A 144,179-nucleotide genomic window follows, 5' to 3' on the forward strand; every position below is an offset into this window, starting at 1 on the left:
AGAAAGAAAAGATTCAAACCTTTGTGCAATATGTAGTCAGTAACACAGTAAGGCCGCTACACCCCCATGCCAGTAAGATTAAACTGGCCAGCAATCTATGCCTTGCACTGCTGAGTGTTCTTCTGGTATGTTGCAGCATGAAGGAAACATCCTCACCTCCCTATGACTGATGCTGAGATCAAAGTGGAAACACACACACACATGATTTTCACATGTGTCCGGTAAAAGGTAAATTAGAAAGCAAGAAATTCATTAAATTGGGGGGAGGGGAGAGGAGGAAAAATTGAATCACTGATTTCTGCTTTCATTCCCCCCCCCCCCCCCGGTTAAACCATAAGCACTGTAAGAATTTAAATAAGCCACTTAATCACAAGGGATCAATTGCTTACCACACTATTGGCTGCCATGAAATAGTTAATGTTCCAGAAATCTGGAAAAAAACCACCCACCCACCCAGATTTGTCTGTTCTCAGTACAGACTTCTTTTATGAAGGTTCATTAGAGGAAAATTAGAGCAGTACCTTCTACAGAGGTAACAGAACACATGACAATCCATCACTCCAGGGCCAGCAAAGCTTCTTTTTGTAGATCCCAGGACTAGATGTTCTGACAGAATTCTATTTTAAATGTCTCTACAAAGTTTTCCTCTGATCAGGCTAAGCTTCCTGCTACAGCATCCTACTCATTTTGCAATGTAAGTTTGTGTATTTTATGGTGCTAGAACCATCATTTCCATTTCAGCAATAATCTAAGCAAGCAGCAGTTTGTTACAAAAACTTAACCCTTGATGCTACCACTCTACCAGTACCAACACAGAACTACTCTTCCACACTCCAAACTCGGTTTTGAAGTCTGGTCTGACTTCCTATTCCTTAGCTCTAGGAAAAGGATGGGGGAACAATCAAAGTATTCTTAGTGTTGCCTACTGTACACAATTGTCTAATGGATCAGCAGTGGTAAAGAACAGGCAGCTCAAAGCAGCCAGTAACAGGGATCTGCGTTTTGATGATCCAGTTGCTTATAGTCAGTGCAGAAAATTGGGCACTACGGTGGGAAGCTGCACACGCTGTAATACTGCTCCTGCCCCTGAATGTGAGAGGACTTAGGGTGCTGCTAGAAGCACCAACTAGAAGAAAAACACTTGCCATGAGTAGGATTAGTTGGCCCTAGAAAGCACCAGTCCTCTCACATGTACTCCCTCTTCAGTAGCTCTGGTGGGACTAATTTCTCTTTTCTCCTTTTGGTTTTGTTGTTGCAGACAAAATACTGCTGGAGCCACACTAACTCTTTAGAAAAAAAAACCAAACCCATGCATTTAGTGACACTGATCTTCCAGCATCTGGTGTCACATGCTTATATATGGGGTCTATGCTCCAATGCATCAGTAGAGGTAACACCCTTTGGAATATGCTTCCAAGAAAAATCCTTCCCTCAGTATTTCAGGTGCCTGATTCCCTAGTGCAATTTGATGTCTAAAGCAGAGGATACAAACAATCTCTTTCAGCATCCTCCCCTGCTCCAAGTACCTAAAACCAAGCTTCAACAGACTACAGAGGTTTACTTGACAGGAATTCTTAATTTTTAAAAACCTTTACCAAGGTCTAACCAGAGCCACTTGCTCAGCAGAATGGGCTGAAATCTCATTCTACCATTTCAGTTTAGTCTGTAACAAAAGGCAGCAGAGCCTGGCCTAAGTATTCAATCAGGTTTTAACATCTTACTCTGAACTGCAGATTGTCTCTAAGCTACAGGTTTCTGTGTTACAAATTTTGTCCTATGCCTTAAGATCTGTGAAGTTTCCAGGTTCTTTCAGGTGTGTACAACCCTTGGGACAAAGAAAAGAAAGAGGCGAAACTTGTTAAGCAACTGAGTTACTCTCAACTCACTGCACAACTGTTCTGTGCTAAGTGTGAGTTTTAAGCCTTTTTACGACTTTTGTGCACAGGAACACAAAGCAACGGCCTGTCACAAACAGTGACAAGGGCAACACTTACACCAGAAGTACTGAAAACAGCCAAACCCAACAAGTCAGGAGATACCAGTAAAATGAACTTTATTTTAAAGCTCATTAAAAAGCTTCACAATAACACTAACAGAATTAGCATTTCCTTCATTTTATGTACCCCACATGAAAAATGTATTGTTTAGCAACAGATGAAACGTAAGCGTTTCTGCATGCTACTAACACATTTCACCATCTTATTATCAGATAAGTGCTTTGGACTGCAATCATCAAAAACCCTAGAACAGAAGGATTTCTTCCGGAAAGTCCTTATGAATGGGACAGACACTGGCTTTTTATTGACATACCCAATTAGATGTCCAGATGAAAGAAAACTACCTTGGCATCTACAAATGCCTACGAAGGTTTCGATTACAACCTTTTGAAGGAGCAGTATATTTCAGAGCAAGGGCTTCTTTTCATCTTTCGTGATGCAAATCGTTAAATACTGCACAGAAGCTTAGTATGAACTCACAATTCCACAGGAATCTGGAAGTTACCAAGGCAATTTTCCTTTTAGGATAGTCATGACCAACACTATTACTATTCTTCCTCCCATAACACAACATATCCCAGACAAGTCTTAAGAAAAAAATATAAATAGTTCCCAAAACAATGCATTCCCACCCCCCCATCACATACGACAGCAAAAATATCTTCTGTCATGGGATGAAATAACTTGCTGCAAGTGCAGTGGTTTAATCCAAGTCCATGCTAATGGTATTTTGATCACTTGGATGACATTCGCCATTTTGTTGAGGCATTTCAGAATTTTTCTCATCTTCTCCCATGTCTTCAGTTTTATAATCGCTCTGTTCATTTAATGGGTTTTCTTCCTTAGGAGAGTCAACTTTTGGTTTTGGTTGTGTCACAACAGGCTCACAGACATTGTTTAACTCCTGAAAGAAAGGGAAAAGATGTGGTCACAATATATATTTAGGACCCAACCAGCTTCACTAGTGTGAGGAGTCCTGTGCCCAAAAGACTGTTTGAAACTTGCTTCTGTATCTGTTTCCCGAGTCCAAACTGACAAGTACTTATTGTACCCTGAAACAGATTAACGGGTCTACCTTCTGAAGTTTTGTGGGCAAACTTCTTCAACTTAATATTTTGGATTTCACATGGGATTTTTTCAAGACTATTTTGTGCCTACCAGTAACACTGAAAAACAACCTGAGTTTTTAAGATGACTGAAAGACATAAAATGTCAGTAAGTTCCACAGAATTGTATACAGTATAGTACAGCTCCTCTGCTTTCTACTGAATCTCCTTCTGTCCATACTTTCTAACTACCTTTTAAGAATACTGGAGCAGTAAGATGAAATTGGGGGAGAGGGAGGGGGACAGATATCAGTCTTGCTTTAGCGCCGGCCTCCAAAATTATTTTCTTATGGTACTCACCTGTAGCTTTGCCTTAATTTCACTTGAATGCACAGCCGGATCCTGATCTAAGCTCTTCTTAGCCTGTGCAGTCACAGCATTATTCATCCACTCTACCACTTCACTAACACACTTCTCTACTTTCATCATTTCCATTTCATCAATATGGATGTATTTCTCATCCTGCCCAAATACAAACGTTTTCTATTAGTTAAAAATGTCAAGTTTACTGTCATAAAGTTATGCCAACAAGACTGTCCCAATTATTTACAACTTATAATCTTTACTGATTTTCAAAATAAACAGAAGTTGGCAACAAGCCAGATCTGTTATGGCAAGAGACAACAAGAAATACAGATGTCAAAATAAAGCTTCCTTTGCCCAATAATCAAAGAAGAAACCTAGTTCACAGAGGGAATAGAGGCTTCACAAACAGGTCATGCAATAAAATACAACGTTCTTAACAGGGCTGATAAAAAAAACTTCCCCTCCCTCCTGGAGGGTCTTACATAGGCCCAAGGTAGTTTAGACAGTGCAATTCTGCTGTACACAGAAAGGGAAAGGATCGGAGTTGTTCAACTTTAGGAGCATTCCCTACAATACCACAGTTACACAATTAACCGGTATCAGGAGAAGGATCTACCCAGCAACACAACCTATGATTTTAGTTACGAATTCTAAATATAGATTCAAGTCTTAAATGTATTATTTTCAATGATGCTAGTTATTTCAAGACTGTGTAATACTATTGAATGACTTCGCTTAATAATGACAATTTTGTAATCTATAGCTGTGAGGACATAATTGTTTCTGATGCAAATCTCAATCTCAAACTGAGTGTTGTGTGCTGCCCTATTAAAACTCATTAAACTGAAACTCAAGAAGTAAATTTTCAAAGGCAGGAATGCTTATCAAGAAAGTAATCTTCAAATACCAATGGCAAAAAAACTCCCAAACACCCATATATAAAGCTGGATGTTTTAGTTTATCCTGAGTAGCTTTTACACTAATGCTTCTCACCATGGCACAATCCTTGTTCCCCAAAGAACCAGAAGAGCAGCACACTTCTAAAAAAGTCAGATTAGCTTTTAAAAGGTCAAGAATCAGACCGCAGTCTAACCCTCAACTCTTTATAAGAATGTCCTTTTTGGCCTGAAAACATCCAGAAGTATCAAGCAACTGAAGACATGACACACTGTGCAAGATTTTTTGAGTACTGGGAAACATTTGCAGTGTTAAATTTGTGACCTATATAACAGTAGATTGCAGCTCATCTGACAGTGAATTTGAAGCCTCTGCCAGCTGGTGAGCCTCCGTGAAACACTATGTGGTAAAAAGAAAGGTACTTTGTGGCCACTTACTTTATTCCTGAATTCCCCAGCTATTGTAGCATAATACTGGAGCCTGTGTCCCAATTCTTCTAACAGCTTTGGTCGTTCTTCTGCTTCTTGATAGCGCATTTCAATTGGAGTACCTAATTTCTAGAAAAAGCAATTCCCATGCGTTATGTGATTCATTAACATTCTTTTGTGTGATATTTTGGAAATTTTGCATTTTGGGCATACTAACAGACCTACCTTTAAGTCCTCTAATTTGTCTACGTACACTTGCTTAGCTTCATCCTCACCTTCTTCATACAGCCAGCCTTCTGTCTCTGTTAGGAGTGCAGAGAATCCCTGCAGGTCCTGTGTCAATATAATTCAACGTGTCAAACATCAAAATATGCACCAATTGACAGTGTTTGTATTGCAGTAACAAGACACTGGTAAATACACACATTAATTCTTAGCCTCCTGCATAAAAATTACATTTCTACTGCACCTTTTGCCTAATTAAGTCACTTAAACCACACCAGCTTCTGAACTGAGAAACACACGTATCTACAATGTAGACACCATTTATAGCCTTTTGTCCTTGATTAGGCCAATGCTTGGGGTGAGGCTTTAATTCATATTTTTGGTTATGGATACAGCAACACAGCTTCCCCTTCTAGTCACCAACTTTATTTGGAAACAAAATTTTGCTCCATTTGTGACAAAACTTATTTTCAGGGATACGTACTATTTGCTAAGCCTGAACCTAATTCTGGATCAGTCCAAGCCATCATTCAAAATAGTTACCATTTTCAGTCATTTCCAGGGTGGCTATGAGAAAGCTTGACCAAGGAATACAAAATAGATATTTGGTATCAGTATTTTCAGAGAAGCTCCTGAAACCGTAACCTACCTTTTCACAAACAAACTTTTCATATGGTCCAGACAACTTGTCCCTGAACTCATACACATATTCCTCCACTGCATTCTTTGCATCATTTCTTTCTTTCTCCAGTTTATCTTGCATAATCATCTTTCCCTGTATAACCACAGAAAATATTTTAATTAAAAAATACATAAGTTCAAACAACATTCTACAAAGCACAGCTCCTGTAAAACACAGTAATCTCCCAGAGGCCTTGGCTCACGTAACTGTTGGAATTCATTGCTGCGCAGTGGACTCACCTGAAGAAGTGGGTTGCACTTCTCTAGATTACAACAGCTTGAACCAATCTGTGATGTCATTCCATGGATCAGTGCCCTGATACTATTGCCATAAACACCTCAATCTTTCCAATTAACATTTGTCAGTTATGTGTTACAGTTGGACTGTATATTAGCTCACTGTAAATTATTTCAGTCCGCACTCCAGGGTTACAGTAGAAGATCAGACGTTGGTTAAAAAGCAGACAAATGGTTAAGAACTGCAATCAAGAAAGCAGTCTAAACCACACCAACTCACCTCTGTTTCAATATACATATTGAGGAGATCTTTTCCTAACTGCCAAACCAAGTTAGCTTCAATAGGTAGTTCCACATTCTTCACTTTTATCTTGGGTTTTTTAGCTTCTGGGGGCTGATCACCTTTCTTCTCATTTGTCTGAGTTGGAGAGAATAAAAATAAGATAATTTTCCTGACTTCCTTCTGATGAAGTAGCACTATGACAGAAGAAACATTCACAGGAAGAACATGCAGAGATTTTCTGTGTTCTTTCAGAATCTTCAAAATACACTTGTGAGGCACTTTCCTTTCAGGGATTCCACCTCCTATCCTAGTCTCCTTACAGTCTATTTCATGGGCAGTAAGCACTGAGCTACAGGAAGGACGTTTCTCAGATATATGGTGTATTTGCAGGTTTTCCAGAAGTGCCCATCTGTAGCTTAGCACTTCACTAGTGATGCTGACAGTGGTAATATTTTAACCCAAAACATTTTTCATCTTATAAAGATGAAAGAGCAAACTACTAGCAATATCATGCAGGCGTATGTTTTTCACATAGATTATTTCCTCTTAGGTTTATGAATTCCTACTCCCAACTTCTCTCAGGAGGCCTAATAAGCTTGGCCTCTAACAGCTGTTAAACAAATTGAAATGTCTGCAACCCAAACAAATTAGCTGTACAACACTGCATAAAGACAAGGAAGCAGTAGAGAGACTTATTGCAAGAATTCTTTTGCAAACTGTGTACGAAAATCATCACGAGATACATATGTTATTTTTCACAATAGGAAAGGTATAAAAATGAAAAAGGTTCCAAGCACCAAGTTCCTTACTTTTTCCTGAAATATGTTACCATTTAAAAAGCCACCATTATAAAGCATAACATTTTCAACAGAGTTAAAGGGTCACTCACTTTCTTGACATCTGGGATTTTGTTTTCTTCAGAGGGAGGTTCTGATGAAGGGGGAGACTGTGACGTTTGCTGACCATCAGTTTGTACCTGGGACTGTGTTCCAGCCTCACTGTTCTCTTGCTGGATATTTTTCTGAAATGAAAGCCCAGGCACAAAGGATGTAGAAGGCATGTGCACTTGTATGTAATAAAAGTTATAGGGCACTTCACTTCTGACGCACATACTGTACAAAGTGCCCTACAAAGCATTCTGTGCACACGCAGAAACACACACGCTTTAACTAACGGAGATACAGACCAGGTGCAAGTTCAGAAGGACTTAGTCAAAATGCTACCAGTGCCAGGCTTGCAGCATAATACTCGCGTGCGTGTGTGCGCATGCTACCACTTTCTCTTACAGAAAGTGGCTTTTAATTTATTGAGTCATAGCTTTTAGGTTTTCCCCCCCCCTCAGAAAACTATTAAAACATCAAGTATACCATAACAATGCTGCATTATTCCCCAGTGTTCCCCTCCCCTTCAATGCTGTAGAAAACAACCCAGCTTTCCCTTTCACAAGAAGTTTCAAAAAACTTCACTAATACAAAGGATTACACACAAATCCTTTTAACACAGAGAGCATGGATCCAAACCAAGTTTTCCTATTTGGAACAGTCTGATAACTATGGCAGCTGTAAGCAACCCCAGCCTCAAGCAACGCACCTGCTGCTATTTGGCACTTTGCCCAATAGTTGATTTTGAAATCCACACTTTCAAGATAGCACAATTTTTCTCCTGTTCTTATAAAGACATTATATTTCCTGACAGCTATGCACATCTCAATTAACCTCATATTCCTTCCTTAGGATGCATTTTTCTTCCAGAGTGACAGCAGAACACACTTTCATCAGTAAGGACATTCACACACAAGAAAAGTCAACTTACATCACTTGAGTTTTCAATAGACCTCTGGTCCTGAGATTCTACTTCAGTCTCAACACTGACATCTTCACTCTCTTCACTTTTAACTGGTTCTACCATAGACGCAGTGGACACACTGAAAATGCCATGAGTATTGACACGGACTTTCACTTTGACTTTAGACTTCTCTCCATCTTTCTGGGCTGCCACATTCTGGATAACATACCTACCTAAAACCAAAAGAATCAATACTCATACAGTGGAATTAAATAGGTAATATTACAGAGCCAGGAAAACGCCTCCCTTTTTCACAGAGGACACATTTTCTAAATATTTGATGAATTCTCTGTGCCAATCTCATGGTCCCCAAAATGAAATGAATACTACAAAAAAAAAAAAACAAACCACAAACCAAAAACGTATGCTGCTTTTCAACCAACTTTACCTTACAAATCAAAAGGTAGAATGCTTATTTTCATCATCTAGGCTAGGTTCTCCTGCCACAATACAGAGTAAACACAAAAAGCAAAAGCTCAGTCCCCTTTACTTGTGCTATCTGTGATGCTATAGTGGGATGAAAGAAAACTACACAAAGAGTTAGTCTAATGCCAATGTTAAGTGGTATGTCTTTTTAATTCAAGTTACTGCCCATCATAGAAACAGTATTTCTAGAAGCGTTCTTTTCAGCTTCTAACACCCACGTAAGTCTGCCATTACCTTTTACTCCAGGGCAGAATGTAACTGTTTTGTAACTCCTGTAATACTTGAAACAAGCATTGTGAAACTAAAACAGACAGACAACTAGTTTAACAGTAAATGAAGAATCAGATCACCTTGACATTAAGAGCACACATATTTTTCCTGCCTACTACATGGTTATAGGTGTCTCACCAAAACAGTAACCTGGAGATTATAATACTTGTACTTTGCAGCTATATAAGTTCACTGGTTTCATCACAGGCTGGGTATACGCATGCTCACACCCACCATTCCTTCATCAATAGATCTAAACCACAAGCATACAAGCTTTTACCTGCTTACTTTGCAGGCTAAAGAATGTAATCCCCCTTCTCCTGCAAATCCAATAATACTGGAGTTGTGACCTGTCCTCCTTTTTGGTAGTCTCATCAGGTCTCATCAGAACTACTGACTCGCCCATTAGGACTACTAACAATTCTGTTCTGAGCAAAGAGTTAATCAGTGAGTGAGCTGAAACCAGTCTGATTTTCAGTTCTGTTCTTACTAGTTTGCAGAACAGCAGTTAAACATCTTCTCATTTGTTAAAGCCATATAAACTGAACTCTCACAAATCCCACTATCAGCCTTTACGCTAAGAGTTAACATGAAAGGAAGTCTACTGTTTCTGTAACTACAAAATATTGCGCTGGTTTCTAAGACATATGGTATTTGAACTTTGTGACTCTCAGTGAAACCACCACATAATTTGCTTCGAAGTAGAGAAAATAACTGATGTTTCCTGTCAGGGTAATAGTTTTTGGTAACTTTGTAGTCCATTACATTTTAGCTGAAATATTGGTAAATCAGATGGAGATGGTTTTGCCCTATATATTCTCCCACCCATTTTAAGAATATTTATAAAGCTTATCTTTAACACTACCATTCTGCTGATGCTGTATTTTAAGTGCATTGTTAACCAACAGGACAGTTGTATTGTCAAATCCTTAACCAAGATTTCTCATTTCTTCTACCACTGGGAAAAAAAAGTTCAGCTTTCTAACTGTTGAGCTTTCTAACAAAACCAAGCAATTACTTGACAACTAGTAATAGCTTTATCTTAATTTTACAAGCAAACATACAACATTAATTGCATGCTTAGAACTCAAGAGCAATTATTTAATTGGCCTGTCTTTACCATCACAATCTTTTTCTAACTAACCACATTGTAAACTCTTTAAGTGTCAACACTGTCAGTGTTGTAATTTGTCAAAAAGGATGAAAGAGCTGCCTATAAACGTTACCTAGACAATTCAAATCAATACTGCAGTCTTGTAGCTGCCACTATTTCAGGCTGCCTTGATTAAAACTAACTCAGCAATATGTCAAACCCAGAAAGTACAGGAAAACACAACTAGTTACTCAAGACATGTTTAAGTTTTTTATATGCAGGAGATATTTTTCAAGTATTCCTAGCTTGCTTCAGTGATAAGCAGAAAAGAAGATTAAAAAAGTTAAAAAGTTATCTTTTGCAGAGATAGCCCCATTCTAGTCTTGGGCATTCGGCTATAGTTTCCCCTCATTTCTTCATTGGACTGAAGCAACATTAAAAGCTAGAAAAATAAAAAAATCCAAATTCAGTTACCTGTGGAATGGGAGAGTTGAAAATTGAGTCCTTCAGACACAAAAAACTAAATATATACATCATATAACCATACTGTAACACAACACAGTTACAGAACTGATTTAAGACCAAACAGTGTGAGACAACACCATTTCCAGCACAATTACTTACCAATTTTTGACTCGGGATATGGGACTCCATTAGGATCAGAATAAAAAGCTTCTAACTCAAATGGACCTTTCCTATAGAACGTAAGAACCTTGGAGAAAGGTGCTGCATGATTTCTGCTGAAGACCTCATGAACCCTACAATTAAGGGAAAAACATCACTTTTAGCAGAGTATTTGAGCTGAAAGGCTTTGATCTAGGGTCAGAACTCTTCAGAGAAACATCACCATGTTTTGACACATTTAGCCTTCTGAACAATTCCAAGAAAGATACTTCGCTACTGTACTGTAAGGAAAAAAAAATTATCGTTGTGTACTGTAATTGGAAATTGTCCTATTCCACTGATTTTGAGTCTCAGAAGCAAGTAAGCTTAGACGTAGGTGGCAATTCAGTGACAGACTATCAGCAGACCTCCAAAATTTGTTTCCTGCAAAGACATTATCCTGAGCTTTGAATAGCATAATCAAAATCATAATTTGCACCCTTCCTCAGTTAGCCTCAAAAGGCTAATTATAGCCCTGTTAATTCCTTACTCATTTACTTTGTGGCTCAGTTGAGAACCCTGACACCAGACTATTATTCATTCCTTGATAAGACAGAAAGACAACCAGCTTTATTTTATGTTCTTCCTCTAGGGTCTGTCCGCTATTATGCCAGTCTGATTCCAATTTCCAACTAAGTTTTGTCTCCTAACGATGGAAGGATCTCATCTAATAACCTAAATGTGAGAAAATAAGAGCTTCACCTAGAATGTGAACCCACAGGTTGCTCTCAGAAGCACGTGACAGAACAATTAGGTTCTGCATCTCCACAGGAGACAGACAAAAAAGAAAAGGCTGAATTACAAAAAATGAGAAAGGTATGAACAGGTCCCTCTAGAAGTCTAAACTTCCCAGAAGTTAAACTCAGACCTCTTTACATCCTAGACAGCAACTGCATTACCCACAGGCATGGCATAGTTAATAGCAGAGAGGTCAGAGTCTTAAGACACCGCAACTGCAAGAAATTTCTCTTACAAAACCCTAAGAGTTAAATCTTTTTTCAACCAAACAGCATCCATGTAAGCTCCCAGTATTTACATAGCGCATAATGTTCCTACTAAAACAAGAATCCAGATAGGTATTAGGAACACCTTGAGTAAAAAAGCCAGAAAGGAAAGTGGGATCGGGATCCAGCAGTTGTTCATTTTGTATTCCAAAACCTGACAACTGGATAAGGGAAATTCAAGACAAGATATTGGTTGGTAGCTCATTCAATCACAATTTTTTTTAATCTTTATTTTTTAACATATGAGGAGTTATGGTTAAAATTTCAATGCATGCCTTTACACAATCTCCACTGTCAACCATCTCTGGTACATGGCCTATAGGTTTTCTGCATCAGAGTGCCAAGATCCTAATTTAAATGCAACCAAGAACATTATGCTTGAATTATGAAGGCCAAAAGCTTCACAGAACTGTAGTTTGAGCTACCTACCCTTCAGTGTCCTCTGCTTCTGTGTTCCACAACAGAGATATTGGGAATGGTGTAGCATCCGTCACAGAGAATTCTCTCACTTTAAAAGCTGGAGAAAGAATTGCACACTAAACAAAAAACAGACATGCATTAAAGTTGGTTAACTGCTCTACTCCACCCACGCCCAAGACAGCTAAACATCTTTAAACAAGAAAAAGAGAACTGTGTTGACTTTACTAAAACAGAGCTAGGCAAATTGCTTGATTTCAATGGAGTACGATAAAAAAATGAGAAATCTCATACAGGAGTGTTTATACTCTTTGGGTTAGCGGGACTTAGCCTTATTCTTACTGTAGCTTGTGAAAAAAGGTAACAGTCTAAACAAATACCAGGACTGCAAAGAATGGGAGTGCTGCATTAGTCTTAAGAGAAGTGGTGTTTATCTTACAGGTCCTGCTTCTTTGCCTGGAGACAACTGATTCCTAGTGATGGAAAGCAATTAGTGAGAGGGGGTGAAGAAACAAGTCAAAGAAGAGAGGGTGAAATTACAGAATAAGTAAAGGACAAAAGAAAGAAGGCAGAATGAGTTGTTTGCTTGTAAAATATAGTTCACGAGTTGGAAATGGTAAAAAGAGGGAGGAGAGAAAATAAAAGTCTTTTTCACATTGATGAAAAGTTGGATACCAGAAAACGCAAACTTGCAGCGTTTTGGGCTCTCCGCTGACCCTTCTCATACACTTTATTGATTAAAAATATCTCTTCCTTCAGCTTGACAGCAACTTAAATTTTTCTCATTAAAGATCCCTAGATCCTGTTCTTTTGGAGAGAAGAGTGGACTGCTTACAGAATACACCCAGCATCAGCACTTTCAGTAAAGTACTGCACCACAGAGGAGTGCTCTGGACCTTTTAAACAGCATAGTCCCATAAAGAGACCCAGTGAACATGTATGTACCCTTGCATACTTTAAAATGGACCCCTTCTGCCATTTCTCATAACTGCTTGGCTAATTCTTCACAGAATTGCTCTCAAGAAATGTAACTTGTAAGTTTATCAAGTGTTGCCAGTACTATACCTGCAGAGCACAGCCCCTAGCTATGGCTTCATCGGCATTCAGTGTTGTACTGACATCCTTGCCAAAGAATTTAGCAATCCTCTCTTTGACAGCAGGAATGCGGGTTGCTCCTCCCACAATCTCTACAGCAGTTACATCTTCCACTTTCAGTTGTGTTTGTTCCATTAATGAAAGCAGAGGCATCTCTATCCTTTGCAGCAGGTCAGCACACAATTCTTCAAACTGTGACCTAAGGAAAGAAATGGAATTAACCAAAGAATGCCTGTCCCACCACTAAGATTTCCTGGTGTTCTTGTTTCCAAACTGATGCTGACCAGGTTTGTTAACTACACTGAAAAGAGACTTAAAGCTAAACCCCTGTGAGTAGGCTGAAGTGACAACCATAGACAAGGTAGTACATGAACAGCTGCTTACAGATTTTCCTATGCTGCTATCAATGTAGTTAAATAAGATGAATGTATTGTTTGGGCAGGTGCTATATATTTACCTCTCAGCAGAGGTTACATATAAAAATACAGAAAACACTGATACTTCCTTTACAATGAAAAACTGTTGCCTAAATACGGGAGGGAAGAAAAAAACCCCACCACTCTCTTGGCAGTAGTTACAGGACTAATGGTGACTACAAATTAAGTTGTGCCTGTATGTGTGCAAGAGAGAGACAGACAGACAGAGACAGACTTGATTTACACTCGGGCCATAATCAAGTCATCCCCATAAGCACTGTTTCTGTCCTCCATTTCCCTGTCAATACCCACAGTACAGTAAGAACAGAAAAAAGGAACAAAGCTTCAATTGTTGCTATCTTAAGAGCACTATGGGATTTAGGTTACCTAAAATAAGCAGAAGGCCTAAATATGCAGCTAACCCCCCTGGGTCTGGTTTGCATGCATCAATCCATGGTTTTAAGAATGTGTCATTCGACAAAAAGAATCCAAGCTTCTTATGCATGCGCTATTACACTGAAACATTGCTCAGGTAGCTGAATGTTACATTTCACAGCCTTAGTTACTCTAGCATTACAAAAATGCCACAGCTATTCAGCACTCGTGCTTAATTTTAGCACAGTAAGTTTCTTGTAAACATGGAAAGAAACACTTGTTTAAGAAATACGGCCACCAAAGCAACTGCCTCTCTTGTACAGAACTCACCTGTTCATTTTTCCAGATACATCAGTATCATTCATGAAACACTCAATATTGAGGGGAATGTCTGTGCTATTTGAACTCATTAGTTTCTTCAGTTTCTCACATTCTTGATACAGACGAAGAAGAGCACGAACTTTTGCTTTTGGATCCAGTTTGTACTTTGATTTTATTTCTGCACAGAAGTAATCTACTAGCTTTCCATCAAAGTTTCTTCCACCTAGGAAAGGGTCAAATGCTGTGCCAAGTACCTGGTTTGAAAGAACACAATTATTTAGTCTTACGCTCAGTAAAAATCAAATGGAATAGCAGTCTTCCAATATCAGCAAGCCTTTGCTTCAAAAAAAGGTTAGGGACAAGTCAGCCTATCTTCCAATGCACAGGCTTAAGTACTTCAATCAACCACATCAGCCAAAAACTGCTCTTCACTTTTACAGTGAAAGTAAGACTAAATAACTAGGTGACAATCCTAAGAATTCACAATTTTAATCCACACATACATTCATTTAGATAAAACAAACTAAATGATAGCAGTTGTACTGTATATCTTACATTGGTGTATTGCAAGGAATTTACAGCCTCTATTTGAAACCATCCTAATGAAGTGAAGGACACTGATAAAAATCTTCACCTTTTGACTCGTTGCCACTTCCCACGCATTAAATTATTTCAGAATTTTAAAAACAAGGCAGGTTTACAGGCTGTTTGATTCTAATGTCTCATAAACCCTTTTATTTTAATTTAATCTTACTACCTTTAGTTTACTCTTGTTGAATGCACAGGCTGATACTTGAAATGCAGAATGTCCCATATCAACAAACACAACTATCCGTGGCTTCTCTTCAGGAGCTGGAAGGTCTTGTTTATAAATTCCATAATTCAGAGCCACTGCAAAACAAGTGTCAGATATTATCAATGCAATCTCTAGTGAGTCTCCAGCTGCATGCCATCACATCCCTGTGAGTATTAAGCTATAGGATCAAGAGCAGCAAGACAAATCCAGGCATACACCTATGCAAGGTCTTACCTACATGGAAGCTTTATTCCATTAACATATGTTGTAGGATCTGAGAAGCAAAACATCCTTCCTCAGTCATGTATATACCCTAAGTGTTCAAGCACACAAAACTAGGAAGCAACAACCCTGTTCGGGGGTTTTCTACTTTGATCTGTTTATTAACAACTCATTTTTTTGCTTTACATAGTAATCAAAACCACAGAGCATCTTTACAACAAAACCCAAACCCAGTTTTGTATTTACAAGGAGTATCTCCCAGGCACAAAGGTTTTGTCTCAGAATGGTATAAATGGTCAGCAGAGGCTGCAAAAGGGAAGAATCTCGGTCTGTACAGAATATCAGGCAGGGACAGTTTGTGAAGTGCATCAAAAGTGTAAAACATAAGCCAGTGGGGCATGTAAACACAGGATGAAGTCGTCGAAGGACAGAACACAGTTTTGCAGCAGCATTCATTCTGGATGGAGAGCGGTGTCAAAGGTAGGCAAGAGGCTGATGCAGTAACTGAAGATAAATAAAACCCTAGTGCATCTTGGCTACATGGTTACCTAGGAAAGGCTGAGATTTTGGCATGAGATAGAATGTGCAAGAATGTACATTTGCGTGTGATGAAAAAATCCCAAGATGAAGATATCAGCCAGAGTACTATACAGATTATAAGGCAAGAGAACTAGAGCATTAGAGAAGGTGGTAAGGAAGGCCAGGAATACATGCTCTGAAGAGCAATGTTTTATAGTCACACTGACATTCTTTCACTTTAGGAGAAAGGGACACCGACTCCCTCTCTCACATCAAAAGCAGTAGTTCCAGATCATCAGGAACAAGGACAGCCAAGTTTCCCACTGATCAGAGACTTGAGATTTATGGATTCTGATGTCTAATAAAGTTCCCCTGCAGCTGGTGCACTCATTCTCATCTGTGTGGATTCTTTGGGGTCTATAAAAACCCAATACCAGCACTCATCAACCCCTCCCACAAGCAGTCATTAAGAAGTGGTTAATTACAAAGAGAAACTCTATTTCACAAAATGTATGTTATATCCTTGAGATCTAGTTTTGACTGAAATTGTGTATTAGTCTGTTCATTCACATAACATTTGTATTTCTGAGGAGACTGAACACATTGCCCTTGTTTCCAAGCTAAAAATAAATTTATGAACAAAACTTGATAAATCACAGCAGAATTTGCCTTTCATTAAAAAAATTAAACAATTTTTCTTTTCTGCCCTACTATACCTCAGGACCCCTTTCCCAAAGATACAATCAAAGATTCTTACATTTAAAATATTAGAAAAGCTTAGATAGTACTAATTAGCCTTGCAATGTAAAGAAAAGAAAATTAGAAATGCTATGTGCTACACAGTAAAGAAAGGCTGCAGGTGCTGCTAAGGGGATGAAAGAACTATCTGCTTTTCTGGGGACTGTTCATCCCAATGGCAAAGCTTCCAAAGATCCTTGCTAAGAAGTCCCGAAGAGCTCTCAAGGTTCTTGCATGGCCAAAGACTGGCCTGATGTGTTCTGCCAAACAAACAAAGAGGAAGTGACTGCCTTTTCTTGCAAGGCCTTTAGTTGGCTTGTATCACCGCATCATGAAAGGTCATCTCTGAATCAGTTGTGAAGGATTACTTTTGCTTCAATACAGAAAGGGGTTGGAAAGGTACTCTTTTTTGACTGCTAAGGTTGGAAAACACCTTTTTTTTTTTTTTGAGTGCTAAACTAACTTTTTTTTCTTTATGGATACAAAGTTTCTTCACAAACATTTTGAAAATGGAATTTGAAGGTTAAAAATAGAGGGTTGGATAGTTGTACTTCCTCCTCCTCTCTTCACAGTCACCCTAGAGATGTACGAGCCCTGTAACTCTGAAAAATCCAGACGCATGGGACAAAGTGTACCTACTGTGGGGTCCACACTTACCCAGCTCAAGAATTCACACTACCACACATTCTCTATAGCACTCTTTGCTATATAAACAAAGAATTAAGCTAAAGCTAGATGACAGAAACATGCACCTATGGCTTTTGCAATGATACTGTCAGATTTGCTCTTCATTAAGTGCAAATACATAGTGTTCAATGTAAAGATCATAATACTGATGAAACAACTACGTTTACTAGAAATCCTATACATTACCATGTAGACATTCATCTGAAACTGATTCTGGAAAAACATTTTAAGATACCAGTCCATCAATGCATATTTAAGATTGCTTTACTCCTTAAAAAAACCCCACAAAATTCTAAAGCATGAATCCAGCTGGTGTGCACCCAGACATGCTCACATGGTACATTCTCCCAAAGTAAACTCTTCCCTACTTATCTAACTAATGTGGGCAGTAGGAACAGAAAAGTAATTCTCTTCTGGTACAGACCTCTAATTCCCAACCCTTCCCCTAGTAAAGAAGTGCTAGTTATTATGCCATTTAAAAACATGGAACAAATGCTTTCTCAAACGCAAACAGAAAAATACAGGAAGACAGGGTAAGAATGCTTGTTTTCAGAAAGATCAAATAAACTCTTGGTTCTGCCAATGTGTTTTTAGAGTTCTGAACAGATTAGCAAAGGACATTAATTGCCTTTTGTGTGCGTGTGTGCATGTTTTAAATGCACAATTATACTGACAAAAGCCTTGGAAATTACTAAGTGTTGATGCTTCATCAAGGAACTTCCTTGTAAGAGTGCCTAAATCCTGCAACTGTGCATCATAAGGTTTCTTCCATGAAATCTGGACAGTAAACTAAATGGACATGTAGTCCAGGCACATATGGTGACTCCTAAATAAGTACTCAGGGAGATAACTATCACTAAAGCTTCATTTGTTCTACCCCTTCACACAGAACACATTAAAATGAAAGACTGTAAATCAAGAGAAGAGCAACAAGTTTTTAGAACGTTTATGTGTCATGTCTGATTGTTCAAGTCAGCCCTGTTTCTTAGAGTAACTAAATGCACCCTCTATCACACCTTTCATTTGCAGAAAGTGCTTCAGCTTGCTTACCTGCTGTCATGTCATTCATTAATCTAAGACAATTTAATCCAACAATCTGAGCTGCATCCAGAAGGGACCTCCTTTCAGCATCTGTGAAAAATGATGGAACCTGAAGAAAGCAGGTGAGAATGGGAAATTATTTTCTGGAAATGAGACATCACACTGTTTATTTGAAAGTATTCATTTAAAAATTTTATCTATTCCTCCCCTTTGAGGAATACACTTGCTCACTGCAAGTCTTTTAACATGGAACTACTGTACCGAATCAAGACTTCAAATATTCTGTTCAATCAAACTGATATGGAATTAAACGAGCATCAGCTAGTTTACATGAGAACACACTAGCAAGAAACAAATGAGTTGTTTGTGAATACAAAGTTATTTGTATACAAATGCTAGGAACCTGAATTACTGGTGCAAAATATGAAACTGGGTATTATGGAGACAGACATGGAATAACCTTAATCAGAATTAGTAGATGTATTCCTGTCCAAGAAAATAGAGAGGGAAAAAACCTACAGCAATATTACAGATGTGAGAGATGCAAAGAAATAAGGGATAATGAATAAAGAGAATCTGGTTTGGCCAAAATTACTTTGGGCAAGAAGTGTTAAGAGATTCTGGAGGAATATGTTGTTGAAAATTTGCTACAGATCACTAGTATTGGTGTTGGACAGTGACCTCTGATGTCCTTGGGGACAGAAATTACATCATTAGAAGACACTAACTTTCCAGGTATCGACTGGAGAACAAACTCTTCTAATAATAACAGAACTAAATATTCCTAGATGCAACTGAGACAGACTTGTTCAGAGAGTCATCGAGAACAGAGATGCAGATGTTATTTTATACTCAGGCTTTGCAATGGAATGACTGTTCTTTATCTGAAGTCATTTTCTGTGCAGTCATAAATTGGAAAAAAAACCAAACTTACTGAGAGGATGAACATAAACAGGTCAGAAACTAAGGTTTTCAGCTGCCATAGGGCAAACTTTGATAAAAAAAGGTGTCTTTAATGAGTAATTAGTGCACTTAGTCATGGAAACAAGCTGCAGCAGAAGGGTATATAGCTGGATCCCAGAAGTGTTCCGAGTCCGAAAGCTCAGACGTCTCCAAGAGAATGAGTTCATGAAGTGGGTCAGGGTCTGGAATACGGAAGCAGCCCTGGGATTTCTTTAAGTCAAAAGCTCTAAAGCTAGTTAGGATTAATCCCTTTGTAAGTACTTATGCAGTGTTCTTTTTCATTCTACACAAACAGAAACAAAATGTCCTCAATAGCTGAAGTTAAAAGACATAATGTTCCTGTGCACTACAATTACTTACAGAAATAACACAGTCCGTTACTGGCTTTTTCAGGTTACTCTCTGCAGTCTCCTTTAATTTAGTCAGTAACATAGCTGAAATCTGTTCCACACTGAAGATATGCTCCTCATCCATGTACATGACCTGGATAGAAGAAATAGGTAAAATAATTCCATTATTTCAACTGGGGGGGAAAATTACTTGTATTTAATGTTTTTTGATACACTGCTGACTAATACTCTATCAATCATGACATGCTTAATTATTTCATTATAGAACTTCACTTTACAATTTAATTTCCCAGTTGAGTGTCTACAGACGCAGTAATTCCATTTTCACAGACTTAATCAAGAACCGTATTAACTCTATAGATGAGGAAAATGGCTAGGAAGTGATTTAAAAAGTGACACAAGTCTAAAACGTGACTAAAGCTAGACATGGTCACACAGCATTGTGCCAAAAAAGTAAAAATAGCCATCACTTTTCAAACTACTGCCAACTGCAAAAAAGTCCAGAATTACTTGCTATTTTCCCCTGACATTGTCATGCTTCTGCTCAAATACGTGAAGAGTCTCTGAAAGGAAGAACTGCACAACAACAGTTCACCTATGCACATAAAACAACTAAAAGCTTAAGATGAAGCTCTACAAAAAGTTTATTTGTTGCTCCCTTACCAAGAAATTATTCTTGAATCACCATTTTTCTGTGTAATAGAATAAGAAGCAATGATGAAGTGAAGGAACATGTTACAATTGATTCTTGAAAATAGCACTTGCCTTTTATTCACATCAGTCCAATTTGGGAAAAAATTAAGCATTTCAATTTTAATAGAAAAATTATTCTCTAAACATCCCAGTCTTACTGAATGTTACTTACTGAAGCAATTCTCAAAACTTTTTAACCACAGTTAAATAGAAAAAATAATAATTTGTTCTCCAAGCAGCCTGAGAACAAAAAAGAAATACCAAGTAGCACTGTTCTCCCAATACTAGACTTTCTCATACAGTAAAAGACTCCTACACATACTGTAATTAAAGGAAAACATTAATTTCTGTCTGAATTTATCTGTTAACCTCACAAGTCACAAACAGCGTAAGAAAAAGCATGTCCTCTTTTGTAAAACTCGACTACTCTTCCAATCAGAATTCTTTCTAATGTATGATCTCTTCTGTAATCTATTCATTACCTAGGCCTGATCTATACTGAAGTTTTGAGGCACCAGTTCAAGGTATGGAGAAAAGCAGCAAACTAAATGCACATCCCTAAGCTAGGGTCTTCATTAGTGAAGCAGCATTGTCTGTTATGCCAGCAAGGTTTCATTATCATTATTTTTATAGACTTCTGTAAATGTAATTTAATGTTATTAACTGCACCTATTCTAGGAAAAGCTGACATTGTATCAGCAAACTCCTTGAAACGTAAGCAAGAGTCAAACCTGCAATGTGGTACAAACTGGTTTTGAACATCTGTTACAAGTAACTTATACCAGGCAGTCCACTAAAGACAGAAGTGTCACTCATTTATAGCAATTACTCTAAAGAAGAGTTCCTACTACTTTATAAGGAATTTGTAACCACATAATTAGACTGTTGCAATGCATTCCACACAAGACTGACAGAAAGGTTAATACTTTGAAGTAAAACCACATGACCTCGTAATTACCTTAGCATTTTTTTGCCAGGATGTTTGAGCTGGATGTGCAATTTGCCAACAGGGAAGCTCACATTTCAGCAATTACTTGCAAATGAACCTCTATTTAATAGTTAACATCCACTATTTAAAGATGACGCTGTCTATTCATACAAGAGCTCTTCTTTAACAGAAAGGTTAAAGAAAACCTTTAGGGTAATTAAATGAAACCTGTATTTTCATGACTAGGTGCTGAAATGTAAACTTTTAAATTTAGCTATAAAACCCAAAAAGATACACTGCAAGCTTACCTTTACTCCAACTCCACCATTCTTCATAGGAACCAAATCATAGCTCAACTTTTCTTTCTCCTTCTGAACAAAAGGATCATTAAATGCACGGCCATGGAATCTCTTGAAGTTAGACACTGTGTTGCGGGCATGAGTAATTTGCTGTAAAGAAATACAGGATATTTAGAAATCCACTCTTAATCAGCCTGCAGTGTTCAGTGCTGTTCTGTATGCCCCCAAGCATCAGTCAAGTTTTAAGACAACTGCCCACTCGTCACATCTGTTTCTGTAACATCTGTAATTACTATCTGGTACTTTATATAATCTTCTGGAGTAATGAGCTGATATGAGTCAGGGACATAGATACTTACAGACCATTATACATTAAGTATTATAAGGATTATACAAGTATCTCTAAAACCTTGAAGCAATCAGGTGAGCAATAACAGGATCTATAGTGCCTACTACTTTAGTCACCTAATTTAGACAGAATTCAAACAATTAGAGATAGGAGCCATCTTCACAAGCAGTTGCAATGCTTGTAAACCAGCACTCCAATCCCAGCCACCTCGCCTCCAGCTGTTGACTTTAAATCCCATTAAGTGCAAACAACTGTCTTTACAGTTACTAAGTTACTGTAAGTATCCCCATACATTTAAATACTGACTTTTTTTCCCCCGAGCAACTTCTAAACCATGTCATTTCCCTGTTCATGTTCACCTAGCAGCCACTCAAATTCTTGCACCAGACCAAAGAAGGATATAGTGCATAGACAACAGCAAGAAACATGAGGCTATTTTGGTAACAATGTCAGCTTAAAGTATATGCTAAACTACAGTGCAAGCTTCCCACAGAACCAACTGACCTAGAGAAGCATTCTTTATCAGGAATGCAATGCAGAACAGAAATTAGACAACTAGACCAGCCTAAAAGAGATACTGCAAGTATCTCAGAGCAGAATGAATCATATTCTATTGGAGAGAAAGTATAAAAGTGCGTTGTTCTCACCAGAATAGATTTAGGCAGGCACCAACAGATTGCATGATAATAACTCAAATGACAAGCATACTGAGGATGATTTCTAGCATTCACTGCCCTCAAAGGAAAGCATCATTTTCTTATTGCATGCAAAATTTTCTGTCATGGAATTGAAAAATCTGAGCTACATCTTATATTAGAAAACTATGCAACTGTGACAGTTCTCCAACAGAAAAGCTCCCTGACAAAGAAGCAGGCCATACCCATACTGTTAAACAGTAACTTTCAGAAAGCTGCGTGCATGTGGAGAAAAAGATGTCACACCCGAATTCCCTGCTGAGAATCATCCTTGGTTTATTCTAATCGCCCAACAGTGCTCAGCAACTATTAGTAAGAGCAGGAGCTAGTACAGGCCAAAAATCATGACAGGAACTATTCCAGTACTTTAATGCAACAGAGTATTTAGGTTCCTGTGTCCAAGATCGTTTCCCAGCATGGTTTCATTTATTTGTGTAGCCGTAATTTCACAGTACTTGAATGCTATGTAATTCACAGCTGTATTGCTGAAGAACATAGAAGCAAAAATTATTACCATGCAGTGGGCAGAAAAGCACAAACACTCTGGTAGCTTTTATAGCCTAATTTAGAATTAACCTCAGAGACTTTTCTAAGAGAACAATCTTAAGATATTTTTAGAGTCATTGTATGCCATTAGGTCTGTAGCATGCTTTAGTATCTTCCTGCTTAGTCACAAGTAAAAGCTGAGAATTACGGTCTGTTAACTAACATACTGCTCTCATTTCCAATGCTACCAGACTTACCTAAAGGAAACAGAAATGCTCTGAAAATTCGCTCCAACAGCAGCTCCTCAAGTGTTAAAGTAAGAGAGCACCTCTGAGTATTACAAGCTCTCACACATGATCACATTGTTGAAGGCACCAGTCAAAAAACAGGGTTTTTTTCTTTTGTTTTGTGGGTTTTTTGGGGGGGGGGGGGGGGGGGTTCGGCTTTTTGTGGTTTTGTTTTTTTTTGAATTAAGAAACTCATTCAAATGAAAGGACTCGTTTTACTCTGTGATTTAAGTAGCTACTACACCCTAGGACACTGAAAATATAACTCTCGGTTGTCCATGTCAAGAAACACAATTTACATCTCAGGTGGTCAGCCAAACTGGACCACTTACAGCAAGAGAAATAAAATGATAAAAGATTTCAGAGCATTTAAGTATCACATTATTTTCTTCTGGCAAAAATATTTAGTTTCAACTGCTAAGACAAGTAAGCATGAAAGAGTCAATATAGTAACATAAAGATCAGTCTGAAGGCAGCTGAAGTCACAGGTGTTCATTGCTGCAAATATATGCTTTTAAACGCAATTTGAGAGAGAATTTACTTCACTTTCAGCTTACTTCACATTTTCAACAGCATTTACTGGAATAATCTAACAATACTGAAACACACTCAAGAGTACACAGGACTCAGACCACTTGCTGTTTTCAGTAACAAGTCATTTCTGCACACTGATGAAGCATACTAGTTTCCGACTTGAAACAGTGGAAGCAGTCAAATAAACAAAAGCAACACTAAAATGAAATTTAAGGAAAAAACACAAACATATGTATTTACTTCATTACTCCCAATGTTAACCTGTAACTGAAAGTATATGCGTGCTTGTGAACATGTAACCTATTCATACTTCCTTGGCTGTTCAAAATTAAGACGGGAGCTACTACAGTGGGAAAGAGTCTCCTTTAGTGCTCTCTCTCCATGGAAACCCACTGCAGTCCTTTTACTACATGAGAGATCCGCACAGGCCAGCAGAGGCTGCACGCTTAGTCCCCACTGGCAGCAGTTATATAACAACCTACAATACCTAAGGATTTACTTAAACATTACATGTAGTTATTCTAAGATTTGTCAGAATTAAGCTCACCTTCTAAATTGAAAATACTACCTTAATGAAAGACACATTCAATCTTTTAGAGAGCACCTCAATTAAAAAAACCCCTAAGGACTTACACCTTCAAAAACACAGGCATCTACCTTTCAGTGAAAACAAAGGTAGTAAGGTACCTAAATAGCTTTAGGAATCTGAGCCAAGACCCTCCTTTTGCATCTAATTTTAAGAAACTATACACAGCATTTAAAATGTTTTCCTTCAAGTGCAAGGAAAATCCTACATACAACCATTAAGAAAAGAAACCCGATGACCTTAAGTTGTCAGAAAAGGAATATGTTCAACTGGAAAATATTACCATTAATGAAAAAGAGAGCAGTAACATTCTAGCAAAAACATCCTGCATTTCTCTGAAGGAAGCATGGCAGCACAGTGCAGCATTTCCAAAATAAAAGGCTTGACAGGAAAATGAAGTTGTTTGGTTTTAACTACAGTGAGCCAACTCTCTTTACTCACTGGTACCGTAACAGTTTGCACTGGCCGATTTACTGTTAGGTACAAATGCCAGGAAACACCTACCTGGTTTTTAGCCGACACACCAATAGCTCTGTTTTTGGATCCAAACGAAACCACCGATCTGAAAAGAACAACATGCTAATTAACCCAGTACTGACAATAAACGCAGCTGAGGACTGTCATGGACACATTTTCTATAATTGCAACTAAAACACCAAAGTCTGTCTGTTGAAGTGCTATTCTTCCAGCTTGCGGTAAAACACTACAATAAGACTCCTATCCATCTTAAAGTCTTGGCTCGAATCCAGGACTTTCCACAACGGTTTACCCAAACAGTTAAACACGATGATCACAATTACGAGCTCACATCCAGACTACCTCCTGCCCATCCGTGTTTAGCTGCTCACAACTTTACAACTAACTCCTGCTTTGAGCCTGAGGCTTTCTATATCTGACCTGAGACTAAAGGAGAACTGTTCTGGGGCAGTTATAAGAGTCCACCCGACCACAGAGAGAGAGAAAGAGAGAAAGAGAGAAAGAGAGAAAGAGAGAAAGAGAGAAAGAGAGAAAGAGAGAAAGAGAGAAAGAGAGAAAGAGAGAAAGAGAGAAAGAGAGAAAGAGAGAAAGAGAGAAAGAGAGAAAGAGAGAAAGAGAGAAAGAGTTGTCCCCGTGTCCCATTTAAACCAGGCTGCCCAGACGGGGATTCACCTCGCAACCGCCGGCTTTCCCAGCCTGCCGCACAATTAGCCGAGAAGCCTCCCCACCGCGGGCTGCCCTCCATTTCCAAGCCAGTGCCCGCAGGATACGCTCCGGCCCCGTCTCGGGGCGGGGGAGGATACAGGGGCACGCAGCGGAACGCCGCCCGGCCCTACGCCTCCCCGCCGCCATGCGCTTGCCCCCCGCGCCCACCCCGCGCTCTCCCGCAGCCTCTCGGGGGCCCGTGAGGAGGCGGCGAGTGCCGGGGGCCGCGCTGGCCCCACACAGCGGACACCCCTCCACCCCACCCGCCTAGAAGCTTCCAGCACCTTCCAGCGCGGACCCTCCGCCGGCCACTGACCGGCTCCTGCCTGCCTCCCCCCTTCCCCCCCGCCCCGCGCCTCCTCACTCACGGCGTGCACCGGTCGCTGAACTCGTTGGCGACGGTCTCGATGCCGCCGGCCCGCGCCACGGCGATGTAGCAGCTCTGGAAGCCCAGGTCAAAGCCCACCACGGCCATGGCCCCGCCGCCAGGGGGAGGCCCCCACCCTGCCCCGGCTCGATCCCGGCGCTGCTGCCGCCGCCGCCGGCCCCGGTGCCCCGCGCGCGCGCGGCAGTTCCGTGCGCAGGCGGGAGGGGAGGGGAGCCGGCACCGCCGCTTTAAATATGACAATGAGACGAAGTTTCCAGAAACTGCGGCAACCACTCACCGGCTCCACGTGCGGCTTCCGCTTCCGCTTTCGGCGGCGTTCTCGAACAATTCCTGCCAATCAGCGGCGCCGGGGCCCGGTGACGCGGGCCGTTCTCATGGCGACCGCGGACGCCGCCGACTCCGCGAGGGGAGGAGGCGGGGCGGGGATGCGCCGGCCGGTGTCAGAGCCGGCGGGGCGGGGGCGGGGCCAGGCGGGAAGGGGCGGGAAGCGCGGGCAGGGGGTGTCTCGCGCCCGCCTGCTGGTGGCAGTTAAACGGCTTCTCCGCGCGGCGGGCAGTGAGCGCTGGCGCTGCGTCCTCAGCGCGCTCCCCTGGTTACCTCGTCTTCTTTTCGCAGCGCCTCTGCTCGCCGCCTCCCCTTTGCTCTTCGGTTTGGCGCTCCTGAGGTGGCGGTGGGGTTTTACCCCCGCCCGGGGGTTGCCGGAGAGCGGGGGCCGTGCGGAGAGCTCTGCTGTTGCTCTCTGACGAAAAAAGTGTTGGGGGGGGGGGGAGCGACTGTGCGGGTGCTGAGGCCTCGTTGTAGTGCTGCAGATGGCGGTACGCGTACTGCGGCGTCTGCTTTGCCGGCGGCGGGGCGGAACGAGCCTGGGTCTAGCCGGGGGTGGCGGGGCGGAAGGGCTTCAGCCATGGCGGCCTGGGTGGAGCGGCCCAGAGGCCGCAGGGCCAGCCAACCACGAAGGGAGCACGGTGGCAGGGGCTGTGTGAGGAAGCTGTTGGGACGCAGGTGATGTGCAGCGGTGCTCTGCTGTCCGAGTGTGTTACTCAGCTCTAGTGTTCAAGGAACTTGTATTTTGCTGAGCCTATATGTGTAGGAGAACGGAAGATAAGCAGCTATCTGTGACAATATCCTTACTCCTCTAATACAGTGGGAAACCTCTCTGTAGAGTCGACTATCACACTGTTACAGGTATCTCCCCACTGTGCTGTTGAGGTGCTCTTAGGGCTAGCAAAAAGTAACAGCACAGGTTATGTTAATGCTACAGATCACTTGCTCTACTTAAGAGAACTTTATCTCTGTGTCCAGTGCCACAATCCTCTGTAACATAAATGTCCTGTTGCCTCCTAGCTGTCTAGCTGTTCAGGACCGCATCCACTGGTTAAGCCAGGCCTTAACCTCCTGCATGCCATATGGAGGCATGGCAGGTACACTGATCTTTATTTCAGTTGTGAGTGGTGCATCTGTTAGATGCTGCCCTTCTGGTCCTGACTGTTACGAAGGGCGTGGAGAGATGGTAGCATTCAGAGTCCTGAGTGTCTCTGTGTGGAAGAGGCAAAATGTCAGTATTCTGCCCCTACTCCCTTTCTAGATACTGTGCTGTAGCAATCTATCTCTGCTAAAGCTTCGCTTCAGAGTTGAGTAACATTCAGCTCTGTGTTGGATCTTGACCCCTCCTGATTATATATGGAGAGGAATTGGTCCCCTAAAATAATGCTTGCCTGTTTCAGAGGAGCCACATAGCTGAAAAATCCATTGAGAGCGTTGTGTGTCTGTTGTGCATCCTAGCTGAGGATGCAACTTCTAACTTCAGAATAAGCTGACAGGTTGGCCAAACACTAAGGTGTATGTGTATGTTGATGAGGTTTCCTGTCCCTACGTGACATGGTAAATAGTCCTGATAATGCACTTCCAATTTTAAATGAGGATGTAGACTTCTTCAAAGTATTTAGGTGCTTAAATATCCTGCTTTTTCTTGGGTGATACAGAAATGCTCAAAATACTTCCACCACCTTCATGAGCGTCCAGAGTTCTTGCATCCTGGATAATACTCTAGAGCTTGAAGGTGAAAATCCATTCCCTTTATTACCAGTTCATCTGTACGTCAGCTGTCGCCCTATCTGACGAGAAGCTGGGTGCCTAGTACTTTCAGTGATTGTTTAGAAAATCCTGTTGTGGCAAGTGATGAACGTGCAGCATACCCGCGAGTTTAAGTGTCACCGTAGATGAAAAAAGTGGATACCAAACATTCCTTTTGCTTTTTCTCCTTTGCTGTGAATTGTTTATCCTTGAATAGAAATAAGAAAAACTTGACTGTTTGCCCAGATTTGCAGCTGGTCTCTAAAGGGAGAAAAATGTTAAGCTCAGCAGTGAATTTGGAAGTTACTCTGCTGGCACCATCTGTCTGATGGTGCACTACAGCGTTGTGAGGTGCAGCGGTTGAGCTATGGCTTCAGTGAACTGGGATCCCAGTATAGGAATAAAGTTTTTCTTACTTGGCCTAGAGCAGAAGCATGTATTGACAGTGACTTGCTATCTGTGAGGTGAATTCCCGCTGTGGAACTGTAAGTGGTGTCAGGGAGGAGTAGAGGGGAGATAAGAACTGCTGAGGGAAGTAATAGTGGTAAGATGCTCGCTCGAGATGGTCCCTAAGGCTGGGCCTGGGGCAGCTGAAACAGCAGTGAGGGCCATTCTGAAGGGGTAGCCAGTGCTGCACGCTGCCAGCATTCTGTAGGCTGGAAACCCTGTGGCTGTGGACTCAGCACATGTACCACCAGGAAGTGCTATGTGGAGGAACAAGTTTGACCGTTACAACGTGAATAAGAACCCACTGTTTTTCATCACTGATGAAAGCCAACAAATAAAAGATCAAAGAGCCATCAAGAAATGATATGACATCAATTGGCTAAGGTTAATGCACTGGTGAGGCCTGACACTGAGAAGACTCGCATCTGTCTGGCTAGATTGATGCTCTGGATAGAGCCAGCAGGATCGGAATCATTAAAACTGTGGTTTACCAAGGGCTGTAGAGATGAGATGATAAACTTTGTTTTTAAAGTCTAGAAAAAAACCCTTAAAACTCTTGGTTCTTTCTTCCAATGATGTGGAGACTCTGGGTGTCTCTCCTTTCTGAACTAGAGATAGGCAGGGTTACATAAGGACAGTTAACTGTCTTGGGGGAGGGGGGGGCAGGGAAACACTAACTAACTTCTGCTGGGCTTTACTTGTGTTGGAAAGCTTGTGAGTTTAGGAACTGAGAATAACCGGTGTGCTGCCCTTCCCTTTGGTTGTCACATCAGCCTTTACTGGATGGCCGTGTGGATAGACATGCTGGCCTGATGTGAAATTTCTGTTAATGTTCTCCTTGGTACCTGTCAAGTAGTCTGGGATCTTAATGCTGCTGGGAAGGGAAGAGGAAGGTTTTGCTGTTCCTGTTTTCTCATTGTCCAGTGGGATATTGGGTTCTTACACACGGATGCTCTATTTCAACCTTTGTGTTTTTTTCAATGCACCAACTATTGCAGCTTGTTACCAGAATATAACGATTGACCCATGTTTTTCAACTTTTTAAGGTTGTCTTGCACAGTTAGGATGAGTGTTGCTCAGTCTCCCCAAATATTCTATCTACTTAGGTATTTAGCTTATGGTAAATAAGGGGAGGGTTGCGTGACAAAAAAGTATCTGTTGTGGATTTTCCTTTACTCCTCAGCATGCACAGGGAGTTCAGCTATGTAGGTGCTCTTATTGTCTGTGACAGTTAAGGGCTTCTTTAAACATGTCCGCATTCTGACTTGGAGAAAAGAGCAGTCTGGCATTCATCAGTGCAAGCAATGCTTTAAAATGGTAGCTGGTCAGGCCTTTAAAGAATTATTTTCGTATTTGGTACTGAATGTTCTGTGTTGTGGCATCTACCAGAGCATTAAGGGCATTAAGAAACTGAATTTGACATGGGAACAGGAGTTATCTCATCTGTTAAACCAGTCCTAATGTTGGTAAACTGTCATGGGGTGTGGAGGTAGAATGACATTAGTGTCTGTACAGGGAATAGTGTCTGCACAGGGAATATTACCATTATAAAACATGACCTAAGTGAAGTAAAGAGGACTGGCTAATGTCCCTGTGGAAGGCCAGGCATCACAAAACGTAACATAGGAATCTTTTGAGCACTTAAGATTTCTGCTATGTTGCCGGGGCCTAAACAGGGATGTACAGGAGCTCTGCTGGGACAGTAGAGGCAGCGTTCTTTGTACATCATCTTCATATTTCATTTAAAACAGAAAACAGGACAGCCCGTCCCAGCATAGGCAGGCAACATCTAAGCATTGCATTACAAGTAAATAGGTCTCTATCATTTCTGTGGGGACTTTCTTTATGTTCTCACTTTCCATTTGTGGGTTGAGCTGCATTCCAGCCCATACTGTCATTCTAATCTGTTTGGAGGTTGCCTATGCCAGCTTTACTGCAGCTGGCATTCTGTAACTGTGAGCAGATGGCTCTTATGATAGTGCATGATGGACATGCTGGTCAATCTAAGCTTCTGCACTGTTTCTGTCTCTCATCATTTGAGAAGGCCTTTAATGCAAACCTAATGAGATTAGGGTTCATTTGTTCTTGGGTTCCAGGCTAAGTTTTTAAGGGTAAAGGGCATTTGAGATCATTGCTTATTCCAAAGAAAGACTGATGTTCCTATCAAGTCATGGTTCTCTGGAAATATGAATTAATTTGCTAGATAGCTCCAGCAGTCTCACCCTTGCTGTACAATGCTGTACTGCAGCTCTTTTTTTACACTGATTTTCATACCACTGTGTTACCACTGTATGATATTTATTTTCATGTATATAAATTTTGTAAATCAAGTGAAAAAGAGGATAGTAACAAGGAAAATAGTATGAAATGCCAAATGTTTATTCAACTATATGAAGCAATACGTAACACATTATGTTTGTAAAATAGCTAAGTATTTTCATTTGGCCTTTTTTTGGTCTCTTCTGTATAGGAAGTGTTAATGATAATGTTCTACAGTATTATCTTTGTTAATACCTCGATCCGCATACTTATCCTGGAGAAGGAAAGGAAGAATGAAGAGGATATGTCACCAACACGGTAGTGTAAGCAGTCTGAAGCATAGCAACCAATGGGCACTGCTTTCTAAAGGTTTGAAATCTGAGCTGTACTGTTCAGAGCATCCCTACTGTGGAGAATATCCACTTTAAACAAAATGCACAGCCTTTCGGATAAGGCAAATAAACTTCACTTGATAGATTGTTGCATGCTTCCTGATAAAAGCCTGAGCACTTGGCAAATTCTAATGTGACTCTTCACGGCTCTGCCCGTGTATCAGCGTACTTTAACACACAGCATAGCATGGATCCAAATCCCAGAGTAACCAAGGGGGTGATGCTTTATCTTCCTGACACTCTTAATAAGACTCTTAACCCAAAAGTAACTTTTAAATCCAAATACAAGGATGTCCTTTTTCTGTGATTCTTTTTTTTTTTTTAATTTTCACACCTATTAATAGATCTGTGTGCTTAGAAAACATGAATTAAAATGGAGCAGGCTTTGCTTTTGAGGTTAACATGAATTCCTCAAAAATTGTAATTGGGAATGTTTGCTTTGATTGCTGGGAAACTACGGTCTGATGTTGATTAAGTGTTCTTTGGATTTAGAAAAACACAAAACTAAGACTGAAACTAAATAATGCAAAGGTGGAAAAGGTAGGTTAACAGTTATAGTGCCAAGGTTATTTTAAACTTCTTAGTTCTCTTCACTTAGATGTACAGATGTTTTCATCCTTTCACGTAACTGGATTGTCCTACTGGAAAATGTGAAGATTTTAGGAAAAAGAACACTTTATTTACTTTGTATTTAATAAACTTAGTACAGCAAGGTAAGTGTACCGTAAATGCTTTAAGATACAAAATTATGGAGTTCAGGAATATTCAAATAATACTAAACCTTAAGTGTTCGTGAATCTCAAATACTTTAACTTGAGTGATTATGTGTTTATAATTCCCTCATAACCTTTTTTTTTTTCCTGTTGCTTAGACACAAGAAGTGTTTTGAATAAGAAAATCAGACAATAGGATTATGGCGCAAGACAAATTTAATGTAGGTGACCAGCTGCACATCACTAATTGGAAGTAGTGAAGACTTGAACAGTTTTTAAGTAAATATGGAATTAGATTGCATAAACTCTCTGATGCCTAAGTGCAATTAATGAAATAAATGCACTTGTAAAAGCAAAAAGATTGCAAAGCAAGAAGGCAGTCTGGATTTAAAAAAAAAAAATCCGTGGTTTTTGACTGGTTTGTGTATATAAAATCAAAGGAACTGAATTTTATTTTTAAGTAGAGAAATGAAAATGGATATAAATGAAAATAGGGGAGGGGAGGAATGGAGAAAAAGAAGCTAAGTTATTACTACTTGATCTGATAGCAAACCATCTGGCAATATGCTGCCAAATCATTATGTATCATATGACTCAGTGCTAATTAGATGTGCACAGATTATGCAGACTCCTTGTGCTTTCAACATTGGTAGAATGTTTTAAAAATAACACTTGCAATATTAGTATGACATGTACTTGTTAGGAATTTGTGACAGTAATCCAAGCCATTTTTTCACTAGAAAATATCCCAAGCACTTCAAAGACTGTTCAAATTTTTACTTATGTAAAAAAAAAAAACCAACCCCAAAAACCCACAACATAATATCAGTATCTTCTGTACAGTGACTAGGAAATTAATTTCTTTCTCTTTTTCACTAACTTACTGAAAATATACTGACTAAGCAGTTAGGCCTGAACAGTATGAACAGATAACTAACTAGATAGATATGTATACACTACAGGTTATAGTAAGCATGCTTTGAAACAGCATTTAAAAGTGTGTGTGCATGGTACTGTGCCTATGCATACCCATCCAACACTTGTATATTTTTTTTCTAAAAAGAAACATAGGTATGTTATTTCTCTGCCTGCATTGTCACAAAGTCAACAATTGCCACAAATGAAGTACTATAAAAGTTTCCTTTGAGTGCTTATAGCATGTCTATAGCTATACTTAGAATAAATTAGCTGTTATAAATATATGACTATCTTAAACATGCTGCCACAGAAATCTGTTAATAAAATGTATTTTGAGAATTTAAAACTTCAAACTGTCTTCATATGAAAGCTACAAAAATCTGTTGGATAGAATATCAAATATTGAAAGTTAAAAATTGACAGGCTGAGTAATTAACAGGTCAGATTGCTCCCTTCTCTTCAAGAAATGTCTCAAAGATGGTACATACAAAACTATGGAAATGATTCTTTTGAAGAAAAAAATATTGAATATGCTTGACTAAGAAATATTATGTGTATTCTGGAAATTAAGGGCCTATGAAGGGAACTTGTTTATTTGTTAGGTGACCATAAGATTCAGTTATGAATATGGTGAAAGTAAGGCAGCATAAACCCATAGTTGTATAAAGGACTAGCGAGCGGGAAGAAAGACGTAATATTTGAAAAACTATCAGAACATTCTACTACAGGGGTATCGATCTTAACACAAGACTACTTTTTGTGATGTGGATGCTTGTGTAAACATAAGTGTGACTTGCTGTGTGTAGTTTCTTGTATTTACGTTTATAGATGATTTGGAAGAGTTGAAGATAGCTCAAAGAGCTGGCAGCATGCTTTATAGTGTAGAAAGCATGTTCTGCAAAGTGGTATAAATAATCCATTGTTTAGATTTATTTATAGACTCAGAATTACTGTCCTTTGAACACGGGCTAGATTCAGGGCTCCGTGGATGAAAACTGGATTGTTGTGCAAGAGATTTGATTTTAGTAGTGTCATAGTAAAGTCCATGCACTGCTTGGAACATGCTGGAGACTGATCCCTATGAGAGGCCCCAACTGGGTGGGCCCAAAAAGTGAGAAACTAAAATAATGAGGACCTTAGGAAAATGCTGGTAAAAGTGTTTTGACGGCTTGTCTGGATTTACCTGAGCTGTGCTAACATCCATTTTACAGAGAATTCAAGCTGAAGCAAAAGAAATACGAAATATTTGCCTGTTTTGAAATTTACCGCATCTGTTAATCTTATGTCTGAGCCAAGCCTTGGCATACAGATATGATTACTAATAAGCATTACATACGGTTTGTTGTTTTGGTTTTTTTTCTTCTTGCTCTTGGGTCAATAAAGAAAAACAAGCTTATGTATAACTTCTGGACATTGGGTGGCACCATTGCCTCACGTAAGCCACCATATAGATGCCTTCTAGCATAAGTTTTACAGTGTTGGCTCAGCTCCCTTTTTTCCTTTAGCATAACTATATAAGGCAAGTCAAAAAGCAGAACTAGTACCCTTCTTCTTTTTTTAGCTTGATTTTAAGTGATCATCTTGCTTTAAATGGTAATGGATTTTTGACCAAGACTGATGTTGCTTAGTTTAAGGAACTGTTGTTTGATTTCAAGTGCTGATCTACAGATCTTCTGTGAAGCTCTTGACTGAAATAGAAGGATGCTCTTCACAGCCAATCTGCTTTTGTGTGCGTGTGCCCCAGCCAGCCTGTTGTGAAGCTGTGCGCTAATGTAAAAAGCAGGAATAGCACCTGTGTGTTTTATTGTCTTTAATAAAACTTCAGTGTAAAATGATTTTTTTAATTAAGAGCTGATTTGCATCGGTGACATGGCTGACATATCACATACCATTATATGTTTCTGTAAGTGCAAGCTCTAAGGTTACTTTTAAGATGTATTTAGGTCTTTTTAATTTGATCTTGATCTCCTTGCTGGCACGTACAAAGTTTGTTCCGGATCAGGAGACATTTGTATGTATACCACTTTCAAATTTAATGTATTGCTGGTATAAAAGCATATGACAAATACCTCTCTTAGCTACTGGTATAAATTTTTTTTCTGGGGTTCATTAAATTTATTGTACAGAGCAAAATACTCATATAGTAGATCATAGTAGATAACTAATAGCATTTTGCCATTAGATTAATTAAAATAAACTGTCAGAGACTGCATTTTGAAAATTGACTGACCAGTTACACAGTGTTTACTGCTGTGGAACTGAATGAGCCAGTAAAAAGGAATACAGTATTTTGGTTAATTTTTAGTTTATGGATGTATTTCAGGCAAAAATGCAGAATTAAGTTTTGCAGTTGTTTCAGAAAGTCTCATAGCAGAGCAATGTCGGAGTTATGTAGATCAGTGTTAGGACTGACTTACCTGAGGGAAAACTTTCTGATGAAAGCTGATGGAGTAACAGTGATTTTTTTTTTTTATTAAGCCCCCCCCATTTGCGTGTGTGTTGGCTGTTCAACCTAAAGATACCACAATTTTGGCATAAATAGAAATATGCATAAAAGTATTTCTTATTCTTTGAAAATGTTGCCATCCAGTTATCAGAAACAATAAGAAATCAGGTATCAGTAGTATCTGCTATAAACTGCTTATGAACCTGCTACCTGCCAAAGTTTGCACTGTTATGCCTTGTAAGGAATGCGTTCGCTAGAATCTGAACCAACTACAGAACTGAAGAACAGGTTATTAAAATAAATTTCATGGATTATCTGTTTGTAATGCATAAACTGACCAGCTCTATCTGTTTATACTGCTCTAGAACTGATCGCGGTGCAGCTCTGCAAGTTCAAGATCTTTCATTCTTCAAATATTTAGAGCCTCACAAGTAAACTTGGAGTAACAGATAATCCGGTTTCAGAGCTGAAAAATGGGACAGAAGCTTTAAATATACACTATGAGAACCAGTGAGGATCAGTGATTTAACATTAGAAGAATGCTACTTTTTTATTCTTTTTAGTGGGAAAAGAAATTGAAAAGAAACATGATGCTATTTCTCAGCTACTGAAAAACTAGGTAGGGACTTTCTCTAGGCCCATAAAGGATATGATGAGAAGTGACGTCCTGAAATTAAACGAAGGAAGACTTAAGTCGGACATCAGAAAGAAGCCTTCTAATCATTAGAAGTAAATACTGAGGGAGACTTTTGCGTAGCAGTTTCTAATGACTGGGATTTCAAACAACTGTCAAAAGGGTTTAGACCCAGTTCATTGTGCCTTCTGGCTGGAACTGGGAAGGAGGAGATAGAGGAGGACTAGGGACTGTGGTTGAAGAAGTGATGTGCTGGATTGTACTTTTCTTTCTGTAGGGGCTACTCGGCTGATGCTGTACCTTATGGCTCCCACAGGGTTTGGAGCTCAGTGTCAGCCAGCAACTGGGAGTCAATGCCTTGCACAACTGAAAGATGCTTTTGATTTCTGGTGTCTCCATGCTTTGAGAGGCAGCATGGGTCCTGCTGTGAGCAGATATGAATAAAATGACCTCTTGAGGTTTCTTCTAAGTCCTGTCCAATCCCACCCCATGATTTTAATATTGTACATTAATCTGCTAGAAACAATAATTTGTCTTTCAAACTTACTATTCAGACCAAGGTCCTTGATCCGTTACAGTAAATTCACTGCCAAGTAATGGTGATGAAAAGACAAAATTGTTACTGATTTAGAGAAGATCATTACCAACTGTTGTGGGTTGACCCTGGCCAACAGCTGAGCACCCACACAGCTGCTTGCTCACTCTCCACTCTCCCCCAGCACGACAGTGCATAAAGGAAGAGCAAAAGCAGGAGAACTTGTGGGTTGAGATAAAGACAGTTTAATAAGTGAAGGAAAGAGAGGGGGAAAGACCCAACTGATGCCAAGGCAATCGCTCACCACTTCTCAAAACAGAGCAATGTCCAGCCAGCCTCCAAGCAACAGCCACCTCGGAAGTCAAACCCCCTACCTTCTTCTTCTAACCCAGCTTTTATTGCTGAGCATAACTTCACATGGTATGGAATGTGCCTTCGGCCAGTTTGGGTCCTAGCTGTGTCCCCTCCCAACTCCTTGCTCAACTTAGGAGGAAGGATAGCACCATATGTGCTGCTATGAAGGAAGTTAACTCCATCCTGGCCAGATCCGGTACACGGAGTCTTCAGAGCTTTTTAGGTAAAATTCAACAAATTAGTTGTTTTCCACACTGTCTACACAAAGCTTCAGTTATTCAGGTTTACTGTGTATCTCATAGGCGTTTTCTTAGGATTGGTGGTGGTTTCTCTAGAGCTATGTAAAGATTTGTTACTGCTGTTAAGCAGCATAGCATACTGGGCATGTCCACAAAGCAGTTTTTCCAGAGTCTTAACTGAGTGGTTTTGATTTAGAACTGTGTATTTTGGGGTTTTGGGCAATATTTTTCTTTATGATCCTGACATCAATCTTCTAAACTTCTTCTGAATTTTGTATTTCCTCTGTGTCATATTCACTTGATGTTGCTGTATTTGAATGGTTCTGTACCACGTGTGACATTCTGTGTTCTTTGTGATCCAAAGATGACTTTCTGTATCAAAAGCAGAACGGAATAGTGCTAAGGGAGCAATTGCTGGTGGACATAATCTGAAACTGCTTTGAGGCTAATACATGCTGCGATGAGTGCAGTTGCTTTGAAGTGACATCAGGCTGTAATGGCTCCTAAGGGCCACTTCATAACTGAAAATTTCTGGAATGAGGAGTGCTCTGGTTCCTCCTGTCAGTTTTGCTCAATAAGCTCCTCATCTGGTTAACTGTCCCAGCCCTTTTTTTCCCCTTACCCCAGTCAGCAGGACAAGGCAGACGCCCACCTTTGAGCGAAGAAGATCAGGACGCAGAAGTCCTTTTCAGACATAATTACAACTATTTTTATTGCACAGAGGATGGATTTGTGGTTTTGTTCATGTCAAGGGATGCTTGTTAGGTGACTTTATTCATGAGCAAGGATGGTTGGCAAGCTCAGAATTGAATCATTTTACCTTTAATAATGACTGACCTTTCTGCGAAATAGTTATTTTAAACCGCTGTTTTGCCTAAGTGGGGGGCCTCAGCAGGCAGCAAATACCAATTTCTATGCTTGGAGACAGTTTACAGACCCAAAATTATAGATTGATTTTGTGTGTAGGTATGTGCCAGATAGGTGTCATGTCATTTTCTGTTCTTCTCCCAACCATCTCAGAATAAGAGAATAATTTAGGCTGGGAAGGACCTCTTGAGGTCATCTGGTCCAACGCCCAGCTCAAAGCAGAGCTACCTCTGGAGTTGCTCAGGCTCCTGTCCAGTAAGTTCTGAATGTCTCCAAGGATGGAGATTCTTCAGCCTCTCTGGGGGAATTTGTCTCAGTGTCTAATATTTGTGACTTTTTTGTTATATTCATTTAGAATTTCCCTTACTGCAACTTGTGAACGCTTATTCTCGTGCTGTGCACTTACTGAGAAGAATCTCTAGCTTTCCCTCTCTAGGTAATTGCTGGCAGCACTTAGATTCCCCTTTAGTCTTTTTGTCCATCTATCTTGAACGATCTGTTACCTCGGACCTGCCTGGTATGCCACGTGTTCCAAGCCCTTAACCAACTTTGTGGCTGTCCAGTGGATTTGCTCCAGTTTGACTGTCTCTCTTGTGCTGGTGGGCCCAAAATTGTACAGAATACTCCAGGTGCTGCCTCTAAATAACAAGTAGAGGGTAGTAATCACTTCTTTTGTCCTGCTGACTGCTGTTACTAATGCAGCCTGTTGTATAGTTGGCCTTCATTATCACAAAAGGGCACTGCTTTCTCACACTTAGCGTGACCACGGGAACTCCCAGGCCTCTACCAGCAAAGCTGCTTCCCAGCCAGTCAGTCCCCAGCCTGTTGGTACTATATGAGGTTATTCTGACCCAGGTGCAGAATTTTACATTTGCTTTTGTTGAACAACATAAGATTTCTGTCAGCCCATTTTTAAAGCTTATCGGGCCTTTTGAAGGGCAGCCCTGCCCTCCAGGGTTTTGACTGTTCCCCGATAGCTTGGTGTCATCTGCAAACATGCTGAAGGTGTGCCCCCCAGGAATTTTTCAGGACAGTGATAAAAAAGGCCAGCAGCTGCCTGTATAGTCCAGAGTTGTTGGTGTGAAGGCAACTGCTGTATTTTATCACTCTGTATCAGGTAGCTTCAGATACCAGGGCAGAATGTAACACTATGACATCATTGTCAGAAGCTTTTTTGGGTTCTGTGAGGTTTGGACTCCTTCCTGTTTTCCTACTCTACACCAGAAAATGTTCCTGCTGATGATGACCATGAGAAGATGATTTCGTCAACATACTGGCCCTCTGTTAATCAGTCCGTGCAACTTACTGGCTTTTTGACACCCTATGCGCTGGGATGCTGTGAGAGTATCCATGTTTGAAAGCTACTCCTATAGCAATGGCATTGGCATTTCTAATATCTCAACTAGAGATGAGATTTCTCTCAAATGTCATTAAGATAAGAACAAAATATTTATGATGCATAACATAGCTACAAAGGTTTATGGAGACACAGATGACAAAATGAGAAAAATATGCCTAATTTAGTTATATTAAAATAAAATGCAGAGACCTACCAGCTAGGGGGGATTTTCCAACCCTACTTGTTCAGGGGCATGATTATTGTGCACACCCGAGTTGGTTCACAAGAGAGCTACTTCAGCTGAAGAAACTAGCTCTTATGTTCCTGCCATTGCTTAGAGTGTTCATATCTAAGTATAACCCCCCTGCACTTCTTGGGATTACTGGCATTAAAAGCTGCAAGACAGACATACCCCAAAGTCTTTGGTGTCACCATCTTACAGGATGGGTTTTTCCAGGGTCTAAAACCTAGTTCAGATGTTGCACGCTGTTTGAACACCTCTGGATGTTACTGTGACTACTTGTGTCTTCTGCTCCCAAGGATTTGGTTTTTTTATTTTTTTCTTTATTTTTATTTTTTTTGCTGCCAAATTGGGATGTCATAACAACTTTTGAGTTGGTTCCTGAACTGTCATAGTTTACAGTGCAATTGTAATAAGGTAAAACAAAATACGTGGAAGTCATTTCTGAGACATGGGACATCTTGAGGCAGTAATCCCAACAAGCTGATGCAGGTTAGTCAATGCTTGAGTGATCACGTTATTTACAGCCCATCAAAACAGCAGAGAAGTTAAAGACAAATTCAGAGGACATTATATGACCATCCACTCCAGTGTTGCTTGAGCAGTTCACCTTGTTTTTTTCCCTGGCACTGTGACTTAGTATATGGTGGAGAAGGGTAGGTGATTCTTTATACTACTATTTCTAGGGGTAAAGTAGTCAATATGGCCACTAAGCTCTTTAAAATATATGGGAGCATTCTGTTCCTACATGGTTTTGCTCAATTAAATCCCTTGCTGTTCATCTATACTTTGACTCTCAGTTGACACGGTAATATTTTCATATATTGATAAAAAGTCACTGTCAGGTAGTTTAGGACTAATGTTTTGTATTTTCAAATAGCTGCACTTCAGCAGGAAAAATATAAAGAGCTCAGATATGCTTGGTAGAGGCAGTTCTGTGTCAGATGGAAGCAGCAGGAGAGAAAACAGGAAAGAGTATCAAGTCTGACAGTTCTTTTAGGCAAGCTGTCCATTTGACCAAAGGAGTGGGCAATATGCCCTTGGCTTATAATCGAGACTGAAAAGCTTCTGTCCTCTACATCTGCCTGTAGAAGTATTACCCTTGTTTCTCCTTGACTGTGTGCAGTACGAAGACAGGAGCATAAATCGTCTTCCTCTCATCACCTGACAGTTGCAAGAAATCAAAATAATGCATTTTCCCCCTAGTTTTAACCTGGCAGCTATTTGTCTGCAGATATTGATTCTGAAAAGAGTTTATACTATAGCTTTTCAGGAATGTTGTACTAAAAATAATTCATAATTGAATCTTCTTGTCAATATCATGTGGGATTATATAATTTCAGTCAGTTCTGAACCTAGATAAATTTCTAATCAAATTATTTAATTTTAAAATTAATCTCATAAAGTAAAACTGGAGACAACACTGAGCTTGCAAAAGTAGAAAAGGAAAACTTTGTAAGAGCACATGGTTGAATGTTACAAAATATTAATACTAACTTAGGGATAGTAAAGTCCTTTCCACAGGGCTCTGACAGTCTGAATTCCTTCTCTGATATGATAGGTTAGTATGGTAATTTTCAGATAGACTGGATAATCTTGTAGTAGGTTTTTTTGACAGATTAGGTATACTGTAATTAGAACAAAGCCAAAGCGGGGGTAGAAGTTTAGGAGTGCAGGATGACTAAAGCCAACATAGTGACTTTGCACGGAGAATAAAGGGTTTAGAGAACATCTGAGGATGTTCTAAGATCTCGTCAGTGAAATTTAATGTCTGAACCGATATGGCAAGAAAGAAGAAGAATCAGATTCTGCAACTAAACTACGATCCTGTGGGAAGGAGGGATAGCTGAGTTATTGACGGAAGTGGAGGAAAAGAAGTGGGAAAGGTTTCAGGGCGGGGGGGGGGGGGGGGGGGGAGGGAGGGAGGGAATTTAGTTCCTAGGTTCACCTTCCAAAGGATTGCAGACTCCAAGCCTGCATCTCTCCCACAGACCTGTTGATTTACTGCTACTGTGTGTTTTAAACCACAAATTTAAGAAATACAAACTTGACAAAGCTGCAGCTATAGGTTATATTCTTTATGCTACCTGAATAATAAGCATAACCATTTTAGGTTGCCTTCATGCTGTTTGTTTGAGATTATGCATTTCAGAATGTAAGCCACACCTGGAATCTGGCAGTCCAGAGGCAACAGGTTTCCAGTGATGCCTATGAGAATGATCCGATCAGAAATTTCAAGGTGTGGTCTATAAGGGAGATGGAAGCACTGATGTCTAAGCAGCTGTTTTAAGGCACTCCAGGGATCTGTGTCAAGTTCCATGGTTTGATAGATCTCCTGTTTCTCATCCGTGGCTTAGTCGAAGATGACGAAATACCTGTGTTCAAAGATGTTGAAATACCTGTGTCCTTCCCCCTCCCCTGAGTGTATGTACTCCGCCTTTTGGACAATCCTAGCATGAGCTCCAGAAAATATGCTACATAAGGAATTTTCAGTGTTTCTGTGCCAGATGACAGAGAGGACCTGTTAAGCAGGCATTATTTGCCCCATAGGAAAGGAATTGTCTTTGATCCATCTTTACAATCTTCTAACAATCTGTGACTGATCACTTCATGCCCAGTGTTTTTCCAGGTCCTTTCTAAAGAGTGTGTAATCTAATAACAGCAGCCTCTATCATGAGAAATTGCTTGGTTGAACTCTGTCCCCGGGACTCTCTGCTACAGCCCCAGACCAGTTCTCTATAAAGCTTTGACTGAATGCCCTAAGACTTACCTCAAGATGGAGTCCTCAAATTTTAATGAAGAGCAAGTGCTTCCCAGGTTAACCCAGGAAAGAGAGAGACTAAACTCAGACTACACTGTGGGCTACCACAGGGGTTGACTGGACCACTGATCTCCCTCAGTGGTTTGGTTGTCAGGTTTACAGCATGCATGTGCTCTGATACTGCAACTTTATCAATTCTTCTGAACAAGATGGGGCAAGTCCCAGGCCAAGCGTCACTGACTGAGTCATGTCTACAGCGCTCAGGGCTTTCCCTGCTACTGCAGATTTCTCCTGGGGTGAGCTATTTAGAGTGGTCCAAATGGGACAAGGGAGTGTAGTTAAGAGCTGAGCAAGGCAGACTCGGAGCTCCCATGCTCAAGCTCACTGCCTAGCATTTGATAAATGTAGATGTACTCCCAAGGTATTAGCTGGACACTGTGATGTTAATGGAATGAAACTATCATTGAATTAGTGTCTTGAGTAGCTGAAAGCTGAGAAACTCTGATTCCAGATGCATGTTGTGGTTCAAAAAGTAATTGTGTGATTCTGAACTCATTTGGATTGGTTTTGCTGATTTCCGCAGGATTAGTCATAGCTTAAAGTTATGCCCCTGCTTATGTAACTTGCTGAGTAGGACAGAGAGGTCAAACTGCAGCAGCCTGAGGAAGAGCTGGAACAGAACTCAAGTCATGTGATTAACAGGCCTGTCTCTGCCGAAAACGCCTTTCCGCCCCATCCATTGCAAGAAACCATACGAGTACACTGTCATTCCTGGATTAGCTAAACAGTTTTCAAATGGCTAATATAACAAAGTAGTTCCAGTCAAGTTCTCTAACTCGGTAATTGCCATTGTGTCTGGTTCATAATTTCTCTCTTCTTCTCCCATATTATAGTCCTTCTATAGGAACAGATGACAGAGCCATCAGAGTATCCCGAATTGCTGCTGGGTTGCCTGCGCACAAGGGCAAACCACTCTTGAACCACATGCCAGCCTGGCCAGTCTCAAGTGGATGCTGTTGTCATCTGTCTCTGAACTTCTCCTACTGTTCCCTTTTCCTCTGACATGGCAATCTGAGCATTTTGTTCTGAGCTAGAAAGGTTGGCTGTCCCTCGGTTAATGTAAAGGGATGGGTGAATAATACGTTAGCCCAAACGGCACAGTTGGAATACAAGTAGGGTTTGTATATATTGTGGAAGTTTATCTTTATGCTTGGTGAAATATAAACACTTGCCATAACTTCAAACTTATTTCTCCATTGGGTGTCCAGATTCTTTAATTTCTTCTAGCCATTTGATTCATGAAAAAGGTTAAAACAGTGACACAGGGATCTATGAAAAGGTGTAAGGACTTAAATTTACCATGTGAATGGTCCTGTTGATCTCTTAACTGCTTATGCATATAAAGTGTTTTCAGGACCAAAATCATAGGTGAAAAGTTGTCCCCATTCCAATCACTGACAATTTTCAGTTGATGAAACATTGCTTTGTCTCTCACATCAAATTGTCAGGCTGAAGTAAATCAGCAAAGCTTCCACAAATCCATAAGGAAAAACAACCTCAGAAATTCTACAGGCCTCATAATCCCACAATTTATGATACAATACTAAATGTTATTAACTAAAACGTGGTAACTTGGATGTAAAATTGCTGTAACATACATGCTATTATAAATATTTCAAAGGACATGGTAATTTACTTTATTATTTTTAATTACTCTTTTTCCAGAAAGTCCAGGTTTACTTGTCATTCTGGAAAAAAATGCTAGTTTTTTGCTTTTTTTTCTTCTAAAAATCTCACCTGTGATGAATAATTAATTTAAAATGTTTAATTGTATTTAATATCTGTAAAAGATATCCTACCAGGACAAAATAAATTTGATATGCATAACTTTATGTATATATATCTGTCAGGATTTCTTTGTATTTGCAGCCCCCCTTGTTAATCTGAGAGGTGGGACAGCAATAGTGCTACATTTGTATTATTCATGAATGTAAGATATATGTAATACTATAAGGAAAGGAAGCTTGGTGGTGTTCTGAACCTCTGTGTTCCTTACCAGAAAGTTCATTATTTTCATCCTTCCTGAGATGGAAATTCTCAGTGGGGTAGTTAGAACAACAAACAAACACAATCTGAGTTTGTATGTAGAGTAGAATTCAAGAAAAAGATTTATTTCCTCCTTCCTCCTCCCAACCCCAAATACAAGATTTAAAACACTTTAAGTGCTATTTTTCTTAACAGTTGGAGAACATTAGAGTTCATGGTAGAGTTCCATATTTCTAGGGAGGTTGTTACAATGAAATTTCTCTTATATTTGTGAGAAACCAAAACATAGATTACGTCTCAGCAAAAGGTTGGTTGTTTTTTTTTTTTTCCTTACTGACTTGCTGCGTGGGGAAACATTTGAATGTGGGTATATCTTAACAATTTTGAAAGTGAAAAGTCTTATGTTTATCCCAGCTGTTGTGGGCATGATCTTTGTGATGTGAATACTTATAGAAACCAGCACAGAACAGAGAAATGGGAGAAAGGGCAGGAAACGCTGCTGAAACTTATAAGGAAAAACAAGCAAATGCAGATACACGTGTTAAGCAGAAGGATTCACGCCTTTTATATTGTTATAGGTATAGAAACGGAAGGATAACTTAACACTTCTTTTTTTTCCTGTTAATGAGCACGCACATAGAATCAGAGAGAGAAATGTAGTCTGAAAGTTTCTATTTAATTTGCATCAGAATTATTATTCTTGAGGCCAGTAACTTATTTGGTGAATCAGAATGTCAACAACAAGCAGTTGTTCTGTAAGGCAAATAACAAGCTGTGTTTGCTCACACTTGTTTTCCCTCTCTTCAACTGCCTGCAATATAAGGGGGGTAGCAAATACATAAAGCAAGTCTAATACCCCAAGGAAGTCTAGCTATATATTTCTGTTGAGATAGTTTTAAAGGGAAGTGTGAAGTCTACTACCAAGTTACAGCGGTATAGATGTGCTTGCTTGAACTTGCAGTGAGAGTGAGCGTTTATCACTGTGAAAAGATTTCCATTCATCTTCAAAATCACCTCTCTGGCATACTTAAGGTACCCTATTGTAATCGCTTGATCTGTCAGGGAAAGAATGCAGTAGATCTAAAAGCTGCAGAGTTTTAAGGAAAGGTCCAAGTTGGGTCCCATGCTGTTGGCCTTACTGGATTAAAAACATGGGCACTTTATGGCTGACCTGGACATCACACCATTTGTCTCCAGTGAGATCAATGCATACCAAATGGTTGGGCTGGTAGGAGGGGTCTGTGTGGAAGCGTTTGATGGGAAAACGTGTACGTATAGACCTGGCTGGAATTCATGTCTACGTGTACCCAGTGCGTAAGGAGTTATTACCTAGGGGCACCAGGTGTTACGCTCAAAATCGTGTTTAAGGGCAAAGAGGAAGCACACCTTATATGTAAGTAAAACCAAGAATTTCTTGTTACTATAGTTCAAATGTGAAGAATCTAATAATTACTAATACAGATCTAATTGCTACAGAAAAGAAAGATTGACAGTGCAGTGAAAATTTTACGCACACTGCTGGGTTTCTACTCCTTTTCCTGCTCACCCTTCTGTGGCTCCCCTGGGTCCGAAGGTTGGCAGTTTCATTCTGGGGTGTATGGGGGGTGTCACAGCAGGTTGTCAGCATGTGGAGTGCTTCACTGGGAAATCTGACGTTCATGTGGACGATTTCTTCTTCCTTGCTCCAGGATCCACGTGGGGTCATTTTTTGTTTGCTAACAAGGTTTTACACACTTGATCTTTCTTTGTTGGTCTGCGGCTCTGTTACATCCAAATTTACTGTCTGTATCGTGACATTTATGCACGTTAGATACTACTTCTTTGTCCTCTGTGTTATCCCTAAAACCAGTTTTGTGCGGCTCCAGGTCTGCGTGTCTTTAACCGACTATGTAGTTTGTAGCTGTGGAGTCTCTCTCCAGCGCCAGGGCTGTGCCCTGCTCATGTCACATGCCTGTACTCTGTGCTGCGCCCCATGTCTCCGCTCCTGGTTGCACAGGTAGTTACGAAGTGGCTGTCTGGAGGCGTAACGTGCTCTTTTGGGGTAACGGTTTGTGAAGGTTGTTTTAGAGATTAACTAGGCCACTTGTTATTGTGGCCCAGGTTCCTGTCGGAGTGCTGGATATCATTTGAGTGACAATATTTAAATTTGTTTGCGAGAGGAGAAGGATGAAGCTGTTAACCAAAAAAAACCCCTTTTGTCTAAATTGGACAACCTAGAAACCTCGTTGGAGGACTTTCCGTGGAGTTAATAGTTTAGCATTAAGAATTAAGGACATTATGTTTTTCGGTAACAGACACTGGATGATCAATAACGGCTATGGAGAGCTATGCTTACTAGGTTTATTTTGGGTCGGATATTTAGTCCATAACCATATATAGGGCCGTAGCAGCTCCGGGTGCCGCCGGGGGCTCGCAGAGCCGCTGCCTGCCGCCGGCTGCGGGAGGCCGGAGCCGGCGGGGAGGCGCGGGGCCGCAGGGCGCCGCCTCTCCCGCTGCCGCCCGCCAGAGGGCGCCGCGGCCGCCGCTCCGCCTCCCCCTCCTCCCGGCCCTGGCGCCCGGTCCTGCCGGGCCCTGGCGGGGGGGAGGGAAGGGAAGGGAAGGGAAGGAGGGCGGGCTGGCGGCGGCACCGCCACCAGCCGGAGGCCGCTCGCCCGCGCTCTTGCGGCAGAGGCGGGCAGCCGGGCGCACCGTGCCCCTCTCCTCCTCCCCCGCCGTGCGGCTCGGCGGCCCTTGCCAAGATGTCTCGGGAGCCCGGCTGCAACCGCTGGCTCCTTTTCGCTGCGTGCGCCCACCTCTTCTGCCTTCTCCCGCCGCTCCGTACCCGGGGTGAGTGGCCGGCGGCCGGGCCGGGACGCCATGGCGAGGTGAAGGGAGGAGACCCGGGACGCTCGGCCCCTCTGCGGAGGTGATGTGAGGGGGAGGAGGGCACGGGACAGAGCTGGAGAGCTTGGGGGGGGGGGGCGCCGGAGCCGCCGCCGCCGCTTCCTCACCCCTCTGTCCCGCCCCGTGAGGGGGAGCGGGCGAGAAGACAGGAGGTGCGCCTTCCCCCGAAGTTTGTTAGTGAGCTGGGCTGGAGCGCGGGCGGGGCAGCGCGGGCTCCCCTCAGCGGCCCTGGCTCTGAGGTGCCGGTGCCGGCCAGCGCCGGGACCGTTTCCCGCTCTTCGGGCCCCGCGGCGGTGTGTGGGGACGAGGGGGCGGCCCTCTCCCCCGGGCCAGGGGAAAGCCCTCGCCGTGGAAACGGGTCCTCACGGGGCCAGCCGCTCAGGTCAAGACAATCTTCATTAAACAACTAGCTAAACCCCACCACGAAGCCACTCGTGCTCGTGTTTGAAATAGCGCCTTACTGACTGGGTGTTGCTGAGGGGAGGTGGAAAGGTAATACCGCCTGGTTCAAATGTCAGCATAGAGAAAAAAAGAATCTTATTACTATATTTTAGAGACGTTTTTAATGTGTCTAGGCAGGTGGGAGAAGATAAAAAGAGAAGGGTTAGTAGTATGTCAGCGGTTGGATTGCTACAGGCTCTTGGAGTGAGGAGCTGTTGCCGTGAGTGTAAGAGGCAGAAATAAATGTTTACATCTGTTCTGTTTCTCATTATTTCTGTTCCTGAATGTTTCCATTTCTGTCAGCGTAAGCTTGTCAGTTTGTTCTGAGCCTTTGGATTTGATTCTTCCACTACTATGGCTTGTGGATCAAAATCCTGCAGGGGAAACCTGGCACAAATAAATCCTGTTTTCAGGAAAGTAAAACTGTGATATTTTGATTTTTCTCTTGTAAAACACTTTTCCTTTCACCTACGCAGATTGGGTTTTGGAGGAGTCCTAATACTCTACTGCTCTTCCTAAAGCTGTATTTCATTCTTTCCGGGATGAGTAGTTTTGCTCCAGTGCTTCGGCAAGGTGCTATAGCACTTGTAACCTCGAACAGACTGTAATCACAGTCAGAGAATAGCAGCTTCAATTTTCCCAGTGTGTGTATGCGTATTTATTGTACATACATACATACATGCAGGTAGAAGGCAGAAATGGAAAAACTTGGGTTCTTGCTTGTGCAATTACCTCTTGTTTAGTAGGTCTTGATTAATGCTTGTATCGAATTTGTTCACCTGAAGCTTATTGCAGTATCATGGCTTTCTTGTAGTTTTTTAAATATCCTTTTTATATTAAAGTCCTTTTTTTCATAAATACCCATGCTTTTGAGATGGCCAGGATAGTAAGTTTGCAAAACAATCAGCTTTCTTTTGGAAAACAGAAATAATTTGGATTGCATTTCACAGAAGAAAACAGCTTGTCTCTTGGTAGTTAAGTGATTTCATAAATTCCAGCTTGCAGGTGGCAGCTTGCAGAGTGGGAAAACGTATTCAGATAATTTTGTTTCGTCTGACTTCTAGACAATCAGAAGGGATAATGATGATGCTTTTTCTTCTACTGTTTTTCTTTGCTTGCCTTTTATAAAGATACTGGTGTACACAGCACTTATTTAGACATTGCAGTGGTTCACAGTGGTGATTTCAAGTGCCTTCTTCCCATATGTGCCATTAGCTTAAAGAAATTTAGTAAAGAAATAAAATGAGTTGCTTTTATTTTATGAAAAGCTTCAGATGCTGGAAATTTGCTTGCATCACCCCCTCCTTGCATCTTCCTTCTCCCCCCTGCTCTCTCCCCATTTTGGGTTGATAAATCTGTAAGTCTTCATTCTTACCTGGCTAGACCAGAGTCGTTGATGCTGATAGGGTAGCAACAATGAAGAAATATTATGAAAGCTTGCATATAAATACATGAAACTAATTTATTTTGCTTGCTAGTGCTCCCAGTGCTGTCTCATTATCTTCCATAATCTTCCATCCTGTCTCTTTGACTGACAGCATCAGTGCAGATTTTCTCTGGAATCTTGTCAATCCATAGAATCTTATGTTCTTTGAAAACTTGTGAGGGGGAGGAAACCCAACCAACCCCAACCAAAACAAAAATAGGCCTTTCATTAAATTATAAGTATAAAGAAATTCTATTTTAAGTGTTTTGTCTACTGTGAACAACATAATAGCTTTCGTTATTTGAAGTGGTTATTAGTAGTCATGGTTTTGCCATACATAAGTCATAGAATCATAACTTTTTGTAGCTCATTTAAACTGACCCACAGCCCGGTGAGGTGATTGGAATGACTCGGGGGTCAGTCAGCCTTGAATCAGACTGGAAAAGAGGAAGGTAACAGAAGTGTTGCCTTTCTGCCTCAAACGGATTTTGTCTGTGAAAGCAAAAGAATTAACTCCTCAGTTTTTAAAATCCTTTGCATTTAAAGGACATATAATTGTAAACATTTGGAAGTTGTTCACACTTGAAAGGGTAGTACTGAAGAAAGGATTACTTCTACATTTATAATGTGGCATTATATCATTATATATATTTATACAGTGTATTGTATTTTAATACTACAGTATTTACATCCATTTTCCTAATAGTTTGTTGGCACATATTCCTGCAGTTCAGCTGCTGAACAATGAAAATAAATGATGTAGTTTTACTTTCTAGTGTTATAAGCAAGTCTATTTACTCACCAAAATTTTAATGGAAATAATGGAACACTTGAGAAAAATAAATAGGAATAGAAGCTGCTTATATTACATTCTCTGATTAAATTTCCAGGTTTTGAATGGATCCAGAAATGTTGTCTAGCTTTTTCAGTGAATTTTAGTCCTGCTTTCAAAAGAAATAAAGATAAGATTGATGAAAATAAAGAGCTTTAAAGTCTTTCTAAAATTTCTTTCCTTTTCTTACTTATCCTCAGTTCTTGAGCATTTAGCAAAAGGAGAGGAGGACTGGCAATTGATACGTGCAGCTTCTGTCTGCTTGTGCCAAATGATGTTAATAGCTACGTGTGTTAACAAACTTCAAAGTACACAATGCATTAAATAATAAAGTGACAAATACAAAATTACGGGTTGCATTTAAGACAGTGCCTTCCTGGTTTTTTCTGCTTTAGATAGCTTTGTTTGCGAGAAATTGTACAGTTAATCACCCTAGCCTTTTTGGTTACTGTGGTGCCTACACAGTTTGAACTTTAACCAGCTAGTCAGTTTCTTCTTGCAATATATTTTCTCTGTGCTCTATGTAAGTCAGTGGTCCAGCTGAGGTATGCTTGCATTGCATGAAAAAACTCAAAGGGAATAGAGGAAATTCTGGATTTAGCAAAGATAGCTCTAGCTCCAGAGACTGATGTGTGTCTTAGGGAGTTCTATACTGAAAGAAATCTGTTGCAGTTGTCTGAATTACTAATGTTTGGACATGAAAAGTTACTGTTTTGTTATAGTAGCATCTGATAGTTCCCAGACATAGGTCATCCTTCTTTGTGCGTGTGTACTTTACACACAACAAAAAGATATCCTTGCCACAGAGAGTTTACAGTTTCTGCCTGTGTTGTACAACTGATCTGGTCATGAGCTGCATGTGTAGTTAGAATTTTTCTATCTGTGGTCCACTCCTGGGCACACCTTTTTCAGAAACCTCTTGCGAGGTTAGGGATGTCCACTTGTGCTCAGGCACTGTATTTCCTACCTATCCTGTGGCCCCTTTGTTGATAAGTCATATGCCAGCTAGATGTACCATGTTCTTCTCATGCCACCCTTTTCCCAGTAAATCCTTAGAAGAGGGTATTTATTTCCAGGCTGAGAGAGCAGGTTGCTTAGCCAGAACAGTCTTGGCCATGTGTTAGTAAGACTTGAATTTACCCCACAAGTGCATCCCAGTTTACTTCTTCAGAAGTTCTTCAGACTGCTTTCCTCGTGTCAAATTATGTGTGCATAACAGATTTGCTAATAAGGTAGTAGAGGGGCCATGGCATATTTGTTGCTAAAATAAACTCATACAGTCTGCCTGAGTGAAAAGCTTGGTTACTGTTGGGTGAAGACTCTTGAGGCTTTTTTGTGGTGTCTTCAGGTGTCTGCTAGTCTGTTTAGTGAATGGTTCTTCAGTAGTGTAAAAATAGTCTGAACAGTTCTTATCATTAAAATGTATTAGCTGGAAAAAGTCTTCCTGGAATATTTAATATAAAGGATACCAAGTCGTTTTAATATGTATGTTTGTTGGAAAAGAAGGGGAGGCTGCATGTCTGAAATCACTGGGAATAAGAATAATGGTATATAGAGAGACTTTAACGTTCATCACAGATATTGGTTTGTTTAATAAATGGTATGTGTGAGTGTTGAAGTTGCATTGTGTGTCAGGGCAGCTGCAACAAAAGTCATTTTTTTAGCCAGGCATATTTGTTCTACCACTGTCCTCAACAATACAGAAAGATTGATATGGGAGATGGTCCAGGAGAGCTGGTTGATTTTCAAGGTTCACCTCCTACAAGCTCAAGAATGGTCCATCCCCACATGCAGGAAGGCAAGGAAAGATGGCAGGAGGCCCACATGCATGAACAAGTTGCTCCTGACAAAACTCAGACATAAAAAGGAAGCACACAAGAGATGAAAACAGGGTCAGGTCACCGCAAGAGTAATATGGAGACACTGTCTGAGAGTGCAGGTATGCCGTTAGGGAAGTCAGAGCCCACCTGGAGTTGAATCTCGTGAGGGATTCAGCTTGTGAAAGGCAAGAAATAGGGCTTCTACAGGTGTATTAGCAGCAAAAGGGAGACTAGGGAAAATGTGGGCCTGCTTCTGAATGGGGGGAGGGACTTGGTTCAAAGAAGGACATGGAAGAGGGCGAGGAACTAAAAACCTTCTTTGCCTTGGTCTGTACTGGTAAGACCCACCTTCAGCAATCCCAGGCCCCTGAAACTCATGAGAAAGTCTGGAGCAAGGAAGAGTTTCTCACTGGAGGAGGACCTGTTTAGGGAAGATTTAAACAAACTGGACATACAGAAGTCCACAGGACCTGATAGGAGGCGCCCACAAGTGCTGACGGAGCTTGACGATGTCAATGCAAGGCCACTCTTGATAATCTTTGAAAGGTCATGGTGACTGGGGGAGATTCCTGAAGACTAGAAGAGAGCAAATGTCACCCCTATCTTCAAGGAGGGCAAGGAAGAGAATCTGGGGAAACTATAGGTTGGCCAGTGTCACCTCAGTCCCTGGGAAGGTGGTGGAGCAAATAATCCTGGATACCATTGCCAAACAAGGAAGGACAAGACAAACATATGAAGGACAAGAAGGTGATTGGGAGAAGTCAGCGTGTTTTTATGAAGGGGCAATCATGCTTGACCAACCTAAAAGACTTCTGTGATGAGATGACTGCCTTCATGAATGTGGGGAAAGCAGTGGATGTTTATCTCAACTTCAGCAAGGAGTTCAGTACTGTCTCCTATAATGTCATACACAAACTGATGAAGTATGGGCTAGATATGTGGACAGTGAGATGGATAGAAAACTGTCTGACTTGCTGGGCTCACGGGCTCTGATCAGTGGCATGGTGCACTCCAGGGGTTGATAATGGCTCCATAGCATTTAGCCTCTTCATTAATGATCTGGACAATGGGACAGAGTACACCCTCAGCAGGTTTGCAGAGAATACAAAATGGGCAGGAGGGGTTGATGCATCAGCTGGTTGTGCTGCCATTCAGAGGGACCTCAGCGGGCTGGAGAAATGGGCAAACGGGAAAGTGGGAAAACCAAGTTCAACGAAGGGAAATGCCAAGTCCTGCCCCTGGCGAGGAGTCACCCCATGCACCAGTGCACACTGCGGGCACACTGTCTGGAAAGCAGCTTTGCGGAGAAGGACCTGAGGGTCCTGGTGGGCAACAAACTGATCATGAACCAGCAGCGTGCCATTGTGGCAAAGATGGCCAGCAGCCTCCCGGGCTGCATTAGGAAGAGTGTTTCCAGCAGGTCAAGGGAGGTGATCCTTCCTCTCTGCTCAGCACTGGTGAGACACGCCTGGGGTGCTCTGTCCAGGTCTGGGCTCCCCAGTACAAGACAGACATGGACATACTGGAGACAGTCCAGCAAAGGACCATGAAGGTTATGAATAGATTGGAGCACCTGACATATGAGGAGAGGCTGAAGGAGCTGGGGCTGTTCAGCCTGGAGAAGAGAAGGTTCAGGGAGGATCTTACCAACATGTGTAAATACCTGATGGGGGGCAGTAAAGAAGACAGAGCAAGAGTGTGGTACCTAACAGGACACGAGGTAGTTGGCACAAACTGAAATATAGGAAATTCCATTTAAACGTAAGAAATACCTTTTTTTGGGTTTTTTTTTTTTTTTTGGTTACTCAAAGGGTGATTGAAACTGGAAGAAGTTGCTTGGAGAGTTTCTGGAGTCTCTGTCCTAGGAAATACTCAAAATCTGACTAGACAAGGTCCTGAGCATCCTGCTCTGGGGGGTTTGGACTAGATGATCTTCAGGGATCCTTTCCAGCCTCAACAATTCTGTGGTTCTGTAATACAAAGATGAAGTATGTTGTTAAAATAATTCCCCGAAGAGCTTTATCTGTGCTCTCAAAGACACAGTATGAAATAGGTCTTTTTTTTTTTCCAGGTTATCTGAGTATTGTCTGATTTGTTTCAAGGATCATATGCATTAATATTTTATAAATCTTAGAAGCAGTGTGGCATAGGTTATTGAATGCTATGGTGAGAGAGGCAGCATCTCTTGTCAATCACTGTTCTTTCAGGTCTCATGTGCTGTTCCTCAGCTGCATATTAAAAACTGAAAGTCATGAAAATTCTGCTTGCATTCAGTTTTGCGAATAAGCTGAATTTATGAGGTGGTACGTCTTCAGGTTAATACTACGTAATTAATACATTTCCCGGAATAAGGGTGTTTTGTGTTGATCTTGTAATTAGGATCGTGTCAAGTAAAAGATGTGGATCTAGTTTGTGTAGGGGAAGATATTCCTTATCTGGAGCTCTAAGTACTGTTACGTTGGAAGAGAAGGAGGAAAATGGTCGGAACATGCTGTCAGCAAGGGATATAATAGGCAGATTGAGGTATTCTCTTTAGAATTAGAAATGCAAAACATTTACTTGAGGACAACATTGGAGGAGACACTCCTACTTGTAATCCGTTTTCTTCTTCTTGGCTAAATGCCTTATTGAAATGTGACTATGGTCAACATGAGTCTACTGTGTTAGAATGACTTTGGGATGTCTGCATCTAGTGGTGTGATTTGAGATTCAAGTTAGTCAGGACCTGAGATGTCATTGTGAAACTCAACTCCTAGACACTTGATGAAATTTGGTCTCCAGTTGAAAGAGCATATAAGTAATCAGAGATGGAGCACCACAGGCTTTGGACAATCTTGTCTTCTTGCTTTCCTGCATTCCAGGTTTCTAGCGTGTCAAAAGAATTGACAGTTGCTAGCAATTCACTTTGAAATCAATTTCAAGCAATAAATAATTTAAACGTGCAGTGAGACATTCCACTTGAATCTGTTGATTTTTTTTTTTCCATCTCAGTTTTTAAGAAAACCATCTACTTGACCATGATGAGTAGTATCTTGAGTTCTTTCCAAATCATAGCAATTTACTTTCATTTGCATCTCTTTAGTACCTTTAAGAAAAAGACTCCTTACAAAGAATCTTAGCAAAGCTTTCTTATGTTAAATGGAAGTACTTTTACGAATGAGCAAGCTGAGACAAATTGATTAGATGACTACATCAACAAGAAAAAAAAAACCCAAAACCCAGAATCCTTTTTTATGATTATTTTTCTAATACAAACCAGAAGTGTATGCATAGGGTGGTGTCAGTATAAATGGTTTAAGATAATGCTAGGTCTGTGCAGATTAGCTCTTTGGGGTCTCTGTTCTTTTTGTAAATGTTTATTTGGGTCTCTTATACATGAACAAGTTTGACTGTTGTTCAGAGATGGCAGTCAAAGCATATGACAGTCATCTTCAAGTTTGATAGAAGTGTCTGTCAGCTGCTGTCAGTTCCTGATTCCAAGTGAAGCTTTGGTAATCCAAATTTTAACCTAAAGATAGAGTGGAATGGAGGTCTCCCATGTGATAGCACATTATGCTATTGTCAAGTGAACTACTGGACTAAACAGATTTGATTTTTTTTTTTTAAATGGGATTTATTTGCCTTGAAGCCAAGATAAATTGGCTTCACATCAGAGAGTGATCTTTTCAGCGATGTACGGGAATAGAATTGTCAGGCAGCAAATGTAAAAATTCTGTAAGAACGGACTGTCTTATGTTCATAAAGATTATTACCAATGTAGTATCATTTAATGTGAAAATCTACCTAAATGTTTTTTTTCTTTTGCTGCAGAACTTTGTCAAGTGTGAAAATGAGCTCCTATAATATGAAAAAAGTCTGCTTTTTCTTTCAGCTTTTGCTGTAAGTGTAGTTCCTGAAGGTGCAGAAGATGAGACTGAACTCCCAGTGCTGCAGGTAATAAATTTTAATTGCCAGAGCAGGAACATTTTACAGACATTATAAAATCATCAGAAGAGACCAGAGCAGAAAGCCTAACATCTGTGACATTGATTATTTTGATCATTGACTTCAGTGGTACTGAATGTCATATGATGTCGTGCTGTTCTGTGTGGCATATAAGAGACCTTTAATGGGACACAAGTTGCATGTAGCACTACTCTTCTAGTATTACTAGGATCTTAATTTATCCTGTGGATTCTTAGAATTACTAGAATAAACTTATACTTAGCACTTTTGATTTCTTTCTTACGGTGAATTTTCTGGCTTATGTTGACATTTGTATTAAGAGAATTAGGTTTTTTGGGTTTTGTTGTGGAACAAAATTATAATTTAGAAAACAATTTATTTTCTTTTTTCCAGGATCAGCCGAAGAGTGCATTAGAAACTTATAGTAAAAAAAAAATTTGGCGATTTTGCACAGCTGCTACAAGTTGATAGTGTTATTGCTGTTGAGAATAGTTTTTGAGTATATAACCTTTATTAGTTCAGAGACAGGTTTTCCTTTCTTCTTAGTTTTGTTAAATATATAATACATTGAGAGGGAAATGGCTGCCTCTCTCCTGAAGTAGCATTATTACATATTGCTACCCAAGTCACGGCTCAAGTAAAGCTTGCGTATGAAATTTCAAATTAACGGATTAGGAGAACTAATGGTCAGAGCAAGCCCTACCATTAAACAGCATAATGGCTGTTAGGTATGTATGCATGTATGTGCTTTAACAGACTTCTATCTACCAATTTTTTTATATGTATATATTTGTAACAGATATTTGTGTATGTATAAAAGAGATTTAAGGGAGGAAAATCAAATAAAAGTACTGGAATGAATCAAGAGTTAGAATCTATAACTGCCATTTAGATCTTGTGATCTCACAGCAAATGCAATAGAAGTATGGTCAGAGATATGTGTTTCTAAATAATTTTTGGTTTTGATGATGATTACTGTATCTACAGTAATTTTCATAAATGAAAAAGATCCCTATTGCAGACTGCTGATCTGCTGCAGTGTATCTGGGAGACTAGATAATGTCATTCTGTTTTCATTACTTATAAGTTGCTGTTTGTCAAATTCCATTACTGTCTCAATCCAGCTGTTTAATGTTATCATTCTTATATAGGATATAATTTACGAAGGCTTTCCTACTATTTTAGAGTTTCAAAACCTTCCCTCAGATGAAGTCAGAGGTGCCTCCTAGAACTCTTCAGGCCAAAATCCTTTTTTTTTTTTTCTTTACGTTAACAGGAATGTAACAAGCAACAATTGTTTTGTTTTGTGTTTTAATAAAGGTAACTGTAAAATATGGCTTGTTCATCACACTGTGTACCACAAAACACGTACTTCTTTCTTTGCATAGAAAATTAATCTTCCCATGTTGTTTATGGTATAGGTTAATTTAGAATGTGGTGTATATTATGCTGTAAGATGGCAGTACTGTGTATAGTCATCAAAATAACTTAGTCTTACAAGAATTTTTTTGAACTTTATTGACCCAGTCAGCAAAAAACGGTTATAAGCATGGATGCAATGCAGTCATTCTTGAAAAGGTTTTACAGATGGCTACCAAGGAAGTTGGAGCTTATGCATGTCAGTGTAAAAGTCAGACCTGGACAGAGGGAGAGATCATCTACTGCAAGTAGGACTAAAAGGATTAGATGGATATGATATTTTAAAAAAAAGGGGGGAAGAAAAAAATGTGTTTATAAATAGGAATTAAGTCATAAGGGTAGGAAAACTATATATGAGCTTATTACTGAGGAGTGCCTTTTATGGCATTTCTATTTGAAGGACTTAAAACACTTGAACCAAGATAAATCCTACAACACCCTTATGCAATTAGTAAAGATTATCTTGATTTTACATGTGGAGAAACCAAAGCACTGAGGTGCTGTTACCAGGGAGAAATTGTGCAATAAATGAAGGCTCTGTTTTCCTTCCTACAATTTTTGTAGGAAGCGCAGAGCTATTTCTCCAGTCCTATCTCTCTACCAGTCAGCAGTTCTTGAACAACACCCTTCCACCCAGACTCTGTTATTTAGAAGCAATTGAATATGCTCCTGAGATGTTTTTATGCGTGTGTCTTGGTTTCCTCGTTAACGATGCAAATGCGATGTCACTGTTCCTCAGCATTCTGTTAAAATTCCATCACAAATGTGTGTGATACCTGAGTAAATCCCAGTGAAGTCATGTTATGTACAACAACCTTTTCATATTTATTTGTCTTGATATAAATTGCTTTTGAGTCTTCTTTTAAGAATTGTGTTGCAATAGATGCTTGATACTGAAATGAGTAAGGGTGTGTTGGGTTTTTTTTACACACTGAACAGGTGTATTTGTATTATAGAGTTCCATATTCCAAACCTTGTGCTCAGGAGATACATAAGACATTGTTAGTATTAACTTAAAGAGCTCTGGTATAAATTGAGTCATGGAAAAGCATTCTCTTTTTTTTTTTCTTTCTTTTTAGTCTTTTACTGTATTGTCTAAGTAATAGTATACAAACATGTAGAATATCTGTTTCAGTTCTCTGTGATGAAAAACTTTTTACTTTATTTTTTTTATTAGTTCTTGCGTTAAAACCTCTATGTATGCATTTACAATCTGATGAATGCTTTGACTCCCTGTGTGTCTCTCTAGAAATATTTGAGTTTTTGCATGTATCCTTATTTTGCTTTTTCTCCTTTCTTCTAGAAGTCTGAAAAAAGTGGAACAATTAGTAAAGTAAGCAGAGGTAAGTACTGTATAGTCTGCATTTGTTTTCACTTGTGGCTGCCATTTAAGTATAAATAAAATAGGGTTATGCTTTGAAAAGCGACTGTGTGAACAGTGCCTAAATGCTCAACAGCATTGTTGGTTAATTGCCGATTCCCAAATACTTTGTATTTTTTTTCTTTGCTCATGTAGTCTCATCAAACAGAAGCTTCTTGATCTTTGTATTTGCAATTCTTGTAGTTAAGTGTTTTTCTGAAAATGTGCACTTGCACTATGAAACTGATGCATTGCTTTTTGTAGTACACAATATTTTAAAATCAAATTTCATGATACTTAGTAGCTGTTCTTGTAAAAATTTAACATGAAACTGAATTTTACCATTCTGCTAGGCTCTCATGGTACTTGTAATAACTACGGTTATTATAAATTACTTGTAACAACTTGTAATAACTTTGTAATATCTAGAAGCAAGTATTTAAGAAACATGTCAAACATTAATAGGATACTGAGTGGTAAAATATTTTTTTACTGAACACGTGAGATAAATTGAGAATAAAAATTCTGCAAGCTTCTGCCTTTTCTGAAAACAAGTCTGATGTCCTTCCAGCAAAAAGTTTACAGACCTGAGAGAAGGACTTGGAATCTCTGCACTGTAACCTAGTGCTTCCTCTGCTATACTGTAGCAGTTCAATTCTTAAAGCAACTTGGACTGTTACGGTACTTCTCACTTGTCTAAACCCTGAGCACTTGGGTCTGCTTGTTCTAAAAAGAGCCAGCTTAACCATGTCTCTGTTGTAACAGTTTCTGAGTAGTTGTGAGTTCATTCTGACATCAAAGCTGAACACTGGGAAGACTTAGCATGCTTTTAGAGGAGTTGCTAACAGAACTCAGAACGGTGCTGAAAAGATCTGGGGTTTGTTTGTTTGTTGGCTTTTTTTGGACTTAGTTGCAAGCTCTGTCCCTAACACAGATAACTACTTTTGTGGAAAATAATGAAGCCCCTTGTCCCATTTATTTCCCCTTTTACCATTGAAAGGTCAGGACCTGTCTATAGAAGCTTTATTACTCTGTTTCCCTGTTCACCCATCCTTATCTGGCGTCAACAAAGTCCATTTCCTCTTCATGTTCTTTCATTTCTTTCTGTGCAATCTCATAGCACAGCCAGGTGCTGGTTGCTGCTTTTATCACTCCCAGCAGACCTGTTGTGTCTCGCTTCATAAAACACCCAGGGAGGCATTGACAGACTTTTTTCTGGCTTTTGACAGTGCTCAGTTTTCGTAAGTTTTAATGTAATCTCATTACTTAGGAAAGGTATATTTAGGAATGTTACAATGCTACGTTAGTGATGTAGCTACCATCTGTCATCTGTTGTTTGTTTCAGTAGATCACTTTAAAGCAGACAAACAAAAGTATTTTATGCAGCGGGTAGCAAAATTTAGAAACTTGCTGCCACAGAAGGTTGTGGAAGCAGACCATACCAGCAGTTTCAAGAGGGGACAAGTCCATAAATGTGTGGTAAGATAAATAGACAGCAATGTATCTTCTGGAATTTCCTAATGCGGTAGTTGTCAATGCTATTAAGAGTATGAGGAGCACTGGAGAAAGTGAAGGTCTTGTGGTGTCCCTAAATAGTGTTTCCTGTTGCTACTGTTAAAGACTATATACTGGACTAGATCAACCACTGGTCTGATGTAATACGTAATTTCTTGTGTTCTCTATCTTTTTTTAATGAGATTCTGCCTCTCCTTAAGAAAGAATTATTTTTTTAAAAGTCTCTTTTAACCCATTTCTGTGGGTAAAATCAAGGAAGGACTTGAAACAGAGAATGAAGTTCTGATGGTTCTTAGTTCCTGTGCTTTTTTCATTCTTTTTTTTCAAACTGTTATATTAGAAAATTCTTTCTCCTTTATAAATAAGCTGTACCTTTGTACCAAGGAAGCAAAGTTACCATCTGTAGTTTTCCTTTCAGAGTTTTAAGAGATCTTTTTCAGTGTCCTTACTCAAGCCTTTGAAGACAGGTGTCAACACCTTAATATCCTCATCACTGGGAAGACAAGTGTAATAGAGAGAAGACTGAACTTCATGTTCCCATGGTTGCTTTGTCTACCAGAATGTGATGTAGCTTTCTGGATCGGCTGGTGTGCAAAGTGTTTCATGCGTGGATATGTTATAGTCCAGCCAAAAGATAAGTGATGTGACTTACCAGTGTTGGGTCATCATTGCCACGCCATGGCAAAAAGTCTTGCCCTTCAGATGGATGTGTAGGTACTCTATTGGTGGGTGTATTTGTCCCCAAATGGTAGGCTATATTGCTGACCAACAGTATTTTCAGCTTTTAGAATATTTGAATAACAAAAGCAAATCTCTTCTTGAAGTGCGGCACCGGCTACTTCAGGCTAGTGTGCAATGATTTTGCCTTCTCTGGAAACCCAAGGAAACATTGAGCTTGGGAGTGCAAGTTGTCTAGATTGCTTCTGCGGTCTGTGGAAAGAGAGGGGCACTTCCAGAGGGTGACTGAGATCCAAGGTAGACTGAGTCATTCCTTCACCGCAGGAGTATGTACTAGCTTTTGGCTGTGCAGTGAAGGGGATATTTGGTTTGGTTTTTTCTTTTTTCTATTTTTAACGTGTATGTTAAATGAGAGAAGGATGAAGTAGTCTTGAGGCTTTTTTTCTTTGATTTGATTCTTGCAAATATGGTGATGTTATACTTCCTCTGATCTGCAAATACCTGCAATATTCTGAAAGGATCAAAAGTATTTTTTGCAGTTATATCCTTTAATATTCTGCCTGGCCTAGTTCTGCATTTTATCTAGGCTCTCTAGGAATTAGTGAGGGAAGTTTGGGTGGAAAGGTGAGAACAACATGCAAGGTTCAAATAAGTTTTTTCATTAGTATCAGAGCAAATGCATAGGTAATGATCTTTTTTTTTTTTTTTTTGGTTAAGTAAGTGTTAAGACACATCATGAATTTTGAAGTGGTAAGCAACATACTTTATGTATTACAAAACTATGAAAGGGTGTGCAGTTTGTTGAAAAACTGGATACTATTATTTCTAATTTCAAGAAGTAAACAAGTGTACTAAGATGTGGTGTGTTTGTAACTGATTTTAAAGGGTTTTTTTGCATATTACTAAGGCAAGTAGTTTAGTAAAATTCAGGAAATAGAAATATCAGAAATACTCAAACTGTGTTGAGAGAGAGTGTTTGAAGTTAGGATGGCTTTCAGTTCTCATGCTGCAGGCCATAAACAGATAAATCAGTCATTAAAATGCTTATGGCATATATGATAAATAAGCACGCACACACAGATGAGATTGTGTGTCTATATCTTATCTATCTATCTATATATGTGCATACACTGCCTTTAATCCAGAAAGATCCCAGTAACTTTATACAAACACATTTACAAATTATTGTTCTTAGCTTGAGAAAAGACTTGTCTGTACTTTTAACTGTGGAAGCTTTATACTAGGTTGCAATAATCTACTCAAAATATAAAAACTAAAAGATTCTAATCTGGAGTTTCAGGTTGATTTTAGAGTTGGCATAAAAGGAGGGGAAGACCTATAGAATATGCAAGTGGTCTAATTTTTTTAAACTCAAATTGGAAGCTGAGTTTTCTGACCTACACAGTAGAGTCTCCGGTTTGTGAGTTAAAGCACCAGTGCTTCTGCAGTTTAGTTTTTGTCTGAATAAATAAGGAGACATTTTATACATTCTCACTGGGTTTTCATTGTACAAATATTCCATTTAGCCTTAAACAAATTAATTTTATTTCTGTCACTTCTTAGGAAAGAAAAACCCAAAGAGAAGAGGAGCTAGATTTAAGCACCATTGACAGAGCCGCAAAGATGTCAGTGGCGTTCTTTTACCTATTAGAGGCCAGTGGTTAGACTGCATCCCAGTTGTTTTAAAGTCATAGTTATAATTGTAATTTTTGCAGAAATGGTTTGGACCATGTCACACATACTCCAGGGAAGTATATAAATTATGATGGAATTCTGTCTATTCTGTTGATGCCTCTTCTACCTTTTTAATGATGTGTTTAAACATTCAGCGAGTCAGAGACATGGTTCTAGATGCCCACTGTTTCAGGAGAGTTAGGTAATTAGGAAGCTCAGGAGGCATTTTCACTCTTTTCCATTTCTAGAACAATAGAAGGGAATGGGGAAAACCCACCTCAGAATATACTTGCAGCCTGGAAATTAAGAGACTGACTTGGAACGTCAAAGACCTACATTCAGGCCCAAACTGCCTGACAGATGAAAATTTGAGTTTCTTGCATCCTAGGTGAATGCTTTAACCTCTGGGTAGTAGAGAAAGGCTAGCAGGCAACATCATCATCATCATATGTTCTAGGAGCTTTTTTCCTCTTTTTTTTTGCCTGAGATGTTTGTTTTAAATTTTTTAGTAGTTTTGAGTTGACTAAAACAGCCTTTTGTGGTAAATAAACTTCATTTAAAAAAAAAAATCATACAGGTAATTTATTTGTGCTGGTCATTATATTGCAATGCTTATCTTCCAAATAGCAATATTTCCCCATTGCCATCTTTTGAACTGATTTAGTGATAATTCCTAAGGAGGAGTATTTTGCATAGGGTCATCGCATGCTTGCTAAAACACACGTTACTATTAATGGCTTGTTAAAAGTTGATTAAGGTTTCATTCTGTTTAGCAATGAGCCATGGTTGTGGTAAGACTTAGGAAGTTTCAGCACTGCTGTTTCTCAGTTTTTTGTTTTTTTTTTAATGTGAACTTGAAGTGTCTTTCCAGTCAATGAGCATTTGAGATTGTTGAAGAAATTTTCCAGATATGTAAATGTCTTAGGGAAATAAAAGAGAAAAGAAGACAACAAGAGAAATAAAGTATCCACATATCAGTAGCTTTTTTGGATATTAATCTTCCAGAAGACTCCATTCTTTGTCTTGCTTGGTTGACTATTTCTCAACTTGAGAAACAATTCAGGTGTTTAAAATTATACCTATTTTCTGTTGACATTTTAATACACTGAATATTTCTTTTTATGAACTATTTTAAAGTGCCTATAGCAGAGGAAGCTATTTCCATTGGATTAAAGCAGTAACACTAAAGTAGGTGTTAGATTACTCCTAGAAAGCATTCTATTGTGGGATATCACAGCTGTTGTTAAATGTACCGTAAATGAAACTGAGCGTAATTCAGATGCTTGCATATCTGTAAATGTACTGATACTAAAACAGTAATTATATAAAGCCATGTAGGTTTTGCTTTTTACCTCTGGGGGTATTGTCAGTGTTGTGCATGTAGATTTAGCCCTTTGACTCTCACTAGCTTCGATGAAGTGTAATTTTAATTTTTGCACAGGAAATCTAGCAAATATGCTGCTAGACAGCAAATAGCTGCTATTCAGAAGTTTTTATTGTGCATTTTTTTTTTAAGCAGTTTGGTGGGTCAGAGCATGAAGGAACACTGCATGGGAAAAATGTGAAATCAAAACTGATATCTATGTCAATGCTTATGCCGTCTCCGCAACTTTATCAGCAGAAGCCTCACACAATTTGACATTTTCAGAGTTTGTCTTGGTGAATAAGCTAAGAAATTGAGGGAAAAGAATATCAGGGAAAAGTAGAAAAACATTTAACTGCAGCTTTGAGCTGGCATAGGTCTAAATTAACAAGTAACTGTTCAGAGGAACAAAGGAATGTAATCGATCCTCAGGTCTTGGACATGGTAATCGTCTCATAATCTTAGTGAGGTATTTGGGGTTAAGGCTCTTTCTGTTGCCGCTGTTTTTCTTGTGATCCTTCTTCATGTGCTCAGTTTTACTCTTTTTCCTTGAGACTACTTCTTTCCTTCTTTGGAAATTTATTCTCCATCTCTGTTCCACTGTTCTTCACTCATTCTACTCTATTTGCCAAGTTAGCATTTTTAACCTAGAGGTCAAGATCTTGATGTGACACTAGGATCTTTTAGGTTGACTTGATCTACGATGCAAGAATATACACTTTAAAAAAAAATATTGCATGATGTAAAACTTGAATTAATACTGCAGTGAAACTGCAGATTAAAAGTGTTGAAATACTCTGCTGCCTGACAAGAAGCTTCATGTGCTTCCTCTAAGGTGCTCTGTCCTTGGGATGTTTGTCTTCACAAACATTGCTTGTAGTAAAACCTGGCAGCTTTCAGTCAGCCATTACTCTCTAGTTCTCTACTGAACTTTCATCCTGGACTGTCTTCAATTTGACATCTCCTGTATCTCACTGAAAGTTTGGTTTCAATGGAATACCAGAAAGTGCTCTTAGAAAGCTCACCTAGAAGTTTTATATCTTTATTTTCTCTGTCAGCTTTCATAATGTTGCTAATGATGGTGGTCTTGAAGTTCTGCTTTTCCGAAGTTTGACTCCTACATCTTTTTTGTTACCTATATAATTTTTTTGGTGTGCACTTTGTTCCTTCTCCACATTTTTTGACATTCTGTACAGATCCCATGGGACTTTAATTTCTTTCTGTTTGGTACTGTCTTGTCTTGGAGTGATGTCATCTGTAAACATTAACTCAGCAGCCTTTTCTGTGCTGTCTCCTCGTTGAATTAACTAGAATCTGTTATCTCTTATGCTTGATCTGACTGTCACCTCAAGTGACAGCATTTAAATGTGGTTCTCAATCCCCCCCGTCCCCACAAGCCCTTTACTTATCTCATTGAACACTGGACAACAGCATTACTACCTTGTTTTGTTCCTTATGCAGTAATTGGTTGGTCATTGACTTGGACCTCTTAAGTTGTTATATTCTGAGCTACCTTGTCTGCACACTTTCTGCATGGTATCTGTAAAGTTCAGACTTTTCTGGCCAAACAAACAGAAACTGCAATATCGTGCGGTTCTCCTCATCTTATACCTTGGTTGCTACTTAGCTATGATCTTGGGTGGGTTATACAGTGTAGGCCAAACTTGTTAAGAATTTTGGAAAGGACATCTGTCTTATCCTCTTCCTTTCACCTTCTCATGCTCTGTTGTCCTCTGCTGTATTCTGCTTCTGAATGGGATCAAATCTGCCTGTTTTTCTGAGCTTTCAAAGTGTTGAGGGATTATTCTATCTACTATCATCAAGAAGATTTGGCTATCTACTTCATCACCTACTTGTATTTTTTAATAAGCACTTTTTTCTATCCATAAATGTTCGCAAAACTACTTCGTTATTTTCTTTTAAATTTCTCAGTCTCCTCTCCTGTTGAAAGTTCTTAACTATGGTGCCTTTAAACACTGTGAAGACACATGTGAGATGTTGATGCTGTCCAATTAGATAAAAGAGTATTACCTCATTGTTCTCATGTGCATCTCTCTCCATCTGATGTTTGTTTCTGGGTGGGGTTTTAAGCTCTTTATTGAGGAAGCATCTTTTCTGTTTCATGTTCATGCATTGCCTAGTGAGGGAAGATGCTGGTCTATGACTAACACCTTTTAACTCTGGTAATAAGGAGTGCTGGTGTATTGGAGAAAAAGCAACTTCATGAATGTGGCTACTGTTAACTGCAGGCATAAGTTTCTTTGTTGCTGCAGATCTCCTAGTCATGTCATACTTTGTATATGTTAATCCTTAAAAGGACTGGTTTGGATTTTTTGTGTGTTAAATTGTGCCTTTTTACTATTTCATGAAATGTTTGTATAACTAAAGAAATAGCTTGCTATGTAATAGATTCCCCCCACACACCTGGGTTCTCACTAGCTTTGGAGCAAAACTGCAAATAACTTTTGTCTTTAAATCTTCTTATTTTCTGGTTCACAGAATTAAAAGAAATTGTATTTATCATCCAGAGTCAAAGTAATTCTTTTCATTCCAAGAGAGCAGAAGATCTAAAAAGAGATATTTTAAAACAGGCTGCAGATCTTGGAAAGGTATGTTTAGATAATATAGATTGCACCTTTTTATGTATGGTTTTACTGCGTTTTACTAAAAATATTGGGTTTTATTGTGCCTTTTTTCAAATCCATTTTATTCCTTTTGTTGTCTTTTGTGTGCTTATAAGACAACTATTTTAGTGGGTATTTATTGATTGTATGCTGTGATTTATCACTAAATAATTTTAATTTGAACTGTCTACCTTTTTGTGTAAGAGCTGTTTTTGTTTGGATGGCATTTGATGCAAAAGTGATAAAAAGAAAGGCTTTGAAGAATACAGTTTTCCAGTACGACTGTAGCGTGTTTAAAAAGGAAAAAAAAAAAAAAGAAAAAAAAGTAAGATGCTTTCTTTATGAAGTGAAAAACGTAATCATTTAAGTAATAGTTAGAATAATTTTAGGTGAGTATTTTATTAGAGCCGATGAAGGTGCCGTAATGTAGATTTTGCAGAATTTCATTGCACAACTATAGCATTGTGGCGGTAGAGCAGCAACGTGTGTGGACATTAAAATCCTAAGACAGGATTCCCTACTTCCTACAGCAATAGTCTTCCATACCTCTCTTGCCTACGTCGGTATTAGCTCCCTCCCTGGTGCAGTACCTTCCCTAACTACTCCTTGTTCCTCTGCCACCCCACTGCAGGCTGAGCACTCTGCCTCTCACCTGCTGGTGAGCCATGCTGGCCTGGGAGCTGCATGTTGTACAAGTCTGGTTTTGACTTAACGCTCTAATACGAAATTTTACTTTTAAAGCTTTAGCCTAGAGAGAAGAGGTTTTTAAGAGACTTACATTGAAAGTTAAGTGTACATAAACAGTGCTTTATTTTCTTTGTCTTTAATAAAAATAATAAAAAAGTAAGAGGAGCATACATCCCCTGATATGAAATAGCTTGCTGTGAGGTTATTGGACCTATTTTTCAATTCCAGGTTCTTTGTTGTAAAGGAAAATAAGTCTGATTTAAATTGTCTTATGTATCTTGGCCTTGGAGTGCCTAAATCAGATTCCCGGATGTTTTAGGCTTCATTTATCCAAGCTTATCAAACCTGTTGTAATTAAATCCGTTCTAAATGCAATTTTTAATCCTTTAATGAAATCAGTCATGTGAACAGCCTTTGTTCTGCGGAGTTCTGCTCTTTCAGAGTTCTCTTTGGGATTGAGACAAGTGTTCAGATACAATGTGTGCAGAGAGGATTATGGCTTCAGTTGTTAAAAACAAGGATTTTAGTTGAGTTCTGTAATTGATGTTGCAGAATATGAATAATGAAAAGATCAGTAAGTGAAAGTATAAATAGTTTCAGTGAGGCAGGAATATAGGCATGTTTTATGGGAGAGAGGTAAAATCTTTTTTGTAATCAAAGAGTTGTACCTGTGAGTACTTCTACCTTGAGCAAACTGAACTGGCTTTTAAAAAACTTTATTGTCTAATTAGGGAGATTCCTTTATGGGAATGATGCAACGGTGATGCTTTTCCAATATTAAGAGGTACCTGTTAAACAGCATTCATGGCATCTTAGAGAAGCAGTGATGGAAATACATCACACCAAAAATCTCATACCTGAAATGTGGGAAAAGGGGAACGCCATCAATGTACGGGAAAAAAAATGAACATAGCCAGCATGTACTTGGTATGTTTTGATTGTTCTTGTCAACTCGCAATTCCACTGTAGGCCACGACCCAATAATACTAATTATGGAGAAGGGACAGAAGATCTCTGAAGTCCTGCACATCAACATTTGAAGTTCACATCTTCATTAAAAAGAATAGATATGAAGTTATTACTTTCAGGCAAAGGAAGTTAAATCCTTGTGTTTTAAAGGAGAACTGCTGTATAGAAACAAAGGACTGGATCAACTGAATCATCAGGTTCACTTGCCTGTTGTCACAGGACCAAACGATAGATGTTTAGTCCATAAGGATTCATTAGTTGTTATTTTCCTCTGTTTTAAAATGAGAAGTGGAAGCCAGCTGTTAGATTGGTGTTATTTAATGAAACTAGAATATCTGCATTGCTTTAAAATGGATTAAATCACTCACATTCATATTTACTTTCCGATAATCTTTAGAAGTAATTTGTCCATTTATTTTCTTTCAGTGTGTACTTAAAACATTTTTTTATGTGAAACTAATCTGTAATTCCGGTGACCAGTAGATGTCAGTATTGTGTTCATGCTTAAAGGCATATTCCATAGCGATTTATTGACTATTAACCAAAACTCTTAAGTATATTAAACAACGGCTAGAACATAGAAATGAAGAAAATTCCTTAAGATTTTTACCAATTTTCTTAATTTTCTGAGATTTCTACATTTAAGAAGCTGTGTAAACTAGGCCTTCCTAAGAAACACCAGATGAGAATAAGGAAGCTGTCACAGTATGAAATGATAATATTTGGGACTGTTCCCTTTCTGTCTTCTTAAAAAACTGAAAACCAGGATTACTTTTTTTGGCTATTACATTGAAGACTAGAAAACAGGTAAAATACAGTTTTTGAAAAATGATAGATTTTGTTTGAAATACTGTTTTAGATGCAGTTAATGCTATTTAATTGCCTGGGATTGTGACATTGTTTTGAAGACAAAGGTGTGTTCATTTCTTCACGAAAACTGGTCTAGTAGAGTAAATGCCCTTTTTTTTTTTTCTTTTCCTTGAGAGTTCTTATATTGAACACCTTCAACCAATTCATTATGTTCAAAAAACTTTTATTTTTCCTGAAAAGCCTAGAGATTAAATGGTATCCTATGTATATTAACCAGAAGAAATATAGCAAATTAGTGCTAAACATTACAGAGTTAAAAAAAATCCAAAAAACCCCCAAGAATATAACAATAAGATTTTAAGACTGATACCATGGAGTATTGGAAAATGAAAATGAGTATCACATACTTCCATATGAATAATAGGTGATGTGAAGTATGACCTCTTTTATAGAAGCGTTGTAACTATAATTTGCAGTATTTTTACTATTAGGCTTACTTTGTTTTGAGCAAAATCCTATATTTTATACCATCTCATAGAAATGAAATTTCACAGATTTAAACCATCCCTACATATAAAGGGGAATATTGCTCGTTTGTGAGTTCAAGGACTATTACTGTAGTGATTATTAACATCAGTTTAACAGAAACAAGTACAGTCAAAAGTATGGAACTGTACATAGAAAACCTCCGTATTACATTGCTTGAGTAAATACTTGCTTTAGTGAACATCTTCATTAAATTTTCATAATATTGTTTCTTTGTCAGTCTCCCAATTTCCAGTTTGGCTAACATGAAAATAGTAGACAAATGTTAGGAGCATCCTATAGTTGTGTTCTTGTTTATTTAAAACAATTTTGCAAAATCCTGTTTCCTGAAGCGCAGCAGGAACAAAAATGATCAGAAACCCAGCTGGCCTATGCCAGTGGTCTGTGCCTCAGAAGTTCAGTCTCTTTGTTATCTTACAGGGTCTTGCCTACAGAAGGTTCTATTTTTCTGCTTCCAACACAAATTGACTGTAACTCAGTATCCTAGCTGCTGCATCTATAAGGTTGAAAAGCCTCTTGGTGCCTCTCTCAGATTTATTTTATTATGTCATTAGATTCACGGCCACAGTATCTGTTGCCAAAGTGCCAATTGTTGAGGATGGCATATGTGCTTTAGAAATCTGTTATTTTTAATTGCCTAGGCTGTACTGATGGCAGCATTGCACTCTTTCAATAATATGGAAGATTTCTTTGTTAATGTGTTGGAGAGGGGAAAAAAAAGTATAATTAGATTGCTTGAATTTTAATTTATATATGTTAAGCCATCACCATATTCCTATCTGAAATGATCTGTCTCCAAATTGTTCCTGCTCATGTTTTGGCCATCTGTGAGAGACTACTTTCAGGGAATTTGTAGACTGTATCTTTTTTTTCTTAATTTGCCAGTGGGACATTGTCCTGGTTTCGGCTGGGACAGAGTTAACTCTCTTCTTAGTAGCTGGTACAGTGCTGTGTTTTGGATTTAGTGTGAGAATAATACTGATAACACTCTGATGTTTTAGTTGTTGCTAAGTAGCGCTTATCCTAAGTTAAGGATTTTTCAGTTTCCCATGCCCTGCCAGCAAGCAGGTGTGCAAGAAGCTGGGAGGGAGCATGGCCAGGACAGCTCACCCAAACTAGTCAAAGGGATATTCCATTATTCCATACCATGGAATGTCATGCTCAGTAGATAAACAGGGGGGAGTTGGCCAGGAGGGGCGGATCGCTGCTCGGGCATGGGTCAGCGGGTGGTGAGCAATTGCATTGTGCATCACTTGTCTTTTCTTGGGTCTTCTTTCTTTTTTTGGTTACACTCCTTTTCATTACAATTATTATATTATTATCATCATTATTATTAGTAGTAGTAGTAGTGTATTTTTATTTTTACTTTATTTATTAAACTGTTCTTATCTCAACCCACGAGTTTTACTTTTTTTTTCCTCCTCCCCACCCCACTGGAAGGGGGGAGGGGGAAGCAGCTGCGTGGTGCTTAGTTGCTGGCGGGGGTCAAACCACGACAGCCCTGCATTCCTTTTCTGGGTGAATTAATGTTTTCTGAAGTTCTTCCTAGCTCTACTTCCACATCTGATTTTCAGTTCAGAACCTCAAGTTCTGTTGTCCAAAAGCCTCTTTAAATATTCCTCTGTTATTGTTTGATACTATTCCCACGATGAATTCTGACATCCATATATCGCCTGAAAGAGATTTTTAAATACCATCAGGCTATGATAGTAGCAACTATCATAGTAAACAACTCTGAAAATGTGTCTAGGTTTTTCTTGGGCTGTAGTAGTTCTTTCCTTATTTTATTCCTTGTTGTATTCCACAAATGAACAGGCATAGATTCCTCTTCCTGACCTACAACAAGCTCTATAGCTAAAATTTCCCAACAGTTCTTGGAGTAGGTCTGAACTGTTCCCTTACTATAAAACTCACATGCATGTTAATAATGTTGTGGTTATAAAATTTAGTGGAAGGATTGCTTGTTCACTGCAACTGAGTTGTTTTTAAACTGATCTGTATATTTAGACAAAATATTCATAGACTTAATTTGCTTGAGACCTTTCAAAATCAATACCATAAAAGCAGTGCAATCCGTAATATATCTGTTGCTTCAACTTTCAGATTCCTTGCTCAAATTCTAGATTCTAGTCTGAAAACCCTGTTTCCTCCTCTCCCTCCTATAATGGCTTGCCATGCCATGGAAGCTTCTTTCCAGCTGAGGCTGATCAGATGATTCATTTTTGGATCTTGCAGTTTTAACAAGGTTTAACTGATTGTATTTAATTGAAGTGTTGGGCTACATTCTGTCCTGCCGCTCCATCTCCATGTCTACAACATTTCATCTTTATGGCAAAGTTTTCCACAATATCAAGATCAACCCTGTTTTTTTAATTAGAACAGGTATGTTTTATGCATAACTTTAAATTATTTTATTTCTTAGTGTTATTAGATCTAGTGTAACCTTTTTTTTTTTTTTTTGTAAAATGTTAGTGGGCAAACTGTTTCTTTCCTAGCAACAGCTTGCTTTTCTTCTGCAAGGATTTTTTCATGTCAAATAAATCCTGTAGCCTCATGAAATGTGCTTATCACCTTAGTTCTTAAAATGCTTATTCCTTAAGATGTGAGAGTTTATATTGCCAGGCAGTGGACAGGTTTTTTTTTACTTTACTTATGAAAAACAAGGCTCTTTGGCATACCTTCTCCATTAGCTTTCCATTGTTTTTCCCTCTTCATAGAGCAAAGATCAGATGCCAGTCTATACCAAAGCTGTTGGGGAAGATACTGTCATGTCATCTGTGATATTAATCTTGTATGCCACTCTACTTGGTCTTGCTAGTCTTTGACTGATCAGCAGGACTCTTTCCACAGCAAAATGATCAATCTTCACACATGATTGTGTGAAGGTGTCTTGCTGAGATGACAAGTCCTGCACTTCTCTGTGGTGAGGGCAGAGATGCTGATGGGGTACCTGGAGCATCTGGCACTCTTACTTTCTCAAAGAAGTGAAGTCCCTGCAGGAGGTCCCTCATGGACTCAGAAAATTAGAGTGATTAGGGAACATGGTACTGCAGTGAAAGAGAGGGAGGAAGAAGTTCCAGCTGTTATCGATGGCCTCCTGAAACCACACAAATCCTTGTCCAAAAGTTTTGAGTATCAGCGTACCCAGTATGTGTTGCTCTTATGATGCTTTTTTCTATCTGTATTGCTTGAGTCAGATGATAGTACCAGTAACTACTAAAAGCCCTGTATCATCTCTGGTTTATGAATAGAAAATTCTGCAAACAGGATTTCTTTGTCCTTTTCTTCCCCCTGCCCCCCCCACTTTAAACAATATTTTGCATTTAGAGAATGAACACCTAAATATTGCCATACTAGTTGACTTTTCTCCTAAACTTGCATATTTAGATTTCTTGTTTTAAAGACAGAAAACAAATTGATGGATTAATTTAATATTTCAGACTTGCCCTCATTTTCAGATTACTCTATAAAGTTTAGTTGGACCTTCATTTTATCCAACCTTTCTTCTCTCCCTCTTTGCTTTTGTTTTGCCTGACTTCTATTTGTAACATCATCCAAAACTTTCATATTTATACTTATCTTCCAAATCTGTCCATAAATCTTCACTTCTATTATGTGGGTAGAGCTTGCAGTATAAAAACGTTGTCTCTAATAAGTGTGTGCATTTAAGTGGTCAGTGTGTGAAGTTCGTATTTCCCCTTCCTTATCCATATTAACATCTGCATTTGTTTGTTTTCTGATGTATTACTTATTCTGCTTACATACATTGTCTGATATCAGCATGTTCTTGGTCATTTTCTTTCCTGTTGAGTCCATAAGTTTGTCTTCGTAATGCTTAATTTCTTTTAGGATTTGCATTTTAAAATGCAGCTGCTCATTTTGGGGCCTCAGTATTTGAATGCACAACTTCTGAAATGCTTCTGAACTCTGATCTGTTGAAGGGTGAGGTGCCTCTAAGTTCTGAAAAATAAAACCTTTTGAAAGTGTTTCAGGAAAAGTGTACAAAATTACTATTTAGTTTTGAAAATGTATTTCAGAGTTGTCTTGAATCTCTTCTCTTTGAGGTCATCTTGCAGGACTTTACAGATTTGACTGACTTGTGTTTTATCTTTGCTTTCCTCCAGCTGTTCTCTTGGCTTTTTGTTTTAATTGTTTCATCTCTGACTTTCTGATATGCCCTTGCTTCTCATTCTGCAAAGGTACCAGAATCCTCTTGAGAATTACTAGGCTTTATTATCAGCAAAATTGATGTCTAGCCCATTAACTATTGAAACTGTAAAAGTTACCTACACTGTAATGCTCGGAGGTGAATATGATCATCTTCCCATAATAGATATTCAGTAGACTTGAAGGAGTTTTGTAGAAGTTGGATAATTCTGCACTAATGAGATCTTTTAAATGTTTTAGTAGTGATGAATGGGCTCCTATCAGCCCTGCCTTACACATCATACACTGTTTTTATATAGCTGCTTTTCCCAGTCAAATATGTGGTAACAGCATTGGCTTTTTTATGCAGAAAATAGGACCTGTCACCTCACAGAGATGACTTCTCATGTCAGGGCAAAATATATGCATGCAATTGGGAAGTTTAAAGTGCTTTAGGCAAAGGTGCCTCTCTCAGCCTCTTCTGCAGCAATCTCTGCATACATAATAGGATTTGAACAAAACCATTTCACTAAGGTATCTCTTTATTAGTAAAGAGTAAGAGATTGATCTAAAGTTTCCTCTTCCACTGTGGCTGCTGTCTGCTATGTTAAAATTGCTCAGTCATCTTTGGATGGAGTGCCATATTCACTGCTCTCAAGTATACATGAGAGTAGAATTACTAAATCGTCAGATTTAAACGTTTAAAATCAGTACCTGTTGACAGTTTTCTTTGTTCTTGTAAGTTCTGCTGAGCATTTGTACTCATACTTGAAATACATTTACCAAATTTCTTACCTTGTAGAAGCTCCTTTCTGCTCTGCTGTTCCTACTCCTTCTCTTCTTCCTTTCTTCTTCCTTTCTTCTTCCTTAGTTAGAAAATGTATTTTAGGTTTATTTGGTAAGAGACTGTTGGGGGGAAGGGACCTGCTACCCCATGTATCTCATTAAGTTAGGGAGGGAGATGACTGCCTCAAACTCACTGTCAGTGAAAGATGCTCCAGACTATTTGTCTGTGAATATAAAAACCTACTAAGAAATGGAAATACTTAAAACTTTCTGTGAGGCTAAGAATTTCCGTAGATATTGCAATAAAAAGTTGAAGGTTAATGAGCTTATATTGTTTCCATAGACTAAAGGGAGAGAAGAGCAGAAGACAGAAGTAAACCATTTGTGTGTATGACACATGGAATTTGCAAACCATCCACTGTTAGAATAGACTTTATAGATTTTGAAAGGACAATTTGCTAATAATAAAAGAATCAACAGAACCCCATAAATAGCTTAATTTAATTGTTTGAAATGTTTTTGTGTTACGTCTGATTGAGAAAGATTTTGCTTTTAAGTAAAAACTCACTTTACGCACTAATATTATCAGCCACAATACTAAAATCCTGCCTTAAGCACATTCTAAATAAAGAATCTTACACAGATCAGTTGGCAACATAATTATTATGGTTCACTATTAATACTTAATTTCATGAATAATAGCTGTGTACTGTATACCACATGTGTGTCTTCTGTATGATTGCTTTTATTTAGAATTCTTGCAAACTCTGAGCTGTGAAGACAGTACTCCTCACTGCTTTTTATCCACACAAGTGATAAGCAAACAAATGGCACTTTACTGCAATATATTGTTGTCATTCTAGGCTACTGTCTCATTATATGTATCTCTGGTAGCATTTATTGTAATAAGCACTCAAAACTTTTCTAGATTTTTCCACATCTTTTTTGTCTTGTTACAAAATAAGACTTACTTTGGAATGTTGGTGATCACTAACTCTCAAAAGAACAGAACAGGGAAGATAGGGGGTATCTAGGGGGAAGACAGGGGATTCTAGGGGAGGAAAAAGAAAATTAAATGCAGAGTAAATTGATGAGAACATATTGATTAAGTTTCTTCCTCTAAAGCTATACTTTTTAATTAGCAAGTTCAAAGTCTTAGTTTTCAAAATTCAGAATTCTGCTCGAACTAAATATTAGACTGAGTTAAAATCCATGTAATTATTTTATTATTATTTTATTAAATCCCGGTTAACTGAAAGTATAGCAGATGTGCCATACTGCTTATTTGGACTATTTCTACATTAGCAAGCAGTATGGTGCAATAGGAGCAAACATGTAGAGCAATGCAGTTGTTGCTGAGGAGCTAGCATTCATGTTACATGACGTTTCAAAGGGTTTTACTTTGGACTAGTTCTGATTTGGCTCTATGAACTAGAGGCCCATTAGCAGTTGCAGCACATCCTTTGGTTTAGTTTCATCCCAAAGGAATACAATTTGTGCACTCTTATGATGCAAGATAGTGCAGTGAGTAGGAAAAAATGCACAAAAATGGACTAACATAGACTGAATATATGAGGCAGTGTTAGGAAGCAGTAGGAGCTGCTTCTGGTCTAGGTCTCAATCTTGCAATTAGGTTTGAACTTTATTAGTAAATAAGTCTTTTTTTTCTAGGTATTAAGATTTATGATAATCATTTTGAAATGGGTCAATACCTCTGTTATTCACATCTCAATAATTACAAGAATGAAATTAGTTAGTTTTTTATATTGTTCAGTTTGAAAAGTGAGGAGTTGACAACTCTATCAGCAAGCACTAATTGAAGACTCCAGACTTCATTTTGATTTTTGAAACATGTAGCCCGGTCTAGATTAAAACAGATGAAATTAGAAGTATTTTATGTTTTTTGACTAATGGGGGGCCTGCATTATTTATTTGTTGATGAACATATATTTTGCAAAAAAAAAATTTTTTTTTTTTTCAATTTAGTAGTTTCTTGAGTTTTCTCATGTCCTGGTCATCTGAATTATGATCTATTCAGGTTTTCGTCTACAAGATTGGAGCCAATTGTGTTGATGTCGACACATTTTCTGCTCCTGATAATGGAAAACATAGGCACATTTATAAATTCTTTGTATGGCTGTTTTTCAGTTTGCTACAGGACACTTGTTTGTACCGGTAGTTAAGGAAAATCTTGTGGTGTCACATCAAAGTAATGCAAACCAAATTAACACTGATCACTACTGACCACAGGTGAATTCTTTCTGGATCACAAAAACCTTACTGGACCTTTTACTGATTTTCTAATTGTGGGAACTCTAGGCAGCATGTTAGCAATTGGCAACATAGTAATATGCATGCTGAAATTTGGTCCCACTATTGTTGAAGAACAACCCAGTAAAATAAAAAATCAGTGGCTACCAGCAGCTTTCCTACATGAAGAAGTTACATCAATGATAATTATAGGTTTTTGAGACAGAAATATATTGTAGTAGAAAGCTTTCTTTTTGATGGTGAAGTAAGTTATTGCATAAGGGTTAATATTCCAGCTAACTGCCTAAAAATTCCCTTCAGATACAAATACTTATTGTGGCTATTTTTCTAGGCAATGAGTTGTTGGATCTAGCGTGCAAGCACTCAGGAGTCAGTGCTTTGGTTATGCATTCAAGTATATTTTCTGGCAGCTAAGTTGTATTCTGAGGATTTCAATATAATGTACAGTAGGAAAAAGGAATAAAATTACTTCCTCTTCATTAAAACTCTTGCTTTTTTTTGCCTCTTATCTGAAGTTATAGTCAGGAACACTTCAAATCACTTTCTTAAGTTGCAGTTATTACCTCCATATGATTGGGTAAATGTTTCATCTTTTCTTTAATGTAAGATCGTTTGATAACAGACTTAAACACAGCATCTTGCTCTTGATTTATGAAAGCAGGGTACTGCTATGGCCTTTCCCTGAACCCTTTGAAAGTGCACACAATATATTACAAAAACTCGGTTCTTTTTTAAAATGATAACCAGGCATCTGAGAGTGGAACAGAAGTAGAGATTCTCTCTAATGGAAAATAGTAGATTATTACTTTAGGCTTCTTGAGGAGCAAAAGCCTACAAAATGTCTATTTATTGGATGTTATGTTTTATTAGCAATGTGGGTTTTTTTTAAAACCTTATTGCGGTCTTTCAATAATTAAAGGGGGCTTATAAGAAAGATGGGGACAGACTTTTTAGTAGGGCTTGTAGCAATAGGACAAGGGGTAATGGTTTTAAACTAAAAGAGGGTAGATTCAGACTAGATGTAAGGAAAAATTTTTTATGATACAGGTGGTGCAACACTGGAACAGGTTGCCCAGAGAGGTGGTAGATGCCCCATCCCTGGAAACATTCAAGGTCAGGTTGGACGGGGCTCTGAGCAACCTAGTCTAGTTGAAGATGTCCCTGCTCATTGCATGGGGGGGTTGGACTAGATGACCTTTAAAGGTCCCTTCCAACCCAAACTATTCTATGATTCTACGAAAACAGCTTAAAGGGAGAAATAGAGGAAAGGCTAAAAAGGTCATGACCATCTTAGAGAAGCTCCCAAATAACTGACTAGGTAAACAGAAGCAAAGTACTTTTGTTACAGTTGTATTGTAAAATATTACTTTAAATCATCTGTGGGTTTTATTTGAAGGGGTATATTGAAATCATGTTTTGCCCTGGATTCTTGGACTTGATGCTCTGATAAATATTGATACTTATGTCTTTAAAACATGAAAAATATTTGAAATGTGTATTGTAGTTTTCAATGTTTAAGCAAATTGTTAGAATATGGAGAAGATGTAGTGTACAGTGTAGTATTTGATGGTGGCAATTCCTAGCAAATTGACTGACCCACTGGGTTTAGAGGTGGGAGATTTGCTCTTACTTTCTGTCATTTTAGAAATCCTTCAGGGTGTCTACAGAAGTGGCACGTTTGTGAAAATAAAGCTGTAGGGAGACTTCAGTATGTATTCCACAGCTCTGCTTTGTCAGAGTAGTCATAACAGATGACTGGAAGAGCTTGGCTTATTTAACCTCCCAAGGGAGGGCTGAGAAGAGGGAGGGTGGGCTAGCTCTGAATGTCTCTTAGGATTAATTTCTAAAAAGAAGGTACGAGAGTAGGGAAAATGTTGTTAAGTGCTTGTAGAGCATGTAGAGCAAAATCTAGGAAAACATTTCTAATTCTGGAACTGTGTGATTCAACAACAGTGTCTAGGGTTTAGGATCTCCCCTCCTGCCCCCCAGTTCTGGGTTTCATGAGGCAGTTTATTAAACTTACAAAGCACAGGGATATATGCAAGACACCTGCAGATATCAGTATACTGGACTCATTAAGAGCAGATTCCTATACACTACTGTATTTTTCTGTAATGTGTTATAAGTTTGCTAATTGCTCTGATCAGGTGACTCAGTAATATAACAACAAACATATTACTGTCGTCTTGTGCATTTCACCACAGTTCCATATCTGTTTATATGTAGTACTTACAATATTATGTCACATAGGGCATACAATAAATAGTGGTGAGCAGCATCCAGTTTGAATTATGTTCTAAAAAGCATGTTCTCACTAAACCATACACTTAGGGCAAGGTTTAGTTATGCTTAGATGAAATTCAGTGGACTCCGTTCTGCAGGGAAACAAAGCACACGCAGGTCTGTGAGGGGGTCTTAGAGGATGTGACCTAGCTATGGCTCTGGAAATCTCATTTTAGCTGAGGATGATCTCTGCCATCCTGGGTGCTTACAGAGGTCCATTTTGGCCTTGTAGTCTATGAACTCTTAGCCCTTTTCTGTGTTTTTACACCGTACTGTTTTGTTCTCTATAAATTGTGCGTTTCTCATACAGGTTTTGGTAGATTAATATGAAATTGCATGTAGTACAGAAAGATTTCAGATATTTGTTGAGGTTAGCAATTCTCTTAATTATTTCAAATTCTTCTATTCTGAATGATCTTTTCCTCACTGGATATGCTATTCCTGCAAGGTTTTTCACATGTTAATGAAGAGGACTTTTAATGTTTAGATTCAAGAACTAGAGTTTGATTTCAGTTCTGTTGATGATTTGCTGTGAAATTGAGCATGTCACTAGCGTCTTCGTACTTCAACTTGCATAAATAATACTAAATGATTTTAAAGGTATATATGAGGCTGTGTCAATGTCTTTTGAATTGAAGAGGTGGATCTAACTGCTTTATTCCCACTTAGGTTTTTTGTTTGTGTAGAGTTTGCAATTGTAATCTGTGGCAGGTATTACTGCTCTCACTGTGCTGATACAGTAGGTGGTATTTGGGGTAAAAATGTCTTATACTATATTTCAGACCACAAGTGATTCCATTTTTTGGTTTTGCCCTTTTAAAGTCAGCTCAGTTGTGAAAGTGGGGAGGGTAGTTTCTTGGTCTTCAAAAGTGATTAAATTATTTTATTTAGATTAAATTTGACTTGTGTCATATGTGAAGTGTTAATATGTGTGAAAGCATATGGGCTGTGTAACTGTGGAAACAATAGTTTCAAGATAAAATAACCAGTGGATACAGTACAGGATATGGATGCATTTGTAGGAGAGTTTTATGAGATACACAGACACAGTGTGTAAGTTACTTATCACTACCTTGACTATCTAGCCATCCCCTGATGAGCTAGCCTGCACATGCCCTTTCACTCCCCAAAGCCGACATCAGGTACTTCTTGCCTTTTTTCTGTCCTTGTACTGAAGGTAGAATAAATAAAATGAATAGGTCAGCCCAGTTCCACTGGGTTCAGAGTGAAAGTACATAAAATGAGAAAGGAGAAGCAACAGAGATCCTCCTGTATTTTTGGAAGAAGCTATTTTACCTGTACAGTGTTTTTTAAGCATCTCCTTTATTAAATCAGAATTGATGTCTTGTTAGAGATGAGTGGAAGGAATGGTATATGCAGGACATGTATTTTCATGTTTTAGAGGAAGTTGGGTAGAGAAAGAGAGCAGGCTTATGAAAATGTCAAAAAGAAAAGATACCTTGCAAAAATATCAGATTAGCTCAAGAAAAAGTGCTTTTTCTTTATCATCACTCCTTTGATCTGCACAGAGGAAAGAGTTGGGGTTTTTTTGTTAGAGAGGAGATACCTGAGTATATGGTACAGCTACTTATATTATGTAATTTACTTCATACCTTTTGCATGGGCAAATGTTGTTTCTATCTAAAATGAATACAATTTCAGCCTTTACTGTGATATAGACACTGAATATATTATTATTAACTATTTTTGTCTCTGTCTGGCTCCTATTGTACATGAAATACATTGCCACATACAAATACTAGCATAACTGCAGGGTTTGTATGCTTGTAAAAACAAATGTTTTTGTAAAGACAGAGGTTTGCCCTTTTACCTTGTTATCTGTAACCCCCGAAGCAAACATATTTTTATGGTTTTACCATGAAGTGGTTACATGTTAGTGAAATACCAGATGTTGAGCATACTGTTACTAAGATTTGTCGCTTCCACTAAAAACCTCTGGACTTCTTTGGTTTTGCAACAAATTGAAACTAACCAGAAACGTATATGATAAGATTAGCTTGAACCAGAACCATAAGTCAGAACTGCTGATATTCTAGATGCAGGTGAATATCCTGTTCCAAATTAGAGTTTTGTCATTGTTTCTTTTCAATTTGGGTCATTCACAATAGCATAAAATTTTTTAAAACCAGTTGATTGTTATTTTTTGATAGGGTTAATGCACTCCTGAGAGACACAGTTATTCTTTAGAGTGGTAGAGATGTTTTCTTCAGTGTATGAAGTTTGGAGGGTTTATGTATTTCTAGGTGCTATGCTTAACTGCCCTGAAAAAGGATTTAAAGTAAACTTGACAGAGTCAGCAAGCAGTGTGAACTTCATCTTACAGCTTTGCTTAGAGAATAAATTATTTTTGTGTTTAAATGTGAATTTTATGTTAATGGAATTGGCTTATATTCATGAGAAGCATTCATCAAACAAAAATGTTTGGCATATGCATAGTGTAAGTGGAAAGGAATTAGGCCCTTGAGAGGTCAAGATGGTTTGTCTTAGGAGCTGCTGAATCCGCTAGCCTGACAGAGGCAAGGCTGCTGCAGCTCTGTGTCCCCAGGTCCAGCCAGTAGCGAGGCTGAGCATGTGTTCCCAATAGGCACATGTGCACGCATACACACACTATGTGTACATATATACGTGGTCATCCATGTAGATCAACACAGAAACCACAGCACTCTCACAAACACAAACTGCACCAATGGCCTGACCTCGTTTCACCTTCCTGGCTGGTCAGGATGAAAGCCTGTTTGTGGAATATGTATACATAAATATACATATCTACAATATGGATGTCTCCAGTAGCTGGACTTTGATGCTCAGTTTATGCAGTTGCTGGTCTCGCATCCCCGGTCTCTGCAGTTGCCAGCACGTGGGCATGTGAGGCTTGCTGTGTGGCTCGCAGCTCCATTCCAGTTGCTGGTGCTCAGCCCTGCTCCTGCACACCCACATGCGCACACACTGTGGATCCTCCCAGTAGCTTTAGACACTCAGTGTATCCAGTAGTTGACCCCTGGCCTCTCTCTTGCCTCATGCACAGACACACACATGCAAATGGGTCTTTCTGGTATCAAGTGCAGACTTAAAACCCTACCAGTAGCTGACCCTTGCACCCCAGAGACTCCTCTGTAGCTGGGACCTCCTGTTTCCTCCGGTAACCAACTGTCAGGCAGCTTGGTCTCCCCAGTGTCTGCCTCAGACTTGTGGCTGCCCTGATACCTGGCTCCCGAGCCTCTTCTACTCCTAGTCCAACTTGATGCTCATGAGCAATTACACACACTGAAACACCCACACAACATGCATGCACCCCACTCTCCCCAGTTTCTGGCAGCACAAACATGTGCACCCCTATGACTCATGGTCCCCTCTCTAGTTGCAGGCATTCAGACCTCCAAATACACACAGACACACACAGCCTCCTGCCCAGGAGTTAGAAATGGAATTTAAGGAGAAGACAGGACAGGCTGCAGTGATCGGTGCAGGGCGTGGCCAGACAAGCGTCCTGACCAGCAATCTGTTTCAAGTGATCAAACCCTTTTTTTCCCTGTGTTTACAAATGGTTGTTCCTCCTCAAACCACCCTGATCCCGCTTTTCCTGGCCTTTCATCTTCCCTAAGCATCTCATAATAAGTTTTGTGCCATCCCAAAGTGCTCTTCCCCTGAATCCTGTAATGAGTCCCATGCCCCTGTAGGCAGTAAACCCCTCACAGACTGTAAGGTGAGCAGGGAGCATCTCCCTTCTCTTTAGCTGGTAAGTGTCACACCTGGACAGGCTGATGGCTCTCCTGGGACAGCCCTGGGGGGAGCTGGGTCAGGGTGCTCAGTTTTCTACAATTACATTATTGGGGTTCCTACCCTGTTGCTGTTCCTCTGTGCTTCTTTGTGTTTGTGGTGATGAGCCTTTAATCACATAACTTAACAGTTTGTATAGTGGAAAGGTGGGATCGTTTATCTGCTAGTATTAAGTCATTTGTGTTAAAGTGCATTAACATCACCAGTGCTTTGTTAGGTTAATTGTTGTAATGGGATGTACTTAGATGGTGAGGAAGTTTATCTAAACTGGGAGGTTAAGGTTTTTCTGGCAGGAAGATTTTTGCTTCAGTACTAGTACAATTACCTGACCCAAAGGATTTAGACGTTTGTGAGGTGGTTGAGACCCTAATGATGCTGCAGTAGAGAATTGTAAATGTAGTAAATCAAAGGAGTGAGATACTTCCTATATATTATGGGATTTATGTATCTCTCCCACTTTTTACATGTATGAACTAGTGAATAAATTACGCAGTTTGGTTTACCAGAGGGCCATGTTTAAAGGGTGTTTTCTTGGGAACTGCCCCAGAATGACAGCTTGTCTGCTAGACATCGGGATCTGCCACACCAAAGGGATTTCAGGTAACAAAAGAGCAAAGAAATTTATGAAAAGATTTTCCTTTGTAGGAAGCTTCTTTATTTTTCAGGAAGAAAAAATGCTAACTCCTCATTTTGATTTTTGCGTAAACCCATGGGGTTTTGTCATGATGTTAGTGTGACAGGTCAAAGCTGAACTCAGCAAAGTAAAGGGTGTTAGAACTCTCACATAACCTCTGTGTAACATGATTGTCCAATGGAAGCCTTTGTAGAATACCCTACATTATTCATAGGTCTTTCTTTACAGTATGGGATTTTATGATATGGTAAAGAAATTAGTATGGTACATTGTTTAATTGATTACATGAGACCTATACAAAACATTTAACTTGAAGTGTATTAGCGTTATATCTAATAGAGAATTAAGAAATCATGAGTTGGAAGAAGCACTTTCCCTAAATTGCAGGTCACCTTGTTTCATACCATCCTAAGTCATCTATTCTGCAGGGCTACTTGCCAGTAAAAAACAATGAAGAACTAAGTAGTCATTCCAGAGTAGATTAGTTGGTGTTTAGGAAAAAAAGTGTATATAATCAAGTTTAATGGGAATATTTTTATTTTTCTTAAAGGAATTACCTACGGTTCTGCTTATTCATCAGATGGACAGGCATGAAGGTGCATGGACAATATTACCGTTAATGAGAGAGTAAGTGTAATGAATGCCAGTTATTTTCAGAATTTTTTGTAACCAAGAATATAAATATTAATTACTCAGACCTCTTTTTTCAGAAGCAAAGTTTTTGAATAAGAGTTGCAACCATATCTTTTCACTTTCTTACTCTACTTTTTTTTGGTTTTCCAAAGCAATTTTCTGTTAAATTTCATTACATCAGAGAAAGCTATTTTAAATAAAAGAACAACAATAATACAATGTAACTGAACAATGACCTTCTTCAAATTGTTGTGGGTTTTAAAATTATTAGGGAAGTAAACTAGTCAAAAGAAATACCATTTTTAAATGTGTATTTTCCTATTTGGTCCCCACTTCTCACAGTGTAAGGTGTGAGGTATTTCAGAACTTTTGACCTTTCAGATTACTTGGCTGAATGAAGTGGATAAATAATTTTTTAAAAATAGATGATACCTGTTTGGGGTTTATACCTTTTATTGCATACAGTGTTTCTAAGAGGTGGTATGCCTCTATAGTGAAAAGGTGTAGGTTTCAACATCTTTTTAGAAGCTTATATGGCCAGTTTTCATCTTAGTATGGTCAGAGAAGACAGGTAATCTCAAATATCTTTTCTTCTTAGCTTATGCAGATGGCTCCAAGGAAGACATGCTGCATGTACATGGTAGTATGTTGCAAACTGTCAGGAAGCAATGATTCTTGTTTCAGAAAGTCCTAAAGCTCCATGGTGCTGAAGGCTATCCTTTGCCTAAAACTTGCATTTGAAATTGATGCCAGAGGCTCTGCAGCCTCTTGAGGTTTAATTTAGTTAATATAATTTATTGGAGTTACTCAGAAGGATGTTTTTGGTTTGGTTTGAGGTTTTTGCATCAGAGTGGTTGCAGGACAGGATGCGTTTCCTTCTGCTTTCCATTGCTTTCTCTATGTGTAGAAACATGAAAATAGTGCTTGTATAGCAGCTATCTTTGAAATACATGTAAACTGTGAAAAGAAGCAAAAGGAGAATTAAAGTAAATTGAAAAACTGGAAGATGATGTTCCAACTATCAGTCATCTTTGGTTTTCTTTCTTAGCTCCTGTTTCAATGACCTAGTGGTTCCTCTTCTGAATTATTTATGTCTCAGTGACAGGGTTTACAGATACAGCTCTTACAAGATAGCAAAACTCAGAAGCAAAAATGCAAATGTTCATTTGTGTGATAAAGCAGAAGAAAATTCTTCAGAAATCAGAAGAGGAATCTTAAGTAGAGGATTTCCATCTTGAGAATTCTGGAATATGAATTTCCTTGTGTCTACTGTTTCACTTACCACTTTTGGCAGAATGAAGACATGGAGTAGTTTAGAAGTATGTCAATGTTGTGAGGCTTGTACTGTTTAGTTTTCTCAATGGACAGAAGAGAAGGAAGGGAGATCAGCCCATTCTGCAGCAGCTGGTGATACTTGGAATTGTGATATAAGATGCATTCTTATCTGAAAACTGCTTTCAGAAGAATGGCTTTTCTCAGTTCTGTAGTTGTCAGCATTTTTAAGGAGACCTCTAAACAGTTATGACAATTCTTAATTTTTAGTTCTTGGGCACAGGTTAACTTGGACAAAATACTTCATTTCAGAAGATGTAATCATAAGACATCCATAGATGTGTCTTACGACACAGTACCCTTACTGTCTCCAGAAGGCCCACTACATTTCTTCTCAGTAACCATGTTCATTAAGCAGAGAAGAAATCCCTTTTTTAAATTATTACCCCAAAACTGGATCTTACCTGAGTATCTCCAATGGCTCCTTGCAATCTGAACTCCAAATTTGTGTGGTATGAGGTCTACGTAAGGCTCTCTGCAAGCCTTAAATACTTAGCCTTGAAAATCATTCTGTTTGTCCATCAATAGCTAGATGAACAGATCATTCTTTTGTGAACTTGTATGTGCTGTATTCACAAGATGCAGTAATTCTTTTCGTGGGGGTCATTCTAGTGTTCTTTCCTTGCCCTTCACCCACCTGCTTTCGTGTAAATCCAGATATTTCTCTCCTAAAGTTCTAGGTGAGCACTAAAGCGTAAGAGAAGAGCCTTCAGTCTTCACAGGGCATTGAATACTCTACATATTTAAAAACATGAGGGTATCTGATACACTTTCTGTACTTGTTTGGCAAGTTTTAGGAGGAACAGCTAGGAATTGTCTTTCCCAGCTGATTTTATCGTTCGCTTGCCTGAATGGCAGAGTTACCCAGATTTCAGTGTTGAATAGGCAACAAGTATATGCTTTTATGAACTAAAAGAATGAATGGATTGTGAGTTCTTCTGGGTATTATAGTTTAGCAGATTAAGTATTATAAGCAGAAAGCAGTGAATAATCAAATACCATTGCAAGACACAGAGGAAACGTAGCTTTTCAGGAAGATGAGTGTCATGGTTTAACCCCAGCCAGCAACTAAGCACCACACAGCTGCTTGCTCACTCCCCCCTGGTGGGATGGGGGAGAGAATCAGAAGGGTAAAAGTGGGAAAACTCGTGGGCTGAGATAAAGACAGTTTAATAGGTAAAGCAAAAGCCACACACGCAAGCAAAGCAAAACAAGGAATTCATTCACCACTTCCCATCGGCAGACAGGTGCTCAGCCATCTCCAGGAAAGCAGGGCTCCATCACGTGTAACAGTTACTTGGGAAGACAAATGCCATAACTCCAAATGTCACCCCCTTCCTCCTTCTTCCCCCAGCTTTATATGCTGAGCATGATGTCATATGGTATGGAATGTCCCTTTGGTCAGTTGGGGTCAGCTGTCCCGGCTGTGTCCCCTCCCAACTTCTTGTGCACCCCCAGCCTACTTGCTGGTGGGGTGGTGTGAGAAGCAGAAGAGGCCTTGACTGTGTAAGCACTGCTCAGCAATAACTAAAACATCCCTGTGTTATCAACACTGTTTTCAGCACTAGTCCAAAACATAGCCCCATACTAGCTACTATGAAGAAAATTAACTCTATCCCAGCCAAAACCAGCACAATGACTTGTCCCAGATGAAAAAAGACTGAACTAGTTTAGCACCTGGCAACCATCTGGTGCTTCTAGCACGTAATTAAAAGACCTGCAGAGGCAGGTATCACATGTTCTAGCATAAGTATTTCTTAGATAGTGGGTTTGTTTTTTGGGGTTTGGTTTTTTTTTTTTTTTTTTAGGCAAATACAGTTCCCTGAAACATAAATGATCCTATCATCCTTTTTTACTTATTTTTACTGACTTACATTTCTGCTGTTTATTTTCATTGCTGATTTTATCAGTAGACAATGCTGTAGAGGAAGAAATCTGTGATATTTATAGGTGCTGTTTTTCTTATCCTGCTCCTCAGATGATCTATTTAATTAAATCAACATAAAAGCTATGCAAAGGAAACTGGACAAGTAAAGATTGGGGGGTTTTTCCATTAGGATGTCGTGAATTAATAAGGCTTTGTTTTGTTAAATAGTGGAAGAATTAAGCTGGGAGGAGTAGAGAAATAAGGAATGAGAATTTTCTGAAGGAGTCAGGAATCCTGCGTTGAGGTTGGTGTTAGCTTTGAGGAAGGTAGGGGAGTCCCTGACTGTACTGAAAAAGCTAATGAAGTTTTTAGGTTGGGCATGATCAGTGTCAAACAGCTGTGAGAAAACCTGTCATTAGGCATTTTCATGATTGTTGCAGTGGTGTTAGATGCCCAACAGTGGGGCTACTTGGAAGAAAGTTAAGGTACAGAGGGAAAAGTAACTTAAACTGCTGTCTGTGCACTTCTGAATTCATAGGTGGCTGTTAGACCTGTAGTACCTATACATTTCTGAGTGGACATTCTTTATGTATCTCTGTTCCCTTCTTTCTGGAATAATTGGTGCTATATAAATACATAGCAGCAGAGGCAATATCTTTATCCATTCACTGTAGTCCTTTGATATGTAATTCTAAGTTAGTAGTAAAAGTTTCTGTTTCTGTGTAAATGAATAATTGATTGCAAAGTACTTATATTTGGGGAATGTGGGTTGAATCTAGCATTCTGTTCATAAGCCAGTTTATTAGTAAAATGTTAATTTCTTTTGTTAGCTTCTCTGTTACCTATGGTAGGAACTCCTCATGGATTTTCTTCTGTGAAGAAGATACAAGAATACAAGTTGTAAAGCTGCTAGAAACACTTGGAAGATTTGACGGGTCTAAGGTGAAATAAAAATTCAGATATTTAACTTTCTTTTGAATGTGCTTGAATGGGTTTTTAGATGAAACATGTGGAATCATTTTAAGTACAAAATTATAAATACAGAATTTTAGAATTCCTAGTTACAGAACAGTTTCTGCGGTCCAGAATTTAATTTTATAACACTATGTGGATGGCTCAGAGCTCCAAACATTCGAAAAGATGTATCCAAACAGCTTAAAACAGGGGGATAGGTTTCTGTTGCTGAGGCTAAGAGTGAGCAAGGTATTTAACATGAAGCAGTATGAGCTGCTGTATTGACTGAGTATTGAACTCTGCTTCAGGTCTCACTTTGGCATATTTACTTCTTTTGCAGGCACATGGCCTTGTGTTTTCTCACAATTCTTTTCTAAAATGGTAATAATAATAATTCAGAGATCTTACATTTTTAAACACTCTGTCTTCAAAATGGCTGACTGAATATATTCAGGCCTTTGGAATATCCATTTATTTCTGTTTCAGAAACACCTACTCCTAATTGATGTTCTCAGAATAAAAACAAAAATTTTTGTTCTAGGTGCTGCCCTTAGGCCAGTTTTAATCTCTCCTTTGCATTACATATAAATTCTATTACAATAATAAATTATGTTCCAACCTGCATTAAAAGGAAAATAAAATGTTTTGCTTTTGTACATAGTAATCGTCATCTTATTGTAACAGTCCATAACTGATTCCTAATATACAGTAGTAGTCCATCAGTCACAAAGTTTAAGACAAGTTAGACCAGAATGAGCTCATTCATTATTAATTTTAAAATGTCAGCAGTCTGCATAATAAAAAGCTGGAATACATTAATCACAATAAAAGGTCTACAAGGGGCATGTGAATAGTTGATGAATCTGCAGCTTTTCGATCTAGATATGTAGAGATTAGTAACAGAACTATTGAGACTGATACGAATGTAGAGTTGAGTGAAAACAAATTGTGAAAGCATCATAAGAGACTGTGGAGGAATGTTAAGAGAATGACCTGCATTGACAACCAAGGACATTATTGACTGCAGTAAAACTAAAAAACGGTGAGGAATATCTGCTTTATGTAAAGACCTCAAGGCAAGCACTCAGATGATGAATTATATCTGAACATCAAGAAACACTTTTTTACTGTGAGAGTGACCGAGCATTGGCACAGGTTGCCCAAAGAGGTTGTGGAGTCTCCATCCTTGGAGATAACTCACAAGTTGTCTGGACGTGGTCCTTGGGCAACCAGCTATATAGGTGGCCCTGCTTGAGCAGGGGAAGTTAGACCAGATGATCCCCAGAGGTCCCTTCCAAGCTCAAGCCCTCTGTGATTCTATGTTTCAACAGCAGATTGATTCAACCTGTGCTTTCATAATGGAAGATGGCAGCAAGGTTAAACCAAATTGTATGTGCCACTCCTCTTCCTGTCACCCTAACAGGATGATAGACTACAGCCCCAAAGATATCCAGAATGAGTAAACCAAGCTGATGGGCAGCAATGACTTAGTAGCTGTTGATACCTAAAGGGTATAAAAGATCTGTCTAAAGAACAGTTTGTCTTTGAGAATCATAAGAACTATAAGATGTTGTATTAAGACATAGTGAGGATATGACAGCTGAAATCTCCTGTCCTCTGTGTCAGACACAAGTCTTGAACAGATGAATTCAGTGCACTTGTCTTGGTATTTGTGAGTAAGTGGATACAAAAGTGAGTGGGTAGAATCAACTTGATTAGCAAGTTAGGTAAAGTCACCTCTGCCGTCCCTGAGGTCTGGTATTGAGTTTTGTTGCATCACATTCCTTCAGCTGTTAGTTTAAAGTGTTCTAAAGACTTTGGAGTGTTCTTACTGAAGGTAGGTGATCTTTGCCATTTTTGAAGCACAATATACTAACTGATCCAGTGGATGGTAGTTATCCATAATGCAATAAATCACATTCTTTTTTTTAATCCACATTTTTGCCTATATGCAATTTGATTATCATCATTCCTTAAGTTACTTTATAAGTTCCTTTGCATATAAGTATTTAATCTTGTAAAGCCAGCATGCACAGATTGACTTGTCCTACATACCAGTGTAGTAAATAAATAATGTTATGACCAAATAAGCTTGGAGAGTATTGGCTGTAACCTGGAATGCCTTCACTGTGATTTGTGGCTTAATATTGCCAGAAATAATATTATGTGAAAGCCTGAGGAGGGTATATGTATGGGTTTAATTTTCTGTGCTTTATAGAGAAAGGAAAGTAAGGTTGTTTTTTTTTAATCCATAGATTGTTTTGGTGTAAAAATTAGCATGCAAAATTAGGATAAGTAAAGATTTTTTTCCCTCTGTAGCATAACAAAGTGGAGGTCCAGAAAAAAATTGTCTGCAGATGGTACTGTCATATTAAAATGTTACTATTTATTAACTATTTCTGAGGCAGAATAGTGTGCTTGTGTTATGAACATTTTGAAGCGTAGGAGGCCCTAAAAGAGTTAAAAAATGGTGTGTACAAATGCTTCTAAAGAATGATTTTGATTCTTTCAAGGCAATCATCTTTGTGCATAAAAATTAGTATGTTTGCCCACTTTCTTTTACCTCCCAATATTTTGTTTGGTTTTTAATCCTTCCAGTGAACACTACTGAATCCTTCCAATAAAGGAAGGAGAAAACAGGGTCTGTTGTGATTGAAGGTATAAATCAAAGGCTGAGTAAGTAGGTACCAGGTAGCAACTCCTATGAAGGTGGTTAAAAAAAAGGTGGAAAAATATCTCCACCCTTACCTTCTCCATATATTGGGTAGTGTCAGTTTAACTTTGACTGTTTCCTCAACAGATTGCTGAACACCTACCTCAGCCTCAGGAGGCATATGGGGATTATGGAAGCAAACAAGTTTTCAGCATGTGTTACCTGAAGAATTCACTAGTCAAGTACAAGATATATTCAATTTAGTTTTATTGAGAGTAGCTGATCAAAGTAGAGGGGAGAAATGTGCAGAATCCGTGGGAAATGCACTCAGCGCCTCACACACATACACATAGATGCATACCATGTTACACTTGCATCAGTCCCTTGGAGAGTCAGTGTTCCTGGTAGGGGTGGCATCCCGTATCTTTGACTAATGGTTGCTTATATGGGTCCTGGCCATCCTTGCAGAGGTGGGGTTCTTGAAGCAGGCAGCACCCCGAAGCTTTGACTCAGTGTGTGCGGCAAGACAAGCATCCCTGGTAGCTCCTGAGGGCTCCCCTTTTATTGCTTTTTGGGGAGCCAGGTTGAGTCCTGGCTGGAAGCTGGGGGGGTTGCCAGGCTGAATGTCCTCTGGCAGCCATGCTTGTGTACTCCTGCCAGGCTCAGCCAGTTGGTTTTGGCTGGAGGTGTCTCCTGGTGCATGCAGACCTCTTTTCTGCTGTTTGCTGACTCTGCCATGCCCTGGCCAAATCTCACTCATCGCTCCTCATTGACTCTGGGGAGCTATAAAATTTAGCTCAGTCTATATAGCAACATCTGCTTGGAGTTAGAAAGATGGCTACTGAGACGCAAGATCCTCTTGGGGTTAGATGGGGTTTTTTGGCTGGATGTTTCTACAGTACTTTTGCTTGAATATTTTCCCTTTTGTCTTGAATTTTGTGTAAATTATTTCTCTCATGTGAAGTGTATGAACTGTGCTAATGCCTTGAAGGAATTTCTCGTTGTTGCTGATAGCTGCCCCTTTAAAGGAGGGGAAAAATGAAATATGGCAGGGAGCATGGAGAAAGAGAATCTTTTGTGAAAAAACGGTTGCCCTGACTTTGAATCTATTTTAGTGATGAATTGTCAGGAATTGATAAATTTTCAGGAAAAAGAAAAGCCTGAGTTACTGTCATAATGCAAAGAACTTCACACTTTAGAGATTTAATATAACCATTAAGATGATTCAGAATTCTGAATCATTGTTTGTAGTGATTGGCCTGAAAAGCAGTTTATATACATTTTTTTTTTTAATTATATGTATACACATACATTCTTTTTTCCCTTCATTACAGTCCTTATTCTGAAAAAAATTGGGAGTATACTTGTTTTATATCCATTCTAAACAGAAAGATTAAGACAACTGACAGTAATGTTATAGTAGTAGTATTTAAGTCTTAATTATTTTCAAATACAACAGAGTCAGTAGTAAATTCTTAAACACTGTTATTTAAAACTCTAGTAATAATACTACTACTGAATTTTTTACTTTACAAATGCATACTTGGGGCCTTCTTCATTTAACTGTTTTGAAGATCAAGGTATTTAGAATGTATTTGCTTTTTAAGTTCCCTAGTGTAAAAGAGGTTAGACAGATGGAAATTCAAAATGGATATATATGAAGTTCCTGAATGCAATGCTTTTGGGTCTCTTGTCTAGTCAGTCAGTTTGGGCAGTCAAACACTGGAACAGGTTGCCCAGAGAGGTTGTGGAGTGTATTCAAAACATGACTGGACAGAGTCCTGGGCAACCTGCTCTGGCTGACCCTGCTTGAGCAGGGGGATTGGACTAGATGATCTCAAGAGGCCCCTTCCAACCTCAACCCTTCTATGATTCTGGGATTCAGTGCTCTTTGAACAGGTGGAGTCCAGGGCATATGCTGGAGTTCGAAAATATAGTGTGTATTTGAATTCGGAGAACTACCTTGTGTTTCATTTCTTAAAAGTACAATTTCTGTCCGGATTATTGTGAACAATATGCTTCCCTTGTTTTTGTTTCCAGGTTTGCTTTATTCAGCATGAATGCAGTCATCATCTTCACTAAAAGGATGCTGTAGATGAACAAAATTGTTTCCTATATTCCTTTACAGGAGTGGTTTTTAGGTAAAGCATTATATGATGAAGAATCTACAATAATTCACCATTATGCCTTTGCTGAAAATCCTACAGTCTTTAAATTTCCAGATTTTGCTGCTGGTTGGGCACTTAGCATTCCACTTGTTAACAAGTAAGAATTGAATTTTTAATCACTTTTTGTTTATTGATAGTAATTAAGAATGTTTAATTTATACATTTTTTCTAGTTGCTAATCAATATTATTTTAATGAGTTATGATTTCATACGGATTAATATTTTCTATAAAAGGTGAAGGTGTTCCTGCAGTACAGCTGAAGGTCTTATTGCAGATCATGTAGATATGCAAAGTAAAATTCTAGTTTTTAGCTGTCTTTGAATTGAAGCTGCTGATTGCAGCTTAGCTATGGCAGACAGCTTGGGATGTATGTACTCAGCCAGTGCAGGCTGGCCTCTCATGGATTTGACTTCAGAGCCTACACTGAGCTTTTGCTGCTCCCGCCTATATTATCAGCATCCATGCTGATACATGTAAGTCTACTTTAGTTTGAGGATCTAATGTGCATAGAAAGACATTCAACCGGGCACAGTAATGTACAACTAGCTCTGGGTATGCCTACATAGACTTGTGCTCCCACTATAAACTTACTTAGAAAATACTCCTTTGATAAAATTCCATTTCTTCCTTATTCTACACATTCCAAGCATGATGATTATAAATAAAATTTAAGAATTCATTAGTAGACAAGAGTACAGAAATAGATTTCTGTATCATTTCCATGCGTGTGATTTATTTTGCTTCACTCTGCCTATATAAAAGTTAAAGTCATGTCAGCTAGTTAGTAGTTGTCCAGTACTAGTCGTTAAACTAGTTCAATACCATCTCTTGTCATTTTAAAAATGTATTCTTCACCAGACAGCAGTTTTATTCCTGGATCTTAGAGTGACTGCATTGCCCTCTAGAAGTGTTGCTCATGCTATAGAGACAACCTAGATATTTATTTCAGATTAGATGCTTAGTTTTTAAATTAGATTTGAAGAGTTCATAGATTTCAGAAGTTGAATGCATCTTGCTGTAGCAAGGGTTGATGTTTTCATAAACTGAAGGTGCCTAAGTACTGTGCTTTGGAATACACAAAAAGAGAATATTGTCTGAAGTTTGAGATGCTGATCAGTATTGAGCTTCAAATGCACTGCTGCTTTTAATCTGTTGAAAATGTTATGCCAGACTCTCCATCTACTCCAGATGAGAACTTTCTTCTTGGGCAGGAAGAATGTATCAAAATGTGTGTGCTAAAAACTAATATTAACTTCATCACACTGTGCTCAGATGAAAAAAAAAATTATATGAAAAAGAAATATAAGTTGCATCTTGGGCAATAAATACAGAAGTGTGATTCCCTCCCCCCCCCGCCCCGTAAGATGGTCGATAATACCAGCTACACTTCGCTGCAAACACTAGTGATTGATTTTTTTTTTTGAGTAAATTTCTTCATCTTTAATTGTATAGGCTTGCAAAGAAGTTGAAAAGTGAACCACTCAAGTCAGACTTTACAATAGATTTAAAACATGAGGTAAGCAGTGATGTGATGAAAGAAAAAATTGTCTCAAATCTGTATATTTGAATGGTGATAAATGATAATGGAAATAACAGATTTTTCTTAGACATTGCTAAAAAGTTTGACTGCAATGGCATGTTTAATTTCTTTCCCTTCCTTTAGAATATTGTAATACTTTAAAATTATGTTTCAAGCATAGCATTCATGAATAAAATTGCATTCATATATGAATACATGCATGGTTTTATACGGTAAGGTATCTTCTAAGGCTTGCTCTATAAAGGAGGAGAGACACTTCCAATTCATGAAGCATACGCTGACATGAATAGTATCTCAGACACTAGCCAGCCTCACTCGCTTTCTAAATCAGGCTCTAAGAGCTAAATATGATGGAGTTTGGATTAAATAGTCTGAGGAACCTAACTGTTGTGTGAACAATCAACTCTGCAACTTGCAGCATGGAAGTCTCGAAATTTTTTTTTGCTACTTTTTTTCTGAAGGTTTTTTTTATTTTTTCTGCCTTCAAAATGTTTGTGCAGCCCAGGGTTTTGTACTGTCACCAAAGTGAATTCCTGAACCAGGGTGGAAGGGGACAATGAATGTGGAATAAGTTTGCTGATTTGTGCCTGAAATTATGAGTGATGTTGAATTCATTTTAATTTTTTAAAACTCCTGAAAGTCAGCTATAAATTGTGGTTCTGGCCCAGAAAAAAAACCCAATTTACTTAAAACTACTGCTGCTGTTCCAGATCTTTATTCTGTAATGGTTATAAACCTCCTCATTTCCAACATAAATCTACAATGTATTTATAGAGTATAAATTGGTAGCATATTTAAATGAATTTGGTTTTGTGCCAACACTATTCTTTCACGGAGTTTTCCCTCCTTGACTGATGTATTTCTCAAAAGCAATTGGACCCTTCTCAGCTTTCATTTTGCTACGTGAAACAAGCCAACAAGCTGTTTCTTTCCTCTTGTTAATTTTTGTAAATGCAAGACCTTGAGCTTCACACTGTTAATCTTCTTTTTGTAAGTTATCTCAAAGTCGTTCATATATTCCCAGTATTCCAGTCTACCTCAGCACTGACAAAACCTCTAAATGTAGTGTCATTAAAAGAAAAAAATCATTAGCAGACATTTCTTTTATGTGCCACAGATTGCTTAATGAAAAACAATTGATCACTCGACTGGCAAAATGACCTCCATCCACTTCTTATTCTGTTAGCAGTTCTTTGCATATGTTTCATTTCAAATTTATTGCCATTGATAACCTACTTCAGCCCTGTAGTTATTCTTTCTGCACTGTCTTGTGTCTCCCTAGAGACAGTTCCATTCCCCCTCATTTATTTTATAAATCACCATCTTCTCGTTCTTAAATCGTTTTTATCTCGATGTCCTTCTTGTATGAATCAAGACTGACAACAAATGAAAGGATATAATCTGTGATCTTTACTGATTGTGTGTAATGTTTAAATTTATGAACGATGATAAATGTTTTGAGAAATGTTTTAGCTTGATAGAGTCCTAATAACATGTGTCTGTAGTCTTTGGTATTTTATTGTGCTCTGTATCAGGTTTGTTTCACCCTACTACTTTCCAAGTCACTATTTCTTATATCCATAACATTTATATCACTTTCCATCTGGAAGGCCTATCGTGCAAATATGGTAACGGACTTTTGTCATGCTGCTGCTCATTTGTAGATTGTTTTTTAGACTTGTCCTGGTTTCGGCTGGGATAGAGTTAATTTTCTTCTTAGTAGCTGGTACAGTGCTGTGTTTTTCAGTTTCCCATGCTCTGCCAGCAAGCAGGTGCACAAGAAGCTGGGAGGGAGCATAGCTGGGGCAGCTGACCCGAACTAGCCAAAGGGATATTCCAGACCATAGAACATCATGCCCAGTATATAAATGGGAGGGAGTTGGCCGGGAGGGGTGGATCGCTGCTGGGGCATCGGTCAGCGGGTGGTGAGCAATTGCATTGTGCATCACTTGTCTTTTCCTGGGTTTTATTTCTCTCTTTTTTTGTTATATTCCTTTTCATTACTATTACTATTATTATTCTTATAATATTGTTTTATTATTATTGTTAGCATTGTATTTTCTTTTACTTGAGTTATTAAACTGCTCTTATCTCAACCCATGAGTTTTACTTTTTTTCCCGATCCTCCTCCCCATCCCACTGGGAGTGGGGAGGAGTGGGCAAGCGGCTGTGTGGTGCTTAGTTGCTGGCTGGGGTTAAACCATGACACTTCCCTATAGGGTGGCCTTTCCCTTTAGCACTTCATTGAACTCATCTGTAATGCTAAGATCATCTGTGTTTTCAGAAGCATTGCTAAAACAGCTAATAAACAGACCACTTTGTAATGGCGAGGCTAAGAGAAATTAAAACTTGCAAACTGCAAAACACGTTGCATTGAAAGAACTTGCAGCTGAGTTACAGTGGTTTAGCAAGTCACTATCAGCTGAGCAGTACTAGTGACCATGTTTGTACTCACAGCTCCCAGTTGTCTGTAGCCACTCAATTACAAGGAAAAATACAGTAATTTAAATTCTTTTCAGTGCAGTCAAACTAAATGTTTTTACTTTGCAGTTGAGGTGGTCTGAGAGCACATGTGTAGTTATGACAGCCCAGTTACAATCAGCAACTTGCTAAAAAGTCATCAGTTAATTGTGTTCTAGTATGTGACTGTACCCTATTGAAAATCTTTCACATCTGGAAGCTTAATTTTCAAAAATATGATTGTATTCCAAGCCTGCCCCCAGTCCTAACAGGGCCTGTAACAAACTGGCACTTCTATTTTATTCCCTCAAAGTTCCAGAAATAGTTGTGTGCAGGTAGTTGGGATTTTCTGAGGATGTTGAGACCTAAATGAGATGAGCAGGAAAATAATCATCTATAACTTAGAAGTCTGTAACTGGTTTGGTGACTTGAGCTTGTCCAGACCATACTTGATGCTCTTGGTTTGTGCTGAGTTCTTCCTGAACACTGGGGAGAAGGAAATATTATGCCCTCTTAAAAATAGCTTGATGATCACATTATTTGCTAAAAAAGGAGCTGAATTGTGGCCCTGGGGGTGTTTAAAGCTAACAGTTACTAAGTAGGCATAAAACAGTGAAAAGGAGACTCATTTTCATTGCCTTTGGTGTATGCTGGGTCTGGTCCCATGTTCCAGTGAAGAACTTAACTTGTTTTCCATGCAAGAGTCATTAGGAATATGTGTAAATAACACGGGAAACAGGAACTAGAGCCCAAGACTGATTTTCCTCCCTTGCAGGAGTCCCATTCCCCCTGTGCAGTAGAGTCAGGCTCCCCTTCGCTACACTCTCTTGTTGGTTCCACGAATCTTACTTTTTGCACAGTAGCTCAGTTTCATGAGGTAGCGTGGAGAGTCTCTGTCCCAGAATATCTATGGTTTGTTGGTGTAGGCAGCCTTTTGAAAACTAGAAGCTGTAACTTCTGACTGAGTTAGGCAGAAGCAAACCTAGAACCCAGATCTCCTACATCTTGAGTATATGCTCAAACAGCTCTTGTCCAATGATGCTTTCACATCTTTGGCCTATCCTCAAGAGAGACTAGGCGTTCAGAATCGGGAGCGTATGGCAGTGCAGCTGGGAAGCTCTAAATCCACATACTTACTGAAATACTATTTTCTGCCTTTTAGGTTTTTAAGAACTTCATTTTATTCTTACAGGTTTCTGAACAATTATATGAAATGAAATTAATCTTTTAACTGTTCTGAGGTAGACACCCAACGTAGAACTTTCCTGCCAGAACTTAGTCTGGCAAAGTTATAAGCAGTGTAAAAGTATTGCAATAGAAATGTTGGGCAAGTCTAAGTGTTCTTGATGTATCATGAAGTACAGATTGAAATATTATTATTTTTATTATGAATTGAATGTAAATACAAAGGAGTTTGGTTTTTTTATCTTCTTCAGACATTACCGGTTTGCTTCTTCCTTTTTATCTGTAAATTTTGGCTGGCTTTTTTGTGTTGTTGCATTTAAAATGGACAAGAGTCTAGTATAGGATAGCATATCTATTACATTATCCGTCATTGTATTTTACAGCTTCTCAGAGTTTCATTACTGATTTTGAGCATTTTAAATTGTCACCAGAGAATGGATGTATTTTGAAAAGCTGAAAATTGCCACATAGGATGAAACAGGCCTAGCTATTCCAAATTGTCAAAATAATTTTAAGAGCAACACAATAAGGATTTTTGTTTACTTTAAAAGAAGTTGTAAATATTCACTCTACCACTTATAAAAGTTAAAGATGAGTTATGACATGCTTAAATATATGAAACTAATTGTGATTCTATGAAACAAATTTTAAAACTTGTCTACAGAATTTTTTAATAGCAAAAAAATTACATGTTGGCTCTAGAAACGTGAGCAAGAAGGTATGCAGCTAGTTAATCACCTAAGGGACAAATCTTCTACAGCATCCCATATTTTTCAGTTTTCCTGTTAAGTTTGTCCTGTAATATGATTTCTTTGTATGCCCTGAGAATTTTTATCCCGTTTCATTACTGATATAAATGTTTTCTATTTTGATAGATTGCCCTGTATATTTGGCAGAAAGGGGAAGGACCACATCTTACTCCAGTGCCTGAGTTCTGCACAGATGATGTGAACTCGTATAACGTTGATCATTGTGCAACAACATTCAGTAATTTTCTGCCACTTTGTGTAGGTACCATATTTTAAATACCACTTGCTTAGTAAAGGTAAAACACTAAAATGCATAATACTTGACTTGAAAAATCTCAAACCTCAAGAAAATATTTTTCCATAAGTTAAAAAAAAAAAAAGTTTGTTCTGGCATTTATCTATTTTTGGATATGCTTTCAGCCTTCTGTGGCACAGGAGATTTCCTGGCAAACAAATATTGCATATGCTTTAATGGGTCTTTCTACCACAATGTTTGATCAGCACATGATCTATAAAGTATTTCTTCTTACATTTCTGTGACATGCTGAAGTATAGATAATCTTTTTTCACAGATGGGAATCTAAAGCTTGTTGAGGCTAAAGATAAAAAGGAATATATTATTTGGTGCATTAAAGTACAAGCCATCTCTTCCACCTCTAGGAGAATACATTTATGATATTATGGATTAAGTGTTGCTAGAGGCCAAAAAGTGTTCCGTGCTTCCAGGAGAGAAAAATTCTAGGTGCCAAAAAGCAAAACAAATGAAAATGGTAATGATTTTATTACAGTTGAGGAAATTCAAAGATTTCTGGTGTGTCGCATTTAAGCTTCTTTTTCCAAGTATGATACAGTTCTACATGTTCTCATAGTGATTAATTTCAAAGAAATTAAGAAAACATTCTTTTTCAGATGAATCATTCTTAGTTCAACAAGTTCTACCACTCATTCTCTTTTCCTAACGATAGGTGTTCTAGTTCATGTTAGAATACTACATCAATGGAAGAAGTATTTCAAGAATGTTATTTCAGGCATTTTAAACCACTAGTGACCTTTTTTCACATGACAAAAATGTACTTTCTAGTGTATTACTAGTACACTATTCTACTTGATATGCTATACAATGAAAAGCTATTTTCTGTTTTATTATATATATGGACACACATATCCTATAAAATGTTACAGGCAGAGCCTGCAATTAAAAAAATTAATTTTTGTTCTCTTCATATAGGGAGAGCCAGTGAAAAAGGAAGATGTTTTTGTTGCTGTAAAAACATGTCGGAAATTTCATGGTGACAGAAGTAAGTTGTTGGTTGATCAAGATAATAGTTCTATGCACTATAGTTTATGAAATTAATATTTAAAACCCGAGCTGATATATACTGTCTGTGTCGCTTTTGGGACTAAATGTTTGCAAAGTCCACTGGGAAACATGAAAGCTTCAGAACTGTAAACAGCCTTAGGTAGAATTTTTTTGTTATTCAGAGTTCTTCAGGAGTGCTGTGAAACGTTTAAGACGAAAAGTTGTGGTCGTTTGGTGTTTCATCATTAGTGATTGGTTGGCAAAAATCTTGAAATTGAGTATCTAAATTAAAAATATGCATAAAGTTAGCTTATATTGTTGTAAATTGGAGCTGCTGCAGTATTAATTAATATAGCAGCTATTAATATCCTTCAGTGTGTTTCCCCCAGCTAATTGGTTCACTTCTATTCCTTGTACTAGCAGTGACAATTGTGCAGCTGTATGGTGGCTGATTTAGAAATTTGAACAAGCTGAAAGATCTCTCCCCTCCTCCTTCTTTTTGTCCTGCCTTCCCCTCCAGTAAAAGATTGAGTAGCTTACACCATCATATTGCTTCTGTCTGTTGTCACACTATGCGATTGGATGTGCACATGTGTTTTATGATGCTTGGAATGGGAAATTTTGTCTTTTGTAGAAATCTGGTCATCTGTAGTACTTTGTCCAAGCCATGGCCCAGATCAAGAGTCTCCCAAGTGTGCAACACTATGCTGTGTTTCATCTGGAAATGGTAGTGTTACACAAGTGATGATAGTCACCATGAACATATGACCATGATATCCATGGTAAAAAAAAAACCAAACAAAAAAACCTAGCACAGCCCAACAAGATACATCCAGTGAGTATTAACTTCCTTCTCAGAGGCACAGAAAATAAAGACACAGAGAGACACTCAGCTTCAGCTAATACACAGTAAGGCTCAGCTAAGTTGAGGTAGATCCAGTGTCTACAAAACTTGGAAGGAAGAATTCCAAATCCACTGATTTAACAGAAGACACTCTACGTACTTGATGCCACCTACCAGTCCATTCTAGTTTACTTCTAGACATTTTGTTAATAAGGAAATTCAGGAATGAATTTATTTCCAGGAATTTACTTGAATTTTGTGTGCTCTTGAATACTCCAGGTATCTAATATTGTCGCCATTAGGCTTAGTTTGTTCATAAGTGTAATTTAAAGTGATTATTATTGGCAAAAAAATTGAAAATGAAGTAATGGCTAGTAGTTGTACCAAATTTGGGGGGGCTTTTGCCACACCTATTGTCAGAGGACAGGGTGAAGATAAAAGCTCTTTTCTTAACTAAGTTCCCCTTTGCTAATGCATCCAAAACTGTAGGTTCTGTCACTTCTAAATTTAGACTATTTGCCAGTTGCTGTTTTTTTTCCCTCAAAATAAGATTTATGGATTTTTTTTCTTAATGTTACTGCACTTGATGAAGGCACATTTCTAGTATTTTAATCGCCTAATCATTAGGCTATTTTTAAAGTAGCTTTTGACAAAACAAAATTGACTGTCCTGTAATTGGAGTTCACTGAAGAGTTCTCCTTTCTGGATCCATGTTTATTTTCTTACATCCAAATTAAAACCAAAAAAACCCCAAACCTAGAAAGTCAGAAAAGAACATGAGAATTCAAAAAGCCTAAATATCCTTCAAGAAACACCTGTTGAAGACTGAGGAAAATTCTTGAACTTTCCTCACAGCTTCCAGTGTTATGCAATAGAGGATAATCTTACTCAAGATTTTGAAAGATTAATGGATGCCAGCTTCAGAGAGCTCTTTTTACCTGGTAAGTCATTTTTTACTGTATGCCAGAAACTACATTAGTGCAACATTAAGGCTAGGAATTCGATGTGCAAAAGCAGCTAAATTTTACTTCAGAATTTACTTCAGATACAACTCTTCTTCTCACACATACTGTATATGGTTATATAAGAAAATTTCAAGACTGCAAACGTGTCAAGGTTCTAGAAGTAGCACAAATAAAATATAATTAAGAGCTTAGAGCTGACCTTCTATAAATATCTCTGTAGTGCGGTATTAAAACTTCCGTGTGTCACAATAATACTATGTATTAATACATATTGACAAGTATTTGCATCAACAGCTAGCCAGAAATTTCATATAGTTGTTCTTTCTTTGGAACGTATGAGTTGTTAGCAATTACAAAGTATTGTGGGATTCAATTTACAATAGACATTAGTCTGGATGGTGACACTTTGGTCAAAACAAGCAAGGAAAAGAGAAAGACGCTTTAGCTAGTAGCGCCCTTGTTAGACCATTTAACTGAGGTGAGACTCGGGTCCTTGCTTCAGTGAACTTTTTTTCATTTATGCAAAGAAGAAATTGAACTCCACTGAAGAAATTGAGAGGCTCAGTCTGTAACAGCAAATAGTTCTGTATGTTAAAGCACCCTACTGAGGTTGAGGTCCTTGGTTGGAGAAAGGTAAAACAGCCTTTACAGGTGCATCTCTTCTGCCAGGTGAACGTTGGAAGCATTTTGTATATCTGTGATGCTTTTGTACTGGGGCCTTGTTTTCTGAAAGCTTTCTGGCTTTGTTCTTCTGAGAGACGTTTTTGAAATAGAACATTTCCACAAAATAAGAAAATAATTTGCTGCCTACTTGTTTTCTTATTCTAGTTGAAAAAAAAAATGTTTACATGGCATTCTCTGCCAATTAATGCCTGATTATGCGATGTTATATCATGTAATGTGGCTTTTTATTCCATAGGAGGTAGAGTTAATGCATTGTGAAATTCCTGGCTTTGCATTTCAGAACTCCATCATAAAGTTGTATGAACACATTTTTTGTACGTAATTCCCTTTGGATTTTTAATGCAAAAATTGAGAGCGGTTTTACGTTTCTTTAAAAACTTTTAAAAGCAGTATTGGCCATTGCACAGGGCTACAGGAGTGAAATCGTATTTTTTCCAGATATTAAAGCCTTTCCATTAGTGCATTGAGTTCTTATTACTCTGTCTTAACAGTTACCTTTCAATTCATTTTAGTGTTATCAAACTGACTATTGGTCAATCAAGAATAATAAATCCTTCAAGTCCCTGCGTGATCAGAGTAGAGGAAAGTGAGCAAGTAGGTAGGCAGCAAACATCAAATTAGGCAATGGATGATTCCAGCAAGGGGCTAAAATGAGTTGTTTACAAGCATCAGAGTTATATAGCGGCAAAGGGAAGTTATATAAATATTTCCTCCCTTTAAAGAACTGGTGGGTTGACCCTGGCTGGACACCAGGTGCCCACCAAAGCTTCTCTATCACTTGCCTCCTCAGCTGGCTGGGGGAGAGAAAATATAACGAAAGGCTCATGGGTCGAGATAAGGACAGGGAGAGATCACTCAGCAAATTACCGTCATGGGCAAAACAGACTTGACTTGGGGAAAATTAGCTTATTCTATTGCCAATCAAATCAGAGTAGGATAAAGAGAAAATAAAAACCAAATCTTAAAAACACCTTCCCCCACCCCTCCCTTCTTCCCAGGCTTAACTTTACTCCTGATTTTCTCTACCTCCTCCCCCCCCGAGTGGCACAGGGGGACAGGGAATGGGGGTTTGGGTCAGTTCATCACACGTTGTTTCTGCTGCTCCTTTCTCCTCAGGAGGAGGACTCCTCACACTCTTCCCCTGCTCCAGCGTGGGGTCCCTCCCATGGGAGACAGTCCTCCATGAATTTTTTCAACCTGAATCCTTCCCATGGGCTACAGTTCTTCACGAACTGCTCCAGCATGGGTCCCTTCCACGGGGTGCAGTCCTTCAGGAACAGACTGCTCCAGCGTGGGTCCCCTGTGGGGTCACAAGTCCTGCCAGCAATCCTGCTCCAGTGTGGGCTCCTCTCTCCATGGGGCCACAGGTCCTGCCAGGAGCCTGCTCCAGCACGGGCTTCCCACGGGGTCACAGCCTCCTTCGGGCATCCACCTGCTCTGGCGTGGGGCCCTCCACGGGCTGCAGGTGGATATCTGCTCCACCGTGGACCTCCATGGGCTGCAGGGGGACAGCCTGCCTCACCACGGTCTTCACCACGGGCTGCAGGGGAATCTCTGCTCTGGCGCCTGGAGCACCTCCTGCTCCTCCTTCTTCCCTGACCTTGGTGTCTGCAGAGTTGTTCCTCTCACATATTCTCACTCCTCTCTTCAGCTGCAGGTGCCGTTGCACAGGTTTTTTTTCTTCCCCTTCGTAAGTATGTTTATCACAGAGGCGCTACCACCGTCGCCGATTGGCTCGGCCTTGGCCAGCGGTGGGTCCATCTTGGAGCCAGCTGGCATTGGCTCTGTCGGACATAAGGGAAGCTTCTAGCAGCTTCTCACTGTAGCCCCCCTCCCCGTTACTAAAACCTCGCCACGCAAACCCAATACAGCAGCAAACATCAAATATAGGTGATGGATGATTCCAGCAAGGGGCCAAAATGAGTTGTTCACAAGCATCAGATTTATATAGCAGCAAAGGGAAGTTATATAAATATTTCCTCCATTTAAAGAACTAGCTGCTACCAATGAGACCTACTGGATGGTGTCAAAGAACATAAAGCAGACAAACAATGACAGCAGAATGCACAGTGTTTCAGAGTAGTTGATCATCTAAGTCCCGACCACTTAATTTTTAAAATGGAAAAAAGATCATTATTTTAATCTGATAGTTCTCTTCCAAACACCCTGCAGGCATTTGACTTTTTTGTGTTACTCAGAATTTATTCACTTCTGGATATAATTTAAACATTCATAACATCATTATTAGAATTTTGTATGATCAATTTTAAATGTTTATGTGAAATGGCAAACTAATAAGAAAAGGATTGCTTTTTGTAAAGAAGCATTAAGCAGTCCTCCTTTGAATAGAATCTCCATGGGATCAAAATTGGTTGTATGATATTTATAAATGTCCTTCTGTGAGTGTGTCTCCAGAGACAGGTGCTTTTGAGCATTAATATGACGTTGCTGTCAGATATGATGTATATAACACAAGTGTAGTATTTCAAAAGGTACATTTGGTCTGTTTCTGATTCAGAATATTTTATATGCTGTACAGTTGGATGTGCTGGTTTTAAAAGGAGACAGTTTCACTACTGGAAGAATGATTGATCTCTGATAGTGTTCATGCTGATGTGTGCTATAAAGTCTACCATAGCAAGTGTAAAAGTAATGAATTCCATACTTTGGTTAGCATAAATGTAAACATCACAGTTTTCAATGTAATATGAATGCAACTATAGTCATATTTTAAAAGAAAATTTATTATTATATAAATAAAATTGCCCTGACTGGCTTTCATAAAAATGTAAAATTGTTTCTCTCTAAATATTGTAGGAAAGAAAAAAGAATGAACATTTAGAACTATGATGCTGTATTTGAAACAGCATTTTCATTACCATGCGAAGGAGTATGTCAGTTAACAAGGTGCATAAATGTTTTGATCAAGTACTTATTTTAATCAAGTTACTTGTGTTTCGATGTCAATGATTGTTTTGCAGTACCAGTTGTAAAGCAGACTTGGGAAAGAGAAGCTGCCCTTATTGAATACTACAGTGATTATGCAGACATCTCCATTCCTACTATAGATTTAGGCGTACCTAATACTGACAGAGGTGAGCTATTGACTGTTGTTGTCAGATTTGCGCAAATAACTGTCTAAAGATGGTAAGTTTTATGGATGATATGTGTATTTCATGTATAGTACATAATTTAGAAATTCTGTATTTCTGTAGCACATTTGTGCAGCCTAAACTAAAAGAATGCCACACAGGAAATGGATGGGAGAGTACAGTTCACCTGTGTAGGTAGAATATTCTTTTTAGTAGAAACCTAAATACTGTGAGTATGAAAGCATGGTGCACTGATATACTCCAAGACACAAAAATTGGTGTTTTTACTTGGGGTGAGAGTAATAACTCTTGAATTATGGATGATCTTGAGTAAGATCATCAATAGTAGCAGAAGTCATAGATTTATTTCAAAAGACCCCAGACAGTGCCAACTAGTTACTGAGCATAAACTACTTGCCATATGGTATTCAAATATTATATGCTTGCGCCTAGTATGTCTTGATTTAAGCACAAAAACTAAATGTTAAGATTGGAAGATCTTTTTATGACAAATAATGTGGTTTTAAATTAATTTACTTTGTGTTTGAATAGAAAAAGGGCTATAGATATGATGGCTTCCATGAGTTTATTAATTTTAGGGTTTTTTCTTTCATTTGATCTATTGTTCTTAGGCATATAGTCTCTGCCTCAGGCTATTACTCACCTTCTGAATTAGAGGTGTCCAAGCTGTGGCCTATTAGCTTTATCTGGCCCACTAGGTCAGTTGTTCTGATCTCTGGATTGTTTCCAGCTTTCCAGCTGCCCTGTTTTTTTGTCCTCCACAGGGTCTATTAGAGGTGGAGAGAGAATAGGCAGGGATTTCCATTTGCACAGATGCAGTGTGACATGTGCAACCAGTGAGTGTTTCCAGGAGGTAGCAGACCTGCTGGGCATGTGCGGATCATCTGTAGAAGCCGGGCTCAGTAGTTCTAGTCACACCAGGGGGAAGGGACCTTCCATGTTTGGCCTTTGAGCATTGCTGTGGGGAGCAGTGGGACATGTGGGCTAGTGGCATTCTAAACTAAACAAATTGTGCTGAGTTTGCTGTAATACTATTTTTGTCCATCTTTCGTGATGGAATATAATATAGAAATCTTGGGTTTAATTTTGTAAATGTTCATATATCAGTCTGCATTAAGTTCATGGTTTCACAAAATCAGCGAAGCCGGGACTTCCTTCATTTCTTAAGCATAGAGTTACTGCATTTTCTCAAAAAATATTTTAACTGAAAGTAGCTTCAAATATAGTACCCTATCCTGATTTTTTTAATGATTGTTTAGTAATTGTAATATTGATAACAATAATTGCTTTAGACAATCAACTGTAATCTAGATGAATAAAGACTGTTTGCAATTAGATTTTTCCAGGATCTAAAGAAGATTCAGTAGAAGTCTGAAACTTCTTGTTTCTCGTCTTGCTCATTCTGAACAAGGGTGTTTCACTTCTCAACTCCTAGTAAAGGGTGTTTTACCTTTCAAGTTCATTATAGTATTGTAATAAATGTTAAGACCTTTCCTTGGAGGAAGTTATCAGGACCCGAGTTGCCAGTGATGAGTACAGTAGATTAATGTAGACTTAAATATTTATATAAAAGCAATGGACCTGCCTGATGCGTCATGAAATCTGTGAAAATATATTAGAGTATTTTGCAGAACATGTTTCTATCATAGTCTCCTCATTTTACAGTTTTTGAAATTAAGAGTAGCAGTTTGCCCAGTATTGTCCAACAGCTTAACAGGATAGCTGGAATAAAGCTTATTTTTCAGGTTTCCATAATTCAACGAATTTCCATACTTCAACATCCTTCAAAAGTACATTCCTGCATAGAAAGCAATGGTTGAGTTGGAACAATTTGTACAAATACCATTCAGCACAACGAAGGACGTAATTTAAACTTGCATCTCAAATATTTTGCCAGTCATTTCTAAAATGTTTTGCACAGTGCAGTAAAATATTTATTTAATTCATGAATAGTTGTTTATACAAAATCTCATTTTATTTAAATGTATATTCTGTTATTTCTCTTCCTTTAGGTCACTGTGGGAAAACTTTTGCCATTTTGGAAAGGTTTTTGAATCATAGCTCTCCCAGAACTCCTTGGTTAGTCATAGTGGATGACGACACACTGATAAGGTATACATTGCAATACTTCAGGAATTATCACTGTTCATGTCTATAGGAGTTTTAGCAATATTCATCTCTTCTTCTGTATTTAAGAGATACAGCTGTTTTATTAGTTATGTAGCTTTATATTCCTTTAAGGAAAAAAATTGTCACTTGCCTTCAGCATTCCTTGACTAATATTAAAAAGAATGGAATCTTGTAACTCGATAAAAACTATGCATATTAGTGTTATTATGTAATCATATAGTTTGAATATGATTACATGTTGTGATTCTTCAGTGTAGGTATGTCTGAGCTGATTGGTTTTAGTCATTTGCTAATACACTTTCTAAGATGTATTCCTCACATAAATGTGCCAGAAGAAAGGTTCCATAAGCTAGGGTCAGTTGTCAGAGCCACCCAGAACGGTGTCCAGGGACTTGCCTTTGTTAGGAAATTAGATCCCATTCACATGAAAACTGACACTGCAGTATAAGCGAAATAAGGCACACCGATCAACCAGCAGGATCACGTGGTCATGAACATAAGTGGTTCAAGACAATACTTTACATTAAATCATGTGACAGAAGAAGAATTTGGAAGAGGCTATAACTGTAAATAAAGCAATATTCATATAACTAAATCTACCTTTTTGTTTTTCAATTCCTGGGGAGAAAAGATCATTTGCAAAGATTTTACCATTATTTGGAAAAAATAATTTAATGTTTTCTCTGAGGTGAGACTCAGTTTTGCTGAGAAACTTTGCCTGCTTCAGAAGAATATTTTAAGCGAATTGATTCATCATTTGACCACCTTCAGTGGTCATATCTCGTAGTAAATAACCCATCATAAATTTCTGTTTAACAGTTTGTATCTCTGTTTTTTTGTAGAATTTCTGAATTTCTCCTATCATTTTTGTGCTATTTACTAGAATGCCGTTTAGGCTAGCAATGTCTGTTTCAAAATGAATGTCTGCATGATTCTTATTTTTTTTAATGGATTTTCATATTATAGTATCTCCAGACTCCGAAAATTGCTCAGCTGCTATGACCCAAATGAACCAGTATTTCTTGGAGAGCGTTATGGTTACGGCTTGGGAACAGGAGGATATAGTTATATCACTGGCGGAGGAGGGTAATTTATTTAAACTCCTACTGAGATCTACATCAGTCTCTGCTTTGAGTGCAAATGTTTTGAATTACAACACAAATCAATTTCAACAGAAACAGTGATGTTTCCTAGTACGATTAAAATGTAATGATGCTCAAAGACCCAAATGTCCTAACTGGTAAGAAGTTGTGCTGCCTATTGGGAACAGATTTGTAGAGCAAAACAGTTGGTGCTGAGGACCATGCATGTTTCAGAAGGGGTCATTTCGGCTTGACTGGTCCTGTGAACTGAGTGCCTATTATCAGTTATCTGCACCACATGTTCTCCTGATACACATCATGCAGCCTTGTTTCATCTGATAGAATTCGTTCTGCATGCGCAGAGACCATCTTACAATGTGATTCAAAGTGTAGTAAGCAGACACAATTGGGATGGTTGCTTAAAAAAATACCCTCATGATCTGAACTGTTGTGGAGTTTGCAGGAGAACCCAAAGCAGCACGCCTGGGGATACAAATTGTCGCAATGAAAATATTCGTTCCTGTTCTCTTTCTTTGTCCAAGTGTGGAGAAAAATGATCGTGATTCTCCTGTTTTTGAACTTGATGCGATGATTTATGGAGAGGTGGCTAAGCAAGGAGTTTGATGTTGATGTCCTGGAAAATAGTTTCTCATAGAAAGAGATCATTATGGGTTGATCTTATGCATGAGACACATGGGTCCCTCTGATTGTTTGCAAAATTTGGTTTAGATTAACATGTATATGAACTTTCAGGTTGGCTCATATTGCAATAAGAATGATCTTAAGACTGATCTGTCCATCTTGTGTGTCTAAAGCAAGTAGTGAGGATATCTGAATGTCCTTAGTGTATTTCTCTGTGGAAAGTAGTGGCTATAATAACTTCCTAGATCCTTACCCATCCATGAGTAAGTAAAAATCAATTGACTGGCCTTCTCATTGTTTTGCATAGATGCATAAGGTCTTACTTAAGTAGGGTTTATGCTTGAGTTAAGAAACAGACCTTCTACTGGTGCTGGTATGTTTGTTGGTTACCAGTCTTATACTTCTATATCTTTTTAGTGTTTACCTCTTAGTTTCTATTCTGTCATCTAGATGTGGAAATTTGGGGGTTATTTTCATTCTCAAGTTTGAGCAGATAAAGGTACAGACCATCCATCTTGCTCTGTACCCTAATTTTGAGAAGGTTCATTGTAAGTGAAGAATTCTATATAACTGAAGGGACACAGTCCAGATAATCAACTAGCAAGTATATTCCCTAAATGTGTGCAATTTACATCACACCTTCTGTGTAGCAACACAGGCTGGTCACAAGTCCCAACTCTTCCCGCCCCCCCCCCCCCCCAAGGCTCTAGCGTATTATTCCTTTTCTGTTTGATCTGAGTACTGAGATACGACTTCCTATTCTGCTCTCCACTTTTTTTTCTTTTTATGATACATGCAGTCTTCAAAGTTGCAATGATAGTGATGGAGTCTTTTACAACTTTAATCTGACAGTATTCTCAGGTCAGCCTTTTTGTCTTAGCATTCAGTATTTGTAGAAGTTTTGCCATGTCCCAGTGTCAAGTGAAGAATTGTCACATAGTGAATGAACTCATGAAGCCATGTAGCAATTTCAGAGTGTGAATCTTTTTAGTATAACTTGTAGTAGCTAGAGTACCCTGTATTCTGATTGGACTGGGTGGATGATGTAACTTCAGAAAAGGCAGCTATGGAGTACTAGACAAGAGTATATTCCCTCAGCTGTTGAATTTAAGACATCATCGTGTTTCTGGTCTATTGAAGGCTTATTTTAATGATAATGATCTAACAGCTCCAGGCTGTGGTTGATACTTAGATGAGCAAGAAAGTTAGGATGAATAGAAGAGCCTTGCAATGGCTTCAAGGAACATTTTTCACTTATGGAGAGAACTCTGTATAAGAGAGGATTCAAGGAATGACAGTTCAGGTTTAGAGTTCTTTTCGTTTAATTGCTACATGATAACTAACTGGACAGTACATTTGAGTAAGATAGAGGAGAATATCATAGAATCATAGAATGGTTTGGGTTGGAAGGGACCTTAAAGATCATCTAGTTCCAACCCCCCTGCCATGGGCAGGGACACCTTCCACTAGACCAGGTTGCTCAAAGCCCCATCCAACCTGGCCTTGAACACTTCCAGAGATGGGGCATCCACAGCCTCTCTGGGCAACCTGTTCCAGTGCCTCACCACCCTCCCAGTAAAGAACTTCTTCCTTACATCTAATCTAAATCTGCCCTCTTTCAGTTTAAAGCCATTACCCCTTGCCCTGTCACTACATCCCTCTCCGGCTTTCTTGTAGGCTCCCTTTAGGTACTGGAAGGCTGCTAGAAGGTCTCCCTGGAGCCTTCTCTTCTCTAGGCTGAACAACCCCAGCTCTTTCAGCCTGTCTTCATAGGAGAGGTTCTCCAGCGCTCTGATCATCTTTGTGTCCTTCCTCTGGACTTGCTTCAACAGGTCCATGTCTTTCCTGCCATGAGGACTCGGGAGCTGGATGCAGTACGCCAGGTGGGGTCTCATGAGAGCAGAGTAGAGGGGCAGAATCACCTCCCTCGACCTGCTGGCCACGCTTCTTTTGATGCAGCCCAGGATGCAGTTGGCCTTCTGGGCTGCAAACGCACATTGCCAGGTCATGTTGAGCTTCTTGTCAGCCAACACCCCCAAGTCCTTCTCCGCAGGGCTTCTCTCAATCCACTCATTGCCCAGCCTGTATTTGTGCTTGGGATTGCCCCCTTCAAAGTCCTGGCCAAATATAGAAGGAATTATCAGCTGTGGTAAAAATGGTGGCTAGCTAAGTAATTGTTGGAATAACAACAATTGGCATAATTGGTATAATTAATTTTCATTATATAAAGTAATTATCTTTGAGAAAATGCCTCTTGCACTACTTGTCAGTACTGACTTCTCAAATTTTGAAATTTCAGATATGTTGTACCAGAGGGCTACATTTTGTCTTGCGGTTTTATATCATTTTGCAATTTTTATTAATTACAGTCATTTGGCTTCTCTAGTAGTTATTGTCTTATATGTTTCGTTTGCTTTTTTTATTCAGGATGGTTTTCAGCAGAATAGCTGTTCAGAAACTACTTGCTAGTAAATGCCGGTGTTACAGCATGGACGCACCTGATGATATGGTCCTTGGGATGTGTTTCAGTGGCTTAGGAATCCCCATAACACATAGTCCACTTTTCCATCAGGTCAGAGAGTTATTTTTAGTAGTATTTAAAATATATTTCATTCTTTTAAGTATACACATAAAACAGGACTCATGAATATTGCAAACTCATAAATACTGCAAACTCAATCAATATGTAATAGCGATAATCAAGATGCTGCTGCTATACCTTATTTCTCTGCAGAACAAGTTTATCAAGCAAATAAGAATATTCTCAAAGCATGGATTACTACAATGCTTTAATAGTTTATAAGATATTTCAGTTATATTATGACTACATTTTATAAAAAATGCATTTTATAAAAAATGCAGTCAGAGGTGGGAACTTTGAGAAACAAATAGAATTAGGAGCCACATGTTTTGAATAGTTGTGATATGTCCTCTAAGAAAAGGAAAAAACCTCACCCCACAGTATTTTTTTCTTCAGGTAATGGAGAACTGACTGAAATTTTTCAATAGATTTGTCTTCTCCACTTATCCAATTTTTCTGTTGATTCAGTGTTTACTGTTCTGAAATATCTCATTAGTGAAGATATAAAATGTAAAAGTATTCCCAGAACTGTTGCTTTTGTGGCGGATTCTGAAAAATGGTATAAATATGATAAATTGCCCTGTGCTAGCACAAGGGAAAAAGAGGTCATAAAACATGATTTTCTTGTCAGTATATTCTCCAGTTTGGGAGAAGTGGGTTGGAATAGATTTGAATCCTGTTTCTGTTTTCCACAATATTAACAGTCTAACTGTAGTGTCACAGTGGGAAAACACAATGCATTGAGTCCCAGAGAGATTTCCTGCCTCGTAAACCAAATAGACACTTTACCTTCCTCCCATGGCATTAAAGAGAAGAAGCACTTATGGTTTTTCCCAAACAGTGCACAACTTTTTTTAAAAATCAGCATTTAAATCAGTGTAGCGTTTGATGTTTTTCAGGTGTTAATGTAGTTTAAAAACTGGGAAGGCCTGTGTATCTGAATATGAACTGAGATTAAGATAAGAGGCTACTTCAAAATTAGTAGATTGCCACGTAATTCAAAGCAGCTGTCGGGGGGGGGAAGTTTGGTATTTAAATTATCAGTTTTTCTTATATTAAGATTCTCTTTCTGATTACATTTGCGATTTAGAGAAATGGGAAGACTGAGAACGCACTATTCGATATTTTAATTCCTTGTCCATATAAAAAAAATCATATGTCTTTACTTTCGTGTTTTGTTTATCATCACGTACTCCTTTCAGTATAGAAGGCAAGTAATGTATCTTATAAAATCAACAGAGTTACTGAATAATTTGTGCTTGCACAGGTGTTTTTAAAAAACCAAACACCTAATGAAAGGAGAGACTGAAACAGCAGAACTCATTTTACAGATTTGTAGGAACGGCCCTTATACAACAAAACAAAGCACTTCCTTGTAATCCTTAATGGTGTGCATTTGATGCTGAATCACTTTAAAAGTGAAATCCTAGCAGTTTGATTTTCCACATAGAAAATTACATTTGAATTGTAATTCATCTTTACTGTTGCTTATAACAAATTCTAATTTAACATACCTTGAACAGAAATTAACCCTGGGGGGAAAACTACTGAATAAAAACTGACTGTGCTTATTCTATGAATTCCACTGTTATGCAACAAATATTTTCAAAATGAGAAAGCCAAAATTGGATTTTCTGTCAACCAGAAAATTATTTTTTAAAGAGTTGACTGAAATATTATGATGTACAATGTTCCTTGAAGTACATGAATACAAAATTGTACTGAGTATATATTATGAAACAGAAGCAAAGATATCTTCATCCTTAGAGTGTCTATGATGTAACAGTGTTTGCTCGCTCTTACTGGTTTCCTGTTTGCTACATGCTAAGGTAGATACGCATTCTGTAACCTGTTCCAGAGACTTTTGACATGATGAGACTCTTAAAGAGAACAGGAACCTTCCCATGTTGAGTAGCAGCCAAGATTGTGGTCTTAAAATATAAAATCTGGGCAAGAGCAACATATTTGGCTTTTGTAGAATACAAAATACAAATTCTAGCACAAAAAAAAGTAAAGATTACAATAATTGATTCCACAAAATGTAAGGAAGAAGAAATTCAGGGAATTTATGTCTTAAGGTCAACCACCTATAAAACGGTATGATTCTTAGAGAGCAATGTTATAAAAATGATAGTTATTAGAGCAGATCTCATTCTTTTAGAATTATCACAATACCAAAATTTTGTCCATAGCTCAATAAAAAGCTGATTGATTGTCAAACAGCAAAAATCTTTGGTCTCAGGTATCTAAAAACTGTCTCTATCCAAAGTAAATTCTTCAGGTTTTTGAAACCTAAATGTTCATTAAAGTTTTTTTCAAAATTCTTGATGGAGATAGGCTCCCTCTTGATTTCTCCAGTGGAACTTTTAAAAATAAGCACTCTGTGGTTTAAATATCAAAATAAAAAAGCCCAACAACAACACATATTCAGATTTCTTAATGTCAAATTCTGTTGCCTAATTTTATGACCGGAGTGTATACAGAACTGCATGAAGAACACAGCATGTAGAATTCATTAATACCGCCATAAGTAGGTGAAGCGTGCAGTATTAAATCAGTTACTAGCTTAGGCGTCAAATCAGTGATTCAGTATCCAAATCACTCAATTTTCTTCTTGTGTTTTGCATCTAGAACAAAATGAATGTGTGCCTTTCATGCATTTCTCTTTACAAAAACTCTGTTTACAATGGCAAAATCTAGTTATTTTACCAGGGACCACTACAGGTGGGGCTTTTTTATATAATGATGCACTTACATGCCATTAAACTGTCAGAGGAAATGAAACATGCTTGGTACATTAAGAAGTCAGCTGCATAAGGTAGCTGTGTTGTAATTCTGTCTCTTTTGATATAACCTGATAAAGAATAACAATGCAGTTCCCTGGCACCACGATATTTCCTGTGTTTGGTAACCTTTCCCCATCATAAAACTTCATATATTTCAGCTGCTTATGGCCTTATTAGGATCCTACAATCATGCTGGCAGTGCTGGCAACTCTCATTAAGAGGAGGAGCAAGAGAATATTACTTAAAATCATTTTGTTATTATTGAACCAAAACTGTATATTTAAAAAGATGCAATACAAACTACACTGTTTATCACTTGCTTTCATAGATGGTGACCACTTCATCCTGAGAAATAGGGCAGATTTAGTATCAGTGTACTTTGTGGCATGATCACTGCAGCGCGAGTTGAAGATCTAAACTAATGCCTATCAATTGATTTAATAGAATGATGTAAAAACCCCGTCGTTATCATCTTGTATGTTTTGTCAATGCCACATTGTTTTGTTGTGCTATAGAGGCCATTGAACAGTGATACTTCCTTGTTCTAAAATTATTCTTCATCACTGAGTACTAGTGGTTTTGGTTTATTCTTCCATCTTAGGCAAGGCCAATGGACTACCCAAAAGGCTACCTTTCTCACCAAATTCCAGTATCATTTCACAAGCATTGGAATATTGATCCAGTGAAGGAATATTTCACATGGCTGGCACCAAACACGGAAGAGTCACTTAATGGAAAGAAAGTTGGATATAACAGAGAGGATTTATAAGCAGTAGAAGAATGTAAGTGTTGATTAATTTACTGCAGATGAGAGATAGTCACTACTGTGATTTTTGTGTTGTTCTCATGTTGTTCATCTGTTCATGACATGGAAGACAATGTTTTGTTACTGTTTGTTACATCCCTTCAGAGCAATGGAAGAAGGCACCTAATTGACTTTTGGATTCTTTTGTTACACTTGGTTTCTTTTTAAAATGTTTTTGGGCTTTGTATACCAATGAACTTGACACACATTTAAAACGTCTCATACAATGTTATCTGTGTTCTGGTTTGGACTTTGAGTCAGGCAGCATCGATTTCCATTTCCTTCCTTTGTTCTCTCAAAAGCTGAAGTTATGTATTTGGGAGCCTAATATTGAACATGTGTTGAATATCTATTGAACATCATCTCTTATTGACCTACAGAAAACAGTTCTCTAAACTGCTCTGGAACAGGTTCTTGATAAATCAGAGAGGAGACATGACTTTGTCTCTGTGACCAGGAGCTAGATTGTGTGAAGGCTATGTTCCTTTATATTCATTTCACATAGAAATATTGCAGTTTCCTGGGCTAGATGGACCAAGCATGAACCACTGTTGTACCTGTTAAGTTTATTAGCATTTTAGAGAAATGTCATATTTAAAATCGAAAAAAAGGTTAAGGACAGGGATTTCTTAAGTGGCCACGGGAGGTCACTGTGGCTCCTTTAGAAACCTAAGTCACTGTGTATCTGTTTGGCAAGTACAAATGTGACTCTTAAGGATTTTTGCAGAACTAACACTTCAGTATTTCTGATGTGTGCATTTCAATAGTATATGGATGCCAGCTTTAAAAAGTTTGTAGTATTCTTAATTTATATCATCAAGATAAGTAATTTTATGCATACTACATGTAAAGAGTGATTCATATTTAAAATGTTCTTGATTTTTTTTCTTTGAGTAATTCAGTTTTGTAAAAATGTTTGTACAAAAACTGGGTTTAGTATGTTCTAATTTTTATATTGTAAAACTGCTCCTTTTAAGATGACAGTATATGGCACTTGTATGCTGTTACTTAACTTTGCGTGCTGTATTGTAACCAAATACAGGGTCTTAAAGCCATACTGCTGAAGAAATTTGTGGTTTGTTTTCTTTTAGTAGGTTAAAAATTGATTCCACTCCAAAGTAATGCAATACTTGCTCTTAAGTCGAAGTAGGGGAGCCACTGATTCCTGTTTCAGTAATTACTGAAGTTGTATAAACATTTGTTTGTGAATGTAGCTTGTAGAATTTTAAGCATTTGAATAGCAAGCACATATTCATAATAGATTCAAATTCTGTTTAAATGGGAGCAATCCATGTTATGTCTGTCTTTTTTCTTCCCACTATCAGTGCCTTAAACAGTAGACATTTTACTGATACCAGGACTATGTTCTCCGATACCATGGGTGAATTGTTAATTATGTTTACTGTTTAGAACTGTGAGAGCTGAAAGCTGAATAAAAGCATTCTTCTTTAACCTTTTGTGCCTTCTTCCTCTTTGCAAACCAAGTACAGAATTATTTAAGCACCTGTGTTGTAATTTTATAACCTGAATAGTATTCTATGGTCAGTTGTCCTAAAAGGCAGCTTAAACTTTTTTTTTTTCCACCTCCGTATTCTGTCCTGACATGCTTCCCCAGATTAGGTTAATTTTCAAGTCTCTAGTTTTGTGCAAATGAAAAATACTTCTGCAGTGGTCACAAATCTTGATGCTATCACAAAATACATGTCATTATCAAATTCTCCAAAGGTCTTGCAACATAGTCCAATCACTTCCAACTTCAAACTGGTGATATTTCACGTCTCCTTGGGCCCTCTCTGTGGAGGCAGGATAGGTCAGGCAAAGACAATTAGCTTTGGGTCCACGCTGTGTTGCACTTGTAGACTTCTGTCTTATTTAGAGATTGGGAGCCATCGACTCATTCATTGCTTGCTTACTCAGAGTTTTACTTCTGGTCTGACAAATGTAATAGTAGGTGTCTTAAAGTCCATCTTTTCTCTTGTGATTCGCTCTGGGTTTTACTGCAAGGATTCTGGAGGTATTAGTTAGCATTAGACTTCTGATTCCTGTCTTCATAGTTTTGAAAGCAATGAAGCAGTAATTTACTGAAGTATTCTGCCCCCAAAACTCTGACTTTTGAGACATAACTAATGATAGGCAACCCTAGCAGCAGCATGACAAAAGTGACCTTTTATTCCATGAACTAAAAAATTTAAGATTTTTTTTTCCAGGAGACGATCCCAGAGAGTTTCTGAAAACAAGATGTGAAGCCTTCTATGTTAAGTTTAGTTTTAGAAGACTCAGCAAGGCTGTTCCTATCTGAAATGTGAAGACAAAAATGTGCATTAATGAGCCTGAACAGTACTAATGTTTCTAAGGAAAATCAAGGGGATTATAAAGGGTGTAATGTTTAAAGCAAAGCAAGAGAAGGGGAATTCACAACTCACTTTCGTAACAGGGAGATTAAAACAGGACTGCAAAGTTGATTGACTGCTTGAAGTTCCCTTTTCTGGAACATTCCAGAATTGTAGTGTGAAAAAGAAAATCTAGGAATCATTATTGACTCTTTGTTTTTAATGTTTATAACATAGAAAGTTACCCTGTATTAAGATATTTTTCATGGAATTCTCTTGATAATTTGGTTGGTTGGTTAATCTGCTTTCAGGAGCCTAAAAAAATCTTGAAATACTGGTGCCTTCAATATAGCAGGATATGTAAATGATGAGTGATGAAGTATTTGAGTCCCACATTTGATCACAAGTGAGAATGAGGACTGTGAATCTATTTTTATTTCCTTACATCTGCAGATGGCCCAGGCATGGAGAGACCCAAAACGAACTGACCTTTGTCTCTTCCTCTGTGAGAAGGAAAATGGGCAAGAGTCTGAGGCAGCTTGCCAGCTGGGTAACTTTCTTTTTGTGCAGGAAAACTTTGCCCTAACACCAGCTCTAATGACTGCTAACTGGAGGGAGGAGTCTGAATGACTTTATTTTCAGTTCCTTAATTTCTCATGGTTTAGGTTACTTTTGTTATCATGGCTGGAACGAGAATATGTCTCGGCCAGAGGCCCAAGATGCCATTCCATTAGATTTCCTGGAAAGTAAGATCAACACTGGGTAAGGACTACCGTAACAGGCTACTGTGAAGTGCCTCCAAAGCCAGCAATAACGCTTCACTACCAAAAACCATGGAAAAGTAGCAAGAGGTTTGCTTTTTACAGCACCGTAAACCGTATCATTGGACTCCATGATAATAAATATATTTGAGTTTGCTTTAATGGAATTGCTTCTGCTTATTGTTGATATGAAACTAAAGGAGAAATTTAGAATAATGAGCAAAATGCTCCCTGATGATGCTGCCTCATCATACATTTACTGAGGAAACTAAGAGCACTTGAATCTCTGCCATGAATGCTGCCTGGTGCAGCTCTGGCTCTCAGGTCCTAGGTCACAGCAGCATGGTCGCTTCACCCTCCCCGCTACCCAGGTGCACACACCTACCTTGTCAGTATAGAACAAATTCACCTCCCCAGTCACATTGAGGATGATATCCTTAAGTAATCATTTCATTCAGCAAAAAATAGATGCAATATTGATTTGTAGGTAGTTAATTTTTCTATTTCAATTTATTTCATGTTATGTGCATGTATAAAGACTAGCTTTGTTAATACACAGTCTTATAGCGGTAGCCATCATGTAACTAACTACTTGATTATTTAAATTCTGTCCCAAGAAGAAAATTCCTCATGCTTTTCAAATCTCAGTCTGTGGTTTACAAGAAGAGACCTGTGGGCCTAATGACCCGTGGGACCAGAGGAAGCAGAGAGGTGAACTGTCTGTTTGCATGTAGCTGTTTTTGCTGATTCCCTTGACTCATACTTGTTTATTTGTGCCCTTGTTAGTCAGGAAGCAGCAGTGCCTCCATTGGAATCACCAGAAGAAATCACATGAGATTAACTGGGGCCTGCATTTGGATGGCAAGAATGAAACAGCTTTGGTGGAGTGTCTGTATACCAGTTAGTTGTGAACACTAGGGGAAAATATGCAATAGAAATAATGTATTTAAAGATGAAAAGGTAAGTAGACATTATGCTAATGCATAGAGAGGCCACAATGATTCACAGTCAAAGAAAAGAAGAACTGGTTTGGAAAGCAGGCTATGGAGAGGAGTGATAGGAAATTACGTCAATGGAGTATCATGAAACATTCTTTATGGAAAATCTGTAGGCATGCTGCTTTTGTAAGCTAAAAAAAAATAATGCTGAGCTATTCCTGTGGGAAATAAATTTTTAAAGCCATGTTTTTTTAAGTCTGAAGACTTAAGAGCCTAGCTCTTACACAGAACAACTCCAAAAAAGTAAAAAGCAGTAGGTTGTTAATATTTTACAGACTTGACTTACAAAAAACCAGAAAAAATCTAGAGTGTAAGCAGTTTGTTAATTGTCATGATAAAAAGCCAATAAAGAAAATTTTTGCTGGGAAAATTATTATGCATCATCAACTAGTTTGTGCCCACTTCTCTTGTATGTATTTCAAACAGCTGTGACTTTGTAGGACCATCTGTTGCTCAGTGATGCCATGGGACAAAGTGTTAAGGTGCCTTCTCTTCATGTGGAAGCAGGAATGAAGTGGGCTGGTATCTATGCTGTGTACTCAGATCTAACTCAAAAGCACTTAAATAATGGAAAGAAAAGATGCTGAAATAAGGAGCCAGCACCAACCGTAGCCAATGTTACAACTCAAGTTCTCAGCCATCCTTGCCATTTACTCTTGAAATTCTTTTTGAAAGGTAGCTGTTGTGGACCGTGGTCAAAGACGAAGGGGATGGGCCATGTGAATTTTGGACGACGCATTGGGCATTTCATTGGATTCCAGTTGGGACAGCCTCTAGATGAAGGCCTAATCAGTCTGTGCATACTGAAGCCCATCAAGGTCCTCATAGCAGGAACTCACATGTTAGCCCTAGTTCTACAGGCTAGGCAAGCACTGTAGAAGCCCCATCTTCACAGGGGTGCTGCATGATAGTGTCTGGTACCTGCTCCCTAGAAGCCTGGGAGAATGGCAAGGAATAGAGCATGTATCCCTCAGGAAGGAGGGAAGCATTGTATGACTGAAGACCTAGTGAGTTCCTTGATTATCTTAAGGAGAGCTCTCACTGGTCCTGCTTCAAGTAAGTTAACTGTTCCCTAGCTAGCAAGGTAGCAGAAGCAATACAGAATGTCACACTAAGTAAACGTGGGAAATAATAGCCCGTGTCAGGTCAAGCTGAGTTATAGCTCAGGGGGCATTAGTAGCTCTGTGCTTATTAAGGACAGTCGATTACAAGTGCTGATGGGGCGACGTTGGCCAACTCACCAGCTTTTTCTTCCAAAGACTTCTTAAGACTACTCATCTCACTAATGTTCTGTTTGCAAGCTCCTTTCGCTTGCATTTGGAAACAAGTATGGCTCTGTTCATCAGGGATATTTCCTTGAGACAGCCCTTCACACGGAGCAGATCGGGAGCTCTGCTCCAGGCGCCATGCTTTGATTCAGCCTATGCTGTGGTCCCATGGCCTCATTCTGTCCATTCATGTAGCTCTGCTGAGAAGTTCTCAGTCTATCTCTCATCCCGACAAACCAAGTTAATCATTTGTTCTTTCTCTTTCCATTACAGTTTGTTCAGGCTAGAATTTTCCTGTTGATGGATTGTATGTTAACCAAAATGCTTCTGATCTTACAAATGCTAGTTCTGGAATGACTTTACACTTAATAAACAGTGAAATACCTTTTTTTAATGAAATAAAATGTGGATAATCATCCCATAATTACCAGGTTATTATCTTCTTGTGAGGAACTCTGTCAAGTGCAGTTTGAATGTCTGAAAAAGATTAAAAGTCCTATCAGAATAAGACATGATTTTGTTTTACAAGAGCTGGCTTATGTCTATCATACCTTGCCACTTGTTCACCTAAGTGGTATAATTAACACTTCAACAAATGCTTGCTTTAGAAGCCTGTAATTGTCCTGCCAGTCTTTCAAAAACTGATAAAATATTTGCTGCCCTTCCAGCATTGTCATGGGTGCTGCTTATAATGAGTGTTTTCATGACCTTTGTTAGCAATTCAGCCACTTCATTCTTAAAATTTTTCTGGTTTCTTGAATGAATATCCTGGAAGGTCAGATGGCTTACAGTGAAGAAGGTAGAGATTGTAGACATGCAGAAAGGAAAGGAAAGGGATACTGAAGGTAAGCTGTAAAAACGTACCGAAGTCTGTGCAGCTTTTAGGTCCTCACATTAGTGCCTGCAGCCATAGGCTCATAGATTTAGATACTGATCTCCATGTTGGAGTCAGTCTTAGCAAACCTTTCTGAGAAGTTTCTATCGTACTCATCACTGCTAGGACAAAGGATTGTGGATTTACCTTAACAATGGACAAGCTCATGCTGCGATTCATTGCTTTGGTTCCTTGTGCATAAATTTGCGGTTGTTCTCCAGCCTCTGCAGAACTGGGACTCTGAGTGGGTGGGTTAACTCTCACCTTTACATCCACCTGCCCACAGGCAAGATCCCAAAATAGCTGAAATTACAGCCAGTTTTAAACAACACAGCTAATGCGGCTTATGGCTCCATGGGCAAACATAATAAAAGCACTGCTCTTGGAAAGCTCTATTCAAGCACCACAACTCTCCTTGCACTGAAAAAGGCAAGATTGTACCGCAGAAGAGTCCAACTGCGGGACTGAATAGATCCCAAGAAGCAATAATGTGGCCTGGCTTGTTGCATTGCCGTTGCCTGTATCACATGTAAAGAGATATTGAACAGGAACATTAAATGCAGTGAGATGAGTCAGATTCTTACGGCCCCTGGAGTTGTTTGCTTGTCAACACTCATTTAACTAGGAAATACCTTCCTTTCTGATTAAAAAGTAACATATTCCAGAACTTGCTCTGTTTTATTTCTAAAGATAGTGAGAAACAATGTGAAGGGTGATAAGGATGTGTAAAAATATGGAGCAGTTTTTGTTCAGTGGAAGACTAAAGAGTCTAGAAGTATCCATTTGAAAAGGCTTGGTGGGGCAGAAGTCCATCTAATGAATGATACGGGAAAGGTGAACAGGGAGTGATTTTTCACTCTTTCATAACTCGGGTACTGAGAGGTACACAACAAACTTGTCAGGGTAGTTTCAGTACAGGCAGGTGTGTTTCCGTAGCACAAAACTGAACTGCAGAACCTGACGGCACAGGCTGTGCAGAGGCTGGAAAGTGCAAAAGGGCTTAAAAACAGATTGTACAAAATCACAGCAGAAAGGTCCATAAATCGCTAATAAACACAATGGTTTTCAAGAAACATCTTAAGCTAAGGCTCTGAGTTACTACTGCCTGACGCTGGGCAGGTACACTGGGCTAAACGGACCTTTGCCCTGACTCAGTATGACTCTTCCTGTGTGATACTGGTATGCACAAAGTTCAGTTCAAAGGGGAGGCTTGGGGGTTTTGGTTTCTACCAATGGTCGTTATGGGTAGTGCTTCAGTTCCTGTGCCTATAGAGTATCAGAGTATCCTGTGGTTGTACAAGTCCAGAGCCACCTCAGAGATAATGGATCAAAGCAGAGGATCTGTCAAACCCCTGCCCTCCTCTGCTGTGACAATGTCTGAGGACCTCAGACAAGAAAATGGTTGTCAAGGCTCGGACGATGGGCCATGCATGCATGCAAACTTAAGTGCTGGTTCACCACAACTTGAGGGCCAAGAAACGTGCCAAAGACGACGACCCCAAAGCTTGCGCTCTGCAGGGCAGCCAGCCAAGCTCTCTTTGCTGAATATGGCTTTAGGATCCCAGAGAAACTGAGCAACTTTTCCTGTCAGGAAGTGAACAAGCTTTGGAGCTGATATGTCAATGGCATCAGACTTATCTGTCAGTAGTCTCCTTATCAAGAGGGCTGATCGCTTTGGGAAACGGTCTCAACCACTTCTAAGCCCTGCATTACAAATGGGAGTTAGGATTTCATCTCCTAGGGATCATATTTGAGGACAAAGTGATTTGAGGTCAATCTGCTCCAAAGTCTAACTAGAAATGCCAGATATTCTATGGAAGGCAGGGCTGAACCGGGGTTCTTTACAAATCCTGTGTTTCAGAGGAATAATTTATGGCTTTCCCTCATTTGACTGACTTCCAGGGCCCTCAGACGGAGCACCGTAACTCAGCATGCCTCCACCTAGACAAAACAGTTCTGTTTCCCATTTTTCCTAACGTGGCAGGGAAAAACACGAAGCCCCTTCCCCTTCTGCCCAAGCTGCTCACAGAGCACTCTGGGAGGACCCACTATCCAAACCTGTCCTCCATCACAGCGTAGGTGCTGGGTGAAATATGTTCATCTTTGGCGAGCAGCTGGCAGAGGGCTGGTGGCCACCCACAGCTGCCTAACAGGCTCTGTGTTCTCTTCCCACTGCTTGGGAAGTCCCGATCTCCTTTATGGGACTTTCACCTCCATTATTTTGTGCTGTCTGCTAGGGGTGAGGGACTCAGTTCTTTGTGGGTGATTTCCACAGATCACCCTCCAGTAAAGCCTCTTTAAAGATTTCCACATCCCACAGTTCTCATATTTTTTTGTGGGCCCTAGTTAAGGTTTTTCCTGAAGGATGCCTGTCGTGGTTTAACCCCAGCCAGCAACTAAGCACCATGCAGCCGCTTGCTCACTCCCCCCACCCAGTGGGATGGGGGTGAGAATCGAAAAAAAAACCACCTCGTGGGTTGAGATAAAGCCAGTTTAATAGGACAGAAAGGAAGGAAAAATAATGATAATGATAATAATAATAAAATGACAATAATACTAAAAGAATTACAATATACAAAACAAGTGATGCACAATGCAATTGCTCACCACTCGCCAACCAATGCCCAGTTAGTTCCCAAGCAGTGATCTGCCCCTCCCAGCCAACTCCCCCCAGTTCATATACTGGGCATGACGTCTGTCCTGGTTTCGGCTGGGACAGAGTTAACTCTCTTCTTAGTAGCTGGTACAGTGCTGTGTTTTGGATTTAGTGTGAGAATGATGTTGATAACACTCTGATGTTTTAGTTGTTGCTAAGTAGTGCTTATCTTAAGCCAAGGACTTTTCAGTTTCCCATGCTCTGCCAGCAAGCAGGTGTGCAAGAAGCTGGGAGGGAGCATAGCTGGGGCAGCTGACCTGAACTAGCCAAAGGGGTATTCCATACCATGGAACGTCATGCCCAGTACATAAACAGGGGGGAGCTGGCCAGGAGGCGCGGATCGTGGCTCTGGCATAGGTCAGTGGGTGGTGAGCAATTGCATTGTGCATCACTGGGTTTTTTTCCTTCCCCCTTCCCCCCCTTTTTTTTTGTTATATTCCTTTTCATTACTATTATTATTATTGTATTTCACCATTATTATTGTTAGTATTATATTTTACTTTAGTTATTACACTGTTCTTATCTCAACCCACGAGTTCTGCCTTCTTTCCCAATTCTCCTCCCCATCCCACTGGGAGCAGGGCGTGGTGGGGGGAGTGAGGGAGCAGCTGCGTGGTGGTTGGCTGCTGGCTGGGGTTAAACCATAACAATGTCATATGGTACGGAATATTCCTTTGGCTGGTTTGGGTCAGCTGTCCTGGCTGCATCCCCTCCCAGCTTCTTGTGCCCCTCCAGCCTTCTTGCTGGCTGGCCATGAGAAGCTGAAAAATCCTTGACTTAGTATAAACACTACTTAGCAACAACTCAAAACATCAGTGTGTTATCAACATTATTTTCCTACTAAATCCAAAACACTGCACTATACCAGCTACTAGGAAGAAAATTAACTCTATCCCAGCTGAAACCAGGACAATGACCCACCTCAGAAGGACTGATGTCTGTCACAGCAGCCTCCTTTGAATTTCTGGATGTCTTATTGCCACAGTTACTCATGAAGGTGACCTCCTGATAGCCACTGCTTCTTGCTGGGCACATATTAAAAATGGTGGCCGATCATCCTTAGCAAACTTCTTCATCAGTAGGATGCCCCTTCAGATATCTGAAGCTTTGCCTGTGCTTATGACAGTTTCCTTCAAACTAGGTGTTCAGATGACCTGTTTTGTTTCCCTTGAGATCACACCAGCAAGAGTGAAATCCTGGGTGCCCTGGATCCCAAGAAAGCTCTGTCCTTTTTGATCCACAGGGCCAAACCTCTTGGACACACTCCAGCAGTCACGTTGATAGCCCTGCTAGGCCACATCTTCATTCCAGACATCCTTGGATGAGCTAGTGGGAACTACTGCTTCCTCAGACACTTTGCCAGCCCAGAGGTATCAAGGTTGGGCTTGGCAAAGCTGTGCTGAGCTTCCCTACAGGACTGCATAGTCTCCTTTCAGGTCGCTGATACTCTGGGAAGCACTGCCTGGCATCACTCAGATTGTTTGGATGGCCATCTGAGGACCAAAAAAGCAGGGATTTACCAGTTCTTTGAAAGTTCTCTAAGACTTAAAGATCTACATCCCACCTTCCCCACCGCCTGCTTTTTCTTCCCTGTGCTTTGCTATACCATGGTTTTCTGGTTGAAAGGAATGGACATTTTAGGCTACACATCTGGTTGAGACCAAATGTTCTTGAACACCTTTATGCAAACAGCAACCTCAGCACAGCTCTGGCAAATATGGCATCGGGGGACCTGTGCACCTACTACAGATAACCCGTGGAGCGATACTTCCACCAGCTCCTGGTCTGGATAGCACATGGGCCCATAAGACCTGAATTTACATGTAAATTATCATTCAGACAACTCCGGTAATTCAGAAGTGATATCTTCCCCCCAGGGTTTGTGGTGTCCTCTGATATACTGCAATTCCTGCTGCCACTTGGCTCTAAAGTTATTTATTACCAAAACCACAGCAAACCAACAGAGAGATGAGGGAGGTAGCTGTGTGGAAACACGGCCTTGAGCCAGTGCAGTGCCACCATCATCCAAGCCCTCCTCTCAGGGACTTGCTGCTTGAAAGCTGAAGCTCCAAGCAGGGAAGTTTCTTGGTCTTGTCTGTAATTTTCACTTGTGCATGGCAGAAACTCTAGCTTTGTACATCCTGCAAAGTCCCTGTAACGCTGGACCTGTGAACAGAGCTGTGCCATTTGTCCTGGCTTGAGAAGAGGAAGAAGACAGACCCCAGCTCTAGCTGGGCTGAAATACTTACTCCAGTTGAGTACTTTGTTGACTCCCGTCAGTATTAATCACACTCAGTCCCTGAGAGGATTGGAGCCAATGCTGTACTAGCTGCTTCTGGGTGAGCAGATCCCTCGTACTTTACTCCCCTCGGGGAGTGCCTGGCAGAGCTGTTTCTCAAGAGAACAGCACATTTGCACAGAAACTCAGAACCGCAGAATAGCCCAGGTGCCTCTGGAGGTCACCTGGTCCAGCCCCCCTCCTCAAGCAGGGCCACCTACAGCCGGCTGCCCAGGACCGTGTCCAGACGGCTTTTGAATATCTCCAAGGACGGAGACCCCACCACCTCTCTAGGCAACCTGTGCCGGTGTTTGACCATCCTTGCAGTATAAAAGGGTTTCCCTATATTTAACTGGACTTCCCTGTGTTTCAGTTTGTGCCCATCGCCTCTTGTCCTGTCACTGGGCACCACTGAGAACACTTCGGCTCCATCTAATCTACACCTTCCTATCAGATGCTTACTGATAAGATCCTCCCTGAGCCTCTCCCTCTAGGAAGTCTCTGAAGCTGCCTAACAGGGGTTCAGATCCAATTTATTTTTACTTATTTCACAGGTTCTCTTTAACCTGGCACGGTGACTCCAGGCACTTTCCTCCAGAGCCTGTTTACAGGTTTTTAATAACTTTCACAGTGCCAGGCATTTGCTGCATGGTGAGAAGCTGCTGGGAATAATTAGCACCGAGGGGAAAATGTCAAAGAGATTCAAATGTAACATTTATACAAAATGCTACTGCTTTTTAAAGTTCCTGTCAGCGGCAGCACAAAACCTCTGTGAGTCCCCAGCCCACGGGGTTCATCCCACCTACACAGCTATACAGAGCAAGTCCCCCACCCAGAGCCCCATTTCTCTTCCCTGCGAGGCTGGTGCTGGCAGCGCTGGGAGCTGGAGAGCCACACGAGCTCCTTGATGCCCCGGCATCCCACATGTGGCACCTTTCCGCAGGATGGGTTATCCGCAGCTCATGCCCCCATAGGAAGCTGCTCAGGCTGTCTGCATCGCTTACCTCACATCACTGCTCAGCCCATCTCTCCTATTACCTCACTTTCCTGCTTGGTTTTGCCTCCAGCCACCCCGTCACTGAACCTAGCTCTCCAGATCTGCACATCAGTCCCCCAGCACCAGCGATGAGTTATGCGGCGCGTTCCTCCTGCTGCCTTCATCCCGCTGGAAATTAATTGGGCAGTTACCGCTGTGATCTGCAGGTTTTAAATCTTCTGCTTGTGAAGGAGAGTCTGTTTTCAATTAACACTTTGCCCCCTTGCAGGGCTCATTACCAGTATCTAGCATAAGGGTTTTATTGCAGCCTTCCTAGGGGTTGCATTGCTTGGACGGCGCAGGTGTAACACTGCCGGTGCTGGGGAAGGGATCAGTGATTTCCTCCAACTCCCCGCTTGCTCTGTGGCTTCCCTGACACTCCGGTGTGGAAGTGCCCTCTTCCCACCAGCACACAGGCGATCTGCTCGTAAAAGTGCACGCTTCATTGTGTCAGTTATTTGCGGGTCAGATTGAGGCTTCCCCGTGCCAGAGCCTCTCTGCCGGTGCAAAGAATGGAAGAAAAGTGTTTGCTGCTGAGGCTGAGCAGAGGATTCAAAGAATCTAAGTGATTGGTGGAGGCAGATATCTCCCTTAATGTTCACAAGAAATTGCTTCCACGGTGAGAAAAAAATTAATGTATTTCTTCAGCGATGCCCCAATAGGACTGAAGAACGAGTTTATATCTTCCAAGCAGTTCAGGGGCAGCCAGTTAGCTCAACAGCAGCCCCACCGCTAAATGCAGAGCGCACCAGGACCAGCAAGCGAGCTCTGAATTGCTGCCTTCTTGCAAGGGGCGGCTCGCTGGTGTTGGCTTCCCGTGGCTCTGTGTCAGCCTTCAGAGGAATTACTGATTGCTGGGTGCAAGGGCTGCACTGAGCAGAGCAAAGTTTTTCAGTGGAATCATTTAAAGAGGCGATACAACTATGGGTTTTAGTCAGCCGTCAGGGATCTGACCTGTGGGTGATAGCTTGGAGAAGACAATCGTAAGCTGTTTAAATTTGTAAGATGTGAATATTGTTTTCTGTAATGTCCTTGGCCCTCCAAAAAGTGTTCTTTTCTCCATTAAGTTTTCCTGAATAGTGAAAAAGTAGTTATTAATTGCAGGTTTCCAAATAACAATGATATATTCTCCTCTCCCATCCACAAATTAAAAAACCCCAGATTTCACTAGCAATCTCTGTGGAATGTGTGCCTGAAGAGAATTTATAGATCTATGTTCTTCTGCATTACATATGTACATTTATAAGATCTATTTCAAAGACCCATGATTCTGTCAAACCTCAGTGTTAATAGCTCCCAGGAACTGACTTTACACAGTCACCACCATTAAGATCCTATATTTACATCTCACTGTCACTGGACCGGGAAATAATGGTACAATATAGGGGAGCATACAGTTAATGATTTATACTGTCCTGTGTAATTTTCTCAGGTGTTCCTAACGCCTTTGTTGGCCAAATCCCTTTCTGAAGTGCCGTCTTCACCTGTGCTGAAATACCCCAAAGGGATCCAAGCATTAAAGTTCAAGGCTTTAGACTCCACAACTGCAGCTATTTCTGTCTAAACTATTCAGATACTCAAGTACCAGTTAGTGAGAACAGCCAGAACATCCTCAGTCATGATGGTGTGGCAACGTTAAGACTTTTAGCCCTCCCCTGGGATTTACAGACAAGATGTTTCTGCACCTACTGGTGGTGATAGGATATGTTCATCCCATCCAGAACACAAAGCTTTACATTACCCAAGCACATGACGGTGACAGCATTACCTACAAGATGGGAAGTCATCTGAGAGGGAGCCTGAACACCTATCTCTAAGCTTTAAGCAGAAACCCTCTGTGCTACCTGGAGCCACTGGACTACACGGAGCAGCAGTGGTAGACAGGTTGCTGTTGAAGATGTTCCATTTTGCGTAGAGTACTTACACACCCAGAGGAGCAGTATATGGATCCCAGGTCTCCCTCTCTACTGGCTGAGTATCTGCTGGATCTGTTGAGATAAAGAAAGGTATGAGGTCCACACGCAGGCGGCAAGGCTGCAGTTGCCCATCTTTCCTACTGAGAAATGTTTAGCAAAGTTCTGGCGGTATTGCTGTGGACGTAGAGCATCTCTCTGCAGCAGAGGGTCATTTACATCCCCTCTCACAGTAACTGACAGACCAAAGTAAACAAATAAATGTGGTGTTCGTTAGTGGATATTGGGCTTTTACATCTCAGGCACTGTGAGTAATGTTGCAAGACTATCTTAATTCTGTCTTTTTAGAATTTATTTTTAAATGCACTCTTTGTAATATATCTCATGGAATAACTATTGCACAAACAGAAATAGCCCCCATTAGACAAATACAAATCATGTTTGAGTTGACTGAGTCATCCCCTCCAGGGTACAATTAATTATTCAAGAAGCACATATCCAAATGTTGCATAAGAGCTCTCTTCCCATTGAAATTACCAAATATGTTTAAAAATTTATTAAGGAGGAGACAAATAGCTTCAAATACCTTTGTGAACTTCTAATTATTTTCAAGATAGGTTCAAAGCCAGTATAAAACATCCATGCGTAACTCAGCATACTGCTACAAGCTATGTGCTCACAGGCATGTAGAGCTCCCTGGACAAAATCATACCATAATCCCTGAATCCTTTATTATTCAACACTATATCGCTGCCCTCAGCAACCAGTGAGCTCACGTTGTTGACTTCTTTGGGAGCAGAGCTGCCCCTGAGATCACCAGCGGTCATAGCACGACATCTTGACTCCCTGGTACACCCTGCCTGCGGCACCCCTTTCTAGAGCCAGCCTCGTGCCTCAGACCTCTCCGCACCACCTCCATTTCCGAGCAGCAGCATCCTTGCCAGGCAGCACTAGTCCGCAGCTGATCTAAAACCATGGTCTGATTTCAGACAAAACCAGGGTAATGCCTAAGTTTAAATCACTTACTCGAAGAGGTTATTGAATAGAAAATTATGACAGTTTGTTTTTCCTCGCAGCAGGGAGCAGGAATTTTAAACAATAAGCTATTGAATAACAAACATTATCATCTTTGCTGGGCAAGTGTCTCAAATAATTTTCTTTATGAATAAGGGAGATAAAAAAGGAGATTTACTCACAGGCTGAAGAACATAACAATTTTTTATTTCTCTAATTATTTGTCAAGGGTTGTACATCAGCCCTGTCAGACAGGCACAGGGAAATGCTCTGTAAAAACAACAGAGGTGGATTAACCTGGTGGGGCTTCTTCACAGGTGTGCTGCAGAGCTCTAGACACTTCATCAGTCCTGCAGGGATAATTGCAAGTCTGTTGGTTCCTCCTAAAACACTTTAAGCTTTCACACCACTTGGCTCTCAGAACCGGTATTGCTTAACAAATCCCATGGCATATAAGGTTCTTAGAAGCTCTTTTTCATGCAGTCTTAAATTCGACTTCCCTGCTCTTCTCTATTTCTTCCTTCTTTCTCAATGCTTTTCTTCCCCCCACAGCTTGGGGTTTTTTGCCTAATGAACTTACCATCCAAACAGAGATTTAGCAGGGATGCTGAGGCGACCTTAGTCATCCCCTCCATCCCAGCTAGGCTGGTGTGCCCTCGACATTGGCACAGCCGTCTTGTTTAAACCAAGGCTACATGTGAAGTAGAAAATGCCCAGAGCACCTCAGATCTATTCACCTGCTCCTCCTGCTTGCCATTTTTGCCACTCTTTTCTATGCACTCACATACCAGCATATTTCACTACATTTTGCTCCCACAGAGGAGATAGTTGTGCCGTTGGTTGACAGGGATGATGCAAAGAAGCACCCCAGGTCTGCTGAGTGTCAGCGCTTCCACCGGTCCGTGCTGCAAGGAATACTCTGAAAAAACAAAACATGGTATTTTCTTGCTTAACAGCACTCAGCCACCTTGGGCACTTGGCAGCACCTTTGCAGATCTGCCTTCTGTATTTTTAATAGCCAGTCCCTTACCTGATGTTAAGGTCCCTGTATGTAAATGCTGAATGCATTTAGGATTTGGCCTAAGTGTTACTTGTGAAGGAAGAATTATAAACGCCTGATGAACACACTCAAAGCTGAGTAGCTTTATAGGAGGAGGCAGAGATCAGCGCTATAAAAACCCAATGAAAAGGGGAGAGTTTGGAGCCTGTTAAAGACCAATGCACAGTTACTATTTTGTCTTTAATTAATTCCTCTGCACCCAGTACCTGTGAATACTGCAGTGGTATCATTTCTCTGCAAAACTGGGAGAAAAATTCTCCATAGCCAGTGGGATTCCTTTTAACATCCTTTTCCCAGGAAATCAGGCTGTTTTGTTCTCTGCTATGGCTAAGAGTCACCAGCTCAGTGCACCGAGTGGCTGTCTTTCTTAATTCAGGAGTGCCGAAAGGGCTGGACAACCCCATGGTCATTCTGCTCAGGCTCAAGCCTGCATCAGCCTGGCTTTACCTGCTGCCCACAGCAGCAGCTTTGGGGCAGAGCAGCGACAAAGCTGGGGCTCACTCCACCCTTTCCTTCATCCCCCAACCTGTCCCGCCTGGGCAGACCAGCCACCGACAGCCTCCTCCGGCACCTGCAATTGCAACAGCACAGCCTGGGCGGAGGAGCTCTCTGTGTCTCACCAGTGTCCCATACGCAGCCAGGGCTCTGTATGCCCATATAGCATTCAGTGGCAAGATCCCTATATCCCCCTTTACCCCATAGAGCTGGGTCTGGGAGAATATTCAGTTTTCACCCTGTATTGGGTTTGCGTGGCAAGGTTTTGGTAGTGGGGGGCTACAGGGGTGGCTTCTGTGGGAAGCTGCTAGAAGCTTCCCCTGTGTCCGATAAAGTTAATGCCAGCGGGTTCCAAGAGGGACCTGCTGCTGGCCAAGGCCGAGCCCATCAGCAACATATTTAAGAAAGGGAAAAGAAGTTACAGGGGAGTAGCAGTTGCAGCCAGAGAGAGGAGTGAGAATATGTGAGAGAAACAACTCTGCAGACACCAAGGTCAGGGAAGAAGGAGGGGGAGGAGGTGCTCCAGGCGCCGGAGCAGAGATTCCCCTGCAGCCCGTGGTGAAGACCATGGTGAGGCAGGCTGTCCCCCTGCAGCCCATGGAGGTCCATGGTGGAGCAGATATCCACCTGCAGCCCATAGAGGACCTCACGCCAGAGCAGGTGGATGCCCAAAGGAGGCTGTGACGCCGTGGGAAGCCCACGCTGGAGCAGGCTCCTGGCAGGACCTGTGGCCCTGTGGAGAAGCAGGTTTGCTGGCAGGAGTTGTGACCCCACGGGGGACCCACGCTGGAGCAGTCTGTTCCTGAAGGACTGCACCCCATGGAAAGGACCCACACTGGAGCAGTTCGTGAAGAACTGCAGCCTGTGGTAAGGACTCACATTGGAGAAGTTCGTGGAGGACTGTCTCCCATGGGAGGGACCCCACGCTGGAGCAGGGGAAGAGTGTGAGGAGTCCTCCTCCTGAGGAGGAAGGAGCGGCAGAAACAACGTGTGATGAACTGACCCAAAACCCCCTTCCCCGTCCCCCTGCGCTGCTCAGGGGGGGAGGAGGTAGAGAAAATCGGGAGTAAAGTTAAGCCCAGGAAGAAGGGAGGGGTGGGGGGAAGGTGTTTTAAGATTTGGTTTTATTTCTCATTATCCTGCTCTGATTTGACTAGTAATAAATTAAACTAATTTTTCCCCAAGTCGAGTCTGTTTTGCCCGTGATGGTAATTTGCTGGGTGATCTCCCTGTCCTTATCTCAACCCACGAGCCTTTCGTTTTATTTTCTCTCCCCTGTCCAGCTGAGGAGGGGAGTGATAGAGCGGCTTTGGTGGGCACCTGGCATCCAGCCAGGGTCAACCCACTACACACCCATTCCCTCTCCTGTGCTCATGGTGACAGCACTGCCCATGATGTCTTCAGTATATCAGGTATTGCCATTCATTGCTGGGTATTTCATACCTCCCTTTCAGCTCTCTCCTTTTGCTGCACACCCCAAGCAGCATCAGGGGGATTTCAGACAGCCTTTACAGATTGACTTTTTTTACTTAATCGTGTGATTTCTAAAAATAGCATCCAGCATTATGCTTTACATGCTGCTCTGCGCTGCATTGGTTAAACCCCCATGGTCTTCAGTAGGTGTCACACAGGTTAGCAAAGAGCCGGAGGTGGCCCTTAACATGTCAGTGAGCTCTTAGAGGACTTAATGGGATTTCAAACTGTGTTTAGTAAGAGGCAGTATTGTATTAAGGCAGTAATCAAACAACTTCAAAGTGCTTCCTAACTATGTTCATGGCAAGAAAAGCTTTCTGGTTGTTGGTTCTTTTCATCCTTGGGTACTGCATCAAAACAACACCCCCAGCACCTCGCGCTAGTGCTGAGATGAACAGCCAGGGACCATTCCTGCCTTTACATGTTGTGCTTCCTGAAGGTGAAATTAAATGATTTGTTACTCAGAAAAACTTCATGAGCCTCATACCCTGCTTGTCAGGGCAGTCCTGATTAACTGAAGCACAGGGTGTCGTCTTGGGTCCGCACAGCTTCAGTTCAGCAGGTGATGCCAGAGCAGCCTCAGGCTCCCAGCAGAGAGAGGGCCCATTGCCCTGGACATGGAAAGCCTCTTTCCCCACATTAAGAGGAAAAAAGGATGCTTCATCTTTGTTCTTGAATGTAAAAAGTTCAATAGCCTCTTTCCAGAAACATTCTCTTTCCTGCATCAAATTTGCTTTCAAGCTCTGTGTATTTGTGCTTCCAAGTTTAACTGGAACTTACAGTTCCCCTGCTGGAGGTTCACATTTTGGACATGGGAAGAATTTCATTTCCACACTTTCATTTGCTTCTCTCTACTTAAACAACAAAGACATAAAAGTAATGCTGCAGATTTCTCTGGGACATATACCCATTGTACACTGGTGCGTTTGGGACCTTCTCACCACTACTAGAGCAGGTCGCCTGAGAAGTAGCAGATACTCAAAGGTACCTGAAATTATAGGGTTCAATTCTCTTCTCACTATGGATATCACTGTATTCGGCCACAGGCTTTAAGGTTGGAAGGAATTAGTTACTGTCTAGTCCAATGTGCTGCAGAACGAAAGCAGTATGCTGTACCGGAGGCGGGTTGCACAATTTGAGGGAAGAGTGAGGTGGGCAAGATGGGCACCTCGCTGGAGGGAGGCATGGCAGTGTCCCTGGGAAAGGGTGAACGGCACGCATGGACTTAGGGGGGCTGAGTGGTCATGGAAAGCAGGGAATGGAGGGGATATGTGCAGTTAGGGCGGAGGAGCTCTAAGACTTGCAGAGAAAAGGAAAGGAGACGCAGGCAAACAGTGTGAGACCAGCTGCTCTGTTGTTATAGTAAGATCTCTTTAAGGGCTAACTAGAAAAAAAATACAGCACTGAAAGGACCAATTTATTTCATTTTTAAAAAAGTAAAAACAATTCTCTGCATGTCTTGGAGTGCATGGCTTTCATTGACATTTATAAGTCAAAATATTACTGTATAGATAAATACAGATCTTTACTCCATGCTTGAATATTAGAAAAAATTTACATAAACTCAAGTATTCAAAGACTGATGGCATCTCAGTTATATTTTATCATGTCAGTTTCTACTGAAATCCTTTTTTTGTGGTTATTTAGTTATGACCCTAAGCAAAATTTAATTCAAAACCAGGCCCCAGTAATGTTTTATCTTTGGTCAAGGTTTTTAAATAGGGGTCAGCCATAAAAGTTTCTTCTCCTCCCCACCTGCAGACTTCCAGACAGTCTCTATCTCCTTGCACACTTTGGGTCATCCCATAAAATGCCTTCCCAGATGATTTTCAAGGCCTGCAGCAATTTTTCCTGCATGTACCTATTGCTCAGGGCTATTTCATCTCCTCCTTCCAGAGCACTGCTCTGTGCTGCAGTCCTGGCAAAGGTGATGAAACTCCACAGAGACTGAGACAACATGAATCAACCTCCCCCCAAGGGTCACTATGGGGTACATGATTTCTGTGTGGAGCTGCTATGGGACTGCTAGAAAAGTCACCTCCCTCTGCTGGCTCCTGGGACATTCCTCCATGGAGAGCAGCCGGTGGGGTAGATGAAGAAGAAGCTGGAGCAGCGGTGCTGCAGAAGCAGCAGCAGTCTACCAGCAAGACAACGGGTGTAGGGCACATGTTGGTTGAAGTGGGCAGCACAGGACAGGACAAATAAGTTTTGGGTTTTTTTGCAAAACCCTGCGTGACCTCAGGCAAGTTACTTTGTGCCTGGTGAGATGCGATGCCAACTGGTACCACAGTTTCACGGCTGTTAAAGCATAGGTAAATCCATGGAAATTTGTGGATTGCTGCACATTTGAAAGTAAAGCCACAGATATCTAAAGCTAGACACCTGAAACCAAAAAAACTTTAGTGAAAGGTAGGTCTCCATTTTATTTTACCTTAGTTTTCTGGTCATTGGAATAATCTGTAGCTTTGGAAAACTATACATTTGGTTAAAGTAAATTTTCTTTCCACTCATGTATTATACATGATAGATAAGTCCTCAGTACTTGTTTGGTACACATATAAGTTTGTGTACTTATATATGAGCGGGGTAATTGTATAACTCCTGCAAAAAAAGCTTTTCAATAAGGCTTTTTTTTATGAAACCCACAGAGAGACACTTTATATCACGGATTCATTTTGGCTGACAAATATATTTTAAATACTGCTGCTTACATCAGCTCTGCCAGCTCTTCTTTGCTAATAAATTTGAGGTTTGGGAATCGAGACAAACAGAATGTACGTAAATGAAAACCTATATGATATAAACAGTGTCAGCCACCGAGTCATAAAACTTAATGTATTGAAACCCATTAGTGGTAATTCTAGCTATATCTGGCTGTTGGAAAGGAATAGATTGAAATATTTTAAAAGGCTAAGAAAAGACAAATATTTCTCTTGATTTAAACTCAAGATTCAAAGCCGAGGTGAATTGTTTGCCTTCAAAGAAAAAAGGAAGATGGATGGAAGCCGCAGCATCAGCTGGGTGGAAGGCAGGGCTGCCCGACGGTCTTATCTCACATGATTAATGTAAGGCTGTTTGCCACGGCAAGCACTGTAACTGCCTTGTGCCCGATGGCAAACTAAAAGCAGGCTCGGAGGCTGGCTTTGCTTTGAGGAGGTGGTGGGTGGGGTGCCACTACAAATGGAACAAGCTCAAACCCATCCCCGGGGCTCGTATTTGGGATCGAAGACAGAGGTACCGTCTGTTCAGTTCATCTCTTAGAGGCCGTGCAAACTAAGCTTTTGCCCAAATGAAAATTTCTGTGAATGTCATATTTGAATAACCACCTTCCACCCTTAGTGAGATAACAGGAACGAGCGCAGGATCAGAACCCCTTGAGGAAGCCCTCTTGAAACCTGCTCCGTGCCTGTGGGTACCTCTGCAAGCCAGCTTTATTTAAACTCCGTGGAGTTATTTTGAAACGAGCCTTTTATCAAGTAATGGAGAGCAGAATACCTATGACCTGTTGGTTTTGGAGTCTTGTTCTCTCCGAATGCCATTCAAGCTCTGGAGCGTGTTATGCAGTCCCTTTTATATTATGCAGCCTGGGATAGTCTTTCATGGGAATGAGGTGGATCTCAAAACAGTTCCTCGGGTTTTCTGCTTGTTTCAATAATTCTGAACAAGAGCAAGAGATTTTTGCTGATATTCTTTTGTCAGAAAAATTTTCCTACCGTATTTAAAAATCCAAGCTGGTAAGTCTATGAATATCTCTTCAAAAAATTAAACTTCTGATTATACTTTTTAAATTCAAAATTAGAGTTGACCAAAAAACTTTGATTAGAATGGCATTTAAGGGAAAAATAATTTTTTTAAAAAAACAGAGTTTTCCTGGGGAAAATTTCTTTTTTGCATAGGTTTGAAGTGATTCACAGTGTTCTGTGAACTGTCATGAATTGTCTTGAGTCTGCAGGGTTCGAGGAGTCCTGGCTTCTTTTCCCTTTCCTTGCCTCTCATGGGACAGGGTTTGTAGAAAACAGTATGTCCCATCAGACAACACATGCTTCCTTCTGGACGTGTTACACAGCATGCTGTGGAGGTCACGCCACCCTGAATTTGTTCCAAACTCTTGCTCACAGAGATCAATTGGGTCATCATCAACCCTGAGCTGGAATTCCCATGAAGCAGTGGAAAATATCAAATGAACTTAGTGACAAGATCAATTCAGTGTGTCAAAACAAAGTATCCTGATTCTGCAAAAGCTGAAGTGATTTATTCTGGTATCCCTCAAAATGATATGTTTCAACTTTCGCCCTGGCATGGGGTGAAAAGCAAGGGTTTAAGGCCAGCATTTGCTGCAGTCTGGATCTTCTGGGCTCGGCTCTGCTCGGCGGAGCAGCGCATGGGCAAGTGTCACTGCAACATCTTCCCTCACCTTTGCAGTGCAGACTGGAGCGAATCCAAACCTCTAAAGGTCGCTGAGCTTTTCTCAGCACTCAGTTATCAAAGAACCTGGAACGTCTGTGGTTTCATAGTGAGAAGTGAGCTAACGAGGCCCTGTGCCTGGCAGGGTGATAAATGTCTGTGCCTGGGGACTCTGGCACTGTACTTCAGCTTGTACAACGGTCATGCAAGAAATTGTCTCTCCCAAGACCCCTACAGGGACCAATCCTTCTGCTCACTTGAGAGACTGTTTGGTATCAGTGTTCATCCAGAAAATGCAACAGAAATAGTTACTGGTTTTCAGTGAGCAGTTACTCAAATTGCAGTGCCTTGGGCATGGAGAACTGCACAGATTTGAGCCTTTGCTTTTTTAAAACAGCACCCAAAAAGCTCCCTTCTGGAGCTTTCATCAGGATCGTGTACATGGTACTTCCAGAGCTTTGCCTAGTGCTTTTTTGCTATTTTCTGTCTCTTGGTGGTGTGCATCTGCTGTGTATACACTGCTGAGAGCCACTCAGCTTGCTGTCTCTGCATTAGCATTACATCCACAGTGGGAAACCCCGTGACTGAATGAATCAATATCACATATGGCCTAATTCTAGAGAGGTAGATTTAATTAGTACAAGCCATCACTGATACTGCATTTTTCCATTGTTAGGCCAAATATATCCAAAATTGTCATTGTCTACTGACTGGGACTCAGTGCATGTGTTAACAGTTGTATTGGGTTTGCGTGGCAAGGTTTTGGCAGCGGGGGGGGCAACAGGGGTGGCTTCTGTGAGAAGCTCCTAGAAGCTTCCCCTATGTCTGATGGAGCCAATGCCAGCCAGCTCCAAGACGGACCCGCCACTGGCCAAGGCCGAGCTCATCAGCGACAGTGGTAGCGCCTTAACATATTTAAGAAGGGGGAAAAACCTGCTGCAGAACAGTAGCCAAAGAGGGGAGTGAGAATATGTGAGAGAAACAACTCTGCAGACACCAAGGTCAGTGAAGAAGGAGGGGGAGGAGGTGCTCCAGGCGCCGGAGCAGAGATTCCCCTGCAGCCCGTGGTGAAGACCATGGTGAGGCAGGCTGTCCCCCTGCAGCCCATGGAGGTCCACAGTGGAGCAGATATCCACCTGCAGCCCGTGGAGGACCCCACGCCGGAGCAGGTGGATGCCCAAAGGAGGCTGTGACTCCGTGGGAAGCCCACGCTGGAGCAGGCTCCTGGCAGGACCTGTGGCCCTGTGGAGAAGCAGGTTTGCTGGCAGGAGTTGTGACCCCGTGGGGGACCCACGCTGGAGCAGTCTGTTCCTGAAGGACTGCACCCCGTGGAAGGGACCCACGCTGGAGCAGTTCATGAAGAACTGTAGCCCGTGGGAAGGACTCACATTGGAGAAGTTCGTGGAGGACTGTCTCCCATGGGAGGGACCCCACGCTGGAGCAGGGGAAGAGTGTGAGGAGTCCTCCTCCTGAGGAGGAAGGAGCGGCAGAAACAAGGTGTGATGAACTGACCCAAAACCCCCATTCCCCGTCCCCCTGCGCCGCTCAGGGAGGGAGGAGGTAGAGAAAATGGGGAGTAAAGTTAAGCCCAGGAAGAAGGGAGGGGTGGGGGGAAGGTGTTTTAAGATTTGGTTTTATTTCTCATTATCCTGCTCTGATTTGACTAGTAATAAATTAAATTAATTTTTTTTCCCAAGTCAAGTCTGTTTTGCCTGTGATTGATAGTAATTGGTGAGTGATCTCCCTGTCCTTATCTCGACCTGTGAGCCTTTCATTATATTTTCTCTCCCCTGTCTAGTTGAGGAGGGGGAGTGATAGAGCGGCTTTGGTGGGCACCTGGCATCCAGCCAGGGTCAACCCACCACAACAGTTTTCTCAAGCACCCAGAAAATTGAGCTGATCCAACTATTATGAGCCAGTCTAGCTCTCAGTGGCAAAATTCCCAGGGCTGGACCAAACAGATGGAAGTAAGGGGAAAAACAGTTTTGGACTGCAAAATGTTAAAGCCGTTGGCCCGTGTCAGCATGATGCTCAGCTGTACTTAGTCCCATTAGGCTAATGAGGTCTTAGGGTTACATCCACACAGACTTCTTTGCAGGATGTGGTGCTTAGGATTTGTGGCTCTGTTATTCTTTGCACATAGTCATTACGGCAACAGCTGCTTTTAAATAATGCATGTTTGTTTGCATGTTTTATGGGTTCCTTTTGAAGATGTGGATCTCTCTTAAAGCAGTTAATAGAGGTATGCAGAACAGAGTTTGACTCTGTTTCCCTCTAAGAAAAATCAAGGAAAAGACCCTAAAGCTCTTTGAGACCTGCAAAGCCAGTGTTTGCTCCCTCGAGGTGAACTGAGCACAGCAAGGGAACACCAGGCAGAGGCAATCCTGATGCAGAAGGCGTGCTGTCCTTCATCCGAATCAGAGCAATACTGAACTCTGTCCTCAGCTTGCTTATGTCCCCGCTTTCCTGGTATCAGCACCATTGGCACACATGGGTTTTCATCAAGGATTGGGTGGGGAGAACTTTCTGAAAAATCTCTTCTTGGAAACATTGCCTAAAAGAGCATTGTTTTAATGTGTTAACTTCATATTATAATATTATAGCTTCATATTATAAAGGAATAAATGGATAGGACTCACTAAGCTCTAACTTGCTCTAGGATCTTTTCATTTAATTAATGTGTTATTTGGTTTGATTCCTGGGGCACTCCTTGGCACATGCATGAAACAACTGGTTATTCTAAGTGAAGGAGATGCCAGTCCTGTTTCTGCCTCAAAGCTGGGTGAAGCTTCAGGGCAGCCCATCCCAGACGCAGCTTCTTCCTGGTGTCTCAGGAAGGATCCCTGTGGGGCAGGAGGTGGCCTTCAGGGCAGAGAGACCAGAATCTGGGGGCCAACGGGAGGGTAAAAGCGTGTCTTTAGTCTTTAGTCCCTGCTGCCCTCGAGTGGCACAGAGCAGTTTGGTCTTGCGCCCCGGCCACCCTGGGCGTGCAGACAGCAGACACAGCCTGCCCAGAGCCCTGGGAAGCCCTGTCCCTCCCAAGCCCTCAGCAAAGCAGATGGATCTGACAGGGGAGGGTGTCAAGAAAGCAGAAAGGAGACCTTCAGGGGAGAGCAGAGTAGTGTGCAAGGTTGGCACTGACTACTGCATGCACCCTCCCTGGGGAGGTGCACCCAGGGACCAGAGTTTCTTGCCACGTGTGAGGCCTGGAAAGCGTCAGGTGCTGCTCTCAAAGACCCTTCCAAACTGTGCGATGCAGCCCCCAGTACAAGGCTGTTGGTCCATGCAGACACCGTGGGCCAGCACGGCACAGCAAACCCAGGGCAAGCAGGCTATACACCTGGATGGAGGTCAGTACAAAAGCCAGGTACAAAGGTCTCATTTGAGAAGAGAGAGATCACCATCGCACAGTCCTGTTGCAAACTGAAACCTGATTCAGAAAGGACCCTACCTGGAGTTCATACATCAACCAGCTTCAGCGTCCAGCTGCAGTACCTCTCTGCCCATGTTCCCTGTCCCCCTTTGCCAGCGGAGCAGTAAAATACGTGGAGTAAAATTACTTGGAAGAGTCTCACAGGAGTTCATGTGCAGGGATTTCACTAGTGAGCAGCTGTAGCATTACCCAAAAAATTCTCACTAAGGGCTATAAATCAACCCAAGCAACTTCCACGTCCAGGGAACTAAATGGCTGTAAACTTAACAGTGTCCATGGCCTGCAACAAGCTGTGCTACGGCTCTTCAGCCCTGGTGTGGAGGGCAGACATCCCACCCAAAAGGCACAGGATGAGTGGAGAGAAAAAGAAGGTAGGAGAGCAATTAGATCAAAAGCTTTTCTTCCATAACTGAGCAGCAAAAGGAGGAAATGAGTTTTCTGAATCACGTTAAAACATTATTCACGGAAGCCCAGAGCCTTGTTAACATGTAAAGCAGGAATAGCCTCTAGAATTTGTTTTTCTCTTTTAGAGAAGTCTAAAATTGGCTGCTAATTGATTCTCATCTGTGCTGGCTAAAAAAAAATTCCACAGATTACTCACGTTTGACTTAATTTGAATAAATGTGCTATCACTGGCATGATTGCTAATTATCCTTGTATTCAGTTACTCAAATTAGGATCCTATGACTTGATCAAAGTGGATAAGCTGTATCAGGGAAAAGATGTTTATTTGCCTAAACCTGTGGTCTTATTCACATACAGATAACAGTGTATAGCAGGGGTTTGACCTTCGACAGGGTGAGTCTGACCATGCCACTGTTTCAGAACAGTTAGCACTTTTCCTGCCTTGTGTTGAAGGGAGCGAGGCTGGCTGCTCTCCCTTCTCAGCAGATGGCAAAGGGACTGATGGTACCATTCTCATAGGACCTGACTGGGAAAAGGGAGATGGACACGTTCAGCGGCTCAAAGAAGGTCTTGTGTTCTTCTTTACTTTTTTGTCTCATGTCTTAATGTCATTTATTACCTTTTCTCCCTAATCCTGAAACAGCATCCCAGAGAAAGGGAAAAGAGGTTGAGTGATGCAAGGGAGAAAGATCAGGAAAAGAGCCCTGGAGGTGTTTTCCCTTTGTGTGAGGAAAAGGGCAGAGTTTTCTCAGCAACATGAAATACAGAAATGTGCTGAGACAAGATAGGAGAAGAAAAAGAGGGAGAAATAATGAGTGGAAAAGTTACGTTGGGGCTAGGTTAACATAAAAGGTGAAGACACAGATGTGGTCAGTGTGGCAACGAAGGGGAACCTGCTTGTTGTGGGGTGGAAGGGACCACTGAGATGGAGAAGGGGCAGAGGCAGGGAGCCAGAAGTGAAGACACTGTAATTTTGGTGTCCTGGGAGAAGTCGGAGCCCCTCATACAACCCAGCAGGTCTGTCTCCAGTGTGCCTGATTTACTTGGTGGGATTGCCTAGCTGTGGGAGACCATTTGTCATTTTTCTTTTTTTTTTTTTCCCCTTCCCTAAATGTATGAGATCACTTACTGCAGAGCTCTTTTAACAGGTGTGAGACCTATAGGGCTTTGGCCATAGGAATACAGTCTCACAACAAATTTATCCATAGATAAGTGAAATCATGAGTCAGTGCTTGAAAGCAAGAATTTAAACATAAGAAAGACTCTAGAAAGCAAAAGACCTCCTATTTCCTGCAAGAAAGAGCAGGCCCATGGCCATGTTAAGTCTTGCTAACTCCAATGGTCCCATGGCAAAGAGATCACTTGCAGCTTTCAGGATGTCAGTGGGAGCTGCACATGCTTAGCATCTTTGAAGATCACATCTTTAACAATATCAGATCAAAAATGTTCCTACAAGTCTATATAATTGGTTCTTCTTTTCTTTAGTTTTTCTTATTTAAGCTGCCATAAATGAGAACTTGGCCTGGGGTTCTTCAACTAGAGTTCAAATAAAGAATAATGATGTTTGATATGAAGTAGGACCAAAATCAGCTCACTTTCCCAGAGTAGCTTGGCTATGTACTATCAAAAGAATTAACACTCACCGCTAATTAGGCAAAGGGGAAATGTCACTGAACAGGTCAGGAAGAACATATCCTTTTTAAGCAGTCTCAGTCAAAACACTTCCAGCAGCTATGCTATAAAGGCACAGTATCAGCTAAAACAGACCCAAGAGTTATAAAAGGTATCCTACAGATCCAAATCTTACAAATCATTAGTTACATCCTCTTCTGGACAACTTTCCGTCACCTGCATTTGACTCTATCTTTCTAAAATTGCTGCAAAGAATTATTTTACTTCAGAAAAAGAATATATGGGCAATCTGCGAAAATGGTTTGGTTATGCTCACCAACTATTTCTGGCTTTGCATAAATAAGCAATTACATCTAACCTTTCAAAATGTCTGGTGGAAACTGTGTGAAAATTATTCTAACTGTTGAGACCAACTGAATTCAACACAATCATAAGCCATCAGAAAAGCCTCTGATAATCCTATTACAGGACTACACAAAATTCTTGCAGGTAAACATAATCAGTGGTGTATTTGGGCTGTTGTCCTGTCATGTATCCCTGCCTTTATTACTGAATGTAAAAACAGGAAGGGCATGATCATCCGTTCCATTTGTTTTGACTCTTGGGTGAGACAAAGCTCAGCTCAAGCATAAGATGCCTCCAAACTGTTTCCCAGTAGCTCACTTGCCCAATT

General features: G+C 39.9%; 2 protein-coding genes across 4 annotated transcripts; one reads left to right on the plus strand and one right to left on the minus strand.

Moving 5' to 3' along the window:
- Nucleotides 1–2,042: 2,042 nt before the first annotated feature.
- On the minus strand, nucleotides 2,043–25,980 carry HSPH1 (heat shock protein family H (Hsp110) member 1). 3 transcript variants are annotated; one of them, XM_050904753.1, is made up of 19 exons: nucleotides 25,809–25,980; nucleotides 24,763–24,820; nucleotides 21,331–21,471; nucleotides 19,412–19,534; nucleotides 18,098–18,197; nucleotides 14,843–14,976; nucleotides 14,095–14,339; nucleotides 12,944–13,172; nucleotides 11,891–11,997; nucleotides 10,419–10,552; nucleotides 7,973–8,178; nucleotides 7,050–7,181; nucleotides 6,158–6,295; nucleotides 5,609–5,734; nucleotides 4,960–5,067; nucleotides 4,744–4,863; nucleotides 3,404–3,565; nucleotides 2,751–2,901; nucleotides 2,043–2,491 (listed from the first exon to the last, which is right to left on the minus strand). In XM_050904753.1, the coding sequence occupies exons 1-19, from the start codon at nucleotides 25,913–25,915 to the stop codon at nucleotides 2,463–2,465; spliced, it is 2,550 nt and encodes an 849-aa protein (XP_050760710.1). In that variant the 5' UTR covers nucleotides 25,916–25,980; the 3' UTR covers nucleotides 2,043–2,462. The 3 variants fall into 3 exon arrangements, with proteins under 3 accessions (XP_050760710.1, XP_050760700.1, XP_050760718.1); XM_050904743.1 differs by having other exon boundaries at nucleotides 2,043–2,901; XM_050904761.1 differs by lacking the exon at nucleotides 7,050–7,181 and having other exon boundaries at nucleotides 2,043–2,901.
- A 20,835-nt stretch (nucleotides 25,981–46,815) lies between these two features.
- B3GLCT (beta 3-glucosyltransferase) lies at nucleotides 46,816–116,928 on the plus strand. Its single transcript, XM_050901840.1, has 15 exons — nucleotides 46,816–46,918; nucleotides 55,366–55,427; nucleotides 58,162–58,201; nucleotides 65,948–66,057; nucleotides 83,553–83,629; nucleotides 87,665–87,776; nucleotides 92,570–92,706; nucleotides 94,063–94,126; nucleotides 98,671–98,802; nucleotides 99,773–99,842; nucleotides 105,319–105,432; nucleotides 107,463–107,562; nucleotides 108,547–108,666; nucleotides 111,732–111,876; nucleotides 115,273–116,928. Exons 1-15 carry the CDS (start codon nucleotides 46,831–46,833, stop codon nucleotides 115,438–115,440), a joined length of 1,539 nt encoding a protein of 512 aa, XP_050757797.1. The 5' UTR covers nucleotides 46,816–46,830; the 3' UTR covers nucleotides 115,441–116,928.
- Nucleotides 116,929–144,179: the final 27,251 nt, after the last annotated feature.

This window comes from Gymnogyps californianus, chromosome 1 (assembly GCF_018139145.2).
Source record: "Gymnogyps californianus isolate 813 chromosome 1, ASM1813914v2, whole genome shotgun sequence".
Lineage (NCBI taxonomy): Eukaryota > Metazoa > Chordata > Aves > Accipitriformes > Cathartidae > Gymnogyps > Gymnogyps californianus.

Coding starts and splice junctions, on each gene's coding strand:
- B3GLCT (XM_050901840.1), top strand. CDS start 46,831: ATGTCTCGGGAGCCCGGCTGCAACCGCTGGCTCCTTTTCGCTGCGTGC. Junction 66,058..83,552: donor AGGCTGCAGATCTTGGAAAG/GTATGTTTAGAT, acceptor TTTTTCTTAAAG/GAATTACCTACGGTTCTGCT. Junction 107,563..108,546: donor GATGACGACACACTGATAAG/GTATACATTGCA, acceptor TTCATATTATAG/TATCTCCAGACTCCGAAAAT.
- HSPH1 (XM_050904743.1), bottom strand. CDS start 25,915: ATGGCCGTGGTGGGCTTTGACCTGGGCTTCCAGAGCTGCTACATCGCC. Junction 24,821..25,808: donor TTCAGCGACCGGTGCACGCC/GTGAGTGAGGAG, acceptor TGTTCTTTTCAG/ATCGGTGGTTTCGTTTGGAT. Junction 19,535..21,330: donor ATGGTGGAGTTGGAGTAAAG/GTAAGCTTGCAG, acceptor TCTTCTATCCAG/GTCATGTACATGGATGAGGA.